This window comes from Tauraco erythrolophus, chromosome 11, assembly GCF_009769465.1.
Source record: "Tauraco erythrolophus isolate bTauEry1 chromosome 11, bTauEry1.pri, whole genome shotgun sequence".
Taxonomy (NCBI): Eukaryota; Metazoa; Chordata; class Aves; order Musophagiformes; family Musophagidae; genus Tauraco; species Tauraco erythrolophus.
In genome coordinates this window covers 28,466,847-28,604,146 of record NC_141475.1, presented here as the reverse complement: position 1 = coordinate 28,604,146, position 137,300 = coordinate 28,466,847, and the positions used below count along the sequence as shown (strand labels likewise).

Below are 137,300 nucleotides of genomic sequence, written 5' to 3'. Positions count from 1 at the left end.
CCTGAAGCCGATACTGAATTAATTTTGGAATGATTGATACATAAAATAATTGTCAGCACATAATCCTCATTTAATCAGGGTGGGGTTTGTTTTCCTGGCGGCCCTGCTTGGCTCGGTGCTCCTCAGTACCTTCAGCAGTCGCACGGAAAAAGAAACAGAAAGTGGTGGCTGATGTTGGCAGCTGACCCAAAGCATCCGGAGCCGCGGTGGAGCCGGGGGACCGTCACTCCCAGCTCCGCGCCGCTGGGAAGGACCAGCTCTTCCGAACAACGTGTGCTGCAACACGGTTTGTATCTGGGAGGGGGAAAAGGGACGGAATTACGGAGCACAGACTCGTTCGGGGAGGACCTGGCAGTCGGCAGGAGCGAGCCCGGCAGCAGCGCGGCGGGCTCACGGCACAGCTCGCCGGAGCCGGTGCGTGCGGAGGGGTCGGTGGCCCCTGGCCGCAGCACCGCACGCTGCAGGGAACAGTGGCAGCCACTGCATTGGGGCTTCTCCTCTCGCTCTGCTTTGTGCCAAAAAAGAGTCTCTAAAGGGGGATCAGAATCATTTTGGAACTGCGATTTAAAATTCAGGAAAAGTTAAGTAAATAATAATAACCTCCATTCCGAGCCTTGGCGTGGTTTGTGTTCTCAGCTCAGTCTGGTTTTCTCTGAGTCACCTCTGAAGCACCATGGCACGGCAGAGCCTGTGGCACACATGGCCCGTGGCACAGCAGAGCCCATGGCACGCAGGTCCCGTGGCACGGCAGAGCCCGTGGCACACATGGCCCATGGCACGGCAGAGCCCGTGGCACACATGGCCCGTGGCACGGCAGAGCCCGTGGCATACAGGGCTTGTGGCACGGCAGAGCCCATGGCATACAGGGCTTGTGGCACACAGCCCGTGGCACAGCAGAGCCTGTGGCACACATGGCCCGTGGCACACAGCCCGTGGCACGGCAGAGCCCATGGCACACATGGCCCATGGCACGGCAGAGCCCATGGCACGCAGGGCCCGTGGCACATAGGGCCCATGGCATACACTCACCAGCTGCCAGGCTGCCCTGGGAGCCAGCTCAGCTGCTGGCTGTCACCTGGGCTCGCTCCACCAAAGTCATCAGAAGCTCATGACGGGCACACTCAGCTCTGCTGCCCTGCCATGGCTGCGAGAGCCTGGCTGGCGCGAGGGCATCCCGGTTACGTGCCACGCGACACCGTTTGCAGCTCAGCGAGATTAACTCCAGTGCTTTATCAGCGTTCACCTCACCAGCCCGAGCTGGGCATTCCTGGGGTGCCCTGTCCTCGGGAGGGTCCGTACCAAGCGTTACCTCTTTATAAAAGTTGCCCCCACTTTACCAGCACAGATGTTGCCCAGGAGCGCTCGCCCCGTGCCCAGGGGCTACTCCCACCAGTGCTCCTGCTTGTTCCTGACCCGCTCCTCATAACCAGTAGTAGATCACAGCACCTGGTAGGTGAGGAGAGGGGGGAAATCCCAGCAGCTGGTTCCAGTTAACTCCTAATCTCTGCTGAGGCTCTTGCAGCGCAGGGGAGAGCTTAAATTTGAGGGGGGTTGTCTTGGAGGAGATGCTGGTGTGGTGGAATGGGAGCTGCTAGCTGGGATGTGCAACACAGAGGAGCTCCTGGCTGTCACTTGGCTGCCCGAGAGAGGACTTTGGAAAGGTGAGGGGTTTGTGCAGGAAGGGGTTATGGCTGGTGATGAAGTAAAGCCGAGGCTGTCTTCTGCTTTGCCTTCCCTCCTTGCTGGTAGTGATGAGGGTGCCCTCCATGCCCGTCCCTGCCCCTGGGAGTGGGGGGCAGCATCCTGGGGGGTGACCAGGGCTGCCCCAGCAGCACGAGTGGGTTGTCCAAGATGTTATGTGATGTCTACAGCTGTATCCAGAGGTGTGTTTACACGGGGGACACTTCAGGACTGAGACGGAAGAGTCACTTAAGAGACAGGAATTTCAAATGAGGGTTGATGTTCTTGGGGCTTTGTGATCAGTAGATCCCACCATTGGAGGCTTCTGGCCAGCAGGAGACTTGGATAAGCAGGATCCATGTGAGAGATGGGGAACACATGCGTTGGGGAGGGCGTGATGGGGCTGCAAAGCCCTGGGCTGGGGGTGGGGGTTCCCCCCGGGCCATCGCTGGGGAAATCGGTTGTGGTTTTTTCCCTGGTTCTTGTAATGAGGTTTTGGTCTTCTGGGACCTTCTCCTCCTCACTGCTGGTTTGCTCTAGGCACTGGGACGCTTCTGCTACCCCACTGCTGCTCCCAGGGTGGTTTTCCTGAACCTCCCCCTTTTTAGACTTTCTTCCTGGGCACGTCGAAATGGCTGTGGGGGTCGGCGATGACCCGCTCCGGCCACGCGGAGGCTCATCCCACCAGTGGCGCATGGTACCGTGCAGAGGGCATGGGCCCCCTTTCCCCTTTTGTGCCCACACGAGTCCAGCCCCGTAGCACGTGTTGCTGCCACTGTCGGGAGCCCGGCCGGTCGCGGGGATGTGCTGGCCAAAATCCGGCAGGGGTGACGGGCAGAGGTGTGCCACGTCTCCATGTGCGGCCCATAACCCACCGGTGTCCGTCCGTAGCTGCCCCGTGGGGTCTGAGGGTTTGCCATGGTACGAGTAAACAGCAGTATTTTCTTGCCCTGTTTTTGGTGGTGTCACTTGTCAAGAATTGGAGGAGGAAACCAGGTGAAAATCGGATCTTTGTGATAAAGATCTCGCTGTGCCACTGTTGAAGTCGTAGGTGGTGACACGTGCTTAGGGCAAAGCCATGGCATTATGGAAAGCCAATGGGCATAACCCGTGGCTGGCACAGGGGTGGCAGTGATGGTCGCACGTGCCAACAGGGACCTTCAGGGCTGCGCTTGGTGCTTCCAGACGCCTGGGAAAGGAGCTGGGGCTGTAGGTGCGGTGGGTGCCCTGGGCATACTGGGGACTGCGCTGCCTCACACGTGTACGTGGGGACCCGGCCGGGATCACAGTCCCCACTCCGGAGGCAGCGGTTTGAGCAGTGGAAGATGGGGTCACACGTGCTTCGGTCACTGGTGGTGTCTGGGCACGGCGGGCGATGACGGATGGCTTCGTCCTGAAACAGAATGTTCCGGACAGCAGGATAAGGGCGTCTCGGCACCGGGAGGAAGGAACAGCTTGAGCGTCTGCTGACTTGGGAGCTGGGCAGAAGGTCAGGAGGCTGCTCCTCCAGGAGATGTGGAAGTGCCAGCTGGCCAGGAGGCTGCGGGAGAACAGCCAGACCATGGTCCTTCCCGGCCACTCTCCCTGCAGGTGTGCTGCTCGCCGAGACCCACTGCTCTCCATCGGAGGCTTGAGCCGGGCTGGGCTGTAAAGCAGCTGGCATGGACCCCAGGTGGGCTTCTGCTTTGGCCTGTGTCTGGTAGCAGTGATGGTCGGGGCTGTTGAGCCTCTAGATGTCTTCAAAGAACAACCTTGGAGTGGGAGCTGCTCCCTGTCCCCCCTTACTGTTGCGTAGACCTCACATCTCAGTGCAGCAGCTGTTGGGACAGCTCTGCAGGAGGCGTTTGGGGAAGTGGTTTGAAGAAACACAGTAGATGCGGGTGATGGTTGTGGGAAGGGACCTCAGGAGGTGTCCTTTGAGCGGGAAGGGACCTCAGGAGGTGCCCAGACCTACCTTTTGCTCAAAGCAGGGTCAGACCAGGTAGTTCAGGGCTTCCTCCCAAAAACCTGCAAGGCTGGAGGCTGCTTCCTGGGCAGCCTGCCCCACCACCTGTGACATCCTCCTTGTGGGGTGAAAATATCCCCTTGAATCCAGGATTGCACCGCCCCATGACTGCACACCCCGGCTGCTGGTGTCCATACGTTGCGACGGGTTTGGATCATTTCCAAGGTCGGTGCAGGGGGGTTTGGAAGCGGTAGTGGTGATGAGCGAGACCATAAATTGATGCAGCGAGATGCTTCTCGGCTGCAGGAGCTCATGCTGGGTGGCTTTCCCGGGGACTTCCAGAGGACTCGGGCAGCTCTCCGATAGCTTGCTTAAGCCTTTCTTTCCTCAGCCTGGAAAAAAACCCTCTTTCCTCTCGACTGCTGGGAAAAGCAGAGCGGGACAAGGCCAGGAGGATATTTCGCCGCCGGTGTCACGATCTGGCCCAGGGCTCCCTTCTGCTGGAGGGGAATTCGGCACCGCCAGCTCCGAGGCCTGAGACCTCACGCGACGGGTGGATGAAAACCAGACTTTGAGTCATGAGGCTTTGGCGAAGCCCAACGCACGATCAGTCTTTTTGCTTCCCGGTACCAAAGCCCCTGGAATCACACACAACTTGGGGGTTGAGATTTTTTTTTTGATTTTTATGTTTCATGGGGAAATTCGAGGTTCTCACACAGTGCTGAGAACTGGGAAGTGGGTTACAGAAGTAGGGAGCGTCTCTGGCTGCCGCTGGGGTTTCTCCATCGCTGGCAGTCCACGCCATCATCACCACGCCATCACTGCGGCAACTGAAAACATCCTCTCCATTAACTTTTTTTTTTCCTTCTCTTATGGCTACAAAGTCTGTTTTTATGAGAATATTTTCCCATAGGCTGGACAACAAATGTCAGGTTGACCTAAGGATTGTTCTTTCCTCAATTTCCTTCAGGCTCCCTTTTCTCCAGCTAGCAGGGTACAAGATGTTTCAAGCATAATTAGTCTATTATAAATCATCTTCTGCCTTCCTCCCCTCCCCCTTCCACAAGGAGCACGTTCTCCCATGTTGATACACGCTCCGATTTGTTTCATCTGTCAGACCTTGTGCAATGCTCATACCTCCGCAGCTGACCGGCACAAAACACCAAACTTCTCCAAGGACAGGTCTGCAGTCCCTCTCCCAGAAGTCTTTCGCAGAGGGATCAATCATAAAACCCACTGTTGCAGGTGCCTGGACCTGCAGCTGCTGGGATGGGCTCATGGTAGGACATAGAATCATGGAATGGTTTGGGTGGGAAGGGACATCAAAGACCATCTCGTTCCAACCAATCTCGTAGTGGACACCTTCCACTACACCAGGTTGCCCAAAGCCTCATCCAGCCTGGCCTGGAACACTGCCAGGGATGGGGCAGCCACAGCTTCTCTGGGCAACCTGTTCCAGTGCCTCACCACCCTCAATGTAAAGAATTTCTTCCTTAGATCTAATTGAAATCTCTCCTTTTTCCGTTTAAAGCCATTGCCCCGTGTCCTGTGGGTTTGTACCTGTATCAGCGCTTTGTTTATCTCTCACCCCTTGCTGATCCTATAGAATAACACAGAAGTGTAGGAATCAAGGTGGCAACTTTTCCAAGAGCAGCCACTAACCTCCCCTGAGCATCCTCTGCTGCTTCCGAAACACCCGCTGGGCGCGATGTGAGCCGTGGGGCTGGGCATCCCACGCGTGGGATGCGTGGATATCTCCGCTCCTGCTCTTTTCGGAAGGCTGGGCCTCCTGTAAGAGGAAATGGAAATCGTGAAGCCACTGCCTGGAGTGGTTCCTGCTAATATTTTTTTTTTTTTTCCATAGAGTGAAACTGGAAATGACATTTTAGAAAAACACAGGGCGATTTGTCCAAGTGGTTTTGTTCACGGTGCCCCGCAGCAGCAGCCTCGCCGCGGAGCGAACACAAGGACACGGCTAAGGATGAGCTGACGTTTCCCCTTCCTGCATGGCCATAGAAAGCTGCCAGCGTCCCAGTGACGTCGGAAAAATGCAGTTTGGCTGGTGTCACTGGAGGTGCCTCTTGCTTAGCAGCCGCCTGGGGGTAACCAGGGATGGGCACGGCTGTGCCGGGAGCGCTGGTGGGAGCACTGGAGTCGGTGCCGATGCTGCTGTAGCAGCCGGGGAGCACTGCCTGGCTGCTACCCGCAGCCTTGGGCAGTCCCATTAAATTATGGTTTTTCTCCCTCCTTCCTTACCTGGCAGATGGCTGCAGGCTGGTACCAAGCCTTCCCCCGGCTCACTTGGCAGCGCACTCTGGGTCGCAGCTCCTCCCGGTCGGAAGCAAGAGCATCTCCGTGTCCTGCAAAAGCCCTGCGCCTGTCCCGAGGCAGGATTCTTCTTCTGAATTGGTCCCGCGGGGCCAAGAGCGACAGCGGTTATGGCACACACCCCTCAGCAGAACCACGTTGATATTTTTGGGGTTGTTTGGGGTTTTTTTTTGGGGTTTTGTTTTTATTTTTGCAAGAGCTGCCACTAGCAACTCGATTGCACGGGAACTGCTTTCCCAGTCAGTGGCACGCTCCCCTGGCACCCGATGTGCCAGAGCTGCTGGTGCCCAGGACCGAGGTGGGCCAAGGCATGCGGGCCACCGCGCTTCGGGAGGGTGTGTGCTCATCCAGAGCCCTCCTTCAAGTGCACATTGAATTTAAATTTAATGAGTGTCCTCATTAATTACATATCAACAGGTTATTAAAAGCAGCTTTATTGGAGATGAGCAGCTGAGGAGGAGTGACACCTCCACTTCAATAAACTGGAGCTGCTTGGGTTGAGAGGGTTTGTTGTTGGTTTGTTTTTTTAATCTTGGAGAGCACATGAAAATCACTCGTTTGGCCCCTACAGGCTCTGCTAAAGACCTTCTGGCTTCGCCTTTCTGCTGCTGACCCCTCGCTGTGGCCCAGGGCAAGGAAGGAGGGCACATCCCAGCCCCTGCCCCACTCCGCTCCGCATCCCTGCGCCCTGGGCAGCCTTCGTGCCCCATCCATCGCTCTCTGCTTCGGCCTGGCACCCAGGAAAGGGCCACTTGCCCGCGTGCTCCCCACTTGAGTGGTCAGTTTGGGATGCGAGGAGGGGACCTGCAGCCTGCATCTCCCACCCGGGACACAGCTGGTATTTAACAATACTACAGATTTACAGGATTTCTTTTGTTTCACATGCCAAGACAAACCGTGTACAGATGTGTAAGGACCAGGACCTCCTGCAGAAAAATTCTAAACTCAGGTTTATGCAAAAGTTCCTACTGCTGCCTGCCAGGACGGGTTTTTATGGGAAATAGTGTTACAGGATGCCTGTCGTGCCAGGTTGCACGAAGGACAGGGTAAGGAAATTTTGCAGTAAATACCACTATGGAGTCAAATTCCCATTTATTTCCCATGAACTCGGTATTTGCATAATCACACCAAGTGGCTCTAATTTTCACACAGATGTTAACGACGAGGCCTTTTCCAGATAACTGGGATCTGCTGAAGTCAGCAGGCTCCTGCTTCCACCGACCTTCCAGGTGCTTTTGCTCCTGCACATGTTCCACACCCAGAGCATTAAACGTGCGAAGCAGATTTTAGAAACGGGTGATAAAACTGCAGAAGTGTTTACAGGAGCCTACACTTTTCACCACGTTCTGGATGCCATTATAATACAGAAAAGAATAATTATTGCAAGCAGCGTACCAGTTAAATGATGAATATTGGTTTGCATTGAGAGCACGCCATGTGCCCCGGCTCGCTGGCTGGTTCCTGGCATCCCTTGACCAGCTGCCCCCACCCAGCGTTGCTGCTTGGTTTTCATCACCTTGGATTTTTGGCATAAGCCCTAAAATGCTGAGGCAGCCACACGCACGGCGTGAGCACCACTGAATGTTCCCTGGTCACCCACCCCCACGTCTGACCTCTGCATGGGACGTGCTCCAGCGGCAGAAGGCGAATCCTTCCTGTCACCCTGTTCTCGTATGAGACCTCCTGGTGGATGAGCCGTTGGGGGGAGCAGGCTTCATTGCTGCCCGAGTTGTGAAATCTTTCTTGACAAGCACTGGAGGCTTCCTGTTCTGTCGCCAAGTGATAAGTCACGCAGCTTGATAAAGCTCCTGGAGCGTGCAGGAGGTACGTGCTGGGACACCAAGGGCCGCGCGGGGCGGGTTAATTAGCAATGCTATCAGCTCCTCTATCAGCACCCAAATAGCTGAGGGAGAGGAAACGACGTCTGAAGACAGGCGATGGGTGCTGCTCTTTCATAAGTGGTGGGTAACCGGTTGTGCTTCTGGGAACCAGTTGTTCCCCCGTTATCTCCCGCCTGGGCACGGTGCAGGCAAGCACAGGGGGACAGCAGCTCCTGCCCGGGGGCACGTGGTCCGGTCCCCGTCCGTGCTCCGGCTTTGCCAGCGGCCGCTGCCCTGCTGGCGCTTGGCCAGGCTGAGCAGGGGTTGTGGAACGGGGTTCGCTGGTGACTTCTGTGCCTTTTGTTGGGGATGTACGTAGGGCTGGAACCCAGGTGGTGGGAACTCGTCTCAGCCATTGCAGTGGCTTTATGTCAATAAAAAACTGTTCTGGCTCAGCACAGCTGTTTTCCAGCTGCCAGGGCTGCGTTGGGCGACCTGAGCCCTGCACACCTCGATGGGCGTGCAAAGGAGAGGATCCCTTTGCAGATACAGGCTCTCAACCCCCCAACTGCTCTCACTGCCTTTCTTCAAACATCTTTTGGTTTCACCTGCCGTCGGAGAAGAGGACGGATCGACCTCCTGCCCAGGGAGGTGGTCGAGTCCCCATCCCTGGATGTGTTTAAGAATAGGGTGGATGATCTACTTAGGGATATGGTTTAATGGGGATTAGGGACGGTTGGACTCGATCTCTAAGGTCTTTTCCAACCTAGAAATCTATGACCTGTACACTCTCCAAGAGGGCACATGGGCCAGTGCCCCTGCCCAGGCTGCTGCTGACGAGGCACAGGACGTGGGTGGCGGTGGCTGTAGCAACGGCTTTAGCCACAAACAGAAGCACCCAAAGGCTCTATGATGCTCCCATCCTCCTGTTTGCCTCCCTTTCTCTTTAGCTGGTGCTAAAAATCTGTCTTGAAGACTAAAGCTGTTGCCAGCAGCAGCCAGGCAAGGGTTTGCTGTAATCCCAGCGCTGCTACAGACCCACTGCTAATTCTGTCTTAATATCCAGCGGGTCCAGCTCATGCGTGCATCGGACAGAGCTACCTCGAGGAAGAACGTGTCCTCAGGCCACCTCGCTGCTGGGGCCAGAATGCAAATAAACCTGATAGCTGGCGGCACCGAGGGGCTGGAGGAGCCAGAGCCACGGCTCTGGCCGCAGGCTCGCGCCACGCTGAGTCCATCTACCCTCCCCAGGTGCCTCTGAGGTTGTTACAACACGAGAACCCGGCGTGTGAGTTGTTCAGATTGTTCCTCCCGATACGCCGAGTCTTGCCAGCGCTGCCTGTTGCTCAACGCGCCGCTCCGCCGTGCTCCCGCCGGGATCGTGCTGAGTCGGCAGAATCTGCTGCCTTGATCTTCATCTCCTGGGCTGAGCGTTAAGAGGAAGCGCTGTCGTTAGGCTGCCTGCTCTCCCCAGGGTGGTACCTGGCTCCTTCTCCCTTTCTTTCCCTCTCTGTGCCCCGCTCACCGCGCTCTCCCTCTCCCCTACAACCTGCGTGCTTTGCCGGGAGCTCCTCGCAAGGAGCTGCCTCCAAAGCTGTGAGAGCTCCCAACGCACGATTTTCCACCCATGACCCTCCAGCAGCTGAAGTTGGCACGACCGAATGCGCCGATGCCGCTATGGGTTGTCTCCACCTGTTAACTCCTCTTCCCAGGGAGTGTTGCCAGGGCCCTGAGCACGTGCCGGGCAGGGTTACCACCAGCGTGGAAACCGATGGGGTGCAGGCAGCAGCCAGCCCTGCTGGGCATCCCTGCGGAGCCAGTCCGTTCCCCAGCCTGGAGCAGAGAGCTCTGGTGAGCTCGCTCTGGCATCTCTGGAACAGGTTGCCCAGAGAGGTGGTGGATGCTCCATCCCTGGAGACGTTCAAGGCCAGGTTGGACGAGGCCCTGAGCAACCTGATCTAGTTGGAGATATCCCTGTTCCTTGCAGGGGTGTTGGACTAGATGACCTTTGAAGGTCCCTTCCAGCCCTAACCATTCTATGATTCTATGATCTCAGCCAAGGGGGGAGCGGGGGCAGGCGCAGATGGGCATGGTGGCATCTGCAGCACACCTCGGTGGCTCTGGCGACGAGAATTCTCATCACCTCCAATCTCTCCCTGCAATGGGCAACTCCAGGATGCGAATACGGAAAAGGCAGCGGTACGACTACCTGACTCTAAGGGACGTGGCACCAAACCGCCCGCTCCTGCTGCCAGCCTGACAGCTTCTCCAGCCCAGCTCGGAAGTCCAACACGAGCAGCAGCTTTCCTGTGAGCTCTGCGTTCCTTAGGTTGGTGTTGCAAACACCTGGCAGGCTTTGGTTAGGTTGTTTTTCCACCCTTGCACACGTTTTAGTGGTTTCTGCCGCGCTCCGATTGTGCTGTGGACGATGCCAGGCAGCACCAGCACTCCACAGGCAGTGGGTCCAGCCAGCGCTCGCTTCGAGGGGGACGTCAGGAAGGATGAATGTTTGCCCTGTGGCATCAATTTCCTGCCTAGCATTCTCCAAAAAGCAGCTGGGAAACACCCGAGATGTATACATGTGAGCCCAGCACCGTCCTGGCAGGGCTGAGAAGGGAAACCATTGGTCTTTCCCTCTGCTTGTCCCAGACCTCCTTCCCTAGCCCCAGCCGCTGTCCCCTTTCAAAATTCCCAGAATCATCACTTTGCTGGAGAGCTCGTCTCCTCCGGAAATACGAATTCATTATTCAATTTAACGTACCATATGGGCCCATGTGGAAAAATGCAGATTGTGCCTCAGGAGACGGAGTGATGCAATCGACCGGGTCAGCAGGACGTGCGCGCGGAGAGCCGGCTGCACGAGAGCTCCGGGCTCCCACCACCGCCCGCAAAGCCTCGCTCGGCAACTCGGGACGCCTCCGTGCTACTTGACCTTTTTAACGATAATGAATTTTAACGATTTCCTTTACGAGGCTGACACGCGGTAATTCAGCGCCGTGGCCGCTGCCGACATCCTTCGGTAGGAGCTGGTGGGATTAGAGGGCGGAGGAACATCAGTCGTAGGGAATTGTCGATTGTTGCTGAGTAGTTTCAATAATAACAAAAAAAAAAAAAACAACCCATGAACCAGAACCTGATTGATTTTAAACATAGATTCATAGATTTCTAGGTTGGAAAAGACCTTAGAGATCATCCAGTCCAACCATCATGCCTTACCTGAGAATGAAATTTTATTGTGGATTTCATGGAAATGGCTTTTAACGGCTCAAGTTTTGCACGTGTCAGGAGCACAGGTTTGCTGGAGCACGGGCTGCCCTGGCAGGCAGCCGTGGCGCGGGGGGATGTGGCTGGGCAGTGAGCACAGACCTGCTGCCTCCCACGCCGCTGGAGAAGACCCATCTCAGTGCTCTGCAAACCAGGAGAGTCCGCAGCACGTGCCGAGTCCACCTGTGCGGTGGTGCTGGATTACAGCCCCTCCATGGACCCTTTCCATAGGTAACATCTGGATCTGGTTCTGCTAAACGACGCTGCTTGCCCATGGAATGCTGCGTTGTCTTGGCCCTTGCAGATCCAAGCAGTGTTGGATCTCATGGAGTTTCTCATGCCCCGCTGACAGCGCGGAGCAGAACTGTGTCTCTCCCGCTCCTTCCTGTGCAGGCAAACATCAGCTAATGGAAGCTGGCTTCTTCATCTGACCTGAAACAAAACTTCTCAGTCCACGTTCTCGCTTTCCTTCTCATGGAACTTAGTGAAGAAAGACCTTCTTTGTCACTCCACAAACTGTTTGCAGTTATTGGTTCTGGTTCTGGAAATACTTTATTTGAGAAGTTATGGGAGCAAATTTCAGCCTACGGTTCAGTTCAGCTCCGGTCACCTCCTCGCACTGGTCAGATCTCTTCCAGCGCTGAAGGAAAAGATGAAAATCAACAGCTTTCTGGGATCCAGCCCTTTCGAGTAGAGGGGAAGGGAGGCTGCAAGGTCTTGTGAAGGTTCCACGTTGACCAACGGTAAGGTCTCGGCTGCTGTTCAGCCCTACAGCCACACGCACACGGTCACGGCTGCCACCACTATAGCAGCACCGCAGCAGCAGCTCTCGGGGAGGAAGGACGGGAAAGATGATGAAGGTTGGCTTGGGAAGGGATAGCAAGAGAAAAGAGTTGCGTCACGGGAACAGCCCGAGCACAGCGAGCCCGCGGCAGCGTGCGGAGCGGCACGGTGATCTTTGCCCGAGCAGGCTCGGGGTCCGGCCGAGGGCAGCGGGCACAGAGGGGAGCGCCGGGTGGACGGGCGGGCGCGGGGGGAGGACAAGCCAGTAACAGATTGCACAGATTAGCCACACCGGCGGCACACGGCTACGGGGGGGACGTGCCACATCCGCGACGAGCCTTCCTGATAGCTCTTGACACGGCTCGCTGTCCTCTCTCGCCCCGGAGCAGCCCGGCTGTAGCTGGCCACCCCAGCCCGCACGCAAGCCCAGGGGTACAGGGCTCCCACCGCCGCCCCGCATCTCGCATCATCGGCTGCGATTTTTCGCCGTTTTCACTGGAGGTGCGAGGCAGAAACGCACTGAAATCTTATTTACAGTTCAAATCCATGCTGGAAGTCAAGCAGATGCGAAGCACTCCGCTGACACAAGGCGCCCGTAGTGGGTTTGGGGTTTTATTTTTCTTTTTGCGTGCAGTCGTGGGCCGTTATAGCATAAATAACGTGACCGAATTTATTCAGCAATCTTTTGGTCTGCAACGTGTCTCGTGGCTTTTGTGGGGAGGTAAAGCAAAACCAGCTATAGCTGGTGTACTAAATAAGGCTCTCACCAACTCCAGCTGTGGAACAGCTGATCATCACCTCTCTGGACAAATAAGTAGGTTTTTCTGTCTTCTAGGGCACATTTTCCTTCTGCTGTGCCTCTGTGAGGCCGATTAACATTAACGGGAGTTGTGTGAACAGACCCTTGCAAGAGGACCTCGTTAGCTCTTTCTTACTGTGGCTTTCATCCTGAGTTGCTAAATTTGACAGATTAGCAAGAACACTAAAAAAATATGGAAGAGCAATCCTGGATATTGCCATACCAAAGTGCTTACTTAATGAATTTTAACGAGTCGGGTTTGGGAATGAATCAGTAGGTCCACGTATAACTAGACCTCTGGAAAAACTATACAAAGACAATCTGATCAGCCAGCTGTACAAATATCCCACTGCATGGTCCTGACCTCTTCCGCTCAGACAGCGCAATTCCCTGAGAAACTCCATTTCCAATGGAAAAACACTAGAAATTCTCATAAACTTTGCTTTCCCAACCTGCCAAAGAAGAGGCATTTGCAAAGGGAGTCACACGTAGGAGAACGCCCAAAGGATCTCCTTGGGTCAATAACGCTGCAAGGATTGTTCATCTCCTGGGACAACCATCCTCCGTCCCTGAGCAAACTGAGCCAGTATTTTTAGGGACACTGTGTATTTAAGACAACTATCAGAAACCTGCAGCCCCTGACATCATTGCTCTGGCCTAGGGATGCTTGATTTTTCCCACGTTACGGTGGGATAACATTCGTTGTGTTTTCATGTGTGGTCTCCCAATGCAATCTGAAGGGTCCTCAACAAGGATTCTTCCCTGCTTCTTCTTCTCCCCGTGGGTTGGAGGGAATGTAATTGCAAGAGGAAGGCAGGTTCAGCAGGGAAGCTGTTCCCCATCCTGTCTCACCATGCACACCCTGGAGCGACGGGCCTGGGCTCTATCGGAACAAACGCTACGTATTTGCTGGTCAAACAGCAAAGCACATGAATTTGACATGTATCAATGTGGATTAATTATGAGGATCATGGGAAAACTGAAGACAGTTGAAAAGGAATGACGATACCATTATAGAGGACGTGAAAGTTGGGAAATCACCCTCCTTTTGAAAGAAGTGAGTTTTGAAAAATCTGAAACAAATGTCAGATTTAAAGAGAAGAAGGTCCCTGTGCAGTAGCAATCGTTTCATCCAGCTGGAATCCCACCACAAGCTCTGCCTCCCGTTGCTGCTCACCAGCACGCAACGTGTTGTCTTCTGCTACGCGGTGCCTTCCTGCTGCCCCCTCGCAGAACACCCGTTTACAGACGGGGATTGCTGGGGTACCCGAGGCAGTACCCAACCCCGCTAAATTCGACTCGTTACTTTTTTAAAATGAAAGAAAGCTGCATTTGTGGGGAGTTCTCAAAGGCCTGGAAAGTCTCAGGACTATCCAGGTACCCTCTTTCCTTCCCTGCAGTTGTCTCCAAAAGTATTTCTGTTCTTCTCTGCTCCTCCATGGAGTATTTTTTCAGTCTTAAACTGATGACTTGTCCTTTTTGATGTTTCCGTGTGAGGATTTATATGTCCTCCAACGCGACAGACAAATAAAAAGCTGAATTCTGAAGGCCACGCAGCCTGGATGGCGTAGCTCCAGATTGCCGTGGTTTTCTCCCAACTGCTCACCCTGAACCTCCACTTATCTCCACCTGCAGCTCTGCCCTGCACCGGACAGGTCTCGCAGGATGAGACCCAATTCATTGTGCTTCCTCCAAGCAACGTGCAGGATAAACCCTGGCTCTGGGGCAACCACACTGATTTCACTCCTTTGCTTTTGGAACCCCGTCACCTAAACGGCGTCACGCCCTGGTTGGGGCTTACTTGGGTTTGCAGCAGTAGTACGGTGATTTGGCTCCACAAAAGCTCTAATTAGTGTGTCAGCTGGTGCAGAGGAAATGTAAGGGCTGAGTGGAGGGATGCCTAAACAGTGGGAGACAGTGAAGCCTTCAAACACATTGGAGGAAGGGGAAGGGGAGAGTTAGGCCTTCAGGAGAAACTCCGAGTGGGAGCTCAGGGAGATCCGTGAGAAAACTCAGTGAAGAGACCTGGAGGTGTCTTCTTTACAAAAATGATGCGAGGGCTGGAGCGCCTCTGCTATGGAGACAGGTTGAGAGAGTTGGGGCTGTTCAGCCTGGAGAAGAGAAGGCTCCAGGCAGACCTTCCAGCACCTTCCAGTACCTAAAGGGGCTACAGAAAAGCTGGAGAGGGGCTTTGGACAAGGGTGTGTAGTGACAGGACAAGGGGCAATGGCTTTAAACTGAAAGAGGGGAGATTTTGATGAGATCTAAGGAAGAAATTTTTTACATTGAGGGTGGTGAGGCACTGGAACAGGTTGCCTAGAGAAGTTGTGGCTGCCCCGTCCCTGGAAGTGTTCCAGGCCAGCTTGGATGGGGCTTTGAGGGTGTCCCTGCCCATGGCAGAGGGGTTGGAATTAGATGGTCTTTGATGTTTCTTCCCACCCAAACCATTCCATGATTCTGTGATTCTTTATCCTCAGCCTGTCTATGGCCCATCAGTCCTCTCCCTGCTTGTCCTCACTTCCAAAGTCAGTGGAGAGCGGACTCATCTACCTCCCCACATACCAGGGCCAGGACTGGAGCCAAAGCCATGCCAAGCCATGCCAAGCCATGCCAAGCAGGGAGAAGAGGCTCCTGCAGCCGGCCTGCACAAGCCACCCGGATAGTTTGATATTCTCATCTCACCTTCCAGGCCCCGTCATTTTGAAATTAGCTCTGGGGGTTGAATTTAGCATTCAACTTTCAAAAAAGCAAGCGAACAAAAAGACAAGGTTTTCTTTTTCGTTTTTATTGTTGTTTCCAGTCCAGCTCTTTAATGCTATTTTTAGAATCCTGCGTTTTAATGCTGTGGCATGAATCGCTGGGATTTCCCTCTGCTCACATAAAGCAGACGATCTGCACTTTGGTGTTAGCAGTCGGCCAGGAAATCCATGCCTGGTGCCAAAAATGGGTCTTCTTTCATAAACCTCTACTTGTTTTAATTTCCTTTTGCGGCAACGACACGCCAGATCAGCTGCGTTGGGTCCCTGACATGTTTTGCAGTGCCGTCCGACATGTCAGGCTTAACTGGAAATGAGAGACCAGATTTGTCTTTATTTGATTCACTGATGACACACACAGCTGGGAAACGCCGGTGTGCAAGAAATCAGGGAAGGGACCATTTTCTGATCTATATCAAGAAGAACTGGCAGGGCTTTAAAACATAAATGCTGGATCCTGTATGTCCAGGAATTCCTTCCCAGAATTATCTTTGACTGACGATACGTTTATTGCAAGGCAAGGATGCTGCAACCAAGTAGGCTGAAATCAACTGAAGGATCCAGAGATCCGGATCCTCCTCCAGCTCTGACACTGAGCAACCCGCCTCTGCTTCCCTGGGAAATGGGAATCATTCCGCTGATCCACTTTTTGTGCAGCCTGCGAAGGAAAAAGGCTCAGTATAAATAACTCGTATGATGCCTCTCTCTGGATCAGAGTTAATTTCCAAAACACTCATGTCCTGTTGCTACCGTGGCTGGTCTCTTCCTCTCCGCCAGGAAGGCGGTACGTGGTAAGGATTACGTGAAGCCATTTCTTCACTTCTATTTTTAAAGAGTTCTGAAAGGTGATACCTAAACATTAGTCATTGCCATCCTTAAAATAACCAAAACGGCAGCTCCAGGCACTGGGATGTGCGTGGTTACAGGGAACACGCACAGCACGGGGATCTCAGAGCAGCAGCGTGCATGGCATGGCATGGCATGGCATGGCATGGCATGGCATGGCATGGCATGGCGTGGCATGGCATGGCGTGGCATGGCATGACATGGCATGGCATGGTGTGGCGTGGCATGGCATGGCGTGGCACGGCGTGGCACGGTGTGGCGTGGCATGGTGTGGCGTGGCATGGTGTGGCGTGGCGTGGCGTGGTGTGGCATGGTATGGCATGGCATGGCATGGCACTGTGTGGCTCTGCATGGCTCGCATTCAGCCGGGGAAGGGTTCCCAGTGCGCCGTACCAGCTCTCTGGCACAGCTCCCTCAGGCCATCTCGCAAAACCACGGCTCGTGCAGACGTGGCCCGGCAAGGACTGGGACAGCCCGTTCCTGGAACAGGGGCCAAAAGGGCTGCGGTTTATCTCACCGGGATGAACTCCTTTCTCCGGGGAACAAAGTTTAGCAGAGCCGTTGGGAGCAGCCCTCTGCTTGGGGGCAGAGCTCACCAGCCACCCAGCCAGTGCCGCGCTGGGAGCTCTGGGGTATCCCTCAAAACACACCGGCAGGTCACGCCGGGCTGCGTATCGCTGGCAACGCGCACGGAGTGCCAGGCAGCAGCCTACGGGCCCGTTATTAGAGACCTCAGTTCATCTCATGAGCAGATCCCTGGAGGCTAACAAGGTCCCAGCGAGCACACTGGCACAATCGCCCGCGCTCTCCTCGTTGTGCCGCAGCACGGTAACACACAGGGATGTGCAAGTGCCTAAGCGGGTCCCGGGAAGCGGTAGCGGAAAGGCAGGCACAGATGAGCAGCAGCAGGGATTATACTCGATCTCCTCCTCTGTTTGGCCCGCAGCGCTGCGCTGCCTCCGGCTCCGTACCTCCGAGCTGTGCCCAGTGCCTGGCACAGGGACCCGGGCGTGCTGCGAGCCACAAGCCACGCTGGAGGTCGAGGTGGGCTCTGCCTCGCGCGCGGTGCTGTGCTACAGCTGCCCACTTCGGACACAGCCGGCACCGCGGGGAGCGAGTGCTTTGAGTTGCTAGAGGAAGACATTCAATCATCTCCCAGATGTGGATACAGATGATGGTGATGGTGAGGGACACGTTACGTATGTTCTTGGATTAATGAATGCTTGACCTGACTTACTCGCAAGGCTGTATTGCCACAGGCAGCATTGTATTAGGAGACAAGTCCCACTGACACCACTGCTGTCCCTGCCAGCAAGAGGTCCAAATCCCACCCCTGCACTTCCCTTCAGCCTCACCTGATCCCAGGATTTTCCTCTGCAGGCAATGCCAGGCTGCCCTGACCAGAAACTGCTCCTCTCACCCCATCCCCAGTCCTGGGCTTAGTCACTTCCAGCCACTGGTTCTGCTTCCTGCCCTGGTGCTGCCGAGGCCTCTTCCAGTTGTGAAACCAGTGGCTAACATGACGCCCAGCAGTGAGCCAGCTCATCCATCCCACCACCACGTGCAGCCCGGGGCAGGCTGGACTCCCTGACCATGCCAATGCCTGCAACACACCCGGGTGAAGCAGCAGTGTTTGACAGCTAAGGAGTTGCACAAGAAAGAAGCAGAGTCGCTTGCCCAGGATGTCTGAGGAACAGAAATTGAATGTGGACCTCCCACGGTCAAGGACTGGGCTTCTACCTACCAGAAATCCTCTTCTTGTAATGGGGAAAAGCTTGTTCCATGAGAAGAGGTACTTCTCAAGGCAGAAAGCATCCCCTGTGCCGCATGGTTTGGATTTTTCCCAGCTCCCATCCTGCCCACTTCAGGAACAGTGCATCTTGCAGAAGTTGGGCATTTTCAGCAGAGGGTCCTCACCTGTAAACCAAACAGGAGCCAGCACGCGGCGTTAAAACAAAGCCTCCACCCTTCGGCCCCACTGGTAACTCAACGGGTTGTTCCACGAGCAGAAGGTTGATGAAACAGGCACGGCAGGACAGCCCAGGCGACCAACCACCCCGGGGCAGTGGGTACAGCCCAGCTGGGGCTGCGTTCTTTTGGGTCAGAGACCAGCTCTTATCGTGGGTTTTCACAGCACCGGGTACTGTGGACCTTAATCCTGATGGGGCCTCAGGGCGTGACAGCTACACAAATATTTAATGTGCCTTTAATCTCGGGGTGGGGAGCGCGAGTTGTATCCCCAGTAGGAAGTGCTGATCCTCCCTTGTGTGACTGTCGCTGTTGTACTTAAAGATACTACGCTGAGTATCTCCTACAGTATCAGCTGAGATACAGTAAAGTGTGCTCAAAGGGATATTGCACAAAGAGCAAACAGCAGCATGGCAGCGTTTTTATTCTGCAGGCACCAAGCCCAGCTCAGCAAGCAAAACACCGCACAACTCCCAACGATGAGGCTTTGGGCAACCTGGTGTAGTGGAGGGTGTTCCTGCCCATGGCAGGGGGCTCGGAGCTAGATGGTCTTTGAGGTCCCTTTCCACCCAAACCAGTCTATGATTCTATGAAAATCACAGGGTCTTCGAGTCACGACTGAGTTGGATGCTAGATAGGGGGGTTCTGCTGTTCAGCGTGGTGCCCTCCTGCAGAGGAATGGTAAGAAGGAAGAGTGTAAGGATGGTGGGACACGTTCTGTCCTGGTGAGCTGACCCCAGCCCGCTGGGCTGCCAGGCACCTCAAACCCTGCCAAGGGAAGTGGAAGTGGCCTTCACCCATCCACCGACAGCTGGTTGGTTTGGCTAGAGGTGGCTTTCTGCACACCTCGCGGAACAAAACCACAGCCTTCTCTCTCACGTTTGGAAAGAAAGGCCATCACGTAGAGGTCAGGAAGCTTATGGTTTTGAGCAATTTTTCGTTCTGTAGGGAAGGAAAACACTGAGTGTGAAAGGAGCCTGTAAGCTGTAGGATGTGAGATTTGTTCTTCTCCGCGGCTTTCCTGTTGGTTAAGGACGTGACTAATGCCCTGTGACAGCCCCACGCTTGGAGCCTGCTGCTCCGACTGGTGCAGCTGGGGACTCGGCCGCTTTTCACCATCGCTACACGAAACGAAAACTCTTTTGCAATGGAATTGTTTCTGCAATGAAACGGAGGATCACTAAAGCACTCGCCACAACTGCCGGGAATCAATTCGCTTTCACTTTATTCACAGTATTGTGAATAAATTGTGAATTATGTATTGCGAATGTGGGATGATGTGGGTGTGTCTAGCCCTGAATGAAATGTGAATACCTCTGGTGCCAAGCCATGGGCTGCCGTGCTTTAAGATGGACCCAGAAAGTGTGGCAGCACCCTCTTAGTCACTGCGGTGCAACCCCAGTTCAAGGGAGGTTCAGTCTCACACCTGTACCAGTGAATTGGAGGTTGCACCTTGCTGTTCTGGATTCCCTGGTGAGCAATTTCACCCCCGTGACATATCTGGGCAACCTTCCAGTCTGCCCTCACTTGGACCTCAGCGGCTGCAGCCTCAGCAGGCTTTCAGGAAAGAGGAGGTGACGGCCACGTCTTCTCCCAGCCCACCTCTCAGCATCCCGCGGCGAGCGCCGGCTCAGTGCATCCAGCCCCGTGCCTGCCGGGAGCCTCCTTCCCTCAGACCATAAAAAAGCTCTGGCAAGTTTTATCGCCGCGGCGGGTCAACGTGGCTTGAAAATCGTGGCTGCAGTTCACCAGAGATGGGTGAAATGTTGGGTAAACAATAAGAAAATATGCCTGTTCCCTTAGTGACTCCACAGTGACAGGGAAATGCTGTCCAATTTCACAACCACCTCTTTCCTCTTACGGGTCACGTACTATTTGCCGGCTCTCCTGACCAGGCTTACTGCTGCCAGGTCAGTAAGACGAGCTGGATTCATCCTGCAGCAGCACTTTGCTCTGCACATCATGACATGTCTCTGCCTCTGGACTGCCGACCTCCTGCTCCTCCCGAGAGACGAGCTGCTGGGCAGCTGAAATGTGCACCGGAGGCACCAAGCTCCAGTCAACAGTTGGACGTTAACCCGTCATGAACCTTCCCCAGGGGTGAAGCGGTGGAGCAATCAGACAGCAGAACTAAGGTCACTCCACGTGCTGAACCTCTCTTGGAGCCTACCAAAGGGCACGCTGCCGGGGGAAGGCTGCAGCCTGAGCCTGGCTGGCACTGGGTGCGCTCTTAGCAGGAGCCATGAACACCTCTTGGTGTGCACCTCCGATAACGTGCCGTAGTCTCCGCTCATGCTCCCAAACACCTCGATGGCCAGGGCCTTCTGCTGACAACCGTGCCAAATTCTCCAATAGCTTTTTTCAGGACAAATAGCAAAGAAACCTAGAGCTTTTAAAGCAAGTATTTTGTCTAAAATTTCCTTTCTTACACCGTTTAGGGTAATTACAAGCAGCAAACAGATTACATAAGCCATGACTTGCTGACAGATAATTCACAGGAATGAGAGCTGAATCAATGTGCGGAATTGCGGTGCCCGAGCAGGTCATCACGCTCTCCTTATGCGCTACCGGAGCCCTGAAGCAGCCACCTTGTAACTTCTGCTGATTTCTACTCCAGGCCTCTCATAAATCAGCTTGCACGATGATGGTGATGCCTGCCACGATCCATTTAACCAGACGAGCTCTCACGAGCTGCCAGCTTAGCCGGCATCGGAGCCGCGACGCGATGCCAGTTGCCGTTGGTGGCCACAGGCCATGACGGTGGAGCTCTCTTTTGCTTCGTGCGTTGCTGACGGCAGTGCCGTTGGTCATAAGAGTGCACGGGGGCAGGGGAGCAGGATCAAGTCAAACTCACTTGGCCATCATCTACCCCAGTATCTATCTTAGATCCCAGAAATAACCATTTTTTGCACATCAGCAAATGTTACCTATGTTACAAATACAGGTGCTCATTTTGGACAGGGTCTTGATCCTGCCCCATCTGCAGTCAATGGGTTTAACTGATGAGTGTAAGAGGAAACAGGTTCTAAAGCAGAACAAGAAAAACCTTATTCTATCTTATTTTCATCCGAGTTTCACACAAGATATAAGGGCATGGCTGTATTTTAACAAGGCTGTAGCAACGGCACGCAATCAACATCCACATGGTGTTATCTCTTTGTGGGAGATAAATTTAAATTGTCAGGCCATGCCATGGAAATGCAATATTGGCATTTTCCTATCAGGATGTGCCAGGACATTACACTGTAATCACAAATCATGAGGTAATAACGTGGAGGAAGGAGTAGCCTAATCTACTGCCAAGTACTATATGGTGTTATTTAGCATTTTAAAAGGGTGCTCATAACACGAGGAGATGGAGCGGAGCCCAAGAAAAGCTCCAGAGCTGTGTCAACAGTAGATATCATAACACAGTTTCAGGACTTGCAAACCCAGACTCTCCTCAATATTCCTTATTCATACGGATAATCTCATTCCCCTCACTGTAGGCTGGGAGATCGACGCATCGTTTTTGCATGCTGGATCTCAGAATGATGTATATGTACTGATCTTGCCTCCTAGATTCAAGTCAGCCTCACCATCCTCCTTGGTGTACTCCATCCTCTAAACATCCAGGCTTCCTTCATTTGTTTTTTTTCTCGTTATCTTTTCCTGTTTCACAATGACTCCACAGTTCCTTCGTCGTTGCCTGATATTTCTTCCAGTAGCTCACTAAGACTGTAAGTAACATCTGTCTTCTTTCATCCATCCTCACCCTCTTTCAATGGGGAGGGCTTCGTGTGCAGTTTCTGTTTTGGCAGGAGTTTCAGGGTTGGTTTTTTTTAAAGCCAACAGTACGAACGTTTTCCTCCCTACAGATTGTGTGTTTAAATTAGGAAAAAGCAGATCACTCTGCTCGTGGATGGGAGGAAGGGGAAAGATTTATGGGGTTTCTGAGTTCCCATGGGAGTTTCCTAGCAGGTCCCTGGGAAACTGCTGAGACCAGCACAGATGAACCTCACCCTGACAGTAAAAGTCCTCTTTTGCCCGAGGAGCCATCAGAAGTGCCACCATCAGTTGTCCTGGAGCATCAGGTGATCTTTTAGATATGCTGAGCCCAGGCCCCTGAATGCCTTAAGGATAAAGAACAAAGCCTTGAACCCTCCTGCACTGACCTCCCAAGGGTTTGGGCTTTTGCTCGGCCGCTTCCTCCCCAGACCACGTCCTGCTGGCTGGCTGGCCGTGCCCTCTTGTGCTTCATGCCCGTTCCTAACGGCTCGACCGCTGAAGCTGCCCCTGCGCTCTGCATTCCGTCCTCACTTCAGCCTCGTATCTGTGACGCTCTTCCTGGCGCCCTTCCCAAGTTCTCTTGGTGCCAACTCAGACTCGGTACGAGCTTCTTGTATTCCCTTTCAAATCCTTTTCTATCGTGGCAAATAAACCCACTGTCCTCTACACACACGTTCTTGATACTGCTCTTGACAGCTCGCCACTTCTGGCACTCAGCTGCTATGATGGCACTCATCCCTTCTCTGATTCACCTCATGTGCTCCCGCGGCCAAAAGCTTGACTTTGCTTTGGCAATGTCACAACAGGAGTACTGGGATCTCCTGCCCCATGATCCGATTCCTGCCTCGCATGCCCCACTGGCACTGGCACCCTCCTGTTTCACTCTGCTATTTGGGCTGGCATCACGCTGCCTTCAGTGTCCAGCACCATCACCTCACCTCTGCCTTTCTGCACACACCACCCGTACCCTGCTCCTTTACGCTTCTCCTGATTTTATCGTTTTCATGCTGCTTCCATCCTGCTGCTGTCCCTTTGCACAGAACGAGCCGCCTGACCTTGACTCCCATGTAGCCCACATGCTCAGATCCCTCCTCCAAACATCCTTCCACAGAGACTGCTCTCCCACCGCGGTCCCGTCCTTGTGACATTTGCAAAGTGGGGGGGGGGGGCAGAGCAAACCAAACAAACCTAGCTTGAAAACAGGAACTAACACGATGTGCATGCAGCACCAGAAATAACCTCGCTGCCATACGCCGTGCAAGCCCTGTCCTTCCCTTGACCCCTCCCTCTGCACGTCTCCTGCCATCTCTCCTCCTCGTGTCAGCCTCCGCGGCTGCGGGCCGCAGCACCAGGACCCGTCCTGCTCCTCTGCAAAGCCTCCACGCACGTACCGCACCGCAGGGCTGAGTGATAAAACAGAGGGCAGATTTAGATTAGAGATAAGGAAGAAATTTTTCCCTCTGAGGGTGGGGAGGCACTGGATCAGGTTGCCCAGAGAAGCTGTGGCTGCCCCATCCCTGCAAGTGTTCAAGGCCAGGTTGGATGGGGCTTTGGGCAACCTGGTGTAGTGGAGGGTGTCCCTGCCCATGGCAGGGGGGTTGGAACTGGATGATCTTTGAGGTCCCTTCCAACCCAAACCATTCTGTGATTCTATGATAAGTGCTCGAGCTCTGCTGTGCCCTGGCAAAACAACTGGAACCGCCAGCAGCTTCCCGGAGGAGCTGTTTTTTCCAACACTGCAAAAGCACTTCCCTGCGCTGCTCTTTGTAGCGAATAAATGAAAGAACAGCCTGAAACAAGAGGGCTGGTATCAAAGTACGACTTTTATTTCACCCAGGCACTGTTGCAGGTACACCTATTCACCCTCACGCACACCCCCAGCGCAGAGCGAGTTCGTGTTTACGAGCCTTTTCCCCAGCTGCCCACTGGCACGGACTTTGCTCCTCCGGGTTGGGATTTCGAAGCAGCGGGAGGCTTTCCACGTGTGCTTCAGAAGGTACAAAGCCTGCCGGAAAACAATGGAAATAGCTGGCTCATGACTGCTGCGTGTCACGCACTCGGTTCTTGCCCGTCCGTTTGTCCTTGGCAGCTGCCCGCGCCGCCTGCACCCTCACCTCCAGCGGCCCCGCTCCCTCGGGCTGGCACGCACACCTCCTGCCGCCGTGCCACGCACGCCGCCGTGCCACCTCCTGCCAACCCCCGCGCTTCTGATGTGCTCCCATTCCGCTGCGTCTCCCAGACAGCTCTCCCCCCGCCATCCCCCCCCCCCCCCCCCCCCCCCCCCCCCCCCGCCACCCCCCCCCCCCCCGCCATCCCCCCCCCCCCGCCGCCATCCCCCCCCCGCCATCCCCCCCCCCCCCGCCGCCATCCCCCCCCCCCCCCGCCGCCATCCCCCCCCCCCCGCCGCCATCCCCCCCCCCCCCCCGCCATCCCCCCCCGCCATCCTCCCCCCCCGCCCCGTGGTGATCCGCGCTGATCTCATCGCCGCGCCGCACGACACCCTTCCCCGGCACGACAGGCGGCCATCGCGTGAGAACCGTCGGGCGCCCGGCCCGTCGCACCCCCCCCCTCCCCGCCGCCGCCCCCATCACGCAGGGGGAACATATGCCGGCAAGGCGCGGCCGCGGCGCGCCCCCCCCCCCCGCCTTGCTTTCCGCGCCGATCAAAGGCGCCGCCGTCCCCCGTCTCGCTGTTAATGCGGCTCCTAATTAAACACCTCCGCGGGAGGCGGGCGGCCCTTCACACGCAACCCCCCCCCCTCCCTGGTGAGCCCCGCTGCCAGCCCGCACGCACAGCGTGGGGGTGGGTGCAGCGCGCTGGGAACCCCTCCACTTTATTTATATATATATTTTTTTATTTTTTTTAATTTTTAACATCCCCCCCACCTCTTCATTCTGCCCTTTGAGCGTGTGATGGGCGCGTTAATGTTTGCGGGGGCGATGGCTTGCGTGACATTCCCACGCCACCCCCGCGAGGCACCCCCCCCCCCCCTTCCCCCCCATCCCTTCCCTTTATCCCCCGAGCAGGAAGAGGTTAAAGGAGGTTGGGGCGGGGAAGGGGGAAGCCGGGGCATGCGGCTCCGGTGGCTGCCAAACCGGGGATTAACGATGCAGTGCGGCGCGGAGGTCGGCACGCAACGCGGAGCGGGTCACGCCGGCAACACACGCGAGGGCTGCGTTGGGGGGGGGGGAGCAGCACCCATGGGACCCTGCTGCAAAGCTGGGGTGGGCGAGGGAGGGCATCGGGCGCCCGGGCGCCCGATGCCCTCCCTCGCCCACCCCGGCTTTGCATCCTTGCAACAGCTTCTTCCCATGCAAATTTATTTTTTTTCCCTAGAAAATTCACCATCTTCAACAGCACGCCCACCCCCTTGCCTGCACGCAGCTTCCTCCACCAAAAAAAAAACCAAACCCCAAACCTATTCCCTCTTCAGCTGCTCGGCCGAATAAAAAACATTACTGATGCTTTGCCCTCCACGGAGCTGCCCCAGAGACTGAACCTTTGCAGTGAAGAGCGAGTCATGCATAAATTAAATCACGTTAACAAGGCCGGTGGAAGGTCGCCTCGTTTTTCACGGTGGCCTCTTTCCAGTTTTGTCCCTAAATTGATTTTCTTTTTTTTTTTTTTTTTTTTTTTTTTGAGATGTATCTTTTAGTATAAGGTTTGTAGGGAGTGCTTTGAGCATGTAGGGAGTGCTTTGTGCATACAGGCATTGCTTTGGGCATATAGGAGTTACTTGGGGAATACAGGAAATGCTTTGGGCATGTAGGAATTGCTTTGGGCATATAGGAATTACTTTGGGCATATAGGAATTGTTTTGGGCATGTAGGAATTGCTTTGGGCATATAGGAATTACTTTGGGCATTTAGGAATTGTTTTGGGCATATAGGAATTGTTTTGGGCATGTAGGAATTGCTTTGGGCATATAGGAATTACTTGGGGGGATATAGGAATTGCTTTGGCCATATAGGAATTACTCTGGGGATATAGGAATTGCTTTGGGCATGTAGGAATTACTTTGGGGATACAGGAGTTGCTTTGGGCATTTAGGAATTGTTTTGGGCATATAGGAGTTGCTTTGGGCATGTAGGAATTGTTTTGGGCATATAGGAATTGCTTTGGGCATGTAGGAATTGTTTGGGGCATATAGGAATTGCTTTGGGGATATAGGAATTGTTTTGGGCATATAGGAATTACTTTGGGGATATAGGAATTGCTTTGGGCATGCAGGAATTGTTTTGGGCATATAGGAATTGCTTTGGGCATATAGGAATTACTTGGGGGGATATAGGAATTACTTTGGGAATATAGGAATTACTTTGGGGATATAGGAATTACTTTGGGGATATAGGAATTGCTTTGGGCATATAGGAATTACTTTGGGAGTATAGGAATTACTTTGGGCATATAGGAATTACTTTGGGAATATAGGAATTACTTCAGGCATATAGGAATTACTTCAAGGATATAGGAATTACTTCGAGGATATAGGAATTGCTTTGGGCATATAGGAAATGCGTTGGGCGTGTAGGAATTGCCTTGGGCAGGCTGGAAACGGGCTCTGGGAGGTGAGCAGCCCTGCTGAGCCCACGGCCCCTCATCCGCAGCATCACATGCCTGCACCAGGTTCGGGTGGGGACCGTGGGGACGAAGCAGATGGCTGTCACGACATGGCTGACGGGATGCGCTAAAAACACGAGTTTCTCACGGCAGCTCGGTTTTCCGGCCCGCCTCGAAAGGGCTGCACGTAAAACAACCAGCGATGAAAAGGATGGGGGGGGTGGAGGGGGGAGAGCGTGAAATTCATTCCATCAAAATACTGAAAACTCCCCGTTCTCACATCTTTTCCTGATTTATTTCTTTTTACTGCTTGGCTGCCGACGCCAGCGGATTTCATCGGGAGCTGGCGGCGCAAAGGGAGGCTGAGCACATGCCCCGGTTTCGACTGACCGCTTTTGGGGCCACAGCTCAAACGGAACGGGGGCTTTGCAGCCAAACCGGGCCGCCATTTACACCATTTACACCATTTACGCCATTTTCCTCCTCCTACAGCGCCAGCTCCAGCCCTGGCAACGCAGCTCCTCCCATTCCCAGTCGGGCCGGTTCGCTCTGCAGCACTCGGGGGGGGCGAGGGGGGGTGTAGCTGGGGCACCGCGGACCCTCATCCCCCAAAACTCCGCGGGTTTTTGCGCGGGGAGCGCAGCCGCGGCCACGCGACGCGCAGGCGCGGGGGCTGCGCGGCGTTGCCGTGGTTACGGAGGAAGCCGCGGTAAGAAAATGGCCGCCCCGGATGCTTTCCTTTATCCCGCTTCCCTCCGGCTGTCCCGGGCTCCGGTGCTTCTCATAGAAGGTGGTCTCGGCCCGGGGGGCTCCGCGCTGCCGTGGCCCGGGGGGGGGGTCGTCCCTTCCGTCGCTCCTCGGTGCCAGCCGCCGCCCTGGCAGCCCCGAGCGGCCTCCCCGCGCCCGCACCGACGGTGCGGGCGCGGGGAGGCCGCTCGGGGCTGCCAGGGCGGCGGCTGGCATTTGTGCGCTTGCGTTTTGCCCGGAGGAAACGTTGCGGCCCCGCTGCGGGCAGCGGGTTCTGACGCTCCCTGTCCCCCCCCCCGGCAGCTTCCCGGACCCCACCGCGGAGTTTTCCAGAGGTTATGGAGCGGCACCGTCCCGTCTACGCGCTGCCCGAGGATATTCGCAAGGTATGAAATGGTGGAAGTATAAAAAAAACCCCAAAAACCTCAGCAGTTGGAGACCAGGCGCCACAGTAATTTTAGGGGTGTTGCACTGGTGTGTTATCTTCTGGTAGGTTTTGGTCCTGGTTTGAATGGGATGTGTTCTTGTGTTTGGGAAGCAGATTATAACAATGGTGCTGTGTGTATGGGTTAACTTTTGGGGAGGCTCTTCGTATGTGATGATGCACACAAGTGGAACATGAGTCACTCTTTGTCACGCTGTGAAGTTTTTACTTTGGCAATAAAACACTCTGCTGCCCTCATTTTTTTTTTTTTTTTGTTATGTCTAATAATCAACAAGTAATTTAAAAATTTTATGTGCTCAGGCTAGCACGACCTGGAGAAATTTTCCCCAGAATAATCCAGGAACCTGTTGACACAATTTCTGAGCCACCAATGATGATTTCTGAGAGTTCAAGGATGGGAAAGATAGCCAAAGGAAGGGAAAAGGAATACTCGCCCTTAAAGAAGGGGAGGGGAAGAACCTGGGAAAATTACAGACTCGTTAGTGGCTGTTTTGGTGGCAGGAAAGATGCCAGATGTGTTTGTTTGTTTAGAAATTAGTTTGCAAGCATGAACAGGATAAGGCGGTTAGCAAAAATCAGTGCAAGTTTCTCAGAAAAACACTTCTGCCAAATTGCTGGATGAAGTACATCAGGGAATTGTTCTGGATCTAGTACTGCTCAGTGTTGCCATTAATGACTGGAGGCTGTAGTTCGGTGCCACTTCAGCCGTCTGTCTGTCGTTTGGACCAGTTCCTGATGTGCGTGCTACACGTACACCAGCACGAGGAGGAAGCAGGTGTGAGCGCGGGCACGAACTAGGAACAGAAAGGGGAGGGTGACATCATTTCTTGCAGTAGCAGTGTCAGCATTTGCAGGTTTTCGTTGAGCTGGGATCTTAGATTACAATAAGGAATACGCTGATGCCCGTTGTGAGCACTTTGGGAAGAGCATTAAACTTTATGTTCGTAGTAAGAATAAGGCATATTTAAAAAGATTAATTCCAATGTGTCAACAGAAAATACATAGTAACTGGTTAAGCTTCCTTAACTTGTCAGACCTAACACCGAGATCTATAATCAGAATAATGTTAACAAAGTGATGTTACAAAGAAAGCAAATATTAAATGTCTTAGTATAGGAATTGCATGTGAAACTTGGGCCTTCGTGATTCCTCGGTTCAGGGCTGTCGGTGTATCAGTTCTGAGCTGCAGGCTTTAAGAAAAATAACGTGACTGATGGAAATCTAGGAAAATGCAAAAATAGTAAAGAGCTTAAAAGTCCTGTTGTGCTGGGAAAGGGTAATAGAACTGGGTTTACTTAGTCTAGAAAATACCTGAGGGCACAGTAACAGTATGTGCATGTGTAGGAAGATGGTGGTTGTCCTTCAGCTGCAAACAAGTCTTATCCTCACCTTTCTGGGCTTGCTTTGGTCAAATGTTAGGAAACTCTAGGTGTAGGGATAGCTGAGCACTGGAGCAGCTCACCCAGGAGAGTCATGGAATGCCTCTGGTGGTACTGTGGGGACAAGTAAGGCAAACTTTGGCTTTGGAGTAGAGGATTGGGCAGACAACCTCTTCAGATCTCTTTCAGTTCTTCGGTACACGTTTAGCAGAAAGATCTGTGTGCAGAAGGCACAGTATTTCTAGACGTGTACATGAACAGGCTTCTGTTCCTGTCCCGTCCTACCCTGTCACCTCGGTGTGAGGTCTGTGAGCTCTAAGGCAACGACAGCCCCAGATTTTGGGATCAGTTAAGTGTCAGGGTTTTACATACCAGTTGCTGCTGCTCATCTCTTCGCTCAGCTGACTTGCATTGTAGTTGCAGTGTTGTTACAAGAGACAGAGCTCGATTACAAGTCATTCTCACAATTTCCTGTCCTTGTATTTTCTACCTTTCATGCACACATGTTCCTATTCCCTTCACATTCCCTGCCTCTTGGGTTTTATAGCACCTCTTTTGGAGTCTGTCTTTTAGATTGCTCCTAACATATGCAGAACTTGTGCCAGCTGTAGACTGCTCTGCCAAACCGAGCACATGCTCCCAACATGCCGCTTGCTGGCCCAAGGAACACGTGTGTCTGGAGGGAGAATGTTAAGCATTGTGATTTCGGCTGCAGAATGAAGAATATTCACTGCTAGGTGCTGTTTGGAGTTGGCTTGCTGGAGGTTGAGTGGTAGTGCTGACAGTGGATGAAGGAGCTGTCTCAAAAGAAAGGATGGGGACCGGAGCGCTCCTCGTTCCTCTCCTCCGTGCTCCTCACAGATGGACCTTCACAAGATCTTTATCAATACGTGGAGCAGTGACATCACTGCCTCCAAAATTGCACTTTTCTAGAGGATGGTGCGGAAAGGGAAGAGAGCATCCTGTATGGACCTGGAACAGCCTATTCTGCAGCCTGTTCCACTGCCAAAGTGTGCCAGAGGGAGGGAAGCCATGGATGTCATGGCAGCAGGTGATATAAATTGACCATTTGCAGACTGGGTCCAGTAGGTGTTGCCCACTATGTTTATTAAAACTTCCTTTAAAACTTAATCTAGACGGGAAGACATTTCTTGGTATTTTGTTAATGAAATGATAGATATGAAGGGACTTAGTTTCTTCAGGTTCTGATCAATTTAGAAAAGTCATGTAAGAATTTTACATGGCCCTGTTGCTTTTTCTCTCTCTCATTCCTTCTCCTGTCCTCATCCTGCTGTCACACAACATGCGTTGCAATGTGGTTGCTCAATGAGAAAAAAAAAGCCCCCAGTGTTATGGAAGTGTGATGTTGGGGAGTTCTCTTTTTGTTCTTTGGGGTCTTTTGGGGTTGTTTGGTTTTGGTTTGTTTTTCCTCAAGAGAAAAGACAGCTATCATATTGCACTTTGTTAGTTATCTGTTACTAGTGGTAAACAAATCTTTCGTATGCTTGTGAACTTATTCAAGTTGTGTTTGTTTCAGCAGTTGTCTGCTCAATGTGAGTAGATGGGAAGATGCAGTTTTGTCCTGAAGATGTTACTGAAGTGGGAAACAAAGCAGCAGTAAAAAGACCCCGAGTCCTCAAAGTGCCAAACAAAAAGTTATATTTAATTTTATACTTTATTTGGCAAATAAATAACCTTTCCTTAACATAAATCATAAAATTGATGGAGTGTAAGATACCCTTACAGATGAGTAGTTCTCTCACCCTAGGAGCTTCAGAAGGCAAGCAGAGCAGGAACTTTGAAGCCGTGTTATGCACCAGTACAGAACGTTCCTGTGGTATCTGACTATCCACAAAACATCACGTACGTTGCCGGTAGCAAATGGTTACTCGTTAGATTTGCCACGTGTGCTTTAGATTGAGTATATTATGGTATCTTTATGAGCACATTATGCTATCTTGAATTTTTCTTGCTGTCTTTGAACCTGTTTTTTTTTTTATTTTTAATGGGTTCTTACGTAGTTCAGATTGTGTTAATTAGCTAAAGAATCTGTCTCGTCCACCAAGCCTAGCTTTGTAGAAGTGCACAACATAGCTTTGTATTTAGTACTTATAATACTGATATCAGCATGGATTAAGAAGCAGCAGTGTTTCTGCTCATGCCCTCCAGGTGAACACGGTCACATTTACATGCAGAACGGCAGGAGGTCTCAGTCCTGTTGGCACGTACCTTAGGAATGCTTCTCAAGATGATGATCACGAGTTGCTCCATGACTACTGAGATTTTCAGTGTTTGGCTATAGAATTCTGAACTTTTGGATTTCATTGGGTTGACAAGCTCCAGTTACGTGAATGTTCCAAGTGGCTGTAATGTGCTTTGGAGGTGTTAGAAAATATCTGCTTATTTTTGGTATAAGCCCACAGGTTACAGCCTGAAGAGGTGAAAAGCTCTCAGCAGTGAACTGGTGAGCCGTGGACCCATCATTGATTTGGGAAAGCCAACTTGCAGATAGTAAAGGCACCCTGCTGTTACCACTGTCTGTTGTGCTATCAGAGGGTTTGTGAAAGCGGATCTTCTGAACTCAAATAACGATCCTCTGCCCTTAATGTGAGAGTTCTGGAGTCACTGATGGTCACCAGGGCAGCAAAGCAGTTTTATCTCTTGCCATACTCACAAGGCTAGGGCTGTATGTGCTATATTCCAGCTTTTCTGCACCCTTTCTGCACCCAGCATCCAAGCACGTTGCTCGGAGTTTGAGGCATTGTGGTGTCTCCATCACAAGCACTTGGGTTGTGGCTTGGAGGGACTTCCCAACAGTCGCAGATGGAAAACGTCAGCAATTGTCAGGCAACGACGTGGTGAACAACGAGCTAAATTCTCTCTTGCCTGCGCGGGCATCACGCTGCGTTGCAGCGTACCGCGGCGCGGTTTGTAAGAAGAGTTGGGGCTGTTCAGCCTGGAGAAGAGGAGGCTCCGGGGTGACCTTATAGCGGTCTTCCAGTACCTCAAGGGGGCCTACAAGAAAGATGGGGAGAGGCTGTTCAGGAGGGCCAGTTGTGATAGGACAAGGGGTAAGGGTTTTAAAATAGAGGGAGGTAGATTCAGATTGGATATTAGGAAAAAATTTTTTACCATGAGAGTTGTAGAACACTGGAACAGGTTGCCCAGAGAGGTGGTGGATGCTCCATCCCTGGAGACGTTCAAGGCCAGGTTGGACGAGGCCCTGAGCAACCTGATCTAGTTGGAGATATCCCTGTTCCTTGCAGGGGGGTTGGACTAGATGGCCTTTGAAGGTCCCTTCCAGCCCTAACCATTCTATGATTCTATGAACTCCGTGCTCCGCGGCGAGCCGAGCGTGCCATAACGCATCCCCAAAGAGCTCCGAGCACCGGTGGGGTCTGCGTGGCCTGTGGGACACGTGGGAGACTTGCAGGGCTCGTGTGAGTGTGTGTAGTTACTAGCAGTGCCCCACAGTCTTTTATGATTCATTAGCCTGCTTTACTCACAGGCAGGAAAAAATTAAAGCTACCTGAAATCCGAGAAGTATTTCCTGTCGTGACAAACTGATTCTTTCAGGGCATGTTTTGAATGAAACTTTGGAGAGCAGGACATTCTGGTTTTACTACAAGGCTATTTCTGCACTGTTCATGTGTATTCAAAGCAAGTACTGTGATTTTTATTTTGCAACTGCTGTTTTATGGAAGTGGAGCAAATAATTACATGTGCAGGACGGCTTAGCGTTGCAATCCGTGCGTTACTTTCTGAGTAGACTCTGAAAACTTGTTTTTACTTCTTTTTTAAAGAAGTAAAGTTTCTACTGAGGCTCTTAAAAATCTTTCTCTGAATAGGAAAAAGATCAATTTCAATCAAATAACTCTTCAGTTTTGCATGCACAGCAGAAGACTCCACTTTCTTCCTAGAATATCAGCTGTGTGGTTTGAGTAATGATTTCTTTTTGTGCGATAGGGATTAGCTAGTTTGGCAGGAGAGGGACAAACACCATGAGAGAAATGAAAGTAGTGTGGCAGAGGAGTAGTAAAACGAAAGTAGATAGGGTGGAATAAACCAATCAATATACAGAAATAATTTAAGAGCACCTAGCTGCACCATAATGATGTCTTTTTTTATTATTTTCGCGAGTTTTATCTATTGTTCTGCGTTATGTGCCTGAGGAGCACTGGGTGATGCCAGGAGGACGGGTACAGCTGCTGTTCCTTAGGGTCTCCCTCCCCTGCACTGTGTAATTAATGTACAAGGAGTACATCTGTGCTCGTGGCTCTGTGTTTTTGTTTCAGCAATGCACAGAAACATATTCAAAACTTTTTAAAAGCATCTCATTAACTGAAGACTTAGGTTCTGGCTTTTAAGAGTCATGGCTATTTATTAGCTGCTTGTAATGGGCTGTTTCCAGCATAAGTGGTCCATATGCTGGATGTTGTAATACCAAGGCACTGCTAAGTGAGACAGTGGACTGTTTTTCTTTTAACAAGAATTTAGCTCTTTATTGTGGTAATTTTTGCAGGTGGAATCTGAACTATCAGAGGAGAATAGCAGTGCACAGGCTGATGCTCCCTGTAGTTATTTGGCCGAGTTGAAATGATATGAATTCCTGTCTTGTCATTCAAAAGGCTAAAAATGGTCCAGACTATCAAAGTAAATTTTTTCTTTATTCTTTTTTTCCTTTTAATTTATGCTCTACAGATGCTATGGTACTGAGTCAGATGTCATTGGAGTGACTATCCATCTTGGCTCAGCTCTCCACTTACCCATGGTAGCTAGAGAGATCTATGTAACCATGGAATACTGTTAATTCTTCCAAAACCCAGTACAGCTCTGAGTTGAAACGACTCCCACAGATGTTGTAGTGGAGCAGCTGCTGGAATATCACAGCCAGAAGTGCTGCCTTGCGATACGGTTTGTTCTGGACATAGCTCCCGTCCTTTCTTCATAGCATCTGGTGTAACATGTGTCAGAGCTGTAGCTCAAAATCTTACGGATCAAATATCTTCCTACATCTTGTCCTCACTGAGTTTGTTTCTCTTTTTATGTTGTTACGGTGTATGTAGAACTGTCGTGCTAATAGCAGGTATTTTTAGTATCCCTCTGTTATCTTTTTCAAGTCCTGTTTGCCCTGAGTTTCCTTGTCCAGGCTGACCCAAACCACAATACCAAAACTGCCTTCTCTTTTTTTTTTTTTTTTTCATATTCCTAATTGATTGCTTTCTATTCACTGCTTATTCTCTCTGCTAAGGACACACACAGTCCCCTTTCTCGTTAGAGCTCTCTTAGTTTCCCTTTCTATTTCTTCCCAACTCTGCTTTTCCCCTGATTTTTTTTTTTTTTTCCTGCTTTGCATTTGAGAAGATGACGACAGTCTTTTGGTCAAATGTAAAGAGTGAAACTTGGAATCTTAAAACAGAAATCGTTGCGTCTGTAATACACCTTTCTGGTGGTTGCTCAGCAATAATACAGTTCCAGAAAAGGTAGCTTTTACAGTGTAAGAACTAATGAAAATTTGTTTCCTACAGACTTTTGTGGAATAGTTGATCAACTTTGGTGACTAAGATACAAGGTCTAATGGAATCTTCTCTCCTGGACAGACCATTTATAAGGCTTTCTCCTCCATGGATTATCTGATACCGGATAAGGACTGTGCTCATGCTCCAGAGTCTTCTTCAGCAGGGAAATTAAGTCTTTATTGCCTACCTGGTTGTCTAAAACTTTTAGACACTTCAACATTTCTGCCCCCAGTGTCAGAACTGGTTATAAATGACCAAACATTCTGGTTCACCACTTACTCAAGGGTGACAACGGAGAAATACACACATAGACAAAGTAATGTTATTTCTCTTGGAAATTGTGCAAAACCCCAAAGCATTTTGTTTGTAAGTAGTTCTTCAAAGCTATAAAATGCTTTCTGGCTCTGACCTTTAAATTGGTGTAGCCTGGAGGTACCTTTGTCATTATTTTGGCTGAATGAAATACCTGTCTGTGTGATGCTTCAGTAGCTTCGGAAAAATGTCCAACTAGCTCAGAGATTTCAGGAGATGTTGTAGGTATCAGTGAAGAGAACTGAGGTTGTGATGTTGACAATGCAAGAGAGAGGGGAAAAGAAAAAAAAAAAAAAAAAAAAAGGAAAGAAAAAAAACCATCAAGTCCTGCTTGTGATTTGACCACTATGGGCATGAGAGAGGATCTGGGATTTAGGATGAGAATTCAGCTTGTACACCCCTTGTTCTGCCCAGTTCAGGCCTTACCCTCTGGAGCTATGCACTTTCAACTGGGTGCTACTAATTTTCTAGGCATGTCAGGCGTACATGTGCTGGATTTAAATTAGTTAGCTTGCTTCTTGGTGTTAATTAATCTACTGCAGCATGAAATTTAGTTTGGGCTTTTCCCATTGGGCTTTCCCGTGATTTTTGACTATGTGGTGAATCCAGCCTGATCTGAAGTCCTTTCAAGTTTTACTTAACCTGAGGAATGGACATGAAGAACAACGGGACCCATTTCCTGCAAAGTCCAGATGGATAATATTTATTGTTCTATGACTTCATTTATTTTTAAGTTCAGTAACAAAATCGAATTTGAAAACTGAAGTGTTTTAGTACTTGCATAAAACATTTTCAGTTCAGGTCCCAAATTGTTTTATTTTGTTTTTAATCCTAGTACCCAGTGAAATTTCTGTAACTGTTTATTTGAAAGCCAGCAGTGACGGTGCTGCAAGAGCACAATGTTCTTTTGGGATAAGATCCCCTCCTGTGCTCCTTAAAACAGCTCATTTTGTCCTTTTTCAATATAGTAATTTCAGTGCTTTGGAACTTTATGGTAGTTATCCTGAATAACAGTTTCATATTTCCAAGCACAGTCTGCAGCTGCCAGGAAAAATAAACTTGCATTTTCAGCTCATTCAGAGCAACTGTAACTAGGGGTATTTTAAACTGGGGCAAAACTAAGAAATGGGAAAATAAAGCTTGGCCTGGTACTTCCAGGGCATCCTGAAATATCATTTTTATCAAGCGATATTTAAAGTGCTAATGGTGATTGAATCATGGGATAATGAGTCTTTAGTTTATAATTTTTGAAAGCTGTTTTCTTTCATCTATGTATGATTTCTTTGAATTTATCCCAGTGTCTCAAAATGTCTTGTCTTTTTTTTTTTTTAATTTTTCTGTAACACAAAGGATTCTTACATTCTTTGACTTAAACCACTCCCAGTTTTCCAGCTTTCTGATTTTCCTAAGTCATTGTGTTAAAATCCTTGTAACAGTTGATAATTGCAGGAAAGGTCCCAACGTGTTTTGAGCTCTTGGTACGTAGACACACAACTACTCTTCCGGCTGCCACCCGTTTTCCATCTTTCATGTCTCCAAGCTTACCAATGCCTTTTAATATTTGTTGCTCTGAGGTTGTCTCTTCAGCTGTATTATGAGCATCCTCTGATCTAGTCTTAATTCCAACCACCTGCTCCCAAGTGCATTTATGCTGTGACCCAAGAACAGGACAGGTCCCCTGTGGAAGTGTCAGACCTTCTCAGGTCTGGTTGATTCATTCACTCAATACCCATTTCTTGTGCAGGTTCAGTTCTGCATCACTTGTAAACTGAGCAAGTTTTTCTGGAAGTGAAAATGGTTCAAATACACAGGAATTACTGCTGTACTGAGCACTGAGGACATACCAAAGTCAGAGCACATCCATCCGTTCGTTTTTCTGAAGCTTTGCTTCAAAGCTTAATAATTGATCACTCACAGAAGTATGTTTCTTAATTTAAGAAATGGCCTTTCAATTAAATGGGTATTGCATACTCTGTATTTTTTTAATCAGTGATGACTACTTCATCCCCAGCAAATGGGTTACGTTTTCCACAACACCCAAGTGCCATGGATGCTACATCATCATAATTGGTCCCTTGCTCGTCTGAATTATTTTTGTAAAGATTGCTGGTTTACATCACTCTATTCACTTTCCACTTTTCATCTTGGCTACTTAATTGGATGTGAGTTGTCAAAAACACACAGTAAATAACATTTTTTTTTGGCTCAGGCGATCACAAATTCATTAAGGAGATCACTTTGTAAACCACAGCATTTTATTTTAAACTAATACATCAAATATAATTCAGAAGTACTTCAGTTTACAGCTCCAGTGGGTGTTCCCATGCAGGAAATTGCATGGTCGATATATCTTGTGAAGTTTCCAGGCAGCGGAGGTGCTGCTATAGCTTGATTTCATTTTGCTAATGTAGAATTTTGTCTTTATTATTTGTTAAAGCAATCACATCATCTGATCATAAATGCTCCAGAGCAGTTTAAACTATTCAGATTTATTCTTATTATTTAGTGTAATTCTGTTTTTTTTTGTTGTTGTTGTTCAACTTGTTTCTTACAAACAATCTTGACAATTTTATCCTTTTCTAGATGTCCCGGGATGAGACAGTGTGTAAATACTGTGGAGTCAGCTATTTGATACTTCATGAATTTCAAGTGATGGAAGAAAAAGTCAAAACAATGGAAGAGGAGATTAAATTTTATGAAGGAAGTATAGAACGGGAAAAAGGACTTCAAGCAGAACTGCAGTCTCTTTACCAAGACCTTGAACACTATCGAGCTGAGAGTGAATCAAAAACAGAAAGGTCAGAGCATGTCATCTAGTCTGATGTTGTTCTCGTGCATGTGCATTAGGTAATTTCATTCCAAAGAAGTTTCAAAGACAAATACAATTTGCCTGTCATTTATCAGATGTGACATGTATACTGTGATACTTAATTTAAATCATATTTCATAGTATTCTCTAGAAGCAAGTTTTGAATTCCTTCAATATATTTAAAGGGAAAGAAAGGCCAGAAGGCATTTTGGAGATATTTCCCCTACATGCACTCCCAAAGGGAAATGATCAAATGTTTCATCTTACCATTCTGTAATAAAAATATTTGCAATATTGTAAATTAAATTCCACAGTATTGGGAGTTTCACAGTTCTGAAATTTTTACTTATTGTGTCATAGTAACGTGGTAAAGAGTCAGCAGTGTTCTGGCCCTGAGCTCCGAGCTCGCTCTCTGAAGGGAGGATGCAGAATTCATCACTTTCAGATAAAGCAGTGATGAAAATCGCGGGTCCTGCTTGTGCCGTTGCTGCCCAGAACCCGGAGTTTGCAAATGCTCACTGGCAGCTGTGGGAAGCTCCCAGTTAAAAGGGGGAGTTTTGTGCTCTTAAGAACTCCAGCACTCACCAATAGTCCTCAGAGCACGTTTATATTTTTAGGGCACAATGATTGGAACCTTTCAGTGTTTTCTCTTTCAGCTCGTACTGTTTGGGATTTTGTTGTGTTCTGCTCCTTTACCACATCACGATAACTTCAAACTTGGAACAGGAAGTCATACTTGGAAAATATTTGTCCGTTTCATGAGCAGACAGCACAGCTTTGATTTCTAAACCTTCAGATCGCTACACCAGATAGAAAAGTTCTTTTTGGGGTAGACAGGAGAAAACAAAGCATAAAAGGAGAGCTTCAGAGGCTTTTTTCCCCTCTGTCCTTCATAATTTCTAATATTTTTCCTGTTCTTTGGGTTTGCAGTAAAGGGTGCAAAGGTGCCTATACCCAAACCAGCTGTAAAATCCGTGGCTGATGCGTTGTTGGAGGCGGTCAGATGTCGGCAGGGGCTGCAGGACCTGGTGTCCACCTGAGTTGGGTTTTGTGCCACCATAATTAGAGTGCCATCAGGTTCTCGACCGTGGACTTCAAATTAGTTTGTTAGCTTTGATTTGCCCGTCCTCAGTGCTTGTGTATGTTGTATAATAAACTTGGACTGAGAGGGAAGTTGTTGTAGTCCATGCGAACGTTTTGGGACACGGTTGGCATTACGGGTGGTTTCTTCAGTCTAATTTTTTGCTGTGGGACTTCTAGACTGGTATTTGTGGTTCCTAATAAACCTTCTGTGCTTTTATGCTGGTTTACAACACCACGACAATATAACAAATTGGATCTTTTCCACGCTGTTCTGTGAAAGAAATACAAGTGGTTTGGCCTCTCCCAGACCTGAAGCTCTGAAGAACTTTCCTTCCTTTTTAAACTCTTGTCTTCTACTCTTCCTAGTCACATTTAACACAGATGCTGTGTGCTGGTTTTCTGTATCCTACTTTTCTATCCTTGTATCTTGGAATCTATTATGTTTCACTGATTGTTTATAGTAGGATTATAAATACCAGTGTTAATAGATAAAATATACTCTATAAAAATGCAGTTGCTAAAGTTGACTATTGATAGAATAAGGTCGTATAAACAAGGGCATCAGGAACTTCTTGGTAATTTCTTGCTCATCAGAATCAAGCTGTTTGTCAGAAGCTTTTTGTAAGGACGAGATTATGATTTGAATTATCCACTCAATCATTTTGATTTTGAAGACCCACCATAGGAATGTTTCTTGCACGACTGACTGATACCTAATAGCAAGTGATCTAGAACTGATAACACAGAGTGTTTTGAGGACACAACTACAGCTTGTCTATAGGCAAAGCACTCAAATCCATTTCCTTTTTATTTTTTTTTTTTAAGAATTTCACGTTACTATCAATGGATTTACTTAGGCTTGTGTTTGGTAACATTACTAGCAAAAGATTCATTTTAAAACACACAAGTTCACACAAAGTTGAGCAAATATCTTATCGATATCTCTACTATATCTACATATTATAGATCACTCCACTCATTGTTTCTTGCAATATTTTTTTTCATTTGACCTGAACACTCCCACCCCTAATATGCAACGTGGTCCTTGGTTTAACGTCGTGTTTTTTGGAGAGTGCATTTGCTCCTTGTTCCTTTGACAGCTCTGGGTGGCAGTTGTGGTGGCAGCATTCGGTGCGTTACCCAGTGCAGTGACAGCACATTCTTCTTGTCGAGCATCGTTTGCCAGAGGTAAACTTAACATTTTCGTTGAGCTGACTTTTTGTAGCAGAGCTGGAACAGTTCATAAAAATTTTCTCTCTGCAGTTTTTTTTCCCCTAAGGCTCAACTTGATTTAAAACCTGCTGAAATCAAATGGAATACTTTCAGTAGGCTTTCATTCAGGCCATAAATCAACTATTGTGCCTTGTTAAGTAGCCTGTCTAAATATTCCTTATCTCCTCGTTGCTATCCTGGGTCTCTCCTGTTACCTTGTGCTGTTGGCATAAACTGACTACAACATACTATCTTCTCGTTCTTGCAAGGTTGACAAACCGTTCCTCCCGAACTGCAAATTTTTATTAGAAACCAAATATGCCTTTTTTTTTTTTTTCATCTCTGGTAGACCAAGAGATTTAATCTTTCTTGTTAGTTGCAGACACTTTCATTTTTATATTCCTTTTGGGTGAAAGTGTTGCCGTTGTTTGTACCTGTGGTTAACCCTGAAAGCCACCGGAGAACCTGAGCTTCTGCGGGAATTAGTTACCTGCCCGTTGGGATTGTGTCAGAAGGAGGGGGACGAACCATCGTGCGGTTAACTACGCCCATCCGATTTAGCTATTCCAGTCTTATTCCATACTAAAATGGCTTTAATTCCAGCATACTGGCATGCAAGGTGTTCCTGGAGGGCTGTGGCTCGCTTGACACAGCCGTGCCAGGCGATACACGTGGCGACTTGCGGGAGCTGTGCGGCCAGTACGGCACCGCGCTCTGCGCCGCCGGCTCTTCCGCGGGATGCTGCAAGAGCAGCGATGCTCAGTTAAGCTGAAATGCTGATGTGTCACTTAATTAACCATTTTGGGTCCGTTACCTGTTTAAACGTGTTAGTGACGGGCACTTTCATTGGGGGCTTTCTTCTCTAAGTCATGGGGGATACGTGTACAGTTGGATTTAGCCGTGTCACTGGGGGAGACCTCCACAGGTTCCTGGTGTCCCTAGAGCAGGGTTCATTAACAGGTTTTCTCTGGCAGTGTCTTTTGACATTTGAGACATTGCATGAGGGGTACGCTGTATTTGTGGCCTGGATCTTAATAATTCTCCAACATCCGATATAAGAAATGGAAAATATAATTACCAAAGATGCTTTTTTTTAAAGGTATAGTGATGCTGAATACCATGAGCGTGACAAGGAACAAAGAATTTTTGTGATGTTTAGACACGTGAAGAGGTGTATAGATATCACTTTGAGTCCTATGTCTATGCTGCAAATAGATTCCTGAAAACTTTTCCACAAATCTAGCAGGAGGGGTTGCTTGTTGGTTACTACCATGAATGAGACTTACACTCCTGACTCATGTGTGTAGATGTTGAAAATTTTATCCGTAAGTACTAAAATCTTAAAGATCATGTAAACCTCACATTTTGACTTGTGGAAACTGTATTTTTCCGTATTTGTGGGGGTTTTGTGTGTATTTTCTTGAGTTTGTTAGTTCTCACCACAATGGCAAAACTTAATACTTATGGAAAATTCTTTGTTGTTGAATTTTGCAACATGACTGCTTAAGAAAGCAAGAGCAACTACCTGGCTTGGTAAAGTCTAAACTTGTAGTAAAACACTAAAGTGTCTGGGCAGTGGTAATAGCTCACTGCTCTACCTTTAGCTGCCAACCTACACCTCGTGTTGGTAGAAATGACGTGTGGTGTCTTGTCCTTCTTGTAGGAGACTGACAATACTGGAAATGGGGAGTGGTACATGCCTTCAGAACTCTGTCACCATTTTAAAAATAGGGATTGAAGGGAAAGAACACAAGGCAGAAAGGTCACTTTAATAGCTTGGATGTTGTTGTTTTTTTTTTTTAATGTGTCTGTTGAATATTTAGTGGTAAAGTGAAGTTGTGTTGGTGGAAAAAAATCTGAGAGCCAAATCTGGATGAAACAAGCAAGGAGGTAAAGAACTAACCTCTCCGTTTCTGAGTGTGGTTTAGGGCACACAGTCAGTTATTCTTGTTAAATACCATCATATGTGGGGAACTTGGGAGACTGCACATCTTCTGACTGTTTTAGGGAGCGTGACTAATGAACGAAACGTTATAGCCGCTGCAGAACTGTCATGTATTTTCAGAATGATATCGGTGTGTCATCTAACGCGCAAGAAATCAGTCCATAAAGTAGCAAATGAGTGTTCTTCATCACGCTAGAGATGTTCTGGGCAAGTCTCAGGGGGGTGTGTGCTCCTTCAGCGGCTGCTTGGAAGAGATGAGTTGATGCAAGAGGCTGCTGAGAGGCACCAGCCGGGCGTGGGACCCAGTTGGTCCTGCGTTGGTCCAACGTTGGACCTCTTGTTTCCCAGCAAAAAGAAATAGTGGAGTGGTTTTTCATTGTAGGGAGAATGTAGAGCATGTAAGTGCTGGAATTTTTCTGGCTCTTTATGCGTTTCATTCTACTTTTAGGTAGGTCAAGTTGCAGTGTTTGGAAGTGCACAAGAGGTGTTGTGTCCTTGGACGTGCCACGTGCTTGTGAGTTTTCTGGAGAGGATATGACATTTGCTAAGAAATAACGCCTTCAACCGTTTTTTATTGCATCTGTTTTGTAAATAACAGGACGGTATGTACTTCTCTAATTAGCTACATGAGGGTGTACTTATTAACCAGGAGAAGGCAGAATTTTGTATAACACCAAAGTGTTTCAGAATGTTCTTTTTCCTACTTGCAGGCTGATCTGTGTATTTTGGCCTGATGGTGTCATCGTGATGACTTGGGTATGGCTCAGCCAGCGAAAGGCCCAACAGGGTCTGTAGGACCCAGGTCCTGTGTTCTCCCCCTGTACAGCAGTGAACTTCACTTTTATACTTTTTAAAAAAAAAATAATCGTGGACAAATCTCATCCTGGTCTCAGGAAGCCATTCAGTGCAGCACCTCTCGGTGCTGGATCCTGATGTAGAGGGTGTTGAAGCCGGTGTCTTCCCAACAGGATACCTGCTTTTTGCTACTGACTGGCAACAGCTCAGTCCCACTCTCGATGGGTTAAATTTGTGGTGGTTCTGGTTTTGACGAGGTTTTTCCTATTAACATGATTAAATGCCAAGATCGATTATTGATAAGCAAGACAAGTTCACAGAGAGCGTTCGGAAGAGTGATTCATGAGGTGCAGACAGAGAACTGAACTGCAAATACAGCTTCTCTGCTTCTTGTTCGAGCAGTTTCTAAGCTGCAGTTCTCCAGGTTTTCCAGTTTGTGCTCCCAACCCTCGGAATTTACAGGGGCCAGTTCCCCCTGTGAGCCTCGCGTGGTTCCAGCATCGTCCGTGGTAAAGACCGTGGTTCCCTGAGGATGAGGGAAAGGGATCAACAGGGCAGGAGAGAGCTTAACTCCTTGGGGACGGCACCGTTGCGGACGAGAGGTTAAAGTAATGCTTAGATATTGTTTTGTTGTAACCTGGTTATGATATTCATAAATTGTCAGAGAATTGGTGTTTAATACCCTGTATTGCAGGGCAGATGTAAGAAAATGGTGTGATACACATTTATTTGGTTTTCATTTGTGGTTTGTTTTGTTTTGTTTTGTTTTGTTTTTCCTTTCTGCTAATGACTGGTGGATGTATCAAGAGAAGCGTGGTCAGCAGGTCAAGAGAGGTGATTCTCCCCCTCTACTCTGCTCTTGTGAGACCCCACCTCGAATACTGCATCCAGTTCTGGTGTCCCCACCATAAGAGAGACGTAGGTCTGTTGGAGCCAGTTCAGAGGAGGGCCACAAAGATGATCCAGGGGCTGGAGCACCTCTGCTACAAGGACAGGTTGTGGGAGCTGGGATTGTTCAGCCTTGAAAAGAGAAGGCTTCGGGGGGACCTAATAGCTGCCTTCCAATACCTGAAGGGAACTTACAGGAAGGCTGGGGAGGGACTTTTTACAAGAGTGTCCACTGATAGGACAAGGGGAAATGGGTTTAAGTTGAAGGAGAACAGATTTAGATTAGAACTTAGGAAGAAATTCTTCAGTACGAGGGTGGTAAGACTTTGGAATAGATTGCCCAGAGAAGTTGTGGATGCCCCCTCTCTGGAGGTGTTCAAGGCCAGGCTGGACGGAGCCTTGAGTAGCCTGATCTAGTTGAGAGGCGTCCCTGCCCATGGCAGGGAGGTTGGATTAGATGGTCTCTGAGGTCCCTTCCAGCCTATGCCATTCTATGATGATTCTATGATTTGTTTGTTCACACTATAGGCTCAAGTTAAAACTTTCAGTTGCTTGGATATAGTTACTATCCATTTTGTGACTGCTGGTTGAAAGCAAGAATGATCCATCAAGAAGTTTTTAATAAAATAGTTTTCCGTGCCTCCGTTTACCTCCACTTCTTAATTTAATATGAGGTTTGTGAGCTTGATCAGTAACTATAAAATTACTCTGGGCATAACTGCAAAGCCTTGAACAGTTTCATTCGGTCCATACTCAGACCGTCTCGCTGAAATCCACAGGGGTTCTGCTTTATTGTCTTTCAAAATGAAATTGGAAAGCTTTGTGCTTAGTTACTGAAGAAGGTTAATGTAGTGTGCATGTGCACGTAGGACAAGGTGTTATGTTCTGGAGTCTGCTGTGGACACATAGCAGTGAAACTTGGGTGGGACCAGAGGGTGGACTGGGGCTAATCCCGGAGTACTGACACCCCTGTTTTCCATCTTTGATCCCTCTGCTTCTTGACTCTGCTTTTAAGCCTGCAGAAGGAGAAGGTGGCTGCCCAGACAAAAACCTGGGCTGAGCTCTCTTGGCCATGGCTGTGTTCTGAAGGGTTCCCTGGCAAAGGGAGGAGATTGCTTGCTGCTCTACATCACCGGGCTCTGCGGATTTGGAGGCGAGGGAACACCTCATCAGAGAGAAAAAGAGATTTCATGTTTGGCAACCGAGAAGTAATGAGAAGAGGGGTTTACTCAGATTGTGACTGTTTTAAAATTCAGAGGAAAAGTTTAGTTTCTGTTTGCATTCAGAGATGTAATACTGGATGTAACAGAGTTGACTTCATCAGCAAGACACTTGTCTAGTTGGAAAAAAATCCAAATGCATAAAATGATACATATTTGTATTCTGCTGGGAAAACACAAGGGGTTGTCTTACTTCATATAATTATATGGTCTCTACTGTACTGGCAAAATCCAGAAACTAAGAAATTTTCTTCTGGGGGGGGTATACTCAAACATACATCCTGGGGGACTTCTATTTGAATTTGCTGGTGCAAATTTGTAGTAGAAGTAAAGGGTGACCTATATATTTGCCTTGGCACCGTTTCTTTTTTTGTAGTCATCAAATTACTCACAACTGTAATCTCCGTGTTTTTGGCTGGATCAGTATAACTCCACTGATTTCTACAAAGTTATTCCTGAGTTATGCTGCTCTGACAGTACTGGGTACGGCTGCTGGGACTGAGGGTATGTAAACTGGAATTACTGTAGATGAAACTGGTCGCTGGATTGGCAGCTCTGGGAAATTTAATCTTGGGTTTCTTCAGAGGTAAATTTTGAACTGTTTGTGACAAGGCAGTCATCTTTCCATCATTGTTTTTCAGACCTGTTCCAGAGAATTACCTTTGCTGGAGCAAAAATTATCCAGGCTGCCTTTATAATACATCTTTTATTTCTGCTGAGATAATAAAGATAGGTAACAATTAATGCAAGATTTGAAATGACTGTCAGCCTGCATGAGACTTGATAGAGACCCTCACAAAGAGCCTCTTGATTGCTCGTCAGAGATGATTTTCATTTGCTGTCAAATTGGGCCGTATGCTAACCTGCAATCAAGAGATGAATGATTCTGTAGTGGCACATGAAGACTATTAAATAGTCTTGTCTTAACTTGAGTAGTCTGTGCTGAACAGAATATAAAAAAAGACAATAATGAAGAAGTTTGTGGATGATGTTATGTGCAGTAAGTTTCAGGCCGTGCGATTTTACACATATTCTACGCCAAATTTATGAATGAATGCTCGGCTTCTTCGTAGGGATGGACGCTGGCTTGCCTGTTGGAAGGAATGCAACATGCTGAAATGAAAATGAGCAACTCTTGGCTCTGAGCAGGTCCTAGAGTTCCATGGAGCTGAAAATACCGTCGGGAAACTATTTCGTTGACAGGATGTTCCAGCCTCCTCTGTGCACACTGTCCCTGCTGACCCGAGGCAGCCAGGGACACGATTGCTCATTTGGGCTCAAACGGGTCCTACTGGGACCTCGTAAAGAGGCCGCGTGCCGTGTAGGCTGCAAAGGTTGGTTCTTCTGGTCTTCACTTCTGCGAAACGCAACGTCTTAAACGCGGACAAACGTGGTCGTTGCTCTTGTCGTTGCTTTTAGGACGACGAGGATATTTGTTTGCTGGCACGAGTCCCGTGCAACTACTTTATTTTCTCCTGCTATTCTTGTCGTCGTCAGCAGCAGTTAACGCGGCGTGATGCACCTCCAGCTCTGGGCAGGCTTCCTCCTGTGGTCACGAGCCAAGTATGCTGGCTGCAGAGAAGGGATGCAAATTTTCACAGCTCACGTCGACTGTAGGACAGAGGACGAGATCAGTATGTTCTCACGCTTCTCTCTTAGTGCCAGCATCTAATGATCCCTTGAACTTTTTCCTTTGTGCTAAATATCACCAAAATAACGTGTTTGTTTTTTTTTTTTCCTCTGTTCTCATGGTGATGAGAGTGGACGGAGTGCATCTGTCTGTCTTGCCTGCTCCACCTGTTCTTTTGTGTGCCACTGACCAGAACATGCTGAGAGTGTCCCTGTGCCCTCCGAGGCTCCCGTTCTGTGCTACCCTCATTACGTCGGATCTCTGGAATGGAATCAGTAAGAAACGTGCCTGTACTTATTTGCAAGTTTCTTTTTTCACCCAAGAGATCCTCAAATACCTCCTGTTCTGGAATGAGAAAGAATAGAAAATCAGCATCCAGTTTGCCATGGACCCCAAAGTTTTGATTTGCTATTGTTCAGTGATGATCACTGCTTTTTTTACTCAAGGTGTAGTTAATAGAATATATCATCTGCAAAAGTAGATTTGGATTTATGTGTTAAGGGGATGGCCATTTCCTCAGTACTCAGTGACACCAGTCTGATTCTGCTCCCAAATGCATTCAAACAAGATTTATTCTCTCCCCTCATGCCCTTCACCCTCAAGAGATTTGCAGGTAGGTATGCCTAAATTTTCCTAGCAAAGTAATGCCAGAAATGTCTTAATTTTTTTTAGTAAGTTTTGTCTTTTTGTTTGTTTGTTTGTTTGTTTTCAGTGATCATAGTTGAGCTCAAAGAACTTGCTGTTTAACTACCAGATGTTCAGTTCTGGTTTTGGCAGAGCCTCACAGACCTAAGTTTCATTATCAGGACTGACATTTTTTTTAAATTTGCATTTTGGTGCAAATGTCTTATAGATGATCTATCTGATAACAGTAACAAATACAGATTAATATTATGGCTTTTTTTTTTAAACTATAAGTCATTCTCATTTTCTTTTGCTTTTTAAAACAGAAGCAAAGGCTGATGTAATGCTTCTGCCATCCTCTTGTTTTGTAAAATATTTGTTCATTCAAATATTATTTATTTACTCGTGACAATGAGTCACTAGTGGACAAATAGATCATTTACTCTGCTTGCAGTAGGTTAAATGTTGAAAGCTTACAAAGGGACTAGTTTTTTGGTTGTGTATCATTGCAGTTGATAATATCTGGGTGATATTTTTTCTGCTCACATAGCACAGGAAGGGAATTGGATTCAACCATCTCTTATTCCCACACGGTTCCATTCATTTCATTACAATTGTGGGAATAAGTCCCGAGTTGTTGAAAGAAGAGTGTTTAGAGTGTGTTTATTTACACTGTGATCCCTGTGCTTGAAAAATAAACAGGTCAGAACCGCTGCTAGAATGAAAAAGTTCAAAAGGGAAATTTTAGAGGCAAAGAAAACCTTCCAGGGCAGGAACTGGGCAGCTGTGGCTGAGCCCAGCACGAAGGTGGGTCCTTGTCCCGAGCAGGCGGCAGAGCGGCGCGTGCAGCTGTGCACAGCTGTGCGGGGCTGGAACGCTGCCGGAGCTTCCCGGGGCCACCCTCCTCCTCCTCTCCTGTGAGCTGGTGATGGTGGTAAGAGAAACACTGGTAGGTTCTCCTCTGTCTTATCATGGGGCTGTTGTTTTTTTTTTTTTTTTCAAAATACACGTACAAAGCTCGAAGTGGTTAAAATGAGGAGATTGTTCCGATGGCAAATGCACGGAGCAGCCGCCCCGAGCAGGTGGCATCTCTGTCCTTCCAGGGGCCTTGTAGCCCCTTTAGGCACTGGAAGGTGCTGGAAGGTCTTCCTGAAGCCTTCTCTTCTCCAGGCTGAACAGCCCCAACTCTCTCAGCCTGTCTCCATAGCAGAGGTGCTCCAGCTTTTGCATCATCTTCGTGGCCTCTTCTGGACCTGCTCCAACAGCTCCATGTCCTTCTTGTGCTGAGGACCCCAGAGCTGAAGGCAGCACTGCAGGGGGGTCTCCCGAGAGCAGAGCAGAGGGGCAGAATCCCCTCCCTGACCTGCTGCTCACGCTGCTCTGGGTGCAGCCCAGGGCACAGTTGGCTTTCTGGGCTGCCAGCGCACGGTGCTGGCTCCTGGTGAGCTTCTCACCCACCAGCACTCCCAAGTCCTTCTCCTCAGGGCTGTTCTCAATCCATTCTCCACCTGTACTTGTGCTTGGGATGGCTCCACGTGCAGGACCTTGTGTATGTATTTGAGAGTCCTGATAACAGTAAGCTTTTCTTTCTCAATCCCAGATTTAGGATCTTTTTAGGTGTCAGATTTGAAGTAAAATGCTGAAAGTTGTCACCCACAGTATAATTTAAAAATCCGTTACGTGCTATTGTGATGAAGCACCCTGGAAGACCAAAGAGGAGGAAGCATGAAAAAACTTTGCAATCTATTCAAGGCAAAGACTGATAGAGGGTGTTGTGACAGTGTCTCCTGCGATCCTTTTCCATAAGGTGATTGCTTGCAGACATCCCGACGGGTGTTGGGAGAGGGAGGGGAACCCGAGGAGAGCTGAGGCTCTGGCAGGAGCCCAACACTCAGCCAGGATTTGTCAAGTAGAGCCACCAAATCCCATCCTTTCCACCCCATCTTATGGTCAACGGCGTTCTGGGCCCAAAATCTATTGGGTGGATTTGTTGTTTTGTTTTGTGTTTTTTTTTTTCTGAAAGGAGGGAGAGAAGTACAGAAAATAAACATGTGTTTTCTCTGGCATGTTGTGGGTCAAGCTGGGAACATGGAAACCTAGCTCTAGTCCAGAACTTCTTGCCCTATCCCTAAATCTTCCTTAAGAAAAATATAGGAAAATAATCTTACTGACTTGACATTTTTGTTCGTTTTGATGCTAATGTCATTGCCTGAGTACATAGAAGAAACATCTGGTGGAAATGTTTTTTTCTGAAAAGTTGTTCTTTAGCTCTTTAAAATGCCATTGTCAAGTAACTGAGGCCTAAATTCCAGTTGGTGTAAAAATAATAGGAATATATTTTACATGTGTATTTTTTTTTATTATTATTTGCTGAGCACCATTAATTAATTCAACAATGCAGAAGTGCAGTTCCATGATCATGAGTGTGAAACTGAGGGCAAAGGGAAACAAGAGTGACTCATTGGGATTCATCTTTTTCAAATGTCTGAAATGAAGAAATAAATAAACAATCTGGATGGAATGAAGTTATAGTAACAGTAACCAAGTATTTAGTATTTACTGTTGGTTGACTTGAGAGAACTTCTCCTTCAGCTTAGACGAGCTCTCCATGACCCTTCCCTACACATCCTTGCAGCTGGGTGTAGAACTTGGGCAGCTCATCGTGGTTCCTTGCGTTTCCCTGCTGGGACATGGCACCTGACTTTTAGGTGTTGTAGCCCCCAAGCTGGGTACCCAAGTGGAACTTTAAACTGAGATTTTTGCAGTGGTATATGTTTTTTTGGAGGATGAGCGAGTTCTGCATTGCATCTGTGAATGAACACTGGGTTCTTGAGCTATTTATATAGCACTGCATGTGAGCTGATATTGGACATACACCTTTCCACGTTATTTTACAAATGTATTATATTATTTTGAAAGAGCTGCTCGAGGGGCTCATACAGTGGCCAGAAGATTAAATTCTCTCCGTTTGGAGATCTGATAGCTCAGTCTGAAATATGTGATTATCATCTTTGAAAAGACTTCCAGCATGTTTTTAACGTAAAGCTGAAACAAAAGTTAGAGGTTGGTTAGTAGTGCAAATAATACTTTCTGGTTATTTTATTTGTATCTGCAGAATAAAAAACCTAACAGTGGAACTTAAAAGCAGACAAGATGAATTAAAAAATGTGAAAGAAGATTTGCGGTATTACCAAGAGGAAAAGGAAGCTGCCTATAAGCAGTCACAAGTGCTCAGGTAAGAACCAAAAAAAATGCTGATGTTGTGCCTCCTGTGAACACGTAGTCGAGAGGAGTTGGTGCACTGGGAGAACTGGGAGAGCGCTGAGTGAGAAGGGTGTTTGTAACCATCCTGGCATTTCGTGCTTTCCCTAATATCACAAGGTGCCGTAGTGTTTGCAGCTGTAACCAGAAAATATCACTGCTGATGTTATTTGCAACAGTAGTTCTTCACAGATTTAAAAGCATTAATTAACACTGGAAAACAAGTGTGTACCACTTGCTTGTAGTGCATTGGAAACACAGAATTTCTTGCATATATTGTTTATAAAGAGTTAACATCAGCTTGGACATACAGTCATTTAAACATGATTACTCCCATTTCTCAATAAAAAATGATTGTACAGTTGTCTGTGCAGTTTTCTACATGTATACATATAAGTTCTAAATCAAGGTTTAGAGGGAAAAGCTTCTTATAAATGTATTCAATATACAGCATATTTAATTCACTAAATTATTGTAACCCAATATAATATAAATTGTCATATAACAGAAAAGTAGTTGTCAAGTCTCCAAGTTTACTAATAGTATTTTGTCATTTAAAAAATATACATCTGGCATTATTTTTCTGTCTTGCAGAAATACATTGGAACACCATTGCTCGACCCTGAACAAGGCTGTCTCACTGTTTCCTTTTGTTAGAAGTGAACTAGACAGTATTAAAGAAGTCATCTCCAGTAACCTGGAGAACTGGGCTGCTCTGAAAGAAGAAATTTTGCTACAAATCAAAACCATTAGCAAGGAAGCTTTGACAGGTAAATCATCTTGCAAGAATTTTGGGCAAGATAAAATATTTTTTTGGTAGTTGAGTGTAACGCAGGAAATCAGCAGGTAAAATTAATTAGATCATTTCTAATTCTGACATTAACTTGTCCAGATCTGAAGTATTAGAAGACCCTATATCTACTGCTGTGGCACCATGTGAGCTGAGTTGCTGTCGTATCAGTGCGCTGGACCGACTGGTTAGCCAAGTCAGACTGAGATGGAAGTAGTAGAAATACTTACTGTGGTTTGAAACAGAAGTACTATATTTACTATAAGTGCATGGACATGATTGCAACACGAAGACTTGGAGATATTTTAATTTGCCATCTGTCTCCTATTGCCGTTTTTTCACGCGTGCCGGCACCCACGCACGATATTAGCTGGCAACGGTGCAATGTCCTTTCGAGGAGCTGCCTGAGGGTCCTGCAGTGCCACGTCCCATCGTGTGGGCAGGCTGCACCTTTTCCCTTGAGCACCCTCCTGGTGCACGTGTCGCGTTGCCCTGAACGTGTGAGCTGCTGCATACGGGCAAACCTGCACCCAACGTGTACCAACGGCTCCCTCCGTCTGCCTCTGAACAAGAGCAAGTAACACCCAAATACAGCTGTCTGTATCTGAGGGGTCTTTGGGATTGGAAGGGGTGTGGAGCAGCCCGTGGGCTGAGAATAATTCACTTGGCCCCAGCCTGCTTCCTGCTCAAACAAGGGCAGCCTTCAGGAGGATTGAAGCTGGGAGCAAGTCACAACCGATGGCTTGTTCATGAAGGTCGTGCCCAGCCCTCGGGCTGGTGGTTGGACTGGAAAACTCGGATTTACCCTTGGATATCATTTTTGCTCTGCCTCGGTTGAGAGATCAGTTTTGCTGAATAAAGCATGCAGTGGTGTCGTTACAGACTGCAACATCCACAGCATCCAAACAAGCCCTGTGTTGACTTTTGGAACTTTAATGGTCTTTGGATATAGTTTTCATACTCTTTCCGTGTAGTTTTTCAGTGTGCTCTGTGTGTATGAGTTGATAAGCTGCTATTTGCCCTGGAGGTTCCTTTTGTCAGGGCTATAAGGTGGCAGAGCAGTAGGTGAGCTGATGCCATGCTTTCTGCCCTTGTGAGAAGGGATGGGAGGGCATGGTGGGCGATGTGCATCTCCCAAACCACTCTGCTGCTGAAACCCTGTGAACCCCAGTGCAAATTCACGGCTCGGGTGAAACCTGCGTGGAGTATCTCAGAAAATACATAGCTTCGTTTTAAATAATAACTCCCTAGTAGCCCGTTCTGCCTATAAAAATTCTTTAGTATTCAGGTTTTGTCAGAACAATTAATAGAAATGTCAGTGTCAATATGGTGTGTTTTGATTCATGACCTCATCTCCTAATTAGACTGGGCACCGAAAGTGGTGTGTGTCCCGATGGATTCCCCTTCCTGTGCTCGTTCTCTGCCTGCTTTAGCTAACAAAGGGAACAGGAACACGTGTTTCTGCAGACACCTTCAGGTTCCAAGGGATTCGTAACATTTTAAGGCTTCTTTTCTGGAGTATCCCTTGGTTTATTTGGTGTAATACTGCAAATGTATAGAATACCTGTATGGAAGTGCAGCCTTTCAGGTTCATTTAGTGACCAGATGTCCCATCATACATGCCACGTGTCCCTGACTGCATTCAGCACATCCCACTGAGGGTAGTGCCACGCTGTGAATATTGCATACAGCCTCACATCTAGCTTTCTAAAGCAAAACAATTTAGTCACACAGAGCTTTTTGGTGTTTTTTTTTTTTTTTTGTCTCCCTCAAAAGCTATTGTGTTCTGTTTTATGAGTTCTTCATTAACATATAGTAATTTTTTGTTTGTTTATTTTACTTCACTGGTTTTGCAACCAGATTTTCAGAGCTTGTTTTCCATGCAGATTTTCAGAAGAAAAATGTTACATGAGATGCTACTCTTTATGCCTAGACCAGTTTCCTTCATTAGTTTGAAAACAGCTCATGAAAGCCCTTGTATATGTACAGTATTTAGCCTTGGTTAATTAATGGCAAGTAGAAAGAAGAGTAAGAACTTAAAATCTTTTGGTATTTACATCACGTAGTCTAACAATAAATTGATTTAAGCGTGGAGTAGTTGGGAAGGATTGCAGGTCATTAAAATATTTGCACCACAAAAAATTTAAAATTTGAATGTGGGCAGCATGTAAAATGTATGTAATAGCTGACTTGGCAATAAAATCAGGCTTCATCTAACTTGAGCATCGTTATTATTAATGTAAATAAAAGCAATATAAGTTATTTGGACGTTTAGGGCTGTAGTTGGAGAAGGCATAGAAAAGAATTGCAACGACCTTTGGAAAAGTTCAAATGCACTCATAAAGGATAACTGAACTCAGGAAAAATTATGAAAATGCAGGAGACCTCCTATATATAATGAAGATGCACTTTGTGATTGAGTTTAACAGCAGTATTCATCTAAGGGGTGAGAAAATAAAATGTAATACAGATGGACAAACATCATCTGAACCAGCAGTTTCAAACTGAGCTTTAGCAGAGGCTGACTCCTTTGGTGTCTTCTCAAATTAATTTCAAAATGAGTCTGCAACTGTTTTTGTACGTCAGCAATGGTTTGTGTCTCTTCTTAAGATAAAAAGCTTGGATTCAAATATTTATGTCACCTATTGTTATTTCATTTGGAATATATACGTGTATTTTAATTTGGTTTTGAGACCTTTGAGAAGGTATATTATTTCTTAGAATAAAATTTGTATTATTTGTCAATAATATATGTTTGGCTAAGTACAAGAGGCATTGCACAAAGCCCTTTTTTTGGCCCTCTGTGTTCTCAGCAGAAGTGTTGCTGATGTACATGGCTTACGCTGATCCATACCCAAAGTGGGGCTACAGAATGCTCAAGTCCTAAGGTCATAAATCAGGTGTAATACTTTTTAATGAAGAAGGTAAATTTGACAAGTGTCTATATGATTTTTTTTTTTTCTTCCTCAGAAATACCCAAATTGAATCAAAGATTAGCAAAATCCCAGAGAGAGAACGAATGCCTCCAAGAAAAGGTGAAACATCTGACGCTGGTGGCCGACACGGTTGAGCTGAAAACTCAACAGCTTCAAACTTCACTTCAGCAAGGGAATGAGCTACAAAGTAGATGTCGAGAACTACAAAAGGAAACGTTAGGTAAGAGAATTTTGACATTTCAAGCAAACTTCTATGTAAAGTGAAATGCAAAACCATTTTTTTTAAAAGCACCAAAGTTGTGGCCGTTACTGTGAAAGTGCTCATCAGCCAGACTCAGGCCCGGGTGAGATGTGGGCGTTGTGTCATGATGTCAGACAGACAGAACGTCATTGAGGGGTCTGTTACCCTGCTGGGAACACGAGTCAGCGGAGAGGGGTGAGAAGTGAAGGAAGGGAGGAAAACAGTGAGGATGGTGGTAATACAGTTGTGCTGTTACCCGTCAGTCTTACGTACAACATCAGGCAGAAGGCTCTGAGATCAAAACTAAAAGAAATGCTTTCCTTTTGAGTGGAAGGCCAGGCAGGACTTTTGGCTATCAGCAACAGAACTTGAAAAGCAGGTCAGGCTAAGCCAGTCTCTTTTCTCCTAGATTCATTAAAGTTGAGTCTGTCTAATGATTTGCCCTTGGTAACGTGTCGCAAGAATCTGGAGAGTCCTCTTGAAAGCTGTAAGAGTGGTGACAGTGCTTGAAATTATGTTATCTTGTGAGCTTTGTTGAGACAATAGTGCATTACAAGAAGGTTATTTGTGTTAATGCCTCTTGAATCTCTTTTCAAAGCAGTATTGCATTCCTAGTGCTGGCTCAGAGACATTTTGAAGACCTTCAGAACGTATAGAGGTTGTGCTGTTCTGGGCACAGTTCTGAGTCATCAAGTTGGCACGGTGATTACCGTGCTGCCTTATGCACGGTGTGTAACGTCAAATGAAGGAATTCCACTGATCCTTCAATATCAGTGATAATAAAAAAGGTGAGAGTGCAAAGTAGAAGACCACAGGTACCATCCCATGGGTTACCAACCCGTGCTGCTGAGGGCAGTCTTTATTTTTGTCACTGTATGACAGTGCTGTTAGGAAAGCTCCAGCAGTGATGTGAGTGGCAGAAATGAGCAGATAACTCTACATCATTTTCCAGATAGTGTCCATATAAGAAATAGACTTAATAAGTCTTCGTTTTTGTGGCATTTGTTCAAAAAACTAACTTTAAATGAACGCAAAATCAGATTTTGATCAGACAAGGTTATTCTGCGGGCTGTTCACAGCATCCACTTTTGTCTTTTTTTTTTTTTCTTGGGGAGCTGCTGACTGTTCCAGTATCTCAAAAACTTGCCCGTGACATTTTTGGTAGGCTCGTTGTCTGATTGTAGCTACTTCTTGATGCATAGCCCTCCACTCAGAGTAAACTCTGGCAGGCAAGTTTTGGGGAGAGGGCTGCCTTAAACGTGTTTAGCTCAGTCCTTAGCCACAGGATCTTGTTCTGAAGACCTGAGTAAACAAAAGGAAACGAATTGATTCTGTTTAAACTTCCTTTTTCAAGACAATCTTGAACACACTGTTGAACAGTGTGAAAATTTATACCTTTTTGTTTGGCTTGTATGTAAAATCACCAGGAGAGATTATTTTAGGAGGCATGAAGTAAAATGCTGGTAGTACATAAACAGTATCTGCTGTAATAATACATGTATAATATGTATTATTTTACCCAGGCACTTGTCTTGGATACATATATAATAATAAAAGAGCCAAAACCTCAAGTAAGCTCAATATAATTTGCTAGAAAAGGCAAAAGTGAAAGAATTAACTAGTTGCACTGGTTAACTAAATCACATTGCTTGTCTCAAGAGCGTAGGGTTGCCCATGGCTCCTCATGTTTTGCTTGAAATTTATTGGAAAAGATGCTAAAAATGCAGTCGTTTCTTTTCAAAAGACAAGTGTGTTTCTCCTCCGTTAAGAGATTCATGTTTTATCCAAATAATCTGTGTACGTGTGTAACTGCCAGGTTTGACTGTTACAATGCCACAGTCCAAAATTTGGAAATTATATACTTGAGAATATTGTTTGTGTTTTGTTTCGTTGCATAAAAGTGCAATGTGCCAATAATTGCAATGATTTGTATGTCACTTCGAGGATGATTGTCACAGATACTCCGTTCAGAATCCATGTACCAATTTTGGGGGCTTGTTACATTCTTAGGAGTATCATGTATCAGTTCTTTAAGAAGCAGTGGACGTAAGATGCTCATTTTGCCCTCCTACTTGGCTTTCTTCTGTGTTCAGTATAGCTGGAAAACTTATTTCCACTTTCTTTTTGAATATCTCATCCTCTGTCTTTGTATAAATAGACACAAGTAGCAATAGTAAGTCGTAAGCAGTTAGATTATTTATTCTGTACCTTTCCCTGCAATATTCAGAATGGGTCTACCACCTGCCTGCCTTGAGGACAATATAGTTAAGTTCAACATGCATTTTTTTTTTAGGTGGAAAAATGAGTCAAAATACAATCATCTCAGTGCAAAAATAGCGCCTTCTCAAGCATACTTTGACATTTCATTTGTGTTGATGAGCGTTTTCATTTTATTTTTGTAATACGAAGTAAAAAACTCGTGGATGACACAGTCTGGTATGCAGACTGTTGTAGTTCCTTAGGAACAGTCATAGAATCATAAAATCACAGACTGGTTTGGGTTGGAAGGGACCTCAAAGACCATCCAGTACCAACCCCCTGCCATGGGCAGGGACACCCTCCACCACGCCAGGTTGCCCAAAGCCTCATCCAAAACTGTGGATTTTGTTTCGAAGTCGCCGTGTTCAGTGTAACTCCGATAACTTTGCCCATGACTGAGGTTGGTGTTTCTGGTGATGTGGCAGTCCGTGGGCATGGGCAGCTGCCAGGGAGTCCGGCAGCAGTTCCCAGGCATTCCTGGGAGCTGGAATGTTGGCCCTCACTGCAGCTGCAGGAAGGTGGGAGTCCATGTAGTTCAGTATCGTGTCCTCGCTGCTGAAACACGTGGTGGGCTTCAAAGGAAGGAGCAGGAGCTCTGGAATAGCAATTAGAGGATGACCTGTCTTCCTTACAGGTCTTGTCTTGATCTGGGTGGTCCTTGAGCCTAATAAGACAGTCTTTTACGCTATGAAATACGGGGTTTAATATCATGACAGAAGGTATTAGTATCATAACATTTATGCTGCTATGAAAACTACCCTTAGTTTAAGTTCCCTTTTTGGTTTTGCAAAGCTCTTTACTTCAGAGGTTCCTGTAAACAATGAGTTCGCAGTTTCTTCACGTGCATTGTAAAAATACACTTTCTCCTTCAGTTTTCCCCACCTCTAACTCCATGGAGAATTGTCTTGTTCTTATGTTGGAAGACCAGAGGAAGATGCTTGCAGTCTGTAATTTTTTTTTTTTTTATTATTTTATTTTATTTTTTATTTTATTTTTTTTTAATTTTTATTTTATTTTTTATTTTATTTTTATTTTATTTTTATTTATTTTTATTTTATTTTTTATTTTATTTTTATTTTATTTTTTATTTTATTTTTTATTTTATTTTTTATTTTATTTTATTTTTTATTTTTTATTTTATTTTTTATTTTATTTTTATTTTATTTTTTATTTTATTTTTATTTTATATTTTATTTTATATTTTATTTTATATTTTATTTTATATTTTATTTTTATTTTATATTTTATTTTATATTTTATTTTATATTTTATTTTATATTTTATTTTATATTTTATTTTATATTTTATTTTATTTTTTATTTTATATTTTTTATTTTATTTTTTATTTTATTTTTTATTTTATTTTATTAAGATTATTCTATGTGTTCTGTATTTTTGTGATGCTTACATGACTTTCCAGCTCATCTCAAAACCTGAATTTACCTCCCTAAGTTGTGATGGTCTGCTGCAACATGCCGTCAAGCAGTCAGTTATAGTTAGGTTCTAGTTTCTTGCCTTTCATTAATATGCATAACTTTGGGCAATAACTGTGGTATATACGTAGCCCACCACATCATGAGCAGGTTCAGGCTAGCTCACACAGAGCATCTCTACTTTTTGTGCTGAAAAAAGCTGAGCTTACAAAGAAATACTAATTCTAGAGGCCCTATTTCAGTCAGTGGATTATCTTGCCTTTTTTTTTTAAGTATGGCTGTATAAGATAACTAAGATTGCTCAATGTTTTCTGTAAGTTGATCACTGTTTTCAGAGGCTTAAAATATTACCAAGCTTAACTAATCAATAATTTTTGAATGTTAATTCCAGTAAAAATGGTCATAGCTTTCACAAGGGCGGGATGGGTGGAAAAGCCATTGGATTTTATGTTTAAATCTTACTCTGCAAAAATTTTGTTGAAACTTGTCAGGACACTCTTAAAATCATGGAATGGTTTGGGTTGGAAGGGACCTCAAAGATCATCTAGTTCCAACCCCCCTGCCATGGGCAGGGACACCCTCCACTACACCAGGTTGCCCAAAGCCTCATCCAACCCAGCCTTGAACACTGCCAGGGATGGGGCAGCCACAACTTCTCTGGGCAACCTGTGCCAGTGCCTCACCACCCTCAGAGGGAAGAATTTCTTCCTTAGATCTGATCTAAATCTCCCCTCTTTCAGTTTAAAGCCATTGCCCCATGTCCTGTGGGTTTGTATCTGTATCAGTGCTGCTGGTGGATTTTGTTTCTACATCTTTGTGTTTTCTGTTTCATGATGTGGTTTAAGAAGATGCACGTAACCAGTACCATGTCCTGCACATCGTGGGGGTCCCTCCTTTCGCCCTCATTTCTGCCGTCCTGCCCCTGGGCACCCCCGCAGTGACGAGCGCTCACGGCCCATTCTTCCCAAGACCATTACTGCACGTTGCCCAGTAACCTTACTGGCCTCTACAGGAAATTGCAAAGTAAAGACGTTGTTAACCAGTAGCCTGGGTGGCGAGTAGCACATCGCCAGGGTGCAATGGAAACTCAACGGCAACGTTCCAAAATTACGCCTTCCATCTAGAATCCTTCTCCCAGTTAGTTCTTGTGTGATCTGATCTAGGTGGTCCTGCTCCGGCAGGGGGACTGGACTAGATGATCCTTTGAGGTCCCTCCCAATCCCTGACATTCTGGGATTCTGTGAATTTGGGGAGGATGTTTGTGATTCGACTCTCACCGGTTACGCTGCTCTTGGAGTTCAGCGTTAATGTGAGCAACTATAGAGTTCTGGTTTTGACGAGAGAAAAAACTTGGAATTTATTGAACTAAATTAACATTTTTCATTTTGATGCAGCATGCCCGAAAGCGAAGGCATGACTCTTGAAAGAAGCCTAAAATGCTGGACTATTCTGAAAAAGTTTGATCCATGCTTACATCTCTATTAATTTCTCCCCACTACTAGCACTGGTAGGAGAGCCAGCCAAGAGCTACCATCTATGGGTTTGTCTTTTGTTGTTTTTTTTTTTTTCTTCTTCCTCTGTCTACTTCAAAGGAATATTTTGGAAGCTGCTCGTTTATAAAGAGATTTAAAAATTTATAGCACTCCATAGAGCTACTCCTTCCCTCAAGAAGTCTGTGAAGTGCACTGCATTATCTCTCCTGCTCCCTCACCCTTTTAAAATATATTTCCAGAGAAGGATGGTTTAAAAAAAAAAAGAAAAAAAGGGTATGTAATGGGTTCACTGAAAGTTATCTCAGGGGTTAGTGTGACTGTGTGGGTTCTCGGGCATCGCGGCGGTGTAACACTTGAGCAGAAGGGTCACAGTGACCGCTGCTCGTCGTGCTGTGCTCTTTGACTCACTATTTGCTTATTTTGCACGTCAGGTTTCTTTTTTACACGGCGTGTAATAACTTGGAATAGCCAACGTTCTGTGGAGGAAACACAAACAAAACCAAAATTCCATTCGTGTATGGAATTCATGCAGAATATTTAGGACTCTGCGAAATCTTAATGAAGAGCTAAAATACCAGCTAAGCAGGTTGATGTTTTATGTGAGGCGTTTTAAAAGATATTTTTATGAATAAAAAAAATGCAGCAGTTATTTCATAATAAATCAGATATTAAGAAGCAGTGGAATGTTTGATATGGATATGCAGAAGGAGATGTCAAGGCAGAAAGACTGCTGACTCAGGGATTTTTGTTCTCCCCTTCTTGAACAGGTGAGTAAAGCACACATCTGTACGCACTTGGAGAGGTCTGTCTATACAGAACTGGTTGCTGGGTTGGGGTAATAAGCTGGCTAACACCCTGATGATAAAAATGTTCTCTTTGTCTTCTCAAAATATTATTTTCTTCGTGAAACAAGCATCAAATATTATACGAGTTTGCCATGGCATTATAATAAATTAGTGGGAACAAACAACACTTTTTCTTTTTTATTGCCTCACTTGATCTTAGTGAAAATCAATTCCACTTAGTGGATTTACACCATCTACAGTCAGTGTGTAGGAAATCAGCCAGATCTAGTGTCTGTGGTTTGGGGGAGGGTTGTTTTTTTGCTTTAATTTGCCTTTTTTTTCCCCCACAAACTATTTTGAAGCTAATATCCCTCTTTGGTACTGAAATAGTTCAATGCTCCAGGAAAAGAAAAAAAAAAAAAATACAAAAACTTCCAGGATTTGTGATTTACATGTTTTCAAAGTATTTTCCTTTCTTCAACCAGTATTTTGAAGATTCTTGGTTTGTCTGTTTACCTTAGACTTGTAAATTATGGAATATTTCTTATGATAGCAGTCACTTGCAAGAGCTGAAAATAAGCATTAGTTTCTACTAATGTTTCTTCATTCTTGTGCTTCTCATGACTTTCCAAAAATTATCTTTGTGAGTTACGTTTTGCCAAAGAGGTGAATTTGATTGCTGGTTTCGTACCACTTCTCAGACTCACGATGCATCATCCAGTTAGCAAGAGATGACAGGTCTTGAAAAACACAACGCAGGGCAAGGTCTGGTGAATAATTGTCTAATCAAATAGACTTGGGGGGAAAAAAAAAAAAAGACTCAATAATGCCTTCTGATGGTGTCCTTGTCTGTGTTCTTGGGATCGGCAGAATTGCTGCCAAAGCATGTGCTCCTGAAAGAGAGGAGCTGATATCTGTGCTTTCATTTTTATCACCAGCCAAATCCTTTCCTCCACTTAATCGCAGATCTAGAGTAATTTTTCTTCCCCAAATCATTGCAGTTTTCTTTAGCCCATTTATAGTTACGGGTTTACCTCTGTATGGGTTTAAATTGCTGGCTCTGCACATGAAATCTGCCTTTTAAATCTTTTGATGCTCCTGCTTCGGAGGCTACTTAAGTTACTAAATATAAAGTGAGCAGTGGCCTGCTGACATAATAAGACTAATGAGAGATGATTGAGAAACGCAGGCAGCTGTAGGAGTAGCTGGGGGGTTTGAGCAGGGAATGTCAGCACTCCTCACGGGAACAAGGAGCAGTATTTTCATCTCCAAGAAGTGTCTTTAATGACACTTTAAAGACCACTTTGCAAATCCAAAGAGAGACTAGTTTCCTGGAGTTTTAGGTAGGCTGCAGTTCAAACAGCCACTATTCGTACTACAAGTACTGTCGAAATATTATTTTTTTTTTTATGAATTCCAGCTGCAATATTAACAATTTGCAGGGTGAGAGCTGGGGAACGCGGCGTTGGTGTTTGAACAGAATGTGATAAGTGGGTTAGACGAAGCAATGGCTCATTAGTGCTTTTCAGCAGTCTCTTAAAGTGGAAGAGGAAAGAGATGGATGTCATGGAAAGAACAGTGCCCTAGTTCTTTCCATCTAGGTGCTGGGATAATGCTGGGTTGGAGTATGATTTAGTTACAGCCGAAGGGCCCCACTTCACTGCTTTAAGGAAAAGCAGGGATCCGTGTTAAAGGAAATATATTTATTATATTTTGTTTCATCTGCTCGACGTAAGCACTGAGAAAAAAAATACCTGTCTCCTAGGAAAATGAAGGGCAGAAGCTCTGTTTTCTCACCTTCAGTTTTTCCTGCAAGCAGGTAAGTGACAGTATTTCAAATAAATTTTAACACATTGGAGAAGCAGGTCTGTAGGAACAACTCCGACATATCCCAATGGGTTTGGGTTCAGAAAGGCAGGAAATTTGGGCTTAAGGGCCAAATCCTTCCATGCCAGAGTGTGAACCTTGGCCATGGCTGAGCAAATCCCACGTCAGCAGTGTCCTGACAGCAGAAGTGCTCGTAGCTTGTCACCCGTGCGCTCGGGATGGGGGCAGAGGGGAGCAGGGGTTGCTGAGATAGTGGTGTTTCTCTAATTAAGCACTTTGTAAGGTCTTGGAAAAGATCACCATCATGTTTGCATGGTGTGTGCAGTCACTGGCTTATTCTTTTGAGGGCACTGAGCGTGTTCTAGATTTGTACCACTCACAAAAATTTAAAATCTGGTCCTTTCTCTTGCTTTTTCTGTGTTTTTTTTTTTTTAATATACGAACATGAAATAACAAATGTACTAGTTCAGACCTGAGGTCCAGAAAGCTCAGTCCTGGCAGTGGGTCAACGACATGTGCTGGGGGAGATAAGAAACAGGCACTCCTTTTTCTGGCACATCCTCCCAGTTCCTGGCAGCTTTCAGTGATTTAGAGGCTTCCTGGTGGCACTGGTCAGGTCTCCAGAAAGGATGTAAATCTCTACGGCTGGACTCCCTCCCTGGGCTCCTTCCAGGCAGGCTTGTGCTTGTGAGTCACAAATAAAAAGAAGTACTTTCTTGTGCATACAAAAAATGATTTATTTTAGAGAACATAGTACATGAAATAAATAATAAATAAAAGTAAATAGTTCTGCTCTGTGTGTGCAAGGACTTGGAGTATTTAGCTCACTTCTTCGATCCCCTATAGAAACCTACAGCACAGCAAATCATTCCTAGTGTGACAGTCATTTTTCATGTGTGTGTTTCATACTTCTCACAGCTTTGCTACTCTGCTTTTTAAAAAAATGTACTTAAGTATCTTTAAGTGTATGTCCTAATTTGCTCTAGCATTACGTTGTAAGAAAATTTAAATCTTTTTACCCCTTTTGACCCAGCTCATCAGCCAGTATTCAGGGCCTTGTAGGTTCCTCCCTGCAGGGAGCAGTTCTTTAACAGGTTTTAAACAATACCCACAACCTCCTGTTTTCCAGATTACCGGAGAAATTAAGCAACAGGATCTGGGTTCCCGTCTGCCCCGGCCAGGGATCCGTGCAGCAATCTCCATTTCTGTCTCCTGACCATCTTCCAGGTTCGAGCTACTAGTGTTTTCCCAACCCCTCGGATTCTCTGTTTCCTTCTGCCTGGCCGTGTAACGTGGCTGGGCTGTGTTTGCCCTGCTCCCCTTGTGCCCCCGTTCCCTTACAGCAATGCCATGGCTCCTGTGTTGGAGTTTCTGTTCCACCCAGACCCTGCTGTGCCCGAAAGTGCTGAACTGCTGCTCGCCGTTCCCTAAACGAGGGGCATTTCTCACACCCACCAGCCTCGGGGAGGTTTTTTTTGGGCTGCCCCGTGACAAATGCCGTCTTGATCTCTGGGAGTTCACAAGGTTCTTGTGTTCACGTGTGTATGGACTAATCTCTGGAAAAGATTGATCCTAAAACAAGATTAATTGGACAAAGGAAACGGTATCATGGCAAGAGCCAGGCTGGTCCTGGCTGGCCAAGGGGACCTGAGGGGTCTAGGGGGAGACAGGAGGGTGGTGGGATCCATGCTGTCCTGGGGAGCAGCAGGTGGTCAGGTGGGGGCACCAGCCACGGTGTTGGAGCCTGGGAGCCTCGGGATGGATTTGGGAAAAGCTTTTCCAGCAGAGGGTGGTGCAGCATGAGCAGAGGCTGCGGGGGGGGGCTGGAGGGAGTCTCCAGCCTTGGGGGTCTGCGAGACTCAGGTCATTATAGCCACAGATGACCTGGGTGGCTGTCAGCAGTGCTGCCCGGGCAGGCGGGTGAGCTGCCAAAAACCAAGAGGTCCCTCCCAGCCGCCCTTGCTGCGAATCCGTACCCGCCTGAATCACGCTGAGAATCCCACAAAGCTTGATAAAATAATAAAAAAAAATATTTTAATCTGCAGTTCTTCTGCACGTGACTGTCTCCTGCTGGCACACTGGCACTGGGTGGTCGGTGGGACCGGTGGGCAGCACGCAGCCTACGCAGCCTCTCCGCTTCTTGGCGGGAGCGCGCGCGGGGCTGCCCCAGCAGCTCTTTCTCATCAGCAACTGGTACGAGATGAGTCACAGCTTGTCTCGTTTGGACCAAACTATCTGCCAGTTGTTCCCCAAACCGTGCTTAAATGAAGGGAAAATGAAAGGACTTGCCCCCAGTGCTGTTTTCTGCGTGCTGCAGAGCAGTGCTGTGGGCAGAAGTGGCAAATCTGGTCGTTTGCAGTCCCCGGGCAGCAGCGAGAAATGGGTTGTAGTTCTGAAACTGGACGTGGATAAACTTTGCATTTATTCTTAGGTAGGCACAGTCATTTGGGGCCAGAGACTTGGTGAGACAGAACAGCTTGGTACCGTGGCTGGCATTGCCCTGAGCAGAGCTGTGTGGTGGGTTCCTGTGTGCCCACAGCTGAGCGGTGCTGCCATGGCAGAGGGTGCCCAGGAGCGACCAGGCTCTGCACATCTGCAACAGCTGCCAGAGCTGCACGTAGTAACCCCTCTAGAAAGTCCTAACTGCTGCAAATAGTCTCCTCCTCCCTACGCACGTATAAAACACTGAGCTTTTATTTAAATGACACCAATGTTTTCAGAAAACGTCTTGGATTTTTGGTAGGTTTTACAGGAAAAGTAGAAAATGACACCGTTCTATCACGCGTGCTTCTGAACTGATATCACTGTGAAGCTGTTATGAATTAGCTGCAGAATTGATGGCTCCCAGAGTGGCTGCTTACCCAGTGTGATACTTCACAGGGCCTTTTTTTTTCTTTTTTTCTTTTCTTTTTCCCCACTGACAGCTTCACCAGTTGTTGCTGTTCCCAGAGCAGGAACCGGAGCCGTCAGTCAGCACCGGGCAGCTGGAGAGGATGTAAACTGGGTGGCTAAATTCTTGAAACCCCATGTCTGGGCAGATTCTGTGCTCGGTGTTTTGCAGCCATTATGGGCTGCATCTCTGGGAATTCACCCAAATAACAGGAAACAGTCACCAACGTTGGTTCTTTTCCTTTGGTTCAGCACTTCTTGTCTCTGTGCGTGTTCTGTGCTGTGTCCCCGCGGTCTCTGTCCTTGTCACAACGGTCTCACTTTATGGAGAAGATGACACTGCTAAAACAGGGAGGTGTAGGGAGGCAATCTCTGCCTTATCCACCTTTTGCTGCTGTTTGAAGGCAGGGCTGATGGTGCACGCTACCTGAAAGGTTACTGTTGGCTGTTTCTGACTTGGTAAGATACGTTGTGACTCACAAAGAATAAGTAAAATTAAACGTGAATGATATTGAGATGGATTTGGACTGAGGAGTCTTTAAAACGTGGTACTTCTTAGCACTTTCAAATGAGTATCAGTATTACGAAGCGTGAATGCTTTCTGCTGGCTTTGCATATTTCGCAATAAGCTTTATGTTCATTACTGGAGAACGTTTTTACAAAAGCATTTGGATGCATTTTTCTCTATTCAGCACGTTTTCAGCATAAGTTTCCATTTGTATTACCATTCTCCTTATTAGCTTCCTTATTTTCACTATGCTTTTCAAACTCGATTGAAATCCGTCTTACTTAGTCTCTGTGGGTGTGGGTCTGATCCCTCAGACTTTCTGCTCCCGTTGACTTTGGTGGGAACTCTCTCTAGAGAAGACTTGCAGAAACCAGCCATATAATTGAATCCATCTACTCCTTCATGAAAAACTCCTGTCCAATGCTCAGTCATTATGAAAACTTCCGAAAACAAATCGAGTAGAAGAAGAAACAGAGCTGAAAGAGACCACCCAAAGTACTAGAACCAAAATAAGCGTTATCCATCTCCTTTTCTTTTATTCCAGAACTTGTGTCCATACTCCCACATCTAGGAAGAGGTTATTAATAATAGAGGTTATTAATAATTGCCAGAGATCTTCTATAATAACAATTTTTTAGATTGTCTAGCAGGAATGTTTGTGAAAATCTGCTCTGTAGCAGCCGTCCCCGTGAGAAGAAGGGCAAAGGGCCCTCCTCCTGTTGTTGATCTACAGCAATTTGGTCTGAATCTGTTTTCATGAAGCAGTCACACTGCAGCACAACTTGCTGTTGTCAAGGTTAGATCGTTCCCACATGTTCTGCCTAACATCTGCTTGGTGGGTGAAGCCAAAGTTTCTCCTTTTTCTGTAGGTATTCGGAGCCGTTTACTTCATAAGGCCACATCAGGATGAATGGCAGGAAATTAAAGTGGAATTATTTAGCTTTGGAAAAGTGTACAGAACAATACATTATGGAGGAATGCCCAAGTGAAGAAATTAAAAGTAAACACAAGTGCCTGCAGGTGGTCTGATCTGTCCGCCGTGCACTTGGCCACGAGTTCCCGTTGGCAGAGCCAAGGTGCCAGCTCTGAGCAGCAAACGCCGCGCTGGGGCCGGTTCTACTGGGCAGTTTGTGACGCAGATAACAGGATTGAACACCCTGGAAGTGTTCAAGGCCAGATTGGATGAGGCTTTGGGCAAGCTGGTGTAGTGGAGGGTGTCCCTGCCCATGGCAGAGGGTTTGGAACTGGATGATCTTTGAGGTCCCTTCCAACCCAAACCATTCCATGATTCTATGATTTTGATAACACAGTGACCTCTGAGTACAACGGGGGCTTGTCAGAGAAGTCTTTCAGACAGCTGGGAGGAAGTTCTGGCAAGACCACTGTCACACACACGCGGTTTTTAAATAGTCAGGGGTTTATCTCTGGGGGTTCTGTTCCAGAGCAAGGGTGGATGCTCAGTGCCTCTTTCCCAGGGAACCGAGGGAAAACGCGGTTGGCTTTCCAGGCGCTGAAACAGTGAGAAGGTACTGAAAGGTGATAAACTGCTGGTTCCCAGGGGTTTGGACAAGCAGTTCAGCTGCCCTCGCCTTTATTGTGGTCCTGCACGACCACAAACTTCATGTGCTGTTGATCAAGGTACATGCCGTTACGTCAGTTTATAGGGCTTCAAATCCTGAAGTTATGACTGTGCTTAGGATTTCTCTTTTAAAAAATGGATAACATGATGCCACACACAAAACCAGATGAGGTTTCTTTGATGTGTAACTGTTTGAGAAGGAGTAAATTTGTCACTTTTTCATTTACATGAGACTCTGCAGAAGGAGTGATGTTTAATAGTTCTTTTATCTTTGCTCAGTATTTTCTTTGGTGGTTTTTTTTCCAAATGGGGGGAGAAAAAAAAATATAATTAATTGTAGAGATGAAAAGAACTGGGATGTAGGGTGGAAAAAAGGTGAAGGCTGATTGAAACTGATAGATGGTGTGTTCTGAAAGATAACATTTACCTAGGAGGGTCTAAGACAAAATATCTAGTCCCATTAAGTCAGTGTCGATGCATCATATGAATTAGCATTATTTTCAGGTCCACCTTCTTGCATACTTCTGCTCTCAGCATTACAAACCATAAGATTTAAAGCATTTCATGTCTACCTGTAGTAGAATTTGATGTTTTCTGGTAGGATAAAAAAACCCAAACACACACAAACCAGCTTCTTGGTATAAAGCCGGTCTCTGCTCGGGGCTGAATAGAAATTGGAAAGCTGTTTGGAAGCGTACAGCAGTGCAACGGCATCCCAACCTTTTCAATAGAAGTAATGTGTTGTTCTTGAGAAAATACAAACATCTGGCTCAGATGGTTTGTAAGCAGTGAGAAATCAGTTCAAATATTACAATTAAAAACGTTTCTCGGAGGCAGCGCTGTGATGTGCTGCTCTGCCTGCAGAGGTGGGAGGGACGAGCTGCGGGGCCGAGATGCAAATGAAGCACAATACATGTACAAGTGAATTATTTCAGTAGGAACACAGACACAAAAGCCATGTTTTTGTTCACAGATTTGACAAATCAAGTAGAGACAGTTGGGCTGAAGCTGCAGAAGGTGACAGCGGAGATGGACCACTACAAAAAGCTGTTAACGTAAGATTTCTGTTTGCTCCGTTGTTTTTGACCACTTTTTGCAGAGCACGCTGCTTGTCAGGATGGTTTGAGATGGTTATGACCAACAGAGAAAACACTTTCTCTTCACATTAAAGAGTGGGTGAGCGTGTGTGTCCGTCGAGACAGGGCTTTCTTCCTCCAGCTGTGGTTGGTGATACCGCAGAGAGGAGGGTCAGGTCACCTCGGTCCTGCGCTTCACTTAACACACAAGCGTAGGATCATTTTTGTGAAATCCACTAAAAACGTGTGTGGAAGGTAGTATTTCACAGTGTAGATTTGGGATGGAGGGAAGGGTTCAATAAAACCAATCAGGAACTTTAGCATTTAATCATTGACTATGATTTATTACTTTTTTTTCCCCAAATGTAAGTTTGCTGTCACTTTTCCCCCCGCACCAGTATGTTGTTGTGGTTTGTATTTTGACTGTGCCTGTGGTTTCAAGTGAGAGTATACAAAACCTAAATTAAGAGAAGGGGAAAAAAAAAAAAAAAAAGAAGAGAATGTCATCAAATAGTTGTTGGAGCTAACGGAAGCACGGTGTGAGACAAGAGCAGTCGCACAGCGTGAATAGCTCGGCTCATCCCGGCTCCAGCCCACGCGATGGAGCGGTGCCCGCAGTGATGCCCATCTGGCTCCATCCTGCTTTCGGATGTCGCTGCCCCAGCCCACGCACAAAGGGGAGAGCAAAGGTCCCTTCAACCCAAACCATTCTATGACTGTGAAATGAGGCCTCTGTCAAAACTTGAGGAAATCATAGAATCATGGAATGGTTTGGGTTGGAAGGGACCTCAAAGATCATCTAGTTCCAACCCCCCTGCCATGGGCAGGGACACCCTCCACTACACCAGGTTGCTCAAAGCCTCATCCAACCTGGCCTTGAACACTTGAAATAAGGAAAAGGATGGACCTCATCAACCTTGTTGCGCTGTCGCACGCTGTTCTCCTGGTGAACGTTCCGATGGTGGAGCAAGGGCCGTGCGGCGGAGCCGCCGCGTTCCCCAAGGCCGCCCTCCATCGCCTTTCGCAGGAGCTGTGTCAAGTACCCAAAATTGGGCCAGGTGACCTCGGGACTCCCATCCCGGGGCAGGGGTGCTCAGCAGGACCCACGTTGTCACCTCTAAAGGCTGCGGGCTCCGGGATCGGAATGCTTTCCCGTATTGAAAATCCACATCGCTTCCATGTGCCATAGAAAGCCCTTCAGAAACAGCAGCAACCTTTATAATTCACTACTGAAAACCAAAACTGCTGTTCCAAATGTTAAGCTCAAGAGTAAAACTGTATGTTTTCCTGAAATTTAAAGAAGGATTCGTTCTTCTATGATGTGTGCTTTCTGGTTTCGGTTCCTGTATTCAGAAGGTCTGATCGTAACGAAGTTGCAAATATTTGGAATGCTTAGCAACAAAGTATTTTAATGATAATACAAATATTGAATATGAAAAAAAGATTTCGTGAACATAGTTAAATAAACACTAAAGGGTTTCCAAACGTAATATTAAAATTTCAATGTAACATCGGTACAATTTAATAAAACAACATATTCTATATCTGTTTAAATGTAAATACGAAGCTTAACCATGGTTATTAATTGGTGAAATGATGACGTAACAACAAGAAATCTGCAAAGTTTCCAGCTCTCTTACCTATTAAATTGTTATTTGTTCATTTTTATTTGTATCTTACTTGAAACTTTCGTCAGGGTTGCAAGATCGCACTTTCTTGTTTGCAACATTAAACTTGTGATCCTAGGTTAGGCTGAGATGTCGTTGGAAGAGTAACTTCCAATTATTTCAAAATGTTAGCTAGAACTAACAGAACTTTTTGTTGTCTGCCTTGTAACTGAAATAGAAAATGCAAGTTAGATAATATCCCAATAAATGTGATGTTCAGATTACCGCATGAGTAAAGACTATCATTTCTTTGGACAATACACATTTTTTTTAATGTTTTCTTAGGGTGAAGTCAACGGAACTTGATGTCTGTCAAAATGAACTGAAAAAAATGAAATATGAAAATGGAATTTCTGAGTCAAGGTAAATACTGCAGTTACATGTCACAACATAACAGATTTCTGAACAGAGAAAGCAAAAAATTGATTTTATGATTTTAATGCAGCTTTTATGCAATATTTTTTTCTGATTTTAGTTTCTATTTTTGTGTTCACATCACTAGATTTAATTCCAAAAAGAATGCATAGCTTTGTGTCTAATATCTTATTTTCCAGGTACGAAAAATTTCTGTGGATTTAGTATCTATCTGTAAATAAGAATATAATAACGACGATGCTGATACTTTTTTATTTCATCCGTAGACTTACAAAAGAGCTCAAGGAAAAGGAAGAATCTCTTCAGATTTGCCAACAAGTATGCAAGCATTTACAGGAAGAAGTGGCTGAGAAAGAAAGGAAAGAAGAAGATCTAAGAAGAAGAACCAGTCGGTCAGAAAGTGAACTGGAAGCACTTCAAGCTCTTCTTAGACAAACAGAGGAAGAGGTGGTGACGTTGAAACAGGAAAGGTAATGGGAGCTGAGTCACCACGAGTGATCTCCTGGATGTTTAACCCAGGTTGTCTTTCTGGACATCTTTGAAAAGGAAGCATTCCTCCTCCACCAGATCCTCCACCAAGAGGACAAATGGGTTCTGTAAAGCACCAGCAGTGGTTGCTGCCAGTGGGGATGTGGGAGGAGAGGCCACCGGAGCGGGAGCGTGGCCGTGGGCACAGGGCAGCCTTGCCCTCCCTCTCTGTCTCCTAAAACTCTAAAAGCCTTGGCAGCCCTGAGCTCGTATCCTGAAAGTCTGGAATTCATTGGATGGATTTTTTGAATTGCTAGGTTATAGACTAAACTTGAATGAAAAAGAAGAAAGGAAAAAGCTTATTAAAAAAGGAAAAAAAGATCCTTGCTTTGCAGTCCAGAGCTTCAGTTCAAGCCTAATCTAAGCACCCATTTATTGCAGTTGTTAGAGCTGCTGTTAGTTCTGTGAGGCTTGGGGAGCACAAGCCCTGGAGAGTTGAAATTCTTGTAACTTAAGTTATTAGCAACTTGCAAACCGTAACAACGCTGTAAATCCTGCAGCGTGCCGGGTTTTTGGGTATGGTCTGGGATTCAGCAAAGTGTATGGACACCTTCCTGCCAGTCTAGTCTTATTTGGAAGGCTCTCAGATATCAGTTTTCCCTGTAGTTATTTTTAAGACACTGAAAATGAAGCCCTGAGCTCCTGAGGGTTGTCTTTCCCAGAGCAGTACCTGGTTTGGGTGCCTTGGTTTGACTGTTGCACTTACCAACCTCAATTCGCGTGGCTAAAGTTGCTTGGAGTGTAATCGACATCTCCAGTTTTATTCCCAACATCCACAGGGTTGTTTTTACTATTTAGAAGTGTCCTGCTAGTAGATTTTCAATTACTGATAAATTAGCTTGATTGGTTTGTGTACAATGGGAAATGCACTCGGAGAAGTGACTTTTGGAGAAGAGAAGCGTTTTCTCAGAGGGATGTACACCAAGAGGCACTAAGCTCTTTTCTTATTTAAAGGATTTGGATATTCCCTGTACTTTAGTGCCTGCATGAAAAGATTTTACATGTTAATTTAAGAATATTTCCCTTCTACTTAAAGCCCAGATACATGAGTTGTTCCAGGTGGCACACTAATAATCTAAGTTACAAGAATTTAAACTCTCCAGGGCGTTTGCTCTACAAGCCTCACATGACAAAGAGGAACTCTAACAATGGAAAGCACTCAATGGCCATGGTTCAAAACCTGTTACCATTTTTTAATTAACGATAGCAATATTCTGAGTTCATTAAATACAACAGTTTCTGGTTTGGATATTATAAGAGTTTTTCAGTGTTCTTCAAAGTTTGACTTGAGCAATATTAAAAACATTTGAGGTTTAAGTATGTGCATCCGTGGAGGAAAGATCAACTCTGTAGTATTTTCTTTAAAACGTGAAATTCATAAATCATATGATGGCATGAAGCAAATGCTCAGCAGTGCCTAGTGCTGTGGCTCGGGGCTCCAGGTGGGATCCCTGGGCTGGCTGCACAGAGTGCTGAACAAAGAGGAGCCTCTGCCACAAAGGACTTCATCGTGAGAAACCAGCATAGCACTGGGCAGAGCACGTAGTTACATACGAGTTTTTGTGGTTTCTAGGGAGTTAATGCTGATTTCTCATCAGAACACAACAGAGCAGCTGCAGGAAACATTAAGACAGAAGATGCGGAACGAAGATAACTGGAGGGAGAAGGTAATGCTGGATGTGCACTTGGCACCCTTGCGATTTCGTCTTTATTTTTTCTCCTCAGTTGCTGTCAGCTGTCGCGCTGAGCGCAGTAGGGCAGATGCCCATCTCCTCAAGTGCAAACATGTCAGTGGTAGTCTTAGTGCAGGAGGTTTTACTGGGTGATCTCTCTACGTAGGCTGGAACTGAACACAGATGATGTTTAGTATGAGCGTTGGCAGACCTGGCAGATGTTCAGGTTCAATCCAGACTTCCCAGTTTTGGAGTGTTGGCAAAGCTCCCGTGTTAGGAGCAGGACCGAGCCCACGGAGCCTCTGGTCTTGCAGGCTCCGTGCTTTCCCTGTGTGCTCCACAGGAGGGGTTGCAGTGGGAAAAGCCCAGTCTCATGGGCCATTGTCCTACCCCAGCTCCAAGGAGGTGAATGTATGGAGCAACAGCCCAGGTTATAAACCCTGAACTGCAGTTGTGGGGGCAGGAGGGGGTGGGACAGTGCCTGGAATTGTTTCCTGGCACGTCTGGCAGAGAAGCATAGGAAAGCATATATTGAATATTGAAGTCATTTTCCAGTAAAAACAAGGTTGGGTGTTGTGGACAAGACGGAGAGAGCACTGAGCCTTCCTGCTTGCAGGTTAGGTGACCTGAAACTGAAGAGTGCTATTGGTAAAACAAATCCATCTGACAAAACTAAAAAACAAGCAGATGAGCAAAAACGTCCTTTCTGTAGAAGAACAGGTATTTGCAAACCAAAGCAGAGCTGAACCAACAGGCTGCCGCAGCGCAGCGGGTGCCAGGGCTGTCGGGAGCTGTCACGCAGGAGAAGGCACCGGTGGTGTTGGCCGTGGGGCTGACGTGGAGGGCGGGAGGTGCGTGGGGATCCTGCCTGGTGCGTGGGGCAGGATACGTGTTCGTGCCATCCCTGGGATGGCTCCGTCACTCGTGGCAAGAGGCAAGTGAAGAAGTAACGGGACAGTTTTATCCTTTCCTGGAGTTTGTTGTTGTTTTGATATGAACCCATAGTTCCCACTGGTGTCAGGGCAAGTCCCCACGTGTATGGGGAGGAAGGTGACACCCCCAAATTAGCAGTGTCACCTAGCTCAAGATCCGAAGTACGTGGAACAAGTGTTGCTTTCAGCCTGGGGGTGCAGGGAAGTTTGTACAACTGGTTCATGTGCCCTTCCAAGCCGTCTGCCTGCGAGTGGTTGGGAGGTGCCCTGTTCTGCCTGGCCTGGTGGCTCTGCTGCCCACGCACCGGGCGAACGGCTCCGCGGGAGATGGGCATTGGCGTGGCGAGCGCGCGGGCGGTTTGACGGCGTGGGCAGCTGCCCCGGGGGGCAAAGGGGCACCGCGGGCGGGCGGAGGAGTGTGGTTGGACTGGGGAGTTGGGGATGGAGAGGTGGTGGCGGAGAGAAGGCCTGTGGCTTGTCTGTTCCCTGGGTCTGGGGGTCCTCACGGTGAAAAAGAGCCGAAGGAGTTGCGCAGGGAGGGTCCTGGAGCTAGAGCAGAGCTCTGGCTGGAGGAGGGCTTTGTCCTGGCGGCTGAGCTCGGGCATCGGCAGCCCCCTTCGGGTGGTCACATCTGGCAGGCAGGCTCCTGCCAACGACCCTGCTGCTCCTTCCCTCGCCTCCCCTTCGGATCAGAGCAGGACAAAAATACAGACTGCAGTGAAATTCACTGGGAAAATACCTCTGTATTTCATTTGAAAAGACCTCATGCTCCTGAGACTTGGCTTCTCCGTGAAACAACCCGTCCTTGGTTCCTTTATTCGTTGACTCTTACAAAAACCTGCAAAGCCACTTTTACACACCTTCCCACCTGGGCTCTTCCAGTACTTGGATGATGGTTCCTTTCGTGGTGAGGTGGAAGGGGAGGGTGGGAGGGAGAATGATGCACCTTCCGTACATGCGCGCTCCTTTATACATGCCCATCTTTCCTTTATTTGATGGAGTGAAGGAAAAAGAACAAAGTAAAGGTGAGAAGGGTGGTTAAAACACAGCCAGGAGGACACCTTGAATTCAACAGGTAACTTCTTGGTTGGGGAACAGAGAGTTGGAAATTCCGAGATGAGGTCTGGTCCTGGTCCATGGATGTAGGATGCAACGAAGGAAAGCAGGGGGGACGTGGGGCAGCACATCCATCCACACCCACCCTGGGGTGCCTCGCCACAGCCATGCCAGGGCTCTTCCACAACCAGGAACTCCTGTTAACCTCTTTTCTTGTTGGAAGGGTTTCCCACCGCTCGTCACATCTCTAATGACGTTCTACAAAGTTCTCTAATCTCTATGACGTTCTACAAAGTTTGATTATGATTTGTTGGTCGTCTTTTAGCGTGTACTTGGGTTTGGGGTCTTTGTGGAAAAGTATTTTCAGCTGATAAAAAACGACTGTATGCCCGCTGGGCGTGCCAATTGGGGAGGTTTCTTAGCTAATTGCAGAGCTGGATGGAACGTGGCTCCTCCTTTCTGCTGGGCTTTGAGCCGCCTCGCTGCGGAACAGCGGTCTCGGGAACCGGGACCTCTCGGCTCCGCGGGATGGATCGCTTTTTCTTGTGGGTTTGGGGCATCTGTGAAGTTCTGAGCTGGCGACTCCAACTGGGATCGGTGAGTCCAGCTGCCAGGCTCTTCCAGTGGGATTTGGAAAGCTGTTTACCATAAACAACTGGGAGCGTGAAAATTTGGGTGTAATCTGAGACTTTTTCACGTGAGTGCCAAAAAAAGCCCCAAACTGAATGTAAGAAATTAAAAAAAACCCAAAAAAACTGTGAAGGAAAAATTGAAAATAGTGTTGAATAATAATTCTGACTTCTCTGATTTAAGCCTTACATAATTGGTGACTAAAATTTTGTCTTTTTTGGTTCAGTACGTGGTAAGTGCCTGAAAGCTTTATTTAGTCTCAGGGAAATTTTTGCACTACTAGCAATTAAGATCAGTTACATTTCTTTTCAAACTTCTTAACCTCTCTGGCGCAGGGTATAATTTTAGCATGAGGTCACACCGTCTGCATAATCACGATGTGTTGTTCAGCCTGACATTAGAACAGGATAAGGACTACTTACTGCTGGTGAGAGAGAGCCACCCTTGGTATCACGGCCATTAAAATGCAGTCGGTGGCAAGTGCTCTAAAAACGTTCTTACCAGACAAAAGAGTCAGAAATGTGACAAAGTGACAAAAGTATCTTTTTCTTGGGTCACTGTGCCATCGCATAGGTATGAAGTGTTCCAGTTTTCTATTTAAAACAAACCTTAAATTGTTTTAATGGAATGCAAAAATACCTCTTTGACAGATGATTTTAAGATTGACGTAAACATTTGTTTTAAGATTTTTTTTTTTAATATTAATTAATGAGGGGCATGGAAGTGGTTTTAATGCAGTTAGTAGCCATTATGCTTGCTTTGAAGATCACGTGCCATTTTATTTCCTCTTCTGATTTATCAGCTTTATTAGTTTCAAGTGTTAAATGTGAAAAATGCTTGTGTGATCTTCAGAATGAGCTCAGGTTCTTATACTGCTTATATTTTTTAAATCTTTGTGGTCAAGTAGCCTCCAACATGTGATCTGCTTCTGTAATAACATGTAGAGTTAATAAATTTGGGCTTCTATGATTAGAATCCTAACTCCATATCTGATAATGTAGAAGATGTATCTATAATAATAATATAGAATCATAGAACCACGGAATGGTTTGGGTTGGGAGGGACCTCAAAGATCATCCAGTTCCAACCCCTCTGCCATGGGCAGGGACACCCTCCGCTACACCAGGTTGCCCAAAGCCTCATGGGCATTTGTTATATTGTTATATTAATAACAACAATAATAATAATGGTCTAGTTAAATATGTGAGGTGCCTTCAGGACTGGCATATTTTACCCAGAATTTGCAACTCTCTCACTTCTTGGTCCAGAGCTTGTCCCACGTACACACCACCGATCCGTCAGTCCTGTCCGTGTCCGCGCCGGCGGCCGTTCCCCGTGTTATTTTGCTGCATTCGATAATAATAACAAGCTGAATTTTACCTCCAGAGCAAATGTTTCCAGCAAAACAATAATCTATTTTAAGAATGGAATCGATTTGTGGAATGGGAAAAGTATTGGAAGATAAATTGCTGCATAGGGTTAAAACCCCCTTGTTCCCCAGATGGAGATCGACCTGGCTAAAGGGGAGGCACGGCACAAGGAGGCAATTCTGAAGGTCAGGGAGGAGGCGAGAGTGGAACTAGACATCGAAAGACAAAGGCAGCAAGAATTGATCACAAAATATCAGAGGGATCACGAAGAGCTCCAGAAGAAGGTGTGTAACGCTCAAGAGAGAGTTTGTGGCAGTAGATAGTGTAAAATGATGAAAAATAGTTTTGTGAAGGAGTAGAACCTTCTTCGTGTGTAGTCCTGTATCCAGATGATACAATATTTTTTTCCCAGTCTTAGTATATGGCATGTTTCAGGTTTTTTGTTGGGTTTGTTTGTTTGTTTGTTTGTTTTTTTAATGGAACAGGCTAAAAAGTAACTATTCTAGCTAAAGTTAAATGGCATGGAAGTTCTGTCTTTTCTCTCCTTTTCTCTACCCAGAGTTCATCTACAGCCATAGACTGTAGTTGTTAATTATTTTTAAACTGACATCATCATTCTTTAAAGGCTTTGGACTGTGACAATGACTTGACTATGACAAGTTGTCACAAAGCCATCCACACTGGTTTTTTTTTTATTATTTAAATTCAAATTAATTCAGCTCCGGTGGGGTCAGGTCCAGTGGGCAGTGAACTGCTTCCCTCGTCTGTGCTGGTGGTTGTGTCACATGCAGTTGGCTGTTCCCAGCTACCCAGACCTCCACGTTTTGAAGTTTTGTGTAGAAACTGCAAATTGTGTCTATAACCTTAGTTTTCAAAAGATTTGACAGATTTCTTGAGAGTTCGGGAAAAATCAAATTTGATGGAATTATAGTTAAGATTTGTCACATTACACAGTGTTTTAAAAAGCTGAAAATAAGTTTGGCGTAATTCACTTTACAAATATTTGACTACGATTATATGATTTTAAAACCCTGAAGAAATACTGGCTTGCAGTAAAGTTAAATTTTCCCATTTTTACCTCTATTTCTCCATTTGGTCTTGGACATACTAATTAATCTCTCTGTTGTGAGTGAGTTTTGATTAATTTGCAGCTCTCTCATGTCCTTTGAGGGTATTATGTAAATTAAAAGCATTTTTTTTTTGTCTCTGAGGACATGTATGTTTGCATTTGTCTTTTTTTTCCCAAAGCAAACATTTTTCTGATACTTAATTCTACATATCTAAAGGCATCCACTGGTTGGAGACTAATGCAATTTTCTCTAATCTGATGCAGATCCCAGGTTTAATATCCAGTGCCACCAATAGCTTAAGGATGGAGACAGAAATTCTTGAAAAGAAGCTACAAGATGCCCAGATCAAACTTGCAGAGAAAGACGAAGATAAGGAAAAAGAAATTCAGAGCCTTAAAAGACTAATTACTGAACTTGAATTTCAGCTGGCGATGGAAAAGAACAGTAATGAATCATTTCTGGATAATATGAGGAAAGAAATTAAACACAAGTCAGATGAACTGGAAAAATTAACCCGGGAGCGGACACAGCTGATTCACAATTTGAGTGAAGTTCAAGAGGAGGTAGGAACACGGCCGAGGAAATGCCTTGCTATTTTTGCTGAGAGACATGTGGTTTCTCAAATCATTCAGAGCATCTATATTTCAAACCCTCTCGTGTACTGGTGTAAAAACTATTGAAATGAAAAGATTTCTAAAACAAGTCCCTCGTAATTTCAGAAGTACAATGTATCACAAAATATGTGAAAATTTTAATTCAGCAAGCGCTTAAACTAGTGTTTTATTTTTTAAAAATATACATATTTCAGGTCCTGCAAGACCTTCATTTCTTAGTCTCTAGCCTCACACCATGCTGTATAAACAGGAGCAAGCAAAGCATTCTTTGCATTTTTACAGTAGAAGACATAGACATTTCTCATCTTGGAACCGGACAGCAGCAATCTCTGCTTATTTTGGAAATCATTTGTAAGAAAAACCTTCGTGCTGTCAGTAGGAGGGAGAGTGGTCCCAGTCCTGTTCCGAATGGTCTCCTGGGGCAGAGATTGCATCTTTTAATGTGGGAGCGTGGGGATGTATCCCGCCCCCAACAGCAAATCCGCTTTCCGTAACGCAGGAACGCAGAAAAATTAATCAAACGTGAAGAGAAATTTGACTGATGGATGTTCTTGCAACACGTTTGCTGGATGTTTGGGATATAATGGGAAGGGAGGGGAGCGAGCTGTACTGCTCCATGAGAAATGTGGTACAGTGAAGTCAGGGACTGTAGATAAGATTAGACTGGAATGTCCAAAGTAATTAAGTGGCAGAAAAAAAAATGATAAACAGTGAAAATAAAACTCTTCAAAATGAATTAGGGCTTGGGTTGATATTTATTTCTTCCTTGAAAAAGGTTCAGAAACACTGTGTTAGTGAAATTAGGATGATGTTGGCAGTCGTTCTGTCCTGTGCCTGTGGAAAAGGCTCTTGGAAAGACATGCCCTCTTCAAAGTATTGGCCAGGAACTTCAGCAGAGTGAGGAACACGCTGTTATCCTCAACCATGAGATTCCACCAGCTCTGCGTATGTTCTTAGTTTTTCTCACTCTGAAGCAGAGTTCCTCCTCTAATAGAATCCTATCAGGAAATAGGGAGATAAGAGTGGTTGAAAATTGAAACTGGCTTCAAGAAACTTTGCACCAGTTTCTTCTGATGTTGTTGTTCAAAGTGTTACCTGTAAATCTGCTTCCCCAGATTTACAGGTAACACTTCCCAGATTGTTTTATGGACTGTTGGTGATCATCTGAGTGGTGGGAAAAGTAACACCTAACTTTCTTCCATTGTTGTCTGCAGAGTTAGATACTCAGAGAGTAAGTTATTTTGGATATTTGTGTCTTTCCCACTTCTACCTCTGCATGTAGTAATGTTCTAACAGCTCCTTCGCTTGCAGCTGGCACAGAGGTGAGACAGCCTCAGCAGAACTTCTGTGTTGCCACTCTACATCCACTACGGATTCTTTGACCAAAGTAAAATTTTAAAATCTAAAAATACTGGTCAACAGAGGACTTGTCGTTTCTCCATCATTTTACAAATTGTGATGGGAACACCCAGGCAAAAATTTAATAGTTTTAGTAACCTCTTCTTGACTAAAGAGAGCTTACTTACCTCCACTTTGGTGGGAACACACTTCCGTGCTCTGGCTTTGTTGACACCAGTATTCACTCTTCTAAACATCAAAAAAGTGCTATTGAGATTATCTTTCTTCCACATTTCCTTCCCTATATACACCCACTGTCATAATCACATGGAGAATTTCAAATCCAAATGTTTATCCTCCCTTCAGGGTGGTACGTGACCTCACCCAACATACAGCTCATGCTCTTAGCACTAGAGGTTTACCCAGAAACGTGTGTTGGGGCAGTGAGGTTGTGCGTGGCTGAGGTGTTCTCCGCTGGACGTGACCACCGCTCTCTGTGCTGGAGGCTGCCTTGGTGCTTCCTTCCCTTCCATTTCAGAGATTTCGGAGATTTCAGAGATTTCTAGGTTGGAAACCTAGATTTCTAGGTTCCATTCTCACGTACCTCCTGGTTTCAGCAGAAGTTATGTGCTTAGAAGAACAAAGAAGGGGGTATTTTCCGCTTGTATTAGCACTTCCAGTAGTTCTGACTTTTATGACTCGATTTCGTGATGTTGTCCCTTTTCTTTACTTTTTGTTTCAGCTGGAAACCAGGACAATTGGCAGTAATATACCAACCTGGGGACTTCTGTAATATGAGAAGTTTCAGTTGTCTGCTCTAGGCCCAGTACCAGTCACTCACCATTTAGGTACCAGTAATCACAGCGCAAAGTTTGTGAAAACCACTGGACTGAAATTCATTTATCCCAATTATTTGGGAAATAATAATCGATAAAGAATGCTGTCACAAAAAAAACAAAATCAGTGCACAATTAGGAGGAGAACTTCTTGAACATCGTATCGTAACCAAGTGCCACGGTAGTACTCAGCCTCTGTATGTTGGTTTTTCCTTTCCAAGAGCAGCGTTCCCAGTTTCTCCCTAGTTGGAGGATGGGCAGGAGATCAGAAGTAACTTCTGATAGCTTACCTCATGTTTTCAACTGTCTCCCAAGGGAATGAAGGGCGTGTAAATGCTGATGGTATGTCCTTTTGAGTGACTTTCAGAGAAACCAAAAGGAGGGAAGCGTTGAAGGGCTGGTTTGCATCAGTCCCCTCTGGCCACCCCTGCCCGGAGCGGGGTGCGTTGAGCAGGAACGCGTTTCCACCGCCGGCGTTTTGTCACGGCAGCGTTTGTTTCTGTTTGCAGAACACTCTTCTCCAGGAGACGGTGCGCAGAGAGTGCGAGGAACGCGGCGAGCTGACTGCAGCCCTGACTCAAGCCAGGGAACAAGTGCTGGAACTCAAAAAACTCAGCGGAAACTTCCCGTTATCGCCGCGTTCCCTGGCTCGGGGCAGCCTAACCTCCGCTGCCGCCCCGCTCCCCGACTACGGCCAGCACCGCCGCGCGAGCCCCGGCAAGGACATCAATCTCTCCGGACGGTTTGGAATTTCAGGAGGTGCCAAGGCAGCCCCCCGCGGGCAGCGCCGCGGCAGGGGCAGCGGGACCCCCCCGGTTCCCACCCCGCCACCGCCGCCGCCGCGGGGACGGGCGGCTTCGCTGAACGAGCCCCGGAGCAGGATCGCTGCCGGCGTGAGACGCCAGCTGAGTCAGCTCTGACGGCGACGGACGCGGTCACGGCGCGCGGGAAACCGTTTCAGCCCATCAAACGACCACTGTGGACCCCTGGGGTCAAATTCATGCGCTCCTACAGCATCAAATTAACTGAAACTTTCATATATTTTTTTTATTGCAATAATGTTTCTTTGTCCGTTGTGTATCAGTGGAATTAAATGCTAGCTACGTTTCAAGGTGAGAAAAGTAAAAAACTCCAAGAGATGCAGGTTTTCAATAGGAGTAATTAAAATCATTGCCAACTTCAAATCCTGTTTTCCCTAACCACTCTGTCAGAATTTTCCTATTTCGTTTGTGCTCCCATGTAACTTAATTGCTCGTTTCTGGTGTAAAAATATGGTTTGTTTGGTGAGAATCAAATTTTTGCCATCATTTAACTGTTATATTTGCAAATAATCACAGTTAGGTCAGTGAGGCTCAGTAGTTGGGGAGTCTGTATCGCTCCGCAGGAAAACGTGGCAAATCCGTGCGCTCCATAGAGTGGCTACTGGCACGGACAGTGCTTCCTCTGTGGGCAAGTCATCAGGCTGTGCTAATTAACAGTTAATTGGAGGGGTTGGCTACTTAAAACCTTTCATCAAAAAGATGGTTGCTTCTTGGATTTCAACAGGAAAGTGTCTTTACGTTAAGTACCATTTTTAGCTTCAACGTAGACACGCTGGAGTTCTGTAAAATTGTTAACACAGGAGGATCAATGTTTTTATTTCACTGCTCAATCCATGGAGCCGTGGTTTGTTTTGGAGCAGGAAAGGCTCAGGTGAGTCCTGGTTGTCTCCGTTAGTGTGTGGGTGCTGTCTGGGTGAGGCAGCTCCGCTCTTGGGGTGGTTTGTCACCGCGGGGCACGGATGGGCTGAGTGAAACAGCGATGGGCAGCGTAGACACGGTAGGAGATGTTCCTTCCTGTGTCACCAGGTACTCAAGTTTTTTGGCCGGATGAGCCCAAACGAGGCCAGTTTGGTGATGGTAACACATTGTGGCAACAGCCCCGTGGTCATCAGACAAGAAGAGGCAATGAAGCAGGGCCAGGTCAGCCTGGCAAGTCCCCGGGGTGGAGGTGGACCTACCAGTCGGGCAGGGGCTGGGCTGGGGCTGAGCTCGGGGCCAGGGGTGGGAGCCCCAGTGCCCCGAGAAACGCTCTCCTGAAAGACTGAGACCGTCAGCTTTGACTCGAACTGAAGCATCACGGGAGGTGGTAAGTTAGAGGGGAACGTTTTGGAGACTCCCCGAGCGTGCATGTGAAGAGCAGGATGCCTGAAACTGCTCCTGGTCACGTTTTGGGACTGGGCTTGCTCTTCGCTCAGAGTCATGGAGCTGTTTCTTCACGGGACACTTTACTTGTAAACCCAAATGCATTTATAATTGCCCCGTGAACCTTGACCCTCTCGTTATTGCTGAGTGATGTCCTATATGTGACAAAATGACAGCAGGAGGCCATGTCCTCAATGCTGGGGGAAATTAGAAAAGCTTTATTAAATCCAGTGGCATAACAGGGAATGAATTTTATTCAATAAGATCAGTGGTAGAAACAGCCGTTGTAGGTTGAGCATCTGAGTCTCGAGTTGAAAACGCGCTTTGTCTTCGTCACCTTCAGTTCCCACTGGAACCCCAGTAAGCCTCACCTGATTGCAGTGGCAACAGATCTTATCCAAAAGCTCAAAAATCCTCTGTGCACAAATTCCAAAAGCAACAAAAAAATCAGTATTGCAGAAGTTTCTCTGGTAGCTGCTGCTACGTAGAGATGGCGAGGGCTGTCTGCTGGCCACCGGCACATTGGATGGACCTCAACTCAACAGCCTTTTATGCACTGACCTCAAAGAAACTGCTAACAAAAATCAGCTGATGGGGGTGCATTAAAATCAAACCCAGTACTACCGTCCCCAGGAGGGTGTAGGCTGGGCTTGGTGGAGGTCTGAGCCTGACAATTCTCTTTTCCTTAGCTTTGGCTCAACAGGAGACCTGGTGGCTGCTGTGAACGAGGCCGCCTCGCCTTCCCCAACGCAGACGACCCTGGCTGTGCCTTCCGACCCGAGCTGGTAGGCTGTACCCTCCCTGTGCCAGGGCAGGCTTGTCTATTTTTTATTAAGATGTGATTATGCTCAATTCTAATTGACTAATTGGTTGGCTGACGGCAGCAGTGAGTCTTGAGCCCAACCAAAATACTTGGGCAACAGTGGGAACCGTCTACGGGACCTGCTGACTTTGCTCAGATGTTCCTGGTTTTCTTAAGGGTGTTGGAAATTGGAAATCTCAAAGGTGTGAAAGCAAACCCCCTGAAACGTGAGCCTCAGGAAATTCAGTGTTCAGCAATTCCAGAAGGAAGGGATGGGCAGCACTCCCAAAGGCCTGTTTGGAGGACAGCTGGATGGTCCTCTCCTCTGGTCGGTGGTGATGCTGTTTTTTTTTGTTTAGAAAAGATCCTGAACTTCTTCAAGCTTGAAAGTCGTTATTGCACTGTGCACCCACAGTCTTCCTCTGCCCAAGTAACAGATTTTCATTGAGGCAGTTCTTAAAATATGAACTCCGGAGCTCTGTTATGTAGATTTTTCATAAATTTTTTTTAGATGAACTTTGGTTGTATTTTACAGTCTTAGGAGAATTTTTAAATAATGTAAATCCAGTAAACGCTATTCCGTAATTTTACGCCCTCGTATGGCTGCGGAACAGGTGTCATGGCGAGCCCTGCGGTGGCTGGTGTCACAATCTGGAGTTTAATACCAGAAGGTTTCCGTGGAAGAAAAGGTGGGACGTTTCCCTGTGGATGGTTCTGCTGGGTGGAGATAAGTGCCGGACGCGAAGCCGGAGCGCAGCGGTGGGAACCAACCGCTCCCACTCCGGCTCATGCCTTCTGCAGCGGAGTCTGTCCCCGGTGCCGTGTCACAGCCACCGGGGCCGTGCAGACGTGGCCAGACTCAAAATCTGGGCTCTTCTCCACGACCGTGGAGGTTTACATCCTGTAGTAGCTGCAGTAGTAAAGACTGTGTGGTCATAAGTTGTAAATAGGACGGAAAATAAGGAGAGCAGTCGCAGAAATAACATTTCCAGTGTGAGGGAGCGTCTAAATCATGGATCCAAACCAAGTGGAGAACAAATATCTCCCTTATTTCCCCGCCCTCACAGAAACCCAGAACCCCTGCTGCTAAGCAATAAGCAAAATATATAAATGTCAGGAAACCTTCTTTACTAGCTTTTAAAAACAATTAAATTAATTTCACCTAGTCAAGGGAAGAGTGCAGAGTATTTCTCGTGATGGGATGAAACGCACTGGCCAGGGAGAGCGTAGACACCTCATTATATCACCACATTTTCAGGAAATAAAACTTCCTGGAGGCAATGCGTCTCATGGAAGCGGTGTCATTTATGAATGGGTTTTTCGGACGCTGGACCTTGCCCTCCAGGACTCATGGCACAAGGGAATACTAAAAAAAAAAAAAAAAAATAAATCTCCAAGCTTGAAACAAATCTGCCTCTGTGGGCCCCTGACCCGCTGGCTGTAGGCACCAAGCCATCCTTTTGCTTCTCAAGGTTACGAGGAAACGTCCCGTGGCAACGGGTTGTCTTGTTCTTGCCAAACGCGACGGCTTCTGTTTTCTTCCTTGACAGAGCTGATATTGTTGCCTGATTGAGAATAGCAGCTTGTGCAGCCTTAAATCTTTCCATAAAGTAGTAATCCCGCTGGCAGGCTGCCACTTTGCACGCTGGGATATCCGGTGCACTAACATGCTGTTATTATCTTATTTATCTTTGTATTTTTATCCAGTAGTCATCACTTCCAGGGCAGTTTCAGATATTTAATGTCTTTCTTACTGTTAACTGGAGAGAGTCTACGCTGCTGGTTGGGCACCGCAGGTGGGCATGGGGAGGGGGCAGGAGTGCAGGGGTGCGAGGGGGCTGCCGTCGCGCTCGTGGGTTTGTGGGTGGGGAAAGGAGCCCGTGGCGAGGCCGGTGCCCTGCGTGGCTGAGCTGGGCATCGTGGGCTCAGCGCTGCCTGGCGCTCGCCCTCGCCAGCCTGCCCACCGTGCCAACCCCCGTTCCTCTGGGCAATGAAATAAGTCAGTAATGTTGGTCTGATGCTTTAGAGAAGGCTTAGTGTGAGCATCAAACGTCATTTGTGGTTTGGCCAACTGTCTCTTGAGCGCAAAACCTTTGCTATGGATGGGGAAAGGACGTGTATCTGTGTGTGATGGGAGGGGAGGTACAGGGCACTATCCAAAGCCAAGGTGGGACAGGGCAAGTGAAGCCATCACCGTGTTTCTGGTGTACAAAATAATGGAAGAGTCCTTTTTGGGCTACCTATATGTAGCCTGGACTCCCAGGAGACTGGGACACGTGGGTTCTTGGGCAGGACTGGAAGCACTCAGCACGTAGAGTCCATAGGTTTGGCTTTCCCAAGGCAGCCCAGCTCAAGTGTCGATGAGGCTCAGAGCCCACGGTACGTACAGCAAGAGCCAGGCATGTTATTTCAAACACGTCACAAATGCGAATCGATGGCTGTTGGACAAGAAACAGCTCAGATCCAGCCTGGGCAGGAGAGCCTGGGCTTTCCTTGGACCCACTCCCTGTCCCAGGTCACTGGCTGGTGCAGCAACCCAACTTAAAACTGTCAGTCTATACCTCATTATGGGTCATTGCTTTCTGACTAAAAATTGCCCAAAATTCCTGTGCTCTCCACAGAAAATAGTGCAGAAAGAGTCACCTCCATGCCTGGTGACACGGAGCTGTCTTGCTGCTCCTTTGGCAGGAGATGAAATTGCTGCTTGCCATGTGCATCATAGCTCTAAGTGCTTGCCATATGGGTCAAACTTTTGTTCCTAATAGGATACTACAAACTAAAGCAGTGATGTGCCTCATGTATTAAAAATGATAAATAGCCCTTTGCCTGAGTTGGGGTGTCAGCTCTGGGGTCCCAGCCTGTGGCTTGCGTGCGGAGTTTTTCCACAAAGGAAGAAATTAGACGTCAGAAAAAAGCATCTTAGTATCTTAGCAGCATTAAAAGTGTATGAAAACAGAAGCTGGAGCCAGACCCACAGCCATACATCATTAAAATGTATTAATCAGGAAAAAAGATAGATTGTCTCTGTCTTTTCATTGAAAGAAACAGCTGTGCTGCGAGATATTCTTTGCTTTAAATTCTTGATTTGGCTCCCAGCACTTTGTAAGTGGTTTCCTTTAAAGCCTGCTGTACGCTGCAGAAGCACTGGGCGTTTTTAATACAAAAGAAAGACCAGAAGAAGAAAATTCACTTTCTCAGACAACCCCCCCACGTCTTTCTTTTTAGTTATTTAAAATGGGGACTTAGTTACATAATGAAGATTTGCTGCTTGATTTCATCTTTAATTGTTATAGATGGTTAAGTGTATTCCACTGAAGAAAGAAAAAACTCCTTATGCGACTGTAATGGCATAAACCAACATAACCAAATATGCTTTTAGCACTTACGTGGGGTTTTTTTCATCCTCAAAGCGTGGCACAAAATTAATTTTGTTAGGATAATAAAAAGGATACTGCAAAAGATTAATGTTGGAGAGATTTTAGCACCGGAAATATAAAATTTGCGTGATGGAAAATAGGAGCATCTGGCATTGCACTGTGAACCGTTCCCAGACAATGAGAAAAAAAATGATCTTCCAAGCAAGCATGGCCAGTTCCCGCAGGTTATTTTCGCTCCTCTCTCCAGAGATACCCTCCGTCCTCTGAAACAACCGCCCGGCGAACGGTCCCTCCGTGCAGTTTTCCATCTGGAGCCTCGACCAACTGGGGAATTGGAGGCAGCGCCAGGACGCGACGGTGTTTCTTCCCAGCAAAACCCAGGGATGGTGGCTGAGCCGTCTGCCGAAGTGACACCTTCTGTTCTGCCCACGGGGATCCCGTTGCCTTACAACCGTGCAGCAAGTACGATTCCATCAATTTGCCTCCCTGGCAGAAGCCAGTGTTACCTTGAGGATAACAGGGTAACAATTGCACCAGCCTGTTAACGATTTGCTTTAGACCAGTTTAAGTGGACAGTGCTTCCCATGGAAAATTCCATAAAACAATATTTAGAACTTAAAAAAAAAATCTGGTTTTAAAAGAATGAAGATAAAAAGTGTCTACAATGCATGTTGTACCTTATCCCTGTACCTTTTGTGAGACACAAAGCCCTTTTGGTGTGCTCTGTGGCTCTTGTCCTCCTCTGAAGAAGGCTTCTTCCGATACAAAGGTGGTTGGCATCCTGATGCAGCCGTTTGTCTGCCTGTGAAATGCCAGCACATCCCCATTTCCACAGGTCGGGAATAAACAGATGTTCTAGGGGGGTTTTCTTTATCCTATATCCCTCTGCCATCCAGAGGGACCTTGACAGGCTGGAGAGATGGGCCTGTGAGAACCTCATGAAGTTCAAGGTCTTTAAGGTCCCTTCCAACCCTAACCATTCTATGATTCTATGTTTGCTGTCACGCTCTAGACAAAGTTAGGGACAGAATGGATGCGCCAATCCAGCAGCCGTTTCGGTCGTGAAGCTTGTCTAACTGCACCAGAGAATGTCACTGTCTCGCTCAGTTAAATCTCAAAAATCTCAAAAATCAATCAATTTCTAAATGTCAGGAACACACCAGGGATGACACAGAGCCATTTGAACCTGTAAAACCTGGTTTTGATGGCTCCTCAACCCACAAACTGGCAGGAAAGGGTTTGTTTTGGGGAGCCTCCTATGTCAAAAAAAAGACATTTTGTGTTTTTCAAGTTGATAGAACACCCTGTTTTGACACTGCTGAATGTTAAATATTTATTTTAAATCTATATTTTATTCCATTTGGAAAAAATACAGAATTCAATTAATGCCTTAATTATGGTAAAAAAAACTAACGACGTCGGAATTCAACCCAAAAGTCGAAACGTAGAGGATGGCACTTCAGCAACCCCGGAAAGATTCGCTTTTTGTTTTCTTAGTTGTAGATATCTTCAACTCTCCCAAGGGCAGGAAGATGACACCTTGTGAGACTCGGTGCTGAAGGCTGGTGGTGGCCACGCGACTGGCACGCATGCCCGCGTTTCGGTGGCACGTGCCCGCGTTTCGGTGGCACGTACCCACGTGTCGTTGGCATGTGCCCACGTGTCGTTGGCACGTGCCCGCGTGTCGGTGCCGGGCGTACGCTGGCTGCTGCTGGAAACCCTTCAAAGCTTCTGGGCTGAGTGATGTAGGAGCTGAAGGACGTGGTGTGAGCACGATGTGGTGCCCTCGGAGGAAGCCAGCTGCGGGCAGCGGCGTGTGAAAGGTCTTTACTGATGCAAACGGCTTTTGGACGAAGTACAAAAGAAAATAAATAATGAGTTAAGTCAGAGCGCGGGGCCGGCGCAGGTCTGTAAGAGGTCCCTTCGTGGTCTGTTTTGGGAGCAGTTTGCTCCAGGCACAAACACAAACTTGTCGACAACTTGGGGTCCAAGCTCTTTTCACACCCATGATAAAACCAAAATCAAGCCAAAACCAGCCAAAAACGGGGTGTGGGTGGTGGGCTGTGTACTTGTTACTGTGTAGGCTGTAACTTTGCCAGGACACCAGGATGGCATCCCCAGCTGTGTTAAACGTGGACATGGTGAAAAGCCCAGGAGATGCGAGGAGTGCTGCCAGGAGCTGGGAGTTCCACAGGGAACTTTGTCGTTAGTGACCAGCTTGGACAGAGTTGGTCTTAAATATCATCTAAAGCGAAACCCGACGTCCTGACCTGGTCACAGGTAGGTCTCCTCGAGTGACACTGCAGCGTGAAGCTTGGTTCTGCAGGCTTGCTGCTCGTGAGGCCACATCTGCAGGGGTGGAGGGGGCTGATGAGAGGTGGTGTCTCCATTGTAACAGTGGGTTTTTGAAGAGTTTGAAGAGGAGGACCAGCCAAGATCCCAGGGTGACTTTGCTCAGCAGGAATGCCTGTGGCAGCTGCTTTATTCCAGGTTTTCTTCTTGAGTCGTGGGGTGAGGGAGGCTGGGCTGATTTCTGATGGGCCATGTCCTTCCCTGCCGGGTGAGAACCTGCATCAGCTCACCATGGGACCTACCAGGGGCTCAGGATCACACAACTCAGGGACAAGCCCATCGTGCTCCCCCAGCTCAGCGGTCGGTACTCTGAAGGCGTTTCTCGAAGGGGTTCAGCCCTGCTCGCCCCATCTGGGCATCCCTGAGTAGCCATCAGCAGGCTGCCATTGAAATTAGTCGTCTGCAAATCTCCAGAGAGGGAAATTACATCACTTACCAGATCCTTCACTGCTTCTCTGTCAATGCAAGCGACTGAGTAAGTGATTTTCGCTACAACCAAGCAGAAGAGTAATCTGGAGATACCTGTGTTCTTCAGTTTGCTTCCATGGTTCACTGCAGTAGTTGACCTTGTTGCTGCCAGTTTGGTGACTCCAGGCAGCTTGCTGAGCAGTCATTTCAAAGTCGGTGCGATTGGCATTAGTTAATTATTATCTCATTATTATCTTTAGCAAGGCATTCCGTGAACAAAATACTGTTTCTTGGAGCCTGATTTTTAAAAACCTGAGTGTCCTGTACCTGCCACATCCGCTGCGTGTGCAGTCGAGCACCGTGTGCTGGAACCCCAGAGTCTCACTTCTGCATTTTGCAGCCAGAAATGGCTAAATTTGTTGTTCTCCTTCATGAGCTGACCCAGACCATCTGCTCTCTGAAAGCTCTGCCTGGGGGGGATGAAGGAAAACAACCATGGGGACATGGCAGCCTCTTCTCCCACTCCAGCAGTTCTGGTGTTGTTTGTTCATGGTAAATCTAAAGATAAGAGAGGTTGGAGCCATCGGGGTAGAGTGTTGCTGAAAAAGACTTGGAAATACAGTTCTTCACTCTGAGGGTGCCGAGGCACTGGAACACGCTGCCCAGATTTCTTTGAGAATCACAGACTGGTTTGGGTTGGAAGGGACCTCAAAGATCATCCAGTTCCAACCCCCCTGCCATGGGCAGGGACACCCTCCACTACACCAGGTTGCTCAAAGCCTCATCCAACCTGGCCTTGGACACTTCCAGGGATGGGGCAGCCACAGCTTCTCTGGGCAACCTGTTCCAGTGCCTCACCACCCTCGGAGTGAAAATTTCTTCCTTAGATCTCATCTATATCTCCCTTCTTCAGTTTAAAGCCATTGCCCCGTGTCCTGTCACTACACACCCTTGTCCAAAGCCCCTCTCCAGCTTTCTTGTAGCCCCTTTAGGTACTGGAAGGTGCTGGAAGGTCTCCCCAGAGCCTTCTCTTCTCCAGGCTGAACAGCCCCAACTCTCTCAGCCTGTCTCCATACCAGAGGTGCTCCAGCCCTCTTGGCAGCCCCTGGACAGCCCTTCTCACTGGCCCAGGCTGCAGTGACTGTCAGGCTCGTGCAAGATGACAGCAGAGCAGTAATTACCTCTCGTCCCATCGTGCAGGTGCTAACGAACCGACGCTGATCGTTTCTCCGAGGCACAGACTATCAGTTCTGCTCTCAGCACTTTTCCAGACTCGCTGGGACCCCGCTCAGCCCCGTCACCACCGTGTGCTCCAGACCAGGCTCCCTGAGGGCGATCTTGTGAGTACACAGGTTCTGTGGGTGGTATTGTCAAAGGGAGCCCACGTATCTGCTGTTTAATTAGGACAGGAGGCTGGAAGTAGGTTATGTGTGATGACACCTTCACTTAACTTGCATACAACCAGAAAACATGTCCCACGAGTGCCACCAGACTTCTAAGTGTGATGAAGACCATTCCTTCACCATCTATAGCAGTTGAGGCTACTGATGTTCTTTTTGCTAAATTTATGTGGGTATCAAGTGTTTGAACTCCTCTACAACAGCCCTACTCCACTGGTCGCTTTAGTTTGTTAATTTAGAGGTTGTCTGGGTTTGTCTGCACGAGGCACAGGCTGAAGATGGTTTGCCCAAGATGTCTTTGTGGCCACCTCTCCGAGCACCAGGCACCACGCTGCCTTCTTTTATCTGCAGCAGGATGTACCTGCAGACCAGAAGGTACCCAGACGCTATGGTGATGAGCACAGAATAAAAACTGAGGGTGGTAAATGTCAGCGAAAGGGTGGAATAATTCAGGGTGGTCCACGATGGGAGTAATGGGATGACATTTAGCAAAGGAAAGTTTCAGCGCGGTTCAGAGGAAAATGTCCTCACGTGGAGATGTGTTAGCCATGGAAGATCTCTGGGGGAAGACCCTGTGCTTGAGTCATTCAAAGTGGACCGGAAAAACGCTGTGGAAAAATGTGCCGCCAGGAGCAGCCCTGCACTGGCAGGAGCCAATGAACCGTATGACCTCAACGGTATTTTCCATTTCCCAATTTATGTGACATGGAAAGTGATTTATCTTGGCCTACCACCACTTTACTACGATGAATAATACCCAGCTGGCAAGGACCTGCTTTGAACTCTGGGCAAAGAGGCCATGAAGAAGTCTGGGGGTCACGGAGGCACTGGGGGGGAGCGTCAGCATCCCCTGCAAGGGCAGCGGGTCTCCTTTGCTGACGGGCTTGGTTTGAGGGTCCTGCTCAAACGTCCTTGCCAACAAACAGGTCCCCGAGAAACAAAACAACCGAGAGCATTAATAACAGGCGAGTTGCCCTCTCTTGACTTATGAGATCACCTTTTTTCCACACCCAGGTCAGCTGAAAAGCACCGAATTGGCAGCAGGAAAGGCAGATGAGCCATACCCCCCGGCCGTATTTCCCGAGTTCCTCCCGTTCTGCCCGAAGGGCTCGTGATGCCGAGGAAAAGGGCGAGGGGAACGACGGAGCCCGTCTCAGGCAGAGGAAGCTCCTCAGGAACCTGAGGCTGACCCCGCTTGCTGAGCACCAGTTTTCATGAATCATTGGCTTTTATGGGAATCCGTTCCGGCGCCCGTTTCTCCAGCTGTTTCCTGCGCGCGGGAAGCCCCGCGCCAGCTGCAAAGTTACTGGGACCCAGTGGTCGTTTTACTCATCGTAAAGTCCTGAACAAAGAACCACGTGTGCATTTTGGGGAAAGGATCCAAGAAAGGCTCATCAGCAACAGCTGAAAAGTGTCCAGAAAGAGGTCAGCTGGGGGGAGCGATCCGGGGGTGCCACCGAGCAGCGATATTGCCTCCGCGCTTTCATGGATCACCGCGCGCCGACTTCGTTGTATTTGTCTTTTTTTGGGTTTTGTTTTCGTAGATTCCTTCTAAAAATACCAACAGCACCTCTTTCGAGGGTAATGGAAGCAGTTAACTGGAGCTGGAATGAGATGGTAATTCCTCTGCTAAAACTACATACAGGAGCTGTTTGGGTTTTGAATTCTTGTGCGATAAAACAAAGGGACAAAAAGTTGCTTCCAAAGACCAGGCTTGTCTATGAATTGGTATGCTTAGAGATGTGTAGAATTACTTTCCTCTGGCTGTCTTTGGGCAAGGATGTCGCAGACCTGCTCGCAAGGGCCCAGCCCTGTGCCCCAAGGAGCCGGTGTCAGAAGGGGAGCGGTACGTGCGTTGCCTGATGCCCGAGGTGGGCTTCACCCGCTCTCATGGAGACGTGGGCATCCATGGATGGGCAGGGTCAGGCAGCAGGTCTGCAGAACCTTCCACCGCCAGCGCAGCCCAATTCACGTTTTGCATAAGAAGCATTAAATCTACAGAAATGACTGCAGAGCCCTGTAAATAACAGGGGAGGGCGAAAGCCTTGGCAGGCTCCTGAAACGAAGGAGGTTTTGCTACAGGATGTGCAGAGTCTGGAAAGACAGCCCTCCCGAAAGGGAAAAGTCTCCAGTGATCCCTCCTAGCCTGACCCATGGAAAACGATGCCTGGACCATAAATCTGATGATCACCGTAACCCTGTGAGCATGAGCAGGACACACTGGTGGTGGGCTGGTCCTTCTCCCCCAAAGCCCTGTCTTTAGCTGTGCACGACTTCCATGCCTGGTTTGGGGACTTCGCCTGAAGTAACGCATCCAGGGGAAAAAATTCATTTCTGGATTTGTGGTGATCAACAAGAGCATAATTGAGCAAGGCGTTTACCAATCCAATTAGCAATGGTCACGTCTCCTTTTCCACCCCCTCTGCCTTGCCCCTGTAGACCACTCAGACATAGAGAAGACTCCAGCCTCACTGCTGACACCAGCCTCACGCCTTCCTCCTTGCACAGTCCCTACCTTAAACCTTCCAAAATCCATCTTAGGCCGATCTGTGTGACCAGCAGTGGGATGCAGATCGCCTACGAATCCATATGAAAACGGAGTCTGACATCAGATTGCTTCGCAGATCGGGATTTAGAGTGGCATTAAATAATTCCTGTTTTAACCCAATTCTCCTACAATAGAAAGTATGTTCAAACGTGTCCTCAGACGTACACACATGTCCTTGTTCAGTGGCCTGAATACTCTTTCATGCCATTTTATTGTCTTTTATTTTGTTTATTGTCTTGGTACGATGGTGGCTGACCTACCCACTCGGTCTCCCTCTGTTGTCACTTCCAGGAGCCGAGCCCAGGAATGACAGAGGGTTTCCCAGCCGAGGGGCTCCGCCGTTGAAAGGGCATCCTGCTCTTTATTCATCTGCCATCGCTTCAGCTGGGCAGCCTCCAGACATCGTGCAAAGGGAGCTCATTTGCTGTAATTTTCATCAGTCGTCTGCGAGTTTTTCAGTCCCAGGATGAGTTTGATAGGATGAGTCAGGGCAGGGAAAACATCATCCCCCAGTTAAAACGAGGGGGTTTGTTCTCCTCTTTCCACCTGACTTTATCTTTGAGTCTAACAAGTCTCTACACGCAAGAGAGCCTAAAGGGCAATCAAATACCTTGGCATCGTGTACCACCACAATGTGGTGAGGAACGCATGAGAAAATGTGACGGAGCTGGAGAAGATGTCACGAAGCTGTTGCGACGACCCTTGCTGTCACACAGATCCCATGGAATGCTGGCTGGCGTAGTGCTGGTGCCTTCCCACCCCCTTTGCCCCGCATTATCCTGATGAACTCATAAATCTTTGGGCTCAGGAGGTGCTCAGAGCCTGCAACCTGGTTTTAGACTTACGAGATGAAAATTTTCAGTATAAAGGCTGAAAGTCCACATGACTTCCCCAGAAATGTAGGGGATAAGGCAAGAAGCAACCTGAATGCGTTTCATCTGAGGAACACAGCGTGTTTTTCAAGTAGGTCCCTTCGGGGCTCGAGAAAGGAGAGAGCTCCTGGAGGGATCGTCTTTCCTTAGAAGACTCTCCAAATTTGCTCACTCCACACCATTTCATTTCGATTGACTCCATTTGGGGTGAAGAAATAGAAATTTCCACCTGAAAAGCTGGGAGCCCTGGAAACCTGCCTTCTCTCCGTGCTGAGCGAGATGCAACAGCCCTCCTGGCCATCCTCGCTCAGCCAACACCGGGGTCCCCTCAAGACAAGCATTTCATCTCGAGGACCATCTTTGGGTGAGGAAGCCCAGAAGATGCTTTCTCACCAATTACCTCTGCGTTCGTTTTGTTGCCATGGAGTTGCTCACATCATTTACTCTACTTACTTCATATTAACAGCTCTTTCTCTTTCGTGTTTTTCCACGCAGAGGATTTTACTCACAACCACCCCGGCCCTACTTGCCCCGTCGCTGTGTCACCTTGTCCTCTTTCGGGCCGATCTCCTTATCGAGAAGGGCATCCCAACCCCTTCTGCCCATCTCTGCTTGCAGCAGAGCCAGGCTGGGGGTTCAGGGGAGAAATTATTCTTTGAACATCAGAGTAGTTATTAACAACCCCCCTCTGCTTGCAACACACGAACCAAAAATGTTTGACTCTCACTCCCAAAGCCAGGATCCCAGATCCTTGTTTAGGTACCTACACAAAAGTAGTTTTTTGGAAATATATTCACCACAGGGCTCAGTGAAATCCCTGGAAGCTGCAGCTGCCCGGCTTTTCTGAATATCAGGCCACTTTATTTCGGGAGCTGAATGTGGATTAAGAAGCCCTGACTGCAGCCAGGTGTTTTGGTGCCAGCTCTTCCCAAAACACCTCCGACACGGTCAATGCTGAGCAGAGCTTGTAAAGGTCACCAAGTACCTGAAGATGCTGGTGGATACTGGGGCTGCTGAAAGGGCCCGATGCCTGGGTTCGGGGAGGACTCGAGTAGCTCATGTCCATCTGGGAGCAGCTCCTAGGCAGCTGGAAGACTCTCCGGTCACCTCCACATCTTTTTGTACCCAAGCCTTTTTTTTGCCAGTCTTTTGAAAAACCTTGCAGCTTCCCAAGCTCTCCTGGAAACTGGTCCCTGCTTGGCTGTGCTCCCTGCACACGAGCATGCCGGAGCGAACCATGGGCTCCAAGATGTTCCTCTGGGTTGGTCCCCACGCCCAGCGCCGCTGCCAGGTGGGCACAGCATCCCGTAGGCAGGGGGTACGACGGGGGCAGCTGGCTGGGTGCCAGGGGCTGTTGTTCCAGGGATCCCCAAGCACAGCTTCGTGGAGGTGTTTTTCTTAAAAGCCCCTGTAGATGTGGAGGTTGAAGAGGGTGGCTGGGGAGCACGTATCCCCCGCCCCGAGCTCGCTGCCCGAGGGGTGCCGGCAAAGCCCCGCTGCAAGGTCAATGCCGCCGGCGCCCGCGGCCAGCGCTGGGACGTGGCTGTCGAGGCCGTGCAGAGGGGAAGGGTGCCAGGTCCTGCCACGGCGTTTGCTGCTCTGCTGCTATCCATGTCGTCGGCTTTGCTGTTGCTAAGGGAACCCGTGGGTGGTTCCACAACAAAAAACAGCCCCGAGCCTTCGTGTGTCCATGGATGCCACCAGCCGTGTTTCCTCAAACGAGAACCATATGCTGGAGATAACATCTTTGTTTGTTGCTTGTGGTTTCCTTGATGGCAAACTACTGGGCTACAATCCGTCAGTGTCCAACTTGTTTATGAAATCGTTGTGGATGAAAACACGGAACACCGAGAGCGCTGCCCCGGGGCTCCGAGCCCTCGGCCGGGCACGTGGAGGGTGGCGGGAGGATGCTCTTCGCCCGGAGAACACGGATTTTATTGTATTAAAAGGCACACCTGGGATAGCTCTGGTCCTCTCCCCTCTGCTTCGTTCTCCTTTAGCTCTCCATCACCCTTACGTGTGCTGTCGGGTGTCTGCGCGGCGCAGGCAGGAAGTTTTGAAACAGCGCTGGTTGGAGAAAGGTGCTCAAGGTTGGGATTTTTTTCCAGATGGATTGTGGCATAGAAAAACTCGAAGGCTTTGGACAAAGCTTGAGCTCCTCAGCCTCTCTACCGCTTTAAAACGGGACTTGAAACTGGCTGCAGAAGGCAGTTGGGGATCTAAACCCTGGTTAAATCGAAACAAGCCTGAGGAGCTCAACTCACGTAGGTGTTTTGGAAAGCCACACCGCTTCACTAAATGGGTGTATTTGAATCTGTGCAAGCCCTTAAGTAGATTCACTGGGTTTAAGATCATTTTGCTACTGGTTTCCTCCCTTGATTCCCTATCAGCACAGGGCACCTGCCTCTCGGCTGCCCAGGACCTGCCTGACCTCATCTGGATCAACCTGGGGTTCATCAAACCTTGCGCAGGTGGAGCAGGGGAACCATTCCACAACAGGATTCGTAAGACCACAAAAACACCCAGGAGACAGGAGAACTTCATTATTCTTTACATGATTATGTTTCACTCGGCTGCCACTGCTCCCAGAAGGGAACGGCAGTATCCCTCTAATAATTCCATCTTGGTCAATCCTGTGGGATGTTCACACAGAGGCTGAGCACTAGTTGGTGGGTAAATACAGCCCCATTGATCGATGCTCGCCGACGGGGCAAAGGATGTGCAGGTCCACAGAGGGTCCCCACACCCACGTGGGCCCTTCGGCTCCTTCCAAGCCGGAGCATTAGTGGGCTGAGTGAACAATTTTTGCACAAATTGCAGTTGTGTATAGTTTTTTTCCCTACCAAATTCAAAAAAGGCACACCTCGAGGCAGGCACAGCCGGAGCGGCACGGTCTGCAGAGCAGGCAGCGGCCCCACGGGTTGCACGCAGTTAAAATTCACATGAATTTTGCCTTCCAATTAGCTAAGGTCAGACCGTTTGCCTTACTCACCAATTAGCCACGCTCCTGCAGACATATTTTGCTTTCACAAGTGCTCAGCAAAGAGCACACATATGATTTTTTTAACCATCAAGGCAAAGGGACTCGCTCCTCATGTTCTGCCATCACTCCTCGCTCCCCGTTGCCATCAGCTCATGCCCTTGTCCCCTGGACCCCCAGTCTCACCTGGGCAGCTGGGGGGCAAAATTTCATCTGGGGGACAAGATTTCATCTGGGGTGAGCAGGAGTTGGGCACACAAACCCTTGAGCTGTGGGAAGGCTGGAGCCCACAGCTGCCCCACGGCTGCCGGCGTGGGCAGCCACCCCCCTGGCACAGCACGGCCAAGCTTGGCACAGCCGTGGGATGTGTCTTGGGGTCAATAAGCAACGTTTTCCTCCAATATTTGGTACTAATATGTTAATCAGGTCCCCTGCACAGCCTCTTATTGTATCGCTCTCTCTGTGATTGTACAGTAATTAATTATTTGTAATAATAGAATATAAATATGTTTATACTGCAGGTTGCAAGCACCAGGCACAGGGAAGAGTCAGATACGGTGGGATCCCAGTTTCCAATTAGAGTGGTCATTAGGGGAACTCCCAGGGCACAAGATACACATATGGCCCCTTTGGAGATAACAAACCTTTTAATGCTCAGGAAAACGGCGCTGAGCAGGGCCGGGAGACACGGGGACGCCTTGGAGGGCTCTTCTGGCTCTCATCTCCTGCCAACTTGGGACAGCTTTTAAACCAGCGTGGCTTAAAGCATCTTAAATCCACCGCCTCCTGCCTCGAACCACTTCAAACACATACTTATCTGAGCGATGCCCACCAGAGCAATTAAGTCGCCGCTCATTAACTTCACGCGGAGGTTTTCTCACGTTCAGCAGCTGGGACGAGCTCATCAGCTCTCCGTGGCTGTGGTTGCAGTTGGCCTTTTAGGGGGAATTCATGCAGGTCCCCCCCCCCCAGCTGCTGCCCAGCTGCGTGCGGACACTTTTACACGGATTTTGAGGCAGCTGACAGCAGGGGGTATCTCCCAGGGCTGGTGGCTGGTGCCCTCCCTCAGGGCTGCCCACCCGCTGCTGTCGGTGGTCATCGGGGCATCTGCCCCCGACCCATGAGGCTGCTGTGCCCCCCCCCATCACCCACTGGACACGTCTCCCCTCCTTTGCTTCTGGGGCGTTCAGCAGCACCGTGGCACAAGCCCATCCAGCAGAACCAGTGCCCGTGCGCGGGCACGCGTGTGCGGGCATGTGCGCGCCTGAGCGTGTGCCCGCAGGAGGATGCTCGTGTCCGCTTTGCAATACTTCCACCTACAGAACGAAGGGCAGAACGGCAGCAGCAGCCCCGGGAGCCGAGGGGTGCGCAGCATCCCCGGGGTGCCGCTGGGCGCGGGGGCTGCTCTGGGGGCCGGGGTCCCACCTGGAGACCCCTGCAGAGCTGCTCGGGGGCCCCTTGTCCTCTCCAGCAAAACTGCCAACAGGGATTCCATTTCCTGGGACAAAAATGGTAATTTTCGCAATTTTTTTTTTTTCCCTTCCACTGGACTATAAAGACATACTTTTTCAAGCCATCTTTTCTACTTTTAGCTTTTTTTTTTTTTTTTTCCCCAGCACGCTGCACTGTTCTGTGGTCAGGCAGGTGGTGGGAATGGAAAACTGTTTCCTTTACATGAATTTTTTTTCCTAAGCAGGGTGTAATCGCCAGTGCTCCGCCGTGCCAACAGCCGAGCACTGCGCAGGGGGCACAGGGCGGCCACAGCACCTGCAGCTCCAGCCCCAAAGAACTTGGAAGCATAAGCCTGTGCCTTGGAGGGGGGAGAGCAAGAAGGAGCACAGACAGGAGCCACAGATTTGGCAGCTCATGGATGGGGCTGATGTGAAATGATGGATTTCATGAACGTTTCCTGGCAGGAGTCGGGACCGGGGAAGGATTTCCCAGAAAAGGGCCCCTCATTGCTGGCATTGACAGCGGCACACAAGGCACGCTCTGCTGCGCCCGCTCCCACTAACCTGTGGGTTTTGGGGGTGGCTAAAGCCCTGGTGAGTGCTCGTTGGGCCAATTTCCATCAAGAATGTTCTTGGATTGTTCACAATTTTATTTTTTTTTTACCCAAAGCATCCAAAGCTTTCAGGTCACGTACATCCTGCCGACGTCTGTAACAAAGCTGAAAGTGAAGGACAGGCACAATGGTTAAATTTACTCACGTGAAATATTTGCATCACTTTGTTGAAAAATTAAGTCAAAATATTCTGACAAAGTCCTTTTTCTGAGGAGAAGCAATTCCGAGGGTGAGAGCAACCCAGCCAAACCCCCATGCCCAAGGAGAATGGGTCGGCTGGAACATTTCCCACGAGGTCCTGTGGGTCTCTCCAGGGGGTCTCAGGTCTTCACAGTCCAGCAGCATTTCTAATCAGAGCTGCAGCACCAGGCGATGCAGGAACACTCCGTATTCCCCAGGAAACTGCCGTTGCATTCCCACCAGCACATGGGGTTTTGGTTAGAAACAGCCTTGCAGTGGGGCACTGCAGAGTCTGTTCTTACCATAAAAGTGCCTCCACTCTGCACAGTAAACGTTTAAACGTGGTGTCACACACTGCTGTGCAGGATAAAGTCCGTGTAGATTATGATGAGCTCAGTTGGACACGGAGGACCCATGTTGGACATTCACAACCCCGGCTCGTGTCTCAGCTACTTCCATTTGCTATTTCCGCCACCCGGGTCCGTGGCGAGGGCAGAGCCGCGGGCCCTGGGCTGGAGCTGCCGTGCAGCACTGCTGCCTCAGTGTTCCCACGTCCGTGGTGGGTCACCAAAGCCACCACGTCCTTCAGAGGCAAGCTTCAGCTGAGGACGGGTTCCCATTGGCGACTTGAGCACACGGAAGACACTGAAGAATTTAAAAATAACAAGCAGTAAATACTTCTCAGCTGCTGAGGTTTGTCAGTGCATTCTCAAGTGACTCCTGGGGGTTGATACAGACGGTGAAAGGTCAAAGACCATGGTCAAATTATTAATTTTTGTCATTGGAGTTTAATGAACACATAAGGACACTACAAAGTCTTGGGAGAGATGTACGAGATCTAGTTGTAAAAATAAGGCAGCACCTCCCTTAAAACAGGCTTTGGCTGATGCTTCCCGGTACCATCAACGGTCACTGCGCCGGAGCGTGGCCCAGCAGAGCCCGGCCCCAATGCTGGTCTGCTCCCAGCACGTCCCTCAGCTCCTTGGCTGCTCACGTCACCTCCCAGCACGACCCACCCCCTGTCTGTGTGCCCGCTGCCAGCAGGCTGGCATTTGCACTTTGTCACTGCTTCTGTCCCCCCCGCGACCAACGGCACAGTAAGTTTGGGGGAGCAGCTTTCTTCCTGCCAAACCAAGCCACGGAGAGCAAGGAATTCACCACGTGGCTGTGGGATAAGGCAAAGGAGAGACAGCTCTTGCTCAGGGGTGTCCCAGCTGTGCTGGAGACCCTGGGTGCTCCTAGTTGTGCCCAGCTCCTGGGGTGGCTCAGCAGCCCCAGCTGTGCACACAGCTGGCTCCTGGGTACAGCTTGGTCACTGCCTGTGACCACACTGTCATGTGTTGAAGTATTTAACCTGTGGCTTGCCCAGCCCCTTTCTTCTGAAGAAGGCAACAGGACACGAACAGGGTTGTGGCCGCTCAGGACCACTCTGACTGCTCCACCTGCTCGGGAGCAAACACCACCCGAGGGCACGCAGCCGGCAGAACAAACAACTCTCATCCCTCTGACCCCCAGCACATCATCTCTTCTTGACAGCACTGACCCAACACACTCGGGCTCCAAGAAAGTTCTGCTTTCATTTCAGTAGCCAAAACCATTCACTTCGTGGCCTGTCTTTGACAAGACTGTTGCACAGTTGAGGCCACCATCCCCAAAGCTGGCAGAAGGCAGCTTTTTTTTCCACCCACGGAAGAACAACCACTGAACTTCTCACCGTCTGCCTCCAGGCTCAGTGTAAGCACTGGCAGCAGATGGTGCCTCGATGTTCAACATCACCAGATGTTCCAGCTCTCCACAGACATGAACTTCTGCTCTTCAGCTCCAGAGCGAGGGGCACTGGAAGCACAGGAGGGTGATCAGTGCTCACACACAAGCACAACCAGAGGCTCAGCCCTCTTTGTTCCACTCCAATTCACAAATGCTGATGTTCAACAGAGCTTGAGCCAACTGTGCTGCTGCTTCGAAACGGGGGTTTCATACTGCCCTGGATGACCCAAGTACTTGTATCTAGGGAAAAAAGCCACCTTCATTTCCCTAGCAACAAATAATTTTCCAGAAAACAACAAACACATGAAATATAGTTACTGCAGATTTTAAAAAAGCCACAGAGGTAAGGAAGGAACAGAGGAAAACATTTTTTTGAAAAGAGAGAAATGATAAATCTCTTCGGTTTTTGTATTTGTAGAGAAGAGGTGCAGATGGGGCCTGCAGGGTGCCGGGGAGCTGCTTACCAGAATGTACCAATTCCAGTGAAACCTTTGCTCAACCGCAGTGTTTTTTTTTTTTCTTTCCCTTTTGAGTTCTGCAGAAAGAAGCAGAGCCTGGCACTTGCTCCCGCAGCAGCGCAGGATGCCAGAGCCCTCAGCCTGGTACCAGCTGGTCCAGCCTCCAGCTTTGCCCTCCGCTGTGCTGCGGGCGGGCAGACCCGGCCGTGCCACCCCCAGCAGTCACGTTGTGAGCAGCATTCCAAAGGTGTTTTTGTGCTGTTCACCATCCTCATACCCAAAGGGACTCCACACCGAGTACAACCTGAGCAGCGACTGAAAATAAAACCAAATTCCTCCTCACTGTGACTCCATCCAGAGCCGCCCCACAGCAGCTCAGATCCAGGCTGTACAGCAGCTCCAGGTGCTGCTCCAGCAGTGGACACAAAGGAATTGCCCTCAGCACACTGGCAGCTCAAGCAGCAAAGGGATCTGTGCATGGCAGCACACCTGACGTGCTAAAGCCAGGGGAGCTTTCCCAGGCTGCCAGCACGACCCTTCGACCAACAGCAGCAGCATGGCTGGCATGGTGGGGAACACGGGGCAGCCAAGAGCTGTGCAAGTGTTACACTTGCAACAGGATCCTTCCTTGTCCTGCCACCAGAAAGGAAACGAGAAACAAAAATCTCAACCCTTCATCCCTCCAGGCATGTTATTTGTCCCACTTTGTACTTGTGGCACAACCAGGCCAGAGAGCAGCAGGTGACAGCGACTCACTGTCACAGCAGATGGGCAGCAGAGAAGCTCTCACCTCCCCTGGGGCTGGAAAGCCAGGGCTGCAGTAGCCCACTCCTGGGTTGCCAAGCACAGCTCTTTCACAGCCTCCCCCCAGTGAGGTCCCACTGAACCTCACGGACAGGTCCAGGCTCACTCATCCCATGCACTGCAGGTGTGGCAGAAGAGGACCTGGCTTCCCAGCTGCCTCCCCCAGGAAGGGCACCAACTTCTAAGGCCTCCCGAGTCTTTCACTCCTAATGGAAGCACAGCAATATCCCACATTGATCTGCAACGGTCAAAGTGATGGCATTTAAGAAAATTAAGTTCAGTTTCGATATATCTGACATCCAACAGACAGTAAAAAAAAAAAAAAGCTTTATATTTTATTTCTTGTAAAAATCTTTTAACACATGCAGACTAAAACCAGTGTAAGAAAGTATCCACCATCGTTTAAACAAATAACTATACTTAAATATAAGTGTCTGCAATTGACTTGTATAAAAATAAGGTACATTTTGCCTTTTTACAGAAATCCATTCTCCAGTTCTCATAGCGATAAACAATACACAACCCGAATACATACGATTTCACCTGATAGTTGTTTTCCATCCACTTGATACTGCTAAGGTACGATGTGCAAAAAGTTGGTAACAGTTTCTTTCCCAAAAGAAAAACCTCCTACGTGTTTTCGAAAAATTAGATATTGGGTTTAAATTAATCAAATCCTAACCAGTTCCTTTGTTCTCAAATAAAGGGTCCGTTTACTCTATCATACACAGGCTTTACTACAAGCTGGCACGAAGCTCAGCGCCGGTGCCTGCCGTGCCCCGAGCGGCTGCTGCCGTGGTGTTTGCCCTTGTGAGACCTCTCGAAGGAGCGGGATCGCTCCCTCCTGTCCCGGTGGTGCCCCCGCTCGTGCCTGTGCTTCTTGGCAGCATCTGAATGATCCCTGGATTTGCTCTGCGAACGCGAACGGGATTTTTTCCTTTTGTGGCCGTGTCTGTTTGCACTCTTCAGCTCCTCCCTGCTGTGTTTGGGCTTCAGGTGTGGCGAGCTGTGGTTGTGGTGCCGGCGAGGGCTGCCGCTGTGGCTGCGCGACCGGCTTCTCGACCTGGAGCTGTAGGTTCCAGACAGGCTCCGTCTGTTATTGTAGCTTAACAGAAAAGTGTTAAAACATGTCTTACGTGTGGAACGAAATCAAAAAATCAATCCATGCTTAGGAACTCCCGAGTTACTGGAAGAAATCAGGGACTGTTTCTCCCACAGGGCTAACTGATGAATGAACCAGAACACGCCTTTGAGTTAAGCTCCTTTGAAAACAAAGCGCCCAAACCCAGAAGGCAGCGCCTGGCATAGTTGTTCGACCCTGTCAAGAACCTTCCCCTCAATGCCAGACTGGAAACTGGTCGTTGTCTTAGGGGAATGCTTCCTTGAGATCCAAGTTGGCAGTTTCCAACTCGGATGTCAATGTGAAGACTTTTATCCGTCTATAAAAACTGCCAGCAGCTACCACTGCATCACCCTGCACAGCTCCCCCTCTTCCCCAGTCACGGAAGAGAGGCAGACAGTGCATCATGCAGCACTCACAGATGAGATATTCTCCCACATGTTTGGAAGAAAGCTGCAACACACCAAACTGGCCCCCACAGGACTTCTCACTACTCATAAGTGGGCTGAGGCCCAAGAGACTGCTCTCATTTACGATGGATTCCTTGCAAAGACCATCAAACAGGACAAGACCACCCTACGCTCGCTCCATCGCAGACTCATCGTGTACACGTGCAGCCAGGAGACTCTTGAACATCCATTTTACAGCAAAGCTTTTACATCTCGAACCAGTAACGGCAGTTACCAACAGAACTGCTCATGTCAAGAACTGAGAGCCTAAAGCCAGACCCGACTCTCACATTTTTGTTGCCACAAGCTTTGTAGAAGGTCGTGCTAAGCACCTCCAAGCTACTTAGAGTGGCCCCACTTCTAAGAAGTGAAAAGCTCTGCTGAAATACCCCAGAGTGCCAATTATGATGAAAAAGACATCCCCCCCTCCAAAAGCCCTGCCCCCTCCCTGCAACCCCCCACCAAGCAAACAAAAACCCACTACTTACTGCCGCCGCGGAGAGTGAGAGCGAGACCTTGACTTTGTTCTTGACCGAGATCGACTAGCACTCCTGCTGCTCCTACTTCTCTTGCTTTCTTTTCTCATGCTTGAGGGGGAAAAAAAAAAATAGAAAGGAAAAAACCTGTTACATATCTGAGGTACTCGTTACTTCCATGAAGTAGCTCAGGAATAGTTAGTTCACTGTACTTCAGTTGAAGAAACTTTTTACAGAATTATTCTCTTCATCAGGAAGAGATTTCTACCTACCCATTGTAAGGGCTCTTTGCAGCTTGCTGCCTCTCTTCTGGCTCTTTTTTAATGGTTTTGGTATTTAGAGATACTGGAGTCTTCTCCTCAATTTTCACTTCTCTCGGTGAAGCTAAGAATTAAATTCAAACTCAAAGTTAAGCATTTATTCACAGACTTTGTAATAAACACATTGTATTCTTCATACACCTTTAGCAGTATTTGCACAAAATGTTAAGTATGAACTCTACAGCTACTACTCCATTCCATCTGTCCATTTCTAGTATGCTCCTGGAAGGGAACGCTGGAGCGAGATGCCTGCAGGGAGACGCAGAGCAGCCTAAAGCCAACTGCCAGCGGGGAGGCGGAGAGGAGAACGCTGTGACCTTCAAGCCAAGCAGTCAGGCTCAGCTAAGATTTTGTCCACAGGGGCCCAAGTGGCACAAAATAGTATCTGCCCTTACAGCCCACAAATATGTAACTTAAATTGTGACCTTGACAATTTTTGATACTATAGAGAAACTAAGAGTGAACCCACAAAATCACCGACTTTCATAACAACAGAAGGGCTGCTAAGCAAGAAGGATGCATTTGTGTCTGGCCTGCTGACAGCAAGGCAGAGGTGCTGCACTATGACTTAGCACCACAGCTTCCTCACTTACTAGAGATCAGAGCTTTTCTGTAAAAAATACACAACAGCAGAAGCTTTCCCTCAGTTTGTCAGCTAGTAAGAAGTCTTCCAAAACCCCACGAAAGGCCTTGCTTTCACTCGTGCTCTTCTAACCCAGGCTCCCACTTCACAGAAATAAGAAAAAGCTTTCATTGTTCAGTGAGAAGTTTACATGTGCCAGCTCAAAAACCTCTGGAAACTCAGATGTATTGTTCTTCAGGAGAAATAACCGCTACAAATCCTGTTTTCTCAGAATATGGACTGAAATTCCTCAAGAGGCCACGTAACAAACAAGGGCCTGCACCTTCTACTTCACCTACCATCGCTGGACGCATGCTCGTGATAATCCTTTAGATGTGTGGTACTTTACAGATCAATAGCAGCATTAAGAGGTAAAAGCACTAAGACAAAACCGTCTGTTCTTTGTACCACTAGAGTTCAGACAGATTTATTGGCCAGCTCAAGACACCCATTACAAGAATTTGTTCACTTTAATGCCAAGACAGCCCTGTGACCTTCCCTTCTCTATTTCCTGACCACAAGCTGTCTTCCTTCACTGCACTTGAACGCTTGACACGTGCATTATTAAAAGCAGAGAAAGCAATTTTCAGAGACACCTGCTGCAAAAGGAACCACGAAGGCTACTGCAACATCCCAACCAACAGATTAAATCCAGTCTCTCTTCACGATGCAGTAATACACAGACTCCTGGGTCTAGACATTTTTGTAACATAATTATCTTAAGGGTGCTCATTATTAATATATCACTCCCTCATCTGTGGAAGTATGAAGCAAAGCATTCAGCTTCCCTCTCATCTGCTATTTCAAGGTATTGAAACTAGTTTAAAAAAAAAAAAAAAGAATTTGTCTTGCTTCTTAGTTCTGTGAGAAAGCCTAAATTGTCTAACAGCTCAAGAAGCAAACCTACTTTTTATTTTTTTTAAAGCCTTGGGGCACAGATTTAGGAGACTTATTAGTATTATGCAAGTTTCTGTTCAGAAAACAAACTTACATGGTTTTGACGCAGGAGAAAAGCCACCCAGTGTTGAGAGTGCAGGAGTTCCATCTGGATTTAAACCTTTTGCCTTCAGTTTAGCTTCCTGTAGTGCCATTTTCCTCTTTTCCACTTCTTTATCCAGGAATTCATAATTGGGCTGTTAAAGTAACAATATGGTGAGAGGCTGAACTAATGTAATTCTTATTTTCATCTCATTTCTGAAAAGATACTCGATTATCTTTTAATTATCTGTCCAGTAACGTGACAAACTTCCGTAATTTGTTCTCGCACTCCCCTGAGAGGAGCAGCCACGCAGCCGAGCCTTTCCAATGAGCAGACTTGTATGCAGGTGTTCCCAAAAATGCTTAGACAACCACAGGACAGCTCAAGCTACACTGAACGTTGAACAGGAAGAACAAACATCTCGCAGTTACCTTCTTTCTGGTATAGAGCTTAAGAGTCGTTAAGCATATCTCCTGGATCTCCTCTTCCGTAGTGCCAAAGAGCGAGAACCAGTGAGGACGAGTAGGTAGTGGAATCTGAAAACAAAACAATCAAAAGCTTAATGAGAGAGATTACACAGGAATCTGAAAACAAAACAATCAAAAGCTTAATGAGAGAGATTACACACCAGGCTTTTGTTTAAAACATTTCTGTTTGTTTTCTGGAGACCAAATTCCTACAGTAAAAGGCAATGCTAGCTGAAGACAGACACTCACCTGCAGAGCTCTAGCGGCGAGATAAATGCAGGCACACGCTATAGTCTCTGGCTGAAAGCGAACAAACACGTTTGTTCGAAGGCTGTCATTCATGTAATTCCTAAAAAAAAAGAAATACGAAAGGTTGGCTCTCAGGTTTACATCTTTTTACTTAGAGGATAACAATACTGGAGACTCAATTGACTTTATTATTTTTTCTGTTATTAAACACTTTGTTTCTTTGGAATTATTGTATTTGATTGTTATTTTTGTCACTTTGTAACAAAGTTTGCACCATTGCCATGGTTTTGAAACCCCAATGCAAGTAACAGTATGTAACCGCTACTTCCTGGCTGGGTATGTTACATTTTACTGTGAAGTGTCCATTAACAGTCTAACAAGTACTTTTCATCTGTCCAGCTGTTTGCTTTAAGCACCAACGTTCTTGTATTTAAAAACCAATACATTTAAAACTCAAATGCAAGCATGAAAGCACAGTATATTTTTAACCTACCATTTTCCAGAGGCTAGATGCAACCTATAAAGTTCATAAAACATTGCATTTAAATCCTACGTGTGCCTTGAGTCACATTAACTTCATCCAGAGAGAGAAGCATCCAGTTTGCTCACTGAATGTTGGAAAAAGACCTGTGAGTTAGTAACGGGTCTCCCACTTCTCTGAGCTACTGTTCTTCCACCAGGGTGGCACTGCCAAGCAATACATGCCCAGAGATACATTTAAACAGCAGAGGCCTCCATTGATTTCTAAGTTACTGAGCTACAGGAAAGAAACGGAGAGCAGTCAGTAAGTATTGACTCCACAAAAAACCATGCCCAATATGGCTTCTAAGTGAACATGCTGCATGCACTGTCATTTTCTTTTTTTTTTTTTTTCTTAAACTCAAGTTTAGCTGAATGCTAAATCAACTAAATAAATGCTGGCAGAAAGTCGACCCCATGTGTCCTTTAAATACACTACAGTATACAGTAGCTAGGCAACAAATACATTTAGAAACATTTTGAACAGTTACTTCTAAAAACAAATATACAAATCCTTTTGACACCCAGACAGAACTAGAAGATGCTGCCCGATGGATATGGAGCACTTCAGTGAATCTCGGATGAGTTGCACTGGGTTGGCTGGAGAGAAGGGCAGCCAAACAGGCCATCCCCAGGTCATGGGCTGAGGTGCAGAGGGCAGAGCTCTATGACTTACCATCATGGACTACCCTTTAATTAAAGAGTAGAAAAAAGAACAAAGTTAAATTGAGTTCTCCATTACTATACTGGAATCAAGCCATGAAAATAGTAAGCAGAAACAAGCACTAAAATATTTTAGAAGTATGTATTTGTGCAATAACTTACATCTCATTGTTTTGCATATGGATCGTCAGGCTTGTTATTTCTGCTACTATTTTCCTGGCCAGGAAAAGAATGGAAAATAACAACTTACCAGGCTGTCTGTACCAGGGTTTGATTACGTTCACATTCTAAGACTTGTAAATACATAACAATGATCTGAGAAATAAGGGAGGGGAAAAAAAAAAAAGAGACACAGTATTAATATACAAAGCAAGGAAGTAACTACATATAGCCAAACAGTATTCCAACACAGTGGTGGCTCCTCCTTTTCTAAGCATGCACTGTAAGCTCACGTGCCATCGTCACGTTCAGACAATTCTTCATATTACTGCTTTTCTAGCATTTTCAAAACCAGCCACCTTTAGCATTTCCCAAGGAAGCAATTTCTGCCAAAGTCGATTTGCTCAAGCACTCTGGCAAAAGCATTCACGAGAACTACCCAGGAATAAAGAGAAAAACTCATTTTTATGTCATTTTTACACCTGCGTTTCTCGTCCCACAGCTCACAATGATGCCATCGAGGTGGAATAATATTTACCATTATATTATTTTTTGACAACTCACCTTATGCGGATGCTTGACATGAACACAAAATCCCAACTCCTTCAGTACCCTCCTTTCTGCTTTGATTACTTGATTTTTGGTGTTTATGTAGTTCTGATCAAGTATCAGGGGGCTTGGAGTCCTACAGTTTGCAAGAAATAAAATCAAAACTGTTTTGCATATCCAAAAACATCGGCATCTCTGTTTTCCCTTCCAACCAACTAATGGCAACAGAAACCGGTTTTCAACTCCTGCAAGCAAGTTTAAGCATTAATCTTGTGCTGTCCAAGTTTAGATAAACTAGGTTCTGCGTTTCACTAACTACGGATTAGATGGCTGAGATATAAAAAAAAGTAATATTTTGCTACTGTGTATGCAAACTACACTGGTCCAGCTGCTGGAATGAAAGTCAACTTTATGGTGAAGATCTCCAAGCACCTTTACACTTTCTGACAAAGGGGGGAAGCAGTGACGCAGCTACCTTTGCTAGGAAGGATTTCAAAGCAAAAGTAAGCCAGAACGGGTCTTTTTGCTGATATTAAAGCAGCAAGTTTGCGCTTTATAAATTGCAGTTTCCTGTGCACTGGAAGACAAGATTATTCAGATCTTCCGAGAAGGAGATGGCCCCACTACTGCGATGTACAAAACGCCCAGTAAAACACAGAATTTAACCTCTGAGACTGTGACAGACCTGCCTGTGACTCTGAACTCTGCACCCGCTCAGCAGGGGATACCATGTCACTTCTGCTATTTGCACCTGCAAAACAAGAGCTCGTTTTGCCAAGATTCCCAAGTCTAGCACCGTCAAGTCCTAATTCCTTCCAAACCCGACGTCTGAACTCTCCAAATCATTTCTTGTTCTATTTTAACTAAAATAACTTCCTGTATGCTTTACGCACAAGAGCCATACTCCATTTCATATTCTCTTGTCCGTGCTTAGACTTGACCTTTCAACATTATATGTTGTGTATTTTAATACACTTCCTCCTGAAGACAGACCAGCTTTTTTCCTGTTTGCAATATGCCTCCCATATTCCACATGCTTTCCAACACAGAATGTTTTTGCAACTAGATACACTCTAACAAACCACAGTGTGTTTACACCATCAACCTAGTATGCCTCAAACACCAGTGACAAATTTATTTTACATTACCTTCAAAAGAAAAAAGTAATGCAAAAGGGATTCAAAATACATCTTCTGTTTTATCAAATAAAATATTTCACTACTAACTCGTCTTTGTAACCAGCTTCTTGGTGCCAGGAAGGACCTACATTCAAGTGGAAGCCTTACTACTTCTGCCTCCTAAAAAACGCAGTGTTTTCCGTGTTACATAAAGTAACTTCTCCAGTTAAGTGTCACTCTCACTCATCAGGGCAACTTTATGAAGTTTGCGATTTCAGCTACTCTAAATACAGTCAGAATACTTTTTCCTCCCCATAAATTAACTGGAAAAGAAAAACTTTTAAAGCTTAACGTAACTACTTCAAGTAGAGAAGCTGATTTCACCCGAACACTCAAGCACTACAAAGGCTGTCTGAACACAACGCTCTGGAGTAGGAGACTGAAGCTGAAGTTCTTCAAATCAGTGAAAATGATTCTCTTCCCCTCAATTTCAGCTAACTATACTGGGGTTTACAGTAACATTTCTTCCAGTATTGCTTTACACAATTTCATCTATAGAGATCACTGGCATTAACAGGATCTGCAAGGCATCGTTCAGAGCAAGTTTAGGTGACCAGGCTCAGCTTATCTTGTTAGCAGAACACTCCATCAGAGGTGACAAATCTTGGACAAAACAGAGCAGCTATGAATTCCAGTCTAAAAAAAGAAAAGCCAACAGTGGGACAACATGACTGCATGGGATCATCCAACAACCTGCCGTGGGATTACTACCTTCCACGTGTCTTTGCACTCGCTGAGAGCTATGTAAGAAAGTCAGTATCATGAAAACACAGGAAGGTAGCTCGAAGTGCAACAAGGCAGACCGTGAGCCTTACTGCATTTTAAGTTTTCGCTGTCCTTCTACAGGGCCATAGGATCAGCACAAACAGCTCCTACTTTGGTTGTACCTGTTCAACAGCAAAGCAACAGGAAACTTAAAATTAAGACACTCTTAAGTGCGTTTGACTCTGTGGTCCCACGTTACTCTGGTCACGTATGACACGCTAGTTCTAGAGATCTACAGATCTAAGGAAGCCATGAAAAACAGCAGTTCATCCAGGCAGCATTTCCAGAAACAGAAAGACAAATGCAGCCTTTTACTGACTTCTGCAAAAGTAAAAATCTGCAGAAGACTTTACTGCACCTGATTACTGGCAAAAGTCGGGCTCCCCACTGTATTAAGATATACAACTTGGTACTTTAACCATAAACTCTGAAGCGGTGGTATGCATAATTATTTAGACATCAGAAACTTCACAGATTTGGCTTTGGAAAACTTCTTAGCTTTCCTACTGAGAAAAGAAAAAAAGAGGAACTTTGCTACTGCGGTTGCTGCACTTAGTTCTCAGTCCAAGAAGTAATCAGTTTAGGTCCAAGTAACAAAGCAGAGAAAAATAATTTATAAGCTTATATATAAAATATAAGCTTCAAGCCCTACATAGCCCAGTAACATTGCAATTTTTCCCTTTGAATTTGTTCTTACAGATGGGCACTAGAGCTCCAGGCGAGACTTTAGACTTAAGGACAGACAGCACACAGTGCCCACTCTGGTAAATCAATCCAACACTTAGTCACAAAACTTCCTTGGGATTGAGAGACTGCATAACGACCCAAAAGATTAACCACACACTGTAATGTGTTTGGAACAATAAATAAATTACAAATATCCTTTTTAAATCCCTCTAACAAATGACACCTACGTTCTTGACACAGCTGCAGCCTCACTTGATGCAATATTAAAATGTGATGTCTTTGGAACGCCTAACACTTCGGAGGAAAAGTGCCCTGCGTGTAGATTTTGTTCATAATGTCAATACAAGTACTTCTGACAAGTAGAGCATAACATCAGCATCTCATTTCAAAGACCAGATCTCTCTTAGGCCAGTCAATACGAGAGCAAAAAGCGAGTTCTATATTTGTCTCCAACATTGTAAAAAATACAAGCACCACAGATTTAAGAACAGTTCAAAGAGCACTAAGCAGTGTGTATTATTAATACAGGCCACTTCCAACACCACTGCGAGAACCTGTTTGCTGCAAGAGAAGCGAAGATCAGCTGACTGAGCATCTCAAACCAACATTTGTGAGATTACATCATGACAGGAGTCACATTTGGTTCCAGTCTCATAAGGACTTTCTGCAGCTTTCAGGCACATTTAAGAGAAATAAAATCAACTTCAAACTACATGTTAAACAACAGTTGCACTTCGCTCAGGACACAAGTGTTTCAGCACACAATTTTTTTAAAAAGCAGTATTTTCATAATATGAGCTTTTCTCCATGCACACAAACATTTTTACATGCAGTACTACATGACATATGCTTGTGAAAGATCCAGAAGAAAATATGCTTGTCCAAAACACTTTTTCTTACTTCTCAGTTTTAGAAATACCACCTAGCAGTAACTCAGTCAACTACAGGTCTTACAAAAAGACAATTCCAATGCAATTCCCAGTTCTGCAAACAGGTACACATGAGGAACTGCTTACATAACAATTCATATAAATAGCTTTACAAATTCAAGACTTGCGTATCCTTGTGAAGGCATGAATTCAAACTGCAATTATACAGAGCCAGAAAGTGGAACTAAGAACCCAAAACTGTTTTTAGAAAGCAAGCAAGCCTACTCAAACTACTCAAAACTTCATGTGCAGGTTAAGGGCTTCAGTTAACAGAAATACTAGACTAGAGGTGAAAGGAAAGTACAGCAGCCTAACTGCTTGGTTCAGTTCTGGGTTGTGTGTGAGAAACTAACTACAGCCTAAGTGTTAGCTTCAGATAAAAAAAAAAGATTAAGCTAGTATTCTAAAAACCTGGACAGCAAAGAAAAAAGCTTATAACAAGATTCAGGAGTTCTTCCAAATGGTTCACCAGCGGCCAACCTGTTAGTCCCCCGATTCCAGTGACCTATTCTCAGAGCACTGGCTTCTCCTTGGGGATTTTCGACACTTCACTCACTGTTGCCATGACGACAGCTTCATCTTTACGTACCACTCCACATCACCCAGGCTTTGGTAAATGTAGCTGGTCGCTGTATAGTCGGTTGCAAGGGAAAAAAGAGTTGAAGTTAATAACGTGTTGTACAGATTATGTAATTGTAATCTTGTAAAAAGTACAGAAAAACGTTTACATCCTGCTTGTTAAAGAAAAGAAAAAAAAAAGGCAAGCCTGAATGTCAGACTTTAGCATTTTTAAGATTAACTTCATGCAGATTCACTCAGAATCCTAGAGCAACAATACTCATTTCTCCAGAAAATAACGGGTAGAAGAGCACGATCTCCCTCGACATGATGCATTTTAGACACCATGTAGCATGCACAAGTGACATTCTGATTTGGAACAGGCTAGCTGGAAAGACTTAAGTTCACAGGTTAAGTTCAGTTTCTCTGATCCTTCACACAGCACAAAGAAATGGCTAATTTATACCCTCATCACAAAGAAGAGCCTTGCATAGGATTCATTAACCTTCACGGTCTGGATCAAGGCCAAAACGTTAAGAATCACTGAACCAGCTTCAATAATTCCAATAACCAGACTCCCTTATCCTAACTGTGGCAAGAAACCAAATTCACATTCAGAATAACTTCACAAAATTCTCTCAGGGCTATTGGGGATAACGACTTTTTAAAAAAAAAAAAGACACAACAAAGCTAAGTTCCAAGGCGGAACACCGCATCATTCTTCTTTTATCTAAAACTAACTAGGAAAGTATGAGCACAAGGCAGTAAAAGTAAAAAGTTTTAGATGCAACAGAAGCACAGCCGGGATAAACACACCAAGAAACAGCTGCTTTTCCTAAGGGATTTCTACTCTACCTCTCAGAAAAGGTTACACAACACTGAAGTTTAAATTCCTGCTGTAACCTGGCGATACAGAGCAGAGAAATGTGAGTGTGAGTTTAAGAATCTAGCTGAAAACAAAATCCTGTTGTAACTATGGATTACCTTACACTTCAGGCAATCGGCCACTAAAAGTAAAGCTACTTCATCACAGCTGACGTCTCCAGTCTCACAGACTACAATACTGCTGCATGACAGATTTAAAGAAATTTTGCATTTAATAGCAACTTAGAAAACTGCTTCCCTTCAACCATTCCTTGTTCCTTCCAATGCATCAAGTTCATTTGCTTTACACATGAAAACATACATCGCTTTACACACAAAAAAGCAGTATTAGGCACTCACAACTGAGAACAGCTCTACAACTCGAGCAGACAACTACCCAGACCTGCACACAGATCAGGTAAGCTTACACTGCAGCTCCACTGACACAAGCACACGGTACCATGAAAAACACAAGTCTCACTCTTTTAAATTCAAGGTGCCTTCAGCTTCCCAGACTCGATTGCACATTCCTTGCTGAAGTGGTGTCACTAAAGCGGCAAAACCACCGCAGGCCAAACCGTGTCTTTTTTTCGGATACTTTCTAGGATTGCTTTTTCTAAAAGGTAATACTGTCATCACTGGAAAACTTTCAGCTTTCATCTTTGGTGAACTGATACTTCATTGACCCTATAACAACATCTGGACAGCTACATACTAGCAAGAGAAAAGCTTTAAGACTGCTGAACATCGTTAGTCTGGAGAATATACAGCAACCCACTAGTTGGCTACTCATACCTAAGACTACCTCTCCAGAACTACAGTTTTGACATCAAAAAAATCAATTAGCAATGCACCTAAAACTACGACCGTGGACCTAAAACTAGCACCAACACTTGTCGTTTGTAGCTATACAAAAAATGAAAACGGGTCTACCAAGTAAACAAAAGTTACGGCAGAAGAAGTCAGCATAGAACTGTACTGCCTACACAGCGGCCAACGAGCACTCCCTTCTCAATCTTAGGTCGTTGAACTTAGCCTGGAAAAACACTGTGGATTGAAAACTGCAGCGTCCGTTAGTGACAACAGATGCTTATGTTCGTAACGAAGCTAATCTTACCTTTTTGCTCTCAACTGACGCAGATGATGAAACACATTGATCACGTCCCTTATACGACGAGGTGCCTCTTCGATTTTGGACGCGAGATTGATGCAGGCCATGGCAACAATCTGAAAGGAAGCGCCGTTTCCGTAAGAAAACCATTTTTAACCCCAGCACGACTAGAATTACACAACTAAATCCCCCCCCCGCGCTGCTCTAGCGGCTCGAGGAGCCAAACCCACCGGCCACGCCGCCCCTCCGCCCGGCTCCCCGGCCTCCCCACCGCGCTCACCTCGAAGCTGTGCTTGACGAAGGACTTCGAATAGAAGAACCGATGAAACAACACCTGCCCCGTCGCCATCGCCACCTACGAACGCAAAGGGAGGGAAGAGGGAGACGGAGCGGGAGTCAGTTCCCGGCCGCCGCCGCCATTTTGTGTCAGGCACCAGCCGCCGCGCCCCCCCCGCTCCCCGGCGCCACCGCCTCACACGCCCTTCCCGCCGCGCTGCAATGGCGGCGCCCGCCCTCCCCGCTCCCCCCGCGGGGCCCGGGAAGAAGGCTCCGGGGCGCGCCCCCACCTGCGGCAGGCGGAGGAGGATGCCGGCCGCCTGGATGAGCTCGCAGCCCAGGATGCGCAGGTCGGTCTCGCACTGCAGATCCAGGCCGTCCTGCATGGAGGGAGTGGGCGAGAGGCGCTCCTCCGGGATGAGCGAGTGGTCGATGGTGAGCGACACCTCCGAGTACAGCCGGTCGCCGATGAGGATGCCTGGGGCGGCGGGGGCAGGCGGCGGGGCGGCGGCAGTGGTAGTGGCGGCGGTAGTGGCGGCGGGGGCCGGGTGTGCGGCGGAGGAAGCCATGATGGCGGAGGCGTCCGCACCCGGAGCCGGCCGCGCACCGACTAGCGCGGCCCGGCGCTGTGACGCAGCGCACAACGGCGCCTGCGCGCGGCACGCCGGGAAAAAAAAGTCCGCCGGCCACGCCCCGGCGCCAACGGTCGCTCGCCGCTGCCCCGGCGGAGCCCGCCGGGTGGGAAGGGGCGGAAGCGGCTCCGCCGCGGCTGCTCCGCGTCTGGCTGCGCTGTGGAGGGAGGAGAAGGCGCGGCTGACGTTATTCGCTTTTTTTTTTTTTTTTTTTACATCATTTTCCACTGTAAAAGGTTTTAACTGGGCAGCGGCAGGGGAAAAGGAAATGGCGCTGGTTAAACGGCGGGTTAAAGACCATCTGGGTTAACTGGTTCACGCCCCGGAGCTGCGGCGGGGCTTCTGGTGCTCGCCTGTGTCGGTGCCGTGTGTCACACGGGGGAAAAAATCCATAAAATTGAGAAAGAAAATAAACCCGATGGCTGTGGTGCATCACCGCCGGGAAGCGGGCTGTGTATTGCCAGACTGGAAGCCAAAAAGTGACTCTCCACCGAGTGGATTTATGGATGAAGAAAGGTGAAAGCGGCTACTGCTGTCCAAGCCATCGTGCATAAATCCATGTTAAACGCTGGAGACACAGTCCCGCACCGAGCAGCTGCCCGTCACCCTCCCCGGCCATCCGCCATCGCATCGCCCCGCGTCGTGTTGCCCGACAACGTCGGGACCCTCGGCCCTACAGAGCACATCGCCCACGGTCACAGCTTGTGAGCCAATTCCAGAGGCTTTTCCCTCATTTAGGTGCTCAAGGCATAACCAGCCCATGGCAACGCGCAGAGCTTGGGGCTACATGGGCCACCATCTCCGCTATTGTTTTATTTGATAGAAATTCACTATTTTTACAAGCTGCCACTTCTCAGTTACACCACGCGAGGCTGCATGGCAGCTCTGACGACAGGCATGCCACATATGACGTGTTTATTTCCAGTAAGAGAGCGTTGGGAGAGCTGGAACCAGTCCTCTTTGGCAGGCTAGGATGTTGTTACTGTACCAAGTGCTTCCATTGCAACCTTACTGCTTGGAAAAAAAAATACTCTGGCAAAACACGGATCGCTTGGTTCTGATCCTGCAAACCTCACAAACATGGCACTAGGATTTCGTAGTGTGCAGCCCCCCTCCTCACCTCCCGATACCTTATCTGGAAGAACAGCTACGAGCGTGTTGTTCTCGACTGCCCTCCCTCTGCGCACTGGCTGTCCCCGCTCCGGAGGGAGCGACTGGAAACCGTCCCTCTGCGGGCCGGGACACTCGGGATCCCGAGGCAGCACGAGGGAGGCCCTGACAGCCCCGCGCTGAGAAGGGCGAGGCGGCCGCCGCGTTCGCTAAAGGCGGGGCCGACCCCGCGACGGCCGTTCACCCTCCGGCCCGCGGGGCGGCCGCCATCACCTCAGCGTACACCCGGGGAAAGGGGACAACGGCTGAACGCGCCACAGGCGCCGCTGACCTCCGACCACGGCGGCGCCGGAGCCCCACACCCGTTCCGGCCCGCCTATCGCAACCGCCCCGGGACCGGGAAACTCCCGCCCCTCGCGTCACTTCTCGGAACGGCTCCGCCCCGCCGCGCCCCGCCAGCCATATCCCTCCGCGGCCGCGCGCCCTGGCCGGGACTAACTTCTCACGGCCCTATGTGCGGGCGAATTGAAAGGCAAGTCCCGCCCCGGCGGACAGCTGCGGAATCTGATTGGCGCGCTCGGATTGAGTGGCACAGCCCCCGCTCGGCCCCCGGCCGCCATGTTGTGTGGAAGGGCTGCGTGCTGTGCCCCACGACCCCCGTGTCCGCCGGTGTCCGCGCCGGGCACCGCGCTTCCCGGCATGGCAGCCTCTGCCCTCAGCCGCGGGTTGGAGCTGGCTGGTATCACCCCGGCGGGCAGGACGGGGCTAGGGGCGGGCGTTGGGGTTAGTCCTGTGGAGATGCGGCGCCGCCGCAGGGCCGCTGTGTGGAGAAGGGGCTGAGGCGGGGCCGGCCGGCGAGGGGTTGGTTTGGAGTAGGGAACAGCATCCCTGAGGGCGCCCTCTGAACTCTCCTCCTCCGCATGGGCACAGTGCGCTGGTTTCTGCTCCTGCTCTGCCAGCCTGGAAGAGCCCAGTGTACATTGGCAACAACGCGTTGTAACCCCTTTAATGAGCTAAAATGCCTGATGGCTGACTGGCCTGATCCAGCAGCAACACACCAGTGACTGCAAAGCAGGAACGGAGACCGTGGCACTGCTGCAGCAGCAGTATCTTAAGGAAAGCCCAGGGTCCGCAGGATCTGGCGGAGGGGATGTGCTCGCTGTTCATTAGCCATGATGATTTCATGCGTGTGCATGGGACGCTTGGCAGTCAGACAGGCCCGTCAGGGCAGCTTTGACCTTGCGGGACAGGCTGACAGCTTGGCAGGGAGGGTAAAGGTTGCTGTGATGCAGAAGGCACAGGAAAAATGTATTTTTCCGTTGGTTGTTGAAGATTAGCAAACCCGATCGGAGCAGAGGGCTCGCAGGACATGAGGTTGCCTAACCCCCAAAGAACAGGGCCAGGTTGCAGTATAATAATTAATTGAGCAGAGGGTCAGAGTGGTTCACTGCTGCCAGGGTGTGTTGTGCTAAGAGAGCCTTAGATAAAAGCGTTTCTAGAGAGATACAAATCCAAGGGTTTTAATCAGGGTCAGGAAAAATCAGTGCAGAAGCCTTGCCTGCCACAGGAAACCACCTTGCTGAAGGCAGCCGCGCTGCACGTGGCCTGATCTGCTCCTCCTCGGAGCAGGCAGCGCACGATGCGGAACAGCTGGGTGCGGCACCTCGTTTTGTGTGACCGTTAACGATTAGTCAAACTTCCCTCATTTTACAAGCAAGATCACCGAGTCCATAGTGCACAACGTTTGCTTTTTACCCTTTCTTTCCGTTTATAGTTTGAGGTTTAAGAGCCAGTCTGTAACTACCACTGAAATAGTGCTTTTTATAGAAATGGAACATTTAATTGGGAGGTGCTGTACTTGCAGGTTCATGACTCTGCAGGGATTGTAGTTAGAAGGGTTGGTGTGCTCCCCCTGTTTTCTTGGTCCTTTCGCAAGCTTCCTCCCTTTAGCCATGTACTGTACGGTCACTGAGGTTTTAAAAACAATTTTACATAGATCACAAAAAGCCCACCACCAACCTGGAACATCACTGGCCTTTTAGAAACCTGCAGCAGTCTTCTGTGTTGAGAAAAGTCCAGTGAAGCCACAACCACTAAGCCTCTCTGCGATGGCAAAAGTAATCTGCAGTCCATTGAACGTACTGAAGATTAAAGAAATAGTAATAAAAAAGGGAGCTGGGAAAAAATTGTCGTGGTTGGCTCGGTTCTCTAACTCTCAAATTATTGGGAAGGTGGAAATACCAGGTTCCTTGGTATTTGCAGAAGGCAAACCGCTCTTTCCATTTTCCTAGCAGTTAGTGATGTGTGCCAAATGGGCTGGAAAGAAGGAAAAACCATAGTCATGCAAGCAGCAGGTGTCACTCATTGCAGTGGAATTTGCCCACTTTTTTTTCTTTCCATGCACACACCCATCGTGTGTTGGTTTTAATTTGCTCTGGTGACACTTTGATGTTTTGGAAACATGGAGAGAGGTGGATTTGCTTTCCTTAGGTGGCTTCAACCTACCCATGCCATTCTCACCAGTGCTTGGTGTTTTTCCTGTATGTATTTTTGAAGTCATGTATTTTTGAGCGACGCGTTGTCCCCTCAGCTGTCACACAGTTGGGAGTTTCAGCTGTGCGGGAAGGTTCTGCTGTAGCATGTTTAAAAATAAAAGAGTGCAAACAGCCTGCTGTAGCCACTGAGCTGGTACTTGATGTCTCCAAACTGGTAAACACGGGGTTACATTAACATTTTGTTTCACAACACAATCCACAGGAGGTGGTGCCCGCAGGAGGGGTCCCTTCGCTGTAGAAGTGTACCCAGATGCCCACAGTTGACAAACCTGTGAACGAAGCAGCAAAATTAAGTTTGTGCTTTGTTGCCAGGACGTGAAACACTGCTAGAAAACAACGGTGATCGACCATTGCTGGTTGAGTCGTGAATGTGAGTGTGTTAATGAGCCTAATTTTCTCGTGCCCTTTGGCCTGGAACCATACAGCCCATAGGAGCTCACTCTTCAAATCAGTTGTGCACAGAGATAGCTGCTGGCATTAAAATGGGCACTAAAACACGTGGGTTTGGTGTCGTGCTCACACGTCAGAGCCTACAATCACCTACAGCATTTGCAACGCTGCGATCCAAGTAGATTTGGCATCAGTGCTGTTTTGCCTCCAGCCTTTTGTAACCATTCTTCCTCTCCTTCTGTAGCACCTGCAGCTGCTCACACCTAGCAGTGCAGGGCTGCCAGGAGGCACCGTCGGAGCACGCGCCTCACTGCTGGCCCTTTGGGAGGGAATGATTTCTCAGCTCCCCCAAGCAGGGGAACGCACTTGGGACTGCGATACAGGCGAGTATCAGCTCTTCCAAATCTGCGGTGCCTGTCCTGCGTCCACATCTTTCCGTGTTTCTGCATCATCTGGCAATGCTCTCTCATTCTTCCAGGCTTCCGATTGCCGTTACGGACTCTGAAGCTGAGCATAAGCTGCCTTGGCAGAGGATGGCTGAGCAGAAAAGTGAGTGAGCCTCGTGGGGAGGGAGTTTTAGGATATCCTGAAAGCTCTCTCCTAGCAGGGAATGAGACCACCTCATGCCTAAAATCCCCTGAGGATTTGACAAGTTTGTCAGCAAATGTTTCACAAAAGACAATACAAGAACAGGTTCTAGGCAAAGAACTGCACATTGCAACGTGCAGTTAACAGAATGGAAAGGACTTGTTTGGAAAAATAATCTGTGATGACAGAAAAATCTAATTTCTTTAAATAATGATAGATGTCAGTCAGCATATAAGAAAACAAAATAATAGAAAATCAGGCAGTAAAATATTTTGGCATGAGTTGATATCTGAAAGTTTCTGCTGTCGTGGTAGACCAGACTAAGAGAACGCAGACTATTGTTAGATCAATGTACTCATTGCATTCAACTTTTTTTTTTCCACTTTGGAAATTTTAGAAACTGGAATTTTATTTTTATCAAGTCATTTAGGAGAAGTGACTTTAATTCACGCTGAATCCGATAACCAAGAATCCAGAATTATCTGCCATCTCAGTGATAAAGATACACATTATCAGCTCTAGTAGGACTTCCGACTGCAAGTACACTTCCAGTGCAGGTTGAATTACTGATATAAATTATCATATTATTATATCATTATATAATTATAGATATAAACGAGTTTGGCTCCAAAAGACTTGGGAGTGAAATTTACTCCAGCTGGAGAAACGGTGTTTTACCCTGCCAAATTATGACTTTAAGAGGAATTAGTTAGGCACTTCTATAAAAGATTTATAGAGACTCCGATTTTGGACTCTCAATTAACAGCTCAGGGAAACAAGGAACATTATTTGAAATCCTTCCCAGAGGGTGTTTTCTTTAAACTCTTACTCACAGGTTGTGAAAGAGAAAAGAGGGATTCAGTAGCGTTAAGTCACATCCTGCAGTTTTTACCATGAGTAAGTTGGTGTGAAACCAGGAGTATAATTATGAATACAGCCTTTTATGTAAGTGTTCCACATTAACTGATTCTTTACCTTCCACTCCCTAAATCTCTCACTCGGTTGGTTTCAGTGGCATTCCTCTGCATTACTAATTTCTTGCTTACTCCAGTGAAGCTACAGCTGGTGACTGGCTTCAAGTCTTTCTCAAGAAAAGATTAAATCATTGTTCCTGTGTGAAAACTAACTTTTTTTTTTTTTTTTCCTTCAAGGATGCTGTCATCTAGAATGTAAAAGCATGCTGCTGAACTGGAATATTGTGTTCTTCAAGCCTGGTACTCAAGATACAGTATTTGTTGCCTTTTCCTTTCTCAGTAAAGCTGCATTTCTGTAAAAGTGTTGGATAGATTTTTCGGAAGACTCCAGTGCAGGCTCTGCAGAGTTTGGATGCTAACTGAAGCCTCTGTGTCTCATTTTTTGAGTGTGTGGTCTCGGAGCTTCAGGTTTCCCATCACAGCACTAACTGCTTAGCTTTCCATCAAAGACGTATAAGGCATTTGGAAAAGAAGTCTAAATAAGGAATGCTCCCTGTGTATTAAAATCACTAAACTTTTGCTACGGGCTGATGTTCACCAGCTCACCTAGTTGCAAACAGCAGTTTGATGCATTTGAAAATTCAATGTCGTGTTTGTAGTCATTTTAGTTTTCCTGTTCTCCAGCATGTTTAGCACTCGAGCCTGGTTTTCTCACTGGGACACGCTGATATTCGAGGAAATGGGGGGGATTTTGATTTATCAGACCTTACCATGGTCAGATAATGATACAGCAGCAGAAGTCACATGCAGATCAGTGAATTTCATCTGCACACAAGTTTTGTACCTTCAGTGAACTGGTTTGAGAAATAGAAAATGATAAATGTGTCCAGCTACGACCGACACGCGAAGTTAATGCACCGGCCGTCGCTGTGCAGTAGGCAGCTTCTGGGCAAGGGCAGGGCAGTCCTTCCTCCTCCGGGGTAAGGTTGCTCTTCCCCTGAGCAGGAGGCAGATGAACCCTAACCTGTGCAGTAGCACCTTGAGGTGGAAAATGCCCATTGGGTCCAACGGCTCCAACTCTGGGTATGCCAAACCCTGTCAGAGGGATGGGGACAGCAGCTGCCTGGAAAGGGCTGCCTTAAACCATGGCGACTTTAAGCCTTGACACATTCCTGTCCATGTCTCTAGACGTCCCAAGGGCCAAAGTATGAAGATAATGACCTTTCAGGCTGGACCCTTGTGCTTCAGCACCTCGTGAGGCTGGATGCAAGAAGCTTGGCAGGCTTAGGTCTTCCATGGGTTGCATTTGTCTATGACCCAGACCTCATGGTCTCAAGCAGCTGGAGTTACATGTGAAATGCAGGCAGGCGGATAACGACTAGTCGCACTAGTGTAGATAATTACCCAAAACGTGCGACAGGGGTAAGATGTCTCTGCTGCCGAGCAGTTCCGAGAAGCAGGTGGTTTCTGCTGCACCTCAGGTTTGACTCAGCACCATTAGGCAGTACCCAAAACCGTGGCGGGGTGTTAGATGAAAAGCCACGCTCTGAGGCGTGCTGCAGCTCCGGCGCAGGAGCGGGCAGCGAGCTCTGCTCTCCCCATCCCGCAGGGCAGCCTGTCCCCAGAGGGTCCGTAACGCTGCTGGCCAGCTTTGGGAATGGGGGAAAACACTGCCAGGCTTGGTGCCATCCCCAGCAGCTGGCTACCACGCGCTCCAGAGAAGAGGTGTGCTCTGCACGCGTGCCCGTACAAACATCTGCCTCAGATCTGTCCTGGGGAAGTTCCCGTGGATCTCACAGGATTCCCATCCGGGGCTAAGAAAACTGGGAAAACAGCAAACAGGAGAGCGTGACACTGAGCACGGGATGGATTCCCCAAACTCACAGCACAGCGAGAAGCTCTTGCACGCTGCGTCGTCGCGACGGTGAGAGATCCGAACTGGGAACGTGCTGGGAGTTTGTCCTTCGCGTGCAGTCCTCCAGTGCCACCTTTCCTTGTGCGCAGGTGTGCTTCTCCCAGACGGATCCCAGCTGAGCAGGCTGCGGTGAGCGAGGGGCGCAGAGTCCAGGCATTGACCTGGAAAAAGCCACAGCAGAGCGGCTCGCACAGAGCTTGAGCAGGAACAGGCGCTGCCGGGACGGAAAAGCACGGGCTGTATCCTGACAGGCGCACAGCAGAGGGACACATTTAGCTCTGCTTCCTGCGGGAGGATGTTTGCCACCACGGGGGGAGGCCTAAATTATTTTTAGGGGTTGCATCATGAGTCTGCAGCTTTAGAGGACAGAAAAAGAAAGATGAGGCTGGCCTGCCCGGTGAGGGCTCGCGGGGTGATGTACGCGCAGCCCTGGGACACTGAGAAGCTGCGTGTTGGCACGTACAAGCCACCGTGTGTTGCCACAAGCACCGCGCTGGTTTTACTGTTGCTAGCTGCCATGCTCGTAGCCTGCAAACCTGCTGCGAGCAGCTGGGACCCATCAAATTGCATTGGCAGCCCTGGTCCAGCCTCAGCAAGATGCTTCGGTCTGGTGGCCACCTTGTTCTGCAGCAGGAGAGGTGACTTTCCCAGCCCGACTGCGGCTTTGCTGTCGTTCCAGCCAGGTTCCCCAGGCACGGTGAGGCTGTGGAGCACGTTTGCGAGCCCCAGAGACGCTCCATGCAACAGCAGTGAGCGTGCCGAGGCCACAGGACCACATCCTGCTGCGGGGACGGGGCTGGGGGGTGGCCATCCCCCCAGACCTTATCTGATCGACTGCAGGAGCAGCTGCAGAGTCTAGAATAAACACCAAGCTGCAATCAGCCAGCAGTTCCACCAGGTGTTTCCACTACAGTCAGAGATGCAGGCAATACAGAAACGCTTCATCCCATGTAAATATCAAACAACTCTTGCACTGCTTCACCCACTGGTGTATTTGTATTCACCAGCTGAGGATCAGCACTAAATGAGTCTAAGGCAGGTTAGAGACAGTGCTGGGTGCACGCAGGAGTTCCCAGAAAGGGCTCTTGGCTCTGCAAAACTTCTCCGAAAGGGGTGTGAGGGTTATGTGAAGGGCTGCCCACCCTTCTCCTCTTCTGCAGCTGCTTTTTTCCTAGCAAGAACTCCAGCTGCTCCGTTAGCCTGCAGAGGAGCCCTTTTGGTATGCAATATACAAATCTGCTTTTAATATTGAGCAAATTGTTAGTATTGCTGGTGTCCAAATATTAAAATAGTGGTTGGTGAACAGAGGAGGGCATGGAGCAGAGAGGCAGCAGTGCTGGGGTGAGTTAAACGTGCCAGCTGGACAGCTGTGCACTGCAGAAATTTCTGTAATGGCCTGTGAGCTGTTCAAGCATTTCTTCATGGTTTTGCAAGCTTTTTCTGCCTTTAGAGCATTTTCAAGCATCTATTAGCCTCAAGAGGTCTTTTATTCTATTTTTCCCCCCCCTCCTCAGAGAATGACTCAAAGCAGAAAGGTCAGGTCCATCAGGTCCTTACCTCTCACCTCTGCTCCTCTGTCAGGGACATTGTTTCTCCTACAGCATCTCAGTGAAATCTCTACTGAGCTCCAAGTCAGCGGCAGATTTCCCACCAATTGCAGTAAAGCACAAAATTCTGTCCTTACGGGCAGAGCAGGGCAGCTTACACCGAAGAACAGCACAGCCTCTTAGAGTTTATGCATCACACTGCCAAAAGGAACTCAGTGGATAAAGTGCAGACTTATTAGAAAGACACCTTTAGCACTCCTGACAGAGGAGAGGGTGTTAAATACACCACTGTTCACAGGAGCTCCCATCTGAGCTGTGGGAAACCGCATGCTGGAGCTCATGATCCAAGTATGTGAAAGAGGTATCAGTAATATACCACACTCGTGGTTATTGGACAAGCTTCACTATACTCTGTGTAGTTAACTGTAAGCAGAAATTTAATTCCTTAAGCTATTTAGCAGCGGTGAATTTGATGTGGCTGTGTTTATACAAGACGACTACGTTTGTGGGCTTTTCTGAGTGGTTGTTTGCCATCTAGTGGGTCGATGCGATTTTGCAGAAAAGCATGAGGATGGTTATTTTTTCGTCCTCCCCGATCACACGCAGCAGGTCGGGCAGAGGAGGGATGCTGAGATACCAAGAGCCTCACTAGCAAAGGGAGAGGAAATTAAACTGCTAATATATGGGCAAGATTTTGCCTACTGATAGAACCAACAGCAATATTAAATGCACACAGATATTGCCACCAATAGATCATGAGTCATTTGCAAATAAAAGAAACTGGTAGTTTGAAATAATTAATTATAGCTGTCGTCAATGAGCTCTCTGTCCATGCAGTGCCAAGAGAAAACTGACATAAATGTAGACAGAATATATATTTAGGGTACCAGTATCCCAAAATATTTTTAGTACCAGTTAATTAGAAACAAGGCAAGACTTGAAAATTCACATTAGCAGGTTATTTACAAGTGTAGGTGGACATGTCTTGTTCAATGATTGACGTAAATAGGGATTGCTGTTGTTACAGTCAAAGTTCCCTCCTACAGTACAGCACCATAAATTAGAGTCAGATTTATGTTTAATATAATTCTCCTTCTAGTCAACATAAATCAATAATTTTGTTACTTATTTTTGCAACAGATCACAGTCTGAACTAGGAGATTGAGTAAAATGCTCTAAACTTTATATAGGTTCTCTGAAGACCCGTGTCTACATGTAGCCCATGTCCAGGGCTAAGCACTAGCGAGCTGTTCCATTACCCAATGACCCCACCTCACTTGAGGAGGGGAACTGGGAGAAGGAAGGAAGACCTGTGGGTGGAGATAAGAACTATTCAATAACTGAAATAAAATAAAAATTAAAAAATGATTATAACAGTATATACAGACAAGTGGCATATGGTATAATCGCTCACCACCCTTTGACCAATGTCCAGTCCATTTCCAGCCAGCAATCTCAGAGAAGAAAACCCCAAAACTGCAATCTCAGAAGAGAGAGAGAGTTGGCCTCGGGAGCAGAACGACAGAGGAGACCCTCCAGAGACGGCGACCGTTAAGAGAGTGCCTGTCCCCAACAAACTTTCCAACTTATAGTGACCATGATGTTCCATGGTATAGAAGACCCATTTGACAATGTAGATATCCATCACCCCAGCCACACTCCCGCCAGGTTCCTTGGACATCTGGGTCGTTAGCAAAACCAAGTTGGAAGGTCCTTAATCACTTTGGATACCTGCACACCACAGCTGGCCGCAAACTGAACCAGTGTCTTATCACTTTTGTTCTCCCAGAGTTGGGTGCTGCAGGCTTCTTAAAAATGCAGCTTTAGGAATGGAGCTTTTCTGAACAGAAAACTGGTTCTAGGATTCTATCCCAGCCAAAGCAGGACAACCCACAATGTCATTTGCTAGTGTTTCCCTAAATTAATGAAAAAAGAGTTTCAGCAAGTGTAAGTTTTTTGATAGTTGGGTATCAAATACAAGCAAGTAAACCCCTTCAGCCCTCCCTCCTTTTCAAGTTTTTTTTTTTAAAAAAAACAGGCACATTTTGTTGCAGCAGCAAGAATTCTGCATGGGTTGCAAGGATTGCTGTGCAAGAGTCCCAGGCCCCCTTCCTCTCCGCAGCCCTCAGCACCCACTCCCCATTGCCATCACAGACATGGGCAGAGATACCTGGCATCACCAGGTCAGAGAAGGGTGGGGGGAGCAGAGGGAACCCTGTTCCTGCTCCTCAGCACGTCTTGTACGTTCTCCAGTGACCACCTCAGAAGCAGCTGGCCATGGAGAGCTCCAGAAGGAGAAGTGAGTGCTCCTTGTTCCTTCCCTAAGGAATTCATCTTTCCACATGCACCAAACTGGACACAGCAGAAGGGTTTGGCTGGAGCTGTGCCTGTTTTAACAAGGGTTAAAACCTCTCTGCCCCCACATCAGTGGCCCACCAACAGCATCCCACTGTGTCCGGAGGGATAAACACACCACCTTGAAGCACCAGGCTGTTTTCTTGTGCAACCTTTGTGTCTGCAGGCAGTTTAGATCCTTCTGTGCCAGATATTTTGCAAAACGGAGATCCTATCCCATTGCTAACGGTCTCTTTTCTCTCATTTGTAGTCTCTGCAAAGCCCTTTCCTAGACTCCAGATGAAACACTTTACAGTGACTGAAGAAAGACTTTATTGTAGGGTCTTCTACCCAGCAGGAGGCACCACTTTACTACAAAACCAACCAAAACTTCAGAACGTTTGTGTTTGACCTTGGGTAAAACTAGATTTTTGAAAGGAATTGAACTGAAAAATCAAAATAACACTCATCACCTTATGCCTATCTCCAGTAGCTTTGATAGAGGTTTGTCCACAGTTACAGGTGAATCCTGCAGCACTAATCCTCCACCTAAGCAGGGGAGGGTGAAAAAAGGTGCTGAGATGGCTACAGGGAGAGGGCAGGAAGCTCAGAGATCTTTAGAAGGGAAATTCCACATTTATGCTGCATTAACTATATATAGGACTGTATTAATAATGGATTATGCCAGATTCAAAGTTTGTTAATTTTTATTTCATGGCCCTTTTGTCCCTGAGGTTACACCACAGGGAGAGGGGGCTTGGTCACCCATGGAGAAACACTGTTCTGGGGAGACATCTCAGACAGAGCAAGGGCTTTGCAATGCAAACACACTTCAGGACAACATTATGCTGCAAGAATCACGACAAAACATCACTGTTTCACACATTGCACAGCCTGTCTCAGAAACTGCAGAAAGCCTGTGTGCTTTTAGGTTCAAATATACAAGTGCTACCAGCAGGGTTGGAAGAAAGACCTTGTGACTTGATTTTGCATCAGAACAAGGCTTATGCTGATTGGGCACTCCCTTGAAAAACACCAGGTGTCTGCTTTGGTGTTCCAGCATAACCCGTAGAAGTGACCAGCATAACTCAATTGTTCCCTTTTAAGCCTATTTGCATATATTATTAGAATTATAGAATGGTTAGGGTTGGAAGGGACCTCAAAGATCATCTAGTTGCAACACCCCTGCCATGGGCAGGGACACCCTCCACTACACCAGGTTGCCCAAAGCCTCATCCAACCTGGCTGGCCTATCAAAAGAAAATAAAATTATCAAAAGAAAATCCACAGTTTGCTATAATTATAGTTTTTACTACACTGGAGCTTACTAGAAGACCTAAACAATTCAATTAGCTGAAAGCATCAGAATCTCAACCACTTACCTGGACAGTTCTGATTGTCTCATGTCCACACCACATCAAGATAACCAATACATGATTCCAGATGAGATGTACTTCACAGGTGGTGCTCCCCCAAATACTTGCTCCTTCCCTCTAGTGACTCTGGAGCAGAACAAGGCCTCCTCTAAAGGTCTTTGCTCCTTTGAAATAACCCACCACGCAATCACATTTCACCACCCAGCACACCATGGGACAAGGAAGCCCAGAGCCATCACCTCATGCCTGCACCAGCAACCACAGACCATACCCCCACTCTCCATACCCTCAGCTGCCACGGCCCCTGCTTTATAGCTCTCTGCAACCTGCATCTTATTACCTAAACCCCTGCAGCTGATTCTCTATCAGCTCTGTCAACTGAGATGGATGTACGTGGTGAACTCTTCAGGAGCTGTGAAAGTTCAGGAGGCTCGTTACCTGCTTGAGAGGGGAAAAACCCTATTTTTCCCATATTTCAATGAAGTTGTGGTGTAGTTTGCTATTACACTGGATGGTGTGAGACTCTGTGCTGCTCCTTCTGACCAAAAATGTCAGAAGAAATAAACAATAGAAATGTCCTGAGGATCAGATGAGGCTTTGGGCAACCTGGTGTAATGGAGGGTGTCCCTGCCCATGGCAGGGGGGTTGGAACTGGATGGTCTTTGAGGTCCCTTCCAACCCAAACTGGTCTGTGATTCTCTGATTCTATGATCCTGCTGTGTTTACGTGCTTAGCTACAACTTCAGATAAGCCTAATGATCTTGAGTCTTCTTCCCTTTGGTTCTTCTGCGGTGAGGCAAAGAGCTTGCATGCCTCAGAAAGCCTTGGTAGTGCCTGCTGGGCTGGGGCGTAAGGAAACGGAGGCAGGAAGCCTCAGCTCTGGGCAGTGAATTACCGAGGTGCTTTGCAGGGCCTTCGTGCTGCCCTTAGAAGGTTTGCAGATGAGGACATTGAAACGATCAGGCAACACATCATTAAACGGTGGAACTGGGAGCCACAGGATGTTGTGGAGGCCAAGAGCGTGGATGGCTTTAAAAAGGATGGGGCAAACCCCCGTTGTTAAACACAACGATCGGGAAGGGGCGTCTGGCGTTAGAGGTCCTCGAGGCAGGAGAGCAAAGAGGATGGTGCAGAGAGGGGGTCACTCAGTATTTGTGTTCTCCTACATTCTCCTTAAGCATCTGCTACTGGTTGCTGTCAGAGGCAGGATGCCGGGCAGCTGGCTTTCATCTGAGACCATCGATCCACCCCATCACAGCCTTCCCGACAGTTAACAGGCTTATGGGCTTTATAGTTTAGTACCAATCCTGGTATTTTACACATGGGTTTCATTTCTCCTTTCATAATAGTATGTACAACAGGCTGCTGATAAAATCGTAATGTTTTCCATCGTCCTTCCCCACCCCCATTGCGTTGCCCTTGTCAAAGACAATCAGAGCAGCAGGAGGTGTGGGTGGGAAAGTGAGCTGCTGCGAATACGGAGAGCTAATAGAGAGCAGAAAGGGAAGCCCAAAAGCAGAAAGAAGCTTTTTGAAGAGGGCGACTGCTTTTCACATGCGTTCCACTTAGTGATTAAATGGACCAGGATGCAGCCAGATGTGAGGCACTCGACAGAGCTGAAACACTTTGCAAAAACTAGTGTTGAATATTCACCTTCTATTCAATTTGCTGCTTTTTGTTTATCCACAAAAGTATCTGGTGGGCACCAAGCTATTGATGAATTCTGGCTGGAATAACGTTGCACAAGACACATGTTTCTCCCTATCCAACATTCACTATCCTTATTTTTTTCCTATCTGTCAGCATCAGCTGATGCAGAAGCCACAGCAAATGCCCGGTAGTATGTTTGGCAACGTGAAGAGCACCAAGGAATTTGTCCCTTAAAATTCTAAGGCATGCTCGAGGCAGTTGCAGCACCCTGCACGGGGCTGTCAGCAGTTCTGCCACCCGCCTCTGCTCGTGGCATCCCCATGGCTTTGGCTGATGCAACGAGATGAAGGTGGTTCCTCTGGCCCCTTCTTGCTGCTCCCGTGTAGCAGGGACAAAAGTGCTTCCAAATCTTCGGCCATCGCCCCATGAAGCATCTGAGGGCTCAGGTGGCTCCAACCTTGGCATAATCCCAGCGGAACACCTCGGCGGTGTGTTGGTGAGCTCTGCCGGGGCTCTGGGCTCAGCCCTGTTTTGGGGGAGTATTCTCAGTGGGGTGGAAGACAGGAGAGTCAGAGGTTCACAGCTAGGCCACCGCTTAGGTTATGGACGTGCATCGTTCAGAGTACCCAAGGCCTGAGGCTTGGGGATAGAATTGAGGCTTAGCAGAGGTCTTGTGGTATTTGAGACATAATTTATCTCTTTTATTAATGTCAGGCATCTGCCTGGTGCAGTGCCACCAGGACTAGCCTCTGGTCCCCCCAGCCCTGGAGCAGGAGTGCTGTGGAGCTCCTCTGGAGTCCCCTTTGTCCTGCTGATGGAGATCTCAAACTGGCTGGGCTCAATTACCCTGGAGACATACCGTGCTGGATCCAGATCTGCAGGGCACCTGGTGCAAAGATAACGAGCCCGATACTGTACGAGCTCCGGCGCAGCGCCCGACCAGCAGCCACAGCCCCGTCCGCACACGGGGTGTGTTTAGAAAGCGCCTTTGATTCTTTGTCCTGCAGCTTGTAGTCAATGTTTTAAAGACACACCTTGTGGGTGTTAGTGGGCAATGTGCTTCCACCATTTCTTCTTCACTTCTTTACATTGAGGGTGGTGAGGTACTGGAACAGGTTGCCCAGAGAAGCTGTGGCTGCCCCATCCCTGGAAGTGTTCAAGGCCAGGTTGGATGGGGCTTTGGGCAACCTGGTGTAGTGGAGGGTGTCCCTGCCCATGGCAGGGGGGTTGGAACTGGATGGTCTTTGAGGTCCCTTCCAACTCTAACCATTCCATGATTCTATGATGTTCAAATAAACCAGGCAGATTCCTACACGTTAAACCCAACACAGAACTGTGAATGGTTCAGCGACAGGAACGAGACATCGCTAAGGTCAAACAAAGAGAGCGGGATCGAGACCGTGCAGAGGGACGACATTCCCGACCCATCGAACGGGAGCGCGGAGCACGGCACACTGTGCGAGTGCACGGCCAGGGACCAGCGCGGCCCTCGGCGTGCCGCTGGGCCAGCCAAAACCCACCGGTGGCTCCTCCGTGTCAGAACTGAGGAACAGTCCCGGACAGCTGGAAAAACACACTCTGCTGTTGCCTAACCACCACCTGCGTTGAAGCAAAGGATCTTCACACTTGTGTTCTTCAAAGGAAAAACAACACGCTTGCTGCAAATGTTTTCCCTTGGGCTGGAAGCCCCAAACCACAACCAGGCAGGGACCTTTGGCTGCAGATGCGTTTTGCACCTTGTGACACGTGGTCTTCTACTGCTGTTTACTCTTAAATACAGTCGTTCCACTGGAGGCAGGTTTGGAGCCATTGACAAGACTGTTACGTGGGAATGCAAAGTTATCTGTTGCAAAAACTAAGCAAAAACAAAGGACCCTCTTACAGACACACATATTTTCCACGAATAACTGCCAGTAACAAGAAAACAGGTGTTTTTATTTGGCTCCTGACCTGGAGGCATTGCCGTTCCTTCCCTGATGATGCTTTTTTAGTGATCTTCAACCACACGCTGCACAGCAAAACCAGGGAAGAGGCAGCGCTCAGCATTGCCCAGGGATCACCATGGGCTGCAATGCCACCAGCCTCAACGAGCCATCTCCTGTGACACTTACTGCCAGCAAAAGTGGTGCCTGCTTTGTAAGGACCCGCTCAGGTTCCAATTTCCCCATCCTTATCTGCGAGACAGACAGAAATTGCATGTCCAAGCTGATTTCCCTTGTTGAGGAAGGAGCCAGAAGAAGTGGAGGGCAGAGATCAGCGAGCAAAATTTGGCTCTTACACAATAGCTATGGCTTAAACACATTGGTGCTTCTGTCCTAAAAATGCCAAGGGATTTCGGTGGGTACTAGAAGTTGCAGTAAGTTAAATGCTGGGATCCCCTTTGGAATGCCTTGGATCCCCAGAAGACAGAGAGAGTAGTTACATTAGAGTATCCACATTTATAGAAGAAACCAAATCTATATCTTTTGATGTCTTGAGGTTGTGTAAAACCTGTCAAAGCTCCCTGGAGCTGGGACTGGCTCCTACGGCATCGCTGGGGCAGGACGGAGGCCCTGGGTGGGGGTCCCGGGCAGGGGTGGGGGTCCCTGGTGAGGCTGGCCAGGGACATCGAGGTCCTGACACAACGAACCCCAACCCAAACCATTTAGAAAACTCCAGGTCATTTCAGCAAAGCAGTCAAATGAATCAAGTCTGATTTTGCTTCTTTCGTCACCTAATTAGACAACGGGGAGATTTACGGCGTAACTGAGCCAACTCAACGGTTCTGTAATTTGATATCTGATTCATCAATGTCCCGTTTCTCCACAGGTGCCATATAAATACATCCTAACCAGTGCAGGCATGTTTCTGTTGAAAAAAAAAACAACCAACCAAGCAAAATTATAAAATTTGTTTATCTCCTGCTTGCTCCTACCATCTCAGCACGAAAAGCCGCCCGGGATACGGTCACTGCCCCGCGGCACGAGCAGCGATGCTGCAGGGTGGGCACATCCCACGCACGTCGCTCAAGCCGCGGGCGATGCCGGCTGCTGGTAGGAGTGAGAGAAGCTGCTTTTCTCACCGAAATACCCCTCGCTGCAGACCTGAGGTGTGTCAGCGGGGAGGGAAAGGTCTGTGCTTCTGCAGCTGGATGAGTCCCGTGATCGTGGGAAGCTGCAAAGGTGCCGCTGTGACAGGCGACGATCGGCGTCGAATTCTGTCCCTATTAGAGTTAATAAGAGTTTTGCATTTGACCTCAGTTGGGCCAAGGATTTTACCCGAGGAGTATTAGTCACCAGCATCGAGATGAATTAAATGACTTGTCAACAAGAAGCAGGCAAGTTTGTTCCCATGGGCTGCTGAGCTCGGAATTGGAAAAGCTGGAAAAATAATGTCCAGTTTATTCCGTTTATACCCACAATGCGTGCGACGCCTGCGTGCAATACCTAAGCAGTTATCGCCTCTTTTATTCCGTTCCTGTCAAACACGCTGGGGAACGCTTTGTTTGGGGAGGCGGGAGGGAATGGCAGGGTAAAATTTCCTTGGAAAACTTCCCAGAACGGGGCTCAGCTCTCATAAACAAGCCCTGGGAAGGCAGTTTCGGTGTACAACTTATGGTTCATGTTTCTAGGAAATACCGTCAAGTGGAGCTACTAACGGCCCCGTGGAAGCGCGCACGGCTCGGAGAGCTGGCAGCTCCCCCGGTGCGTCCTCGGAAATTGCTGCTCCACTGGTTTTGAGAGTGCCAGCCACTCGAGCCTTGGTCAACACAGCACAAAGGATCCAAAATTTTAATGTGAATTTTCAAGCGCAGGCAGTTTAGCGCTGGGGAGGAAACAAGAGTTTCATAAGGAGGTTTGGGGGAGATCATTGCTGTTTGACTCCAGAGGTTTGATCCGGTGGTCCGGGCACAGAAACAGCTGTTTGGGCACTGAAAACTGACCAGCACCATGTAGGCGTCAAGTGAGCAGAAACAGCTGTTTGCAAAAGCTTCCCAAGAAGGAACACGAGAACTTTCAGGGAATAACAGAATATATTTGAAACAAAGAATGATTCGCTTGTGAGAGCAACCAAGAAAAATAGATGAAGTAGTTAAATTTGTTAGAGAAATCGCTGATTACATATCATTTGCCTGGCTAAATAGAATGAACTTTCATATTTACCTAGCAAACCTTTCATGGTGGAACTACCTCGTTCTTCGTGTTCCCCAGAGCTGTTGAAACTGGTGATGTTACTCGTGATACGGCTCAGCCTGGGCAGCAGCCGTACGTGCTGGTGTGAGCTGCTCTTCTTTTACTCAGTGTGCCACCAGCGTTCCCTGACCACGGTGGGGTGCCGCAGAGATGAGCCAGGAGAAACCAGTCCCTGCTCCTCCTCTCCCTGCAGCCACGGGCTGTCAAACCATGCAAGACACGAGAGGGCTGTTGGAAGGTAAGAAATCTGTAAGATCTCTATTTTAGAGGTGAGAGAAGAAGAAGAAGAAGGGTGCCCACAGCAGACGGGGTCCCGCACTTTGCACATCCCGGGTGTGGTGGCCACGTGGCCACCAGACGGGCGCTTGCAGGTCCCTGCTCCTGCCCACCCCCCGGCACAGGTCAGCCCTGGTGATCAGATGGACGTCGTGATGGGGCAGGGCTCTGCACCGGAGACACTCATCTCAGGCTTACGGAGACGCAACAGCCATAACCAAAACAAGGACAGGAAGAAAGATGGTCACGACAGCGCAGTTCTGAAGGAAGGAGTGGGAAGAAGTTTTCCCCATGAGGATGTTCTCCGCAGCAGCTCATCACTAGCCATGCTGCTTATGGAGAAGTCCACTCTTTGCTTTGCTCTTAGCAGCCATCACAAGAGTCAAAGTGCGCTCAGCAGCGTCACGAGGCCCCAGGAGCTACATGGTGCCATGGCAGCACTTCACAGGTTGTTTAGAAGAAGACATCGTAGCTGCTGATACGTTTTTTGCAATCTTCTTGCCTCTCTATAGATCATAGAATGATAGGACAAGGGGTAATGGCTTTAAACTGAAAGAGGGCAGATTTAAATTAGATCTAAGGAAGAAATTCTTCACTCTGAGGGTGGTGAGGCACTGGAACAGGTTGCCCAGAGAAGCTGTGGCTGCCCCATCCCTGGAAGTGTTCAAGGCCAGGCTGGATGAGGCTCTGAGCAACCTGGTGTAGTGGAGGGTGTCCCTGCCCATGGGAGGGGAGTTGGAACTGGATGATCTTTGAGGTCCCTTCCAACCCAAACCATTCTGTGATTCTGTGGATTCTATGATTTATGCTGGGAGGGACCTCGGGCGGTCACCCAGTCCAGCTCCCGCTGGCTTTGGCCCAGTAGATCCCCTGTAGATCACACTGGTCAGTGCTCCCAGCAGCTGCAGACCATTGCCACCGCCCGCAGCGGGAAGCCAGCACGTCCCACCGCTGGGCACCCCGCTCCGCTCTGACTTCTCCAGCTCCCACCCCACGAGTGGGAGAGTCGCTCCGTGCGCTGGGGCTGGGACCAGCTCCTGCCCTCTCCGTGGCCGTGCTGCGTGACGAGGCTGGTCTCCGGCCGGCGAGGTGTGAGCCAGCGCTCCCGTGCCAGACCCCTCGGCTCGCTCCCCTTCGTCGCCGCGCCGTTGGACGGGCGCAGAAGTGATGCTGAAGTTCCAGTTGTTCGTGAGTGTAACGTGAGGCCACACACTCGCCCAGACTTGGATTCCTGAAAGACAGATGTGATGTGGCACAGAAATCACGGTGGACATCAACTCTTCCAGGAAAAAGCGGATTGCTTTCCTTACGTAAAAATGTTCATAGAAGCTGCAGCCAAGATTTTGAAGAATGAGGTTTCCTAGAGGAGTTATGCTGATCTGTAAAACTCGGTTTAGGTTTGGAAATTGCTCGCGTTCTGGAGCATTCAGGTCCATAGTTTGGGCTGGTTTTCCAGCTGCGGGCTCAGGTTTCGATCCTAAACCTCAGTGCGTGTTCCCAGTATGCAGGGAGGGCTGGAGGGGTTGGTTTGCGCTGGGAGCCCTCCCCTGGGCTCCGGCGCACCATGTGCCATGGCCCCGGGAGGCAACGCCTTGCCGTAACGGGGGCACCGGCTGGCCGAGCCCCCGCACCACCACCAGGACCCCCCCAAGCCTGCCTGCCCTCCCGGACCCCGCAGATATGGCACCACCACTGCCGTGGGGAGCAGGAGGGAGCCCGGACACACCAGGTGGGTTCAGTGTCCCATACAGCCGTGTTGAGACTGGTCCCTCTCTCCATAGGAACGAGGCTCCTTCCCTCTGCCAAACATGGGATAAGAGGATCCTTCGGCAAAGGTGAACTCACCCCCCCAGAGAGACAATGACATCTTTTGTTCGGAAATTTGTGCAAGACAGAAGGCAGACAGTTCCCAGCAGAGCGGAGCGGCCGCTTGGCAGGTCCTGGTGCCACAGCCCTTCTTCCACCCGCGCTGCCGCACACACCCGCGTGCCCGGGGACCCTCCGCCGCGGCCACGGGGAGCTGGAGCATCCCACTGCGGAGGGCTGGGGTGGTCCCTGCGAGGGACGGGCAAACAAAGCAAGAAAACGCAGCGCAGCAGGAACCACCACCGTGTTCCCTGCTCAGAGGGCAGCAGCTATTTAAGTCCGTGCATGTTATTTTAAAAAGGACCAATAAAACCTATTTATATATTTGTTCAAGAAGAAAATTTGCAACAGTAGGGTTTTATTTTTATGGGGTTTTAAAATCTCCCTGCTCTCATCATAACTAGATTGATGATTTCTGTGTTTCTTCTTTTAGGAGGATGACTGGAGTAAGTTGCCAGCTGAAATTTCTCTTTTATTTTCTTCCAAGTTTTAATTTAAGACAGGAGAAGTGTGGCTAAGCTTCCTCTTTTATGCAATTATTTTTCTGG

General features: G+C 47.6%; 2 protein-coding genes across 4 annotated transcripts; one reads left to right on the top strand and one right to left on the bottom strand.

Moving 5' to 3' along the window:
- The first annotated feature begins 27,602 nt into the window (after positions 1 to 27,602).
- Positions 27,603 to 81,211, top strand: LEKR1 (leucine, glutamate and lysine rich 1). The gene is made up of 12 exons (XM_086618539.1): positions 27,603 to 27,650; positions 37,503 to 37,717; positions 50,241 to 50,360; positions 50,981 to 51,156; positions 54,147 to 54,332; positions 68,100 to 68,181; positions 70,155 to 70,232; positions 70,511 to 70,714; positions 72,346 to 72,439; positions 76,565 to 76,717; positions 77,767 to 78,066; positions 80,801 to 81,211. Exons 1-12 carry the CDS (start codon positions 27,603 to 27,605, stop codon positions 81,209 to 81,211), a joined length of 2,067 nt encoding a protein of 688 aa, XP_086474665.1.
- An 18,138-nt stretch (positions 81,212 to 99,349) lies between these two features.
- Positions 99,350 to 115,996, bottom strand: CCNL1 (cyclin L1). Of its 3 annotated transcripts, XM_086618705.1 has the most exons (12): positions 115,718 to 115,996; positions 115,432 to 115,506; positions 115,158 to 115,267; positions 109,075 to 109,195; positions 108,602 to 108,666; positions 107,170 to 107,269; positions 106,885 to 106,989; positions 106,466 to 106,607; positions 104,805 to 104,916; positions 104,545 to 104,643; positions 103,226 to 103,592; positions 102,499 to 102,725 (listed from the first exon to the last, which is right to left on the bottom strand). In XM_086618705.1, the coding sequence occupies exons 1-11, from the start codon at positions 115,994 to 115,996 to the stop codon at positions 103,244 to 103,246; spliced, it is 1,557 nt and encodes a 518-aa protein (XP_086474831.1). In that variant the 3' UTR covers positions 102,499 to 102,725; positions 103,226 to 103,243. The 3 variants fall into 3 exon arrangements, with proteins under 3 accessions (XP_086474832.1, XP_086474831.1, XP_086474830.1); XM_086618706.1 differs by lacking the exons at positions 102,499 to 102,725; positions 103,226 to 103,592 and adding an exon at positions 99,350 to 100,103; XM_086618704.1 differs by lacking the exon at positions 102,499 to 102,725 and having other exon boundaries at positions 102,802 to 103,592.
- Between the last annotated feature and the right edge of the window lie 21,304 nt (positions 115,997 to 137,300).

Coding starts and splice junctions, on each gene's coding strand:
- LEKR1 (XM_086618539.1), top strand. CDS start 27,603: ATGGAGCGGCACCGTCCCGTCTACGCGCTGCCCGAGGATATTCGCAAG. Junction 72,440..76,564: donor AAGATAACTGGAGGGAGAAG/GTAATGCTGGAT, acceptor CTTGTTCCCCAG/ATGGAGATCGACCTGGCTAA. Junction 78,067..80,800: donor TGAGTGAAGTTCAAGAGGAG/GTAGGAACACGG, acceptor TTCTGTTTGCAG/AACACTCTTCTCCAGGAGAC.
- CCNL1 (XM_086618705.1), bottom strand. CDS start 115,996: ATGGCTTCCTCCGCCGCACACCCGGCCCCCGCCGCCACTACCGCCGCC. Junction 107,270..108,601: donor ACCCTGGTACAGACAGCCTG/GTAAGTTGTTAT, acceptor CTTTTTTTTTAG/GAATTACATGAATGACAGCC. Junction 103,593..104,544: donor TCTCACTCTCCGCGGCGGCA/GTAAGTAGTGGG, acceptor TTTTCTGTTAAG/CTACAATAACAGACGGAGCC.